Source organism: Amblyraja radiata, chromosome 6, assembly GCF_010909765.2.
Source record: "Amblyraja radiata isolate CabotCenter1 chromosome 6, sAmbRad1.1.pri, whole genome shotgun sequence".
Lineage (NCBI taxonomy): Eukaryota > Metazoa > Chordata > Chondrichthyes > Rajiformes > Rajidae > Amblyraja > Amblyraja radiata.
This window is the reverse complement of record NC_045961.1, coordinates 103,199,359-103,321,267: the sequence shown is the minus strand read 5'-3', so window position 1 is coordinate 103,321,267 and position 121,909 is coordinate 103,199,359. Positions and strand designations below refer to the sequence as shown.

At 47.5% G+C, this 121,909-nt stretch overlaps 1 protein-coding gene across 1 annotated transcript; it reads left to right on the top strand.

Moving 5' to 3' along the window:
• Window positions 1–914: 914 nt before the first annotated feature.
• On the top strand, window positions 915–61,723 carry LOC116974656 (pseudouridine 5'-phosphatase). Its single transcript, XM_033023362.1, has 4 exons — window positions 915–1,072; window positions 11,652–11,870; window positions 22,689–22,918; window positions 61,306–61,723. The coding sequence occupies exons 1-4, from the start codon at window positions 994–996 to the stop codon at window positions 61,480–61,482; spliced, it is 705 nt and encodes a 234-aa protein (XP_032879253.1). The 5' UTR covers window positions 915–993; the 3' UTR covers window positions 61,483–61,723.
• Window positions 61,724–121,909: the final 60,186 nt, after the last annotated feature.

Genomic DNA, 121,909 nt, shown 5'->3' with positions numbered 1-121,909 from the left:
TTGAATCTGACAAATCTGATCTGACAAATCTGAGAAGGCAGTGGAGGCCGGTTCTCAGGATGTTTACAAGAGAGAGTTAGCTCAGGGCTAAAGGAATGAAGGGATATGGGGAGAAAGCAGGAACATTGAATGGCAATGCTGGCTGCAACGACCAGGTTCAGGAATAGCTACTTCCCCACAGCCATCAGGCTATTAAACCTGGCTCGGACAAAACTCTGATTATTAATAACCATTTTCTATTTATTTGCACTTTATCAGTTTATTTATTCATGTGTGTATATATTTATATTATGGTATATGGACACACTTATCTGTTTTGTAGTCAATGTCTACTATGTTCTGTGTGCTGAAGTAAAGCAAGAATTTCATTGTCCTATACAGGGACACATGACAATAAACTCACTTGAACTTGAACTTGAACTTGAACTTGAAGGGCCGAATGGCCAACTATGTTTCTATGTCCCGATCTCGCGTCCCTCTCAACATCCCGCCCCCACTCCTCCCAGTCATTGGCTCCAGCCGACTTCATCCTGTCATTGGCTGGCTTCGCCGTCACTCACTGCTCAGTGACACGCCCCACCCTGATCCAGCCTCTCATTGGCTCTCCCCAACGTCACCCATTGCCTAAAGCCCGCCCATGCCTGGTTGTCCCGCCCCCACTCCGTGATCCGCCCCCTGTCATTGGCCGGGCTCCCTGCCACTCACGGCTCCGGTGCCCCGCCCCCCCCCCCCCACAACCGTCTCCCCGCCACTGCCGCTGCTCCCGCAGATGGCCGACCATAACCCCCCCCACCTCACCCTCAACCCCCGGCCCCCCACCAACCCCCAGCCCGTGCGCCCCCTCAAACAATGCTTCCCTTCACACCAGGGTTGAAAACAAACAAAATAAACATTTGCCGGTTGCTATTCATTGCGGTGGAGCCCGGAGGGGCCGGAGTCTTCACTTCACTCCGCGCTGCGGCTGCTCGGCCCGTCACTCACAGTGCCTGCAACATGGCGGCGGCGGCGAGGAGATGCGCGCCTTACCGGCCCGTCACCCACATCATCTTCGACATGGACGGCCTGTTGCTGGGTGAGAGTCCGCGGTACCCGGGCTCCCCGCGTCCTGGGCTCGGCCTCCACCTCCGCCCATCCATCCATCCATCCATCTATCCATCTAGCCCCCGCCTGGACCGGCCTGAACCTCACTTCATCTCACCCTCAAACCGTCAACTCTCCCCCCTCACCCACTCTCTCCCCCCCTCACTCACCCTCCCCCCCCTCACTCACTCTCACTCACCCTCGCCCCCCCCTCACTCACTCTCCCCCCTCACCTCACAATCTCCTCACCCCCTCACTCACTTCATCTCCGCTCCCCTCACTCACACTTCTCTCCCCCTCACGCACTCTCCCCCGCCCCTCACTACAATCGCCCCCCCCCTCACTCACACTCTCTCCCACTCAATCACTCTCCCACCGTCACTCACACTCCCCCCTCACTCACTCTCCCCCCCCCTCACTCACACTCTCCCCCTCACGCAACTCTGCCCCCCCGTCACCTCACAACTCCCCCCCTCACTCACTCACTCTCCCCCCTCACTCACTCTCCCCCCCCTCACTCACTCTCCCCCCCTCACTCACTCTCCCCCTCACTCACTCTCCCCCCCTCACTCACTCTCCCCCCCTCACTCACACTCTCTCCCCCTCACTCACTCTCTCCCCCTCACACTCCCTCCCCCCCTCACACTCTCCCCCCCTCACTCACACTCTCCCCCCTCACTCACTCTCCCCCCTCACTCACACTCCCCCCCTCACTCACACTCCCCCCCCCCCTCACTCACCACACTCTCCCACCTCACTCTACTCTCTCCCTCTCCCCTCACCACTCACTCTCCCCCCTCACTCCACTCTCCCCCTCCACACTCTCCCCCCTCACTCACACTCTCCCCCCTCACTCACACTTCCCCTCCCTCCCTCACTCTCACTTCACGTCTCCCCCCCTCACTCACTCTCCCCCCCTCACACACTCGCCCCCCCCTCCACTCTCTCCCCCCCTCACCCACTCTCTCCCCGCTCACTCACTCTCTCACCACACTCTCCCCCTCACATACTCTCTCCCCCCCCCTCCCGCTCCCTCTCTCCCCCCACCCCCCTCTCTCCCCCCTCCTCACTCACTCTCCTCCCCCTCACTCTCACTCTCCCCTCTCCTCTCTCCCTCTCACTCTCTCCCCCTCACTCACATCTCTCCCCCCCCTCACTCACCTCTCTCCCCCCTCCTCCGACTCTCCCCCTCACTCCTCTCCGGCCCCTCACTCCCACTCTCACCTCCCTCACTCACATCTCATCCCCCCTCCCCTCACTCTCCCCCCCTCACTCCCCCTCTCTGCCCCCTCACTCATCTCTCCCCCCTCACTCACTCCTCACCCTCCCGCCTCACTCCCCCCCTCTCCACTCTCCCCTCCCTCACTCTCCCCCCCATCCTCACGTCTCTCCCCCCGTCACGATCACAACAAGAGGTTTTCGGACCTCCAATCCACCCCCAACTCACTCACCCCTTCCCCGTCCCTCTCCCACCCCTCCCTCACTCGCTCATTCTACCCCTCGTCTCCCACCCGTCCCCTCCCTCCCCTCTTCCTCCCCCTCACCCCTCCCTCAACATCTTCACCCCACAACCTCCCGCCTCCCTCTCGCCATCATCCCCGCCTCTGCCCCTCACTCATACTCTCTCCCACCCCCCTTCACATCACTCTCATCCAAGCCTACTCCCCCTCACTCACCACCACCCAACATCTCCCCTCTCTCACGCCAGCCCTCACCCCTCCCTCCCCCTCCCATCCCCCCCTCACCGACTCTCTCTCCCGCCCTCCCTCCTCACGGAAAAGAAAATTCTACCCCCATCACTCCCATACTCCGCATCCCTCCCGCACCTCAGTCGCCTCCTCTCACCCCCCCACTCCCAATCATCCACAATCGCCCCTCACTCACGCTCTCCCCCTCCACTCCTCCTCCCCCTCGCCTCTCCGTCACCTCTCATCTCCCCCTCCTCCCTCTCCCTCATCTCCCTGTCCGCCCCCTGCTCACTATCTCCCCCTTACTCACTTTCTCCCCCTTACTCACTTTCTCCCCCTCACTCACTCTCCCCCTCAGTCACTCTCTCCCCCTCACTCTCTCTCCCTCACTCCCCCCCCCACACTCACTCTCTCCCTCACTCACCCCCCCCTCACTCATTCTCTCCCCCTCACTTACTCTCCCCCTCACTCACACCCCCCTCTCACACTCCTCTCATTTCATCTCTCGCTGAACCGTCCCCCTCATCCAACTCACCCCAATCCCACATTTCTCCCGCTCACCCCTTCCCCTCATTCTCTGCCTCAGAAGGCAGTGGAGGCTGATTCACTGGATGTATTCAAAAGAGAGTTAGATTTAGGGCTAACGGAGTCAAGGACTATGGGGAAAAAGCAGGAACAGGGTACTGATTATGGGTCTGAAGAAGGGTTTCGTCCCGAAACCTTGCCTATTTCCTTCGCTCGTTAGATGCTGCTTCACCCGCTGAGTTTCTCCAGCATTTTTGTGTACATACTGATTATGGATGATCAGCCATGATCATATTGAATGGCGGTGCTGGCTCGAAGGGCCTACTCCTGCACGTGTGGTCTATGTATGTATGTATCTCACACATCTCACTTTGTCCCTCTCATCCCTCAACCCATCCCTCTCACCCCTCTACCCCAACCCACCCTCGCCAGCAGGCAGTTGACCATCCTCATCCCCCACTCACGCCCTTGCACTTCTCTCCGTAACGCGTGCCCCTACTACCTCCTCATCCAACTCCTCCCTCACCCCAATCCCACATCTCTCCCCCTCCCCTTCCCATCGCTCGCTCCCCCCCTAGATCGCTCTCTCCCCCCCTAGATCGCGCTCTCCCCCCCTAGATCGCTCTCTCCCCCCTGCTCGCTCTCTCCCCCGCGCTCGCTCTCTCCCCCGCTCACTCTCTTCCCCCCCCCCCCCCCCCCCCCCCCCACCACCCTTTTTCACTCACGCGTGTACTAGGTTTAGAAACTGCTGCACGGCATCCTGTAACTTGTGGGGAGCTACAGGAATTAGTACTGGGGCTCAACTGGTTAATGAATGCAGGAACTGAGGCTTTGAAAGTTGGATTTACTGATGATGCAAAGATAGGTGGGTTAGTAAATGATGGACAGAAAGGAACACAGCAGGACGCAAAGAACCTGCAGAACTTTGGGTTGATTGAGTGGGTGAAAGTTTGCAGAGGAAGTGCAATATGGGAAAATGTGAAGTCATGTATTTTGGAAGGACAAATGAGGAAGCAAAGTATTTAAATGAAGACGGCTAACTATTGCGAAAGAAAATGGATTGGAGAAACTTCAAACGTAACATTAAAGTGCGGAGAGGCAAGAAGAGACTGCAGATGTTGGATTCTAGAAAAATAAAAAACAAAATAGAAAAAAAAGTAAGCATGCAGGTACAGAAGGCAGTGAAGAAAGCGAATGGCACGATGGCACATTTAACAAGAGGAGTCGAGCATAGGAGCAAAGGGGTCCTTCTGCAGTTGTACAGGGCCCTAGTGAGACCACACCTGGAGTATTGTGTGCAGTTTTGGTCCCCTAATTTGAGGAAGGACATTCTTGCTATTGAGGGAGTGCAGCGTAGGCTTACAAGGTTAATTCCCGGGATGGCGGGACAGTCATATACTGAGAGAATGGAGCCGCTGAGCTAGTACACTCTGGAGTTTAGAAGGATGAGAGGGAATATTATTTAAACATATAAGATTATTAAGGGTTTGCACACGCTAGAGGCAGGAAACACGTTCCCGATGTTGGGGGAGCCCAGAACAAGGGGCCACGGTTTAAGAATAAGGGGTAAGCCATTTAGAGCGGAGACGAGGAAACACTTTTTCTCACAGAGAGTTGTGAGTCTGTGGAATTCTCTGCTTCAGAGGGCAGTGGAGGCGGGTTCTCTGGATGCTTTCAAGAGAGAGCTAGATAGGGCTCTTAAAAATAGCGGAGTCAGGGGATATGGGGAGAAGGCAGGAACGGGGTACTGATGATCTGCCATGATCACATTAAATGGCGGTGCTGGCTCCAAGGGCTGAATGGCCTACTCCTGCACCTATTGTCGATTGTCTATTGTCTATAACAAAGTGCTGGAGGAACAGCAAGCATGTCAGGCAGTATCTGTGGAGGTAATGGACAGATGACATTTTGAGTCCAGAAATTTTCTTCAGACAATGTTAGGTCAAGAAGCTACATCAGGACTGAGAGGAAAGAGAGCCAGTATATAGAGGCGAGGGGTGAGACAGGGGGGCAAGTGGTCTTTGGTGGGCCAAGGAGAGGTGAGGAATGGTGGAACCAAGAGTTAAGTCTACCAAAAACAGAACAATGAAGTTCTTATTTGCAGCCTAACAAGTCTGTAAATAGACACAAAATGCTGGAGTAACTCAGCGAGTGATTCCTCCTGCTCTCCAAACTGCCTGTCCCGCTGAGTTACTCCAGCATTTTGTGTCTTATCTTCAGTGTAAACCAAGTTCAAGTTACATTTATTGTCACATGCACCAATTGGTACAGTGAGATTTTTGAGTTCCCATACAGCCGTACAAAAAAAAAAAAGAACACCATACACGATAGAGTTTAACATAAACATCCCCACACAGCGGAATCAACCGGCATCTGCTGTTCCTTCCTACACGTTAGATTTGTAAATGTGGTACTCATAAGTTCATGAGTTAATGTTATAGGAGCAGAAGTAGGCCATTCAGCACATCACCTACTCTGCCATTCAATCATGGCTGATCTATATTTCCACCTCAACCACATTCTCCTGCCTTCTACTCGTAACCTTTGATGTCCTTATTAATCAAGAATCTGTCAATATCCGCCCTGGAAATACTCAATGGCTCCACAGGCGTCTGTGGCAGAATTCCACAGATTCACCACCCTCTGACAAATGAAATCCCTTCTTATCTTTCTAAAGGTATGTCCTATAATTCTGAGGCTATGGCCTCTGGTCCCATACTCTCCCACTAGTGGAAACATCCTCTCCAGATCCATTCTATCTGGGCCTCATCAGGCCTACTCATAGATAACATGATTAAAAAAATGTTCAATAAATTAAAAAAACACAATATTATTCCAAAACAAAATACCCAAGTCTCTAGTGCAACCGAGAGAGTTTGTAGTTTGGTTGGTCTTTGGTGTTCAAGAGCCTGATGGTTGACGGGAAGAAGCTGATCCTGCACATAGAGATCACTGTTTTCAGACCTGTTCCATCTTCCCGATGGTAGGAATGAAATGAGCGCATGGCCATGATGGTGTGGATCTTTGATGATACAATAGACAATAGGTGCAGGAGTTGGTCATTCGGCCTTTCGAGCCAGCACCGCCATTCAATGTGATCCTGGCTGATCATCCCCAATCAGTACCCCGTTCCTGCCTTCTCCCCGTATCCCCTGACTCTGCCATGTTTAAGAGCCCTATCTAGCTCTCTCTTGAAAGTATCCAGAGAACCGGCCTCCACCGCCTACTGAGGCAGAGAATTCCACAGACACACAATCCTCTGTGTGAAAAAGTGTTTCCTCGTCTCCGTTCTAAATGGCTTACCTCTTATTCTTAAACTGTGGCCCCTGGTTCTGGACTTCACAACATCGGGAACATGTTTCCTGCCTCTAGCGTGTCCAAACCCTGAATAATCTTATATGTTTCAATAAGATCCTCTCTCATCCTTCTAAACTCCAGAGTGTACAAACCCAGCCTCTCCATTCTCTCAGCATATGACAGTCCCGCCATCCTGGGAATTAACCTTGTAAACCTACGGTGCGCTCCCTCAATAGCAAGAATGTCCTTCCTCAATTTAAGGGACCAAAACTTCACACAAGGTAGGGGTGGGGTGGAATTAGGAAGCGGCTAGGTGGATGATAGTTGGGAGCAGGTTATTTTTTTAAAAAGGCAGATGGATCAGGTGGGGGAAAGTATAAAGAGTTGTAGCTAGGTATGCCATGTAGTCTTATTTAAAAAATAAAAATAAATATAAATTTTAATATAAATTTTATTGAGCCATCAAAAAATGGGTGCAGATTATGTTTCCAAATGTACATATCAAAACAGAACATTTGAGTATTATACAAACAATATGGGCGGGCATGTTTATAAAAACAACATTAAAAACAAATAAATAAATAATGAGGGGGGGAAGTAAATAATATAAATAAAATAAATAAGTAAAGTGCAGAAGGTGACTACAGTGCATAGGGAGCATGTAGTCTTATGTTGCATGAACATAGTATACAAGGAAGAAAGACACAAGATGCTGGAGTAACTCAGCTGGTCAGGCGGCTACCCGACCACAGAGTTACTCTGGCACTTTGCCTCTTTTTGTAAAGCACAATCTCTCTCCTCTGTCCTGTCTGCTCACCATGTGCAGCTCCCAGCTGATCAACAGCTTTGTTCTCCCTTCCCATTTTGCTTGAGAGTGCTGGAGTAACTCAACAGTCAGGCAGCATCTCTGGAGAATATGGATAAATGATGGTTTGGATCAAGTCCCTTCTTTAGGATGATGATGGTGGGGAGGAGAAGAACAGAGTGGAGGAGGGGCAGCACAAAGCCTGGCGGGCTTCAGGTGGATCCAGGTGGGAGGGGAGGGAGACTGGTCGGCAGATGGTTGGACAAGGGCCTGAAGGATAGAAGAGATGCGAGTTCGGGTCAGAACATGGTCGCACAGCAGAACGAATCAATAGACAATAGGTGCAGGAGTAGGCCATTCGGTCCTTCGAGCCAGCACCGCCATTCAATGTGCTCATGGCTGATCATCCCCAATCAGTACCCCGTTCCTGCCTTCTCCCCATATCCCCTGACTCCGCTATCTTTAAGAGCCCTATCTAGCTCTCTCTTGAAAGTATCCAGAGAACTGGCCTCCACCGCCCTCTGAGGCAGAGAATTCCACAGACTCACAACTCTCTGTGTGAAAAAGTGTTTCCTCATCTCCGTTCTAAATGGCTTACTCCTTATTCTTAAACGTCAGAGATAGGAGGAGAAACTCTTCAAAGTAGGCATAATCTTTATCCACCGATCATTTGCTAGGCTTTGTCCTGCCCCCCCCCCCCCCTTCCAGCTTACTTCCACCTTTCATCAACCACCACCGCCCCCCCCCACCCTCTCATAGTCAGTATGAAGAACGATCCCAACATGATACGTCACAGAACATTCTAGAGAGACGTTACCTGACCTGCTGAGTTATTCCAGCACGTGTCCTTTTTTTTGTAAACCAGCACCTGCAGTTCCTTGTGTCTACGTGCCCTCCCATCACCTGAACTGCATCCTCTGTGATGCCCACCCCATCCATGTCACATCAAGCTGACCTGATCCATTCTGAAACATCTCCTGTGTCCCCCCCCCCCCCATCTCACCACCTTACTCCCATCCGCGAGCTTGGACATATTTCTGCCAAAAGTAGACACAAAATGCTGGAGTAACTCAGCGGGACAGGCAGCATTTCTGGAGAGAAGGAATGGGTGACATTTCGGGTCGAGACCCTTCTTCAGACGGTCTAAAGAAGGGTCACCCATTCCTTCTCCCCAGCGATGCTGCCTGCCCCGCCGAGTTACTCAAGCTTTTTGTGTCTACGGTTTCATCCAGCATCTGCAGTTCCTTCCTGCACATTTCTGCCACTTGGTTTGGACACTGCTGTTCTCTTCAGGAATTTTTCCACCGATAAACATTCCTATATTAATGTCGTTTTATACAAAATCAATTATTTGCATGTACGGACAAGCGGGCTAATATATTTTCTATTTTGCAAAGAGAAAGATTCCACGGACAATAATGACTAATTAATTTGCTGTTATAGAATAACTTGAGGAGAAATTGTTGCTAAGGATCCTTTTAATGTTCCTTGGACTTCAAGAGGGGAGAATATTTGATTTCACCCGAGAGAAATTTAGTTTAGTTTAGAGATACAGCATGGAAACAGGCCCTTCGGCCCACCAGGTCCGCGCCGACCAGCGATCCCCGCACATTAGCACCATCCTACACCCACTAGGGACAATTTTTACATTTATTCCAAGCCTATTAACCTACAAACTTGGACGTCTTTGGAGTGTGGGAGAAAACCGAAGATCTCGCTGAAAACCCACGCAGGTCATGGGGAGAACGTACAAACTCCGTACAGACAGCACCTGTAATCGGGATGGAACCCGGGTCCCCGGTGCTGCATTCGCTGTGAGGCAGCAACTCTACCGCTGAGCCACCCAAATCTGGTGTGGCCTGTCACCGTGCCCGATTCCACTTATCAGCTCACTACTTTTTTAGTCTTGGATCCAAGAAGCCGGTTGTTCTGTGCATGTTTTCTGCCTGTGGCCAAGAAACATCAACCAACTAGGAATTTGAAGGGAACCATTTGTCTAACTGACCTGTCCATTAGCATTGTGCAGGAAGGAACTGCAGGTGCTGGTTTACACTAAAGACAGACACAAAATGCTGGAGTAACTCAGTGGGACAGGCAGCATCTCTGGAGAGAAGGAACGGGTGATGTTCCGGGTCGGAGTCTGAAGAAGGGTCTCGACCCAAAACGTCACCCATTCTCTCCAGAGATGCTGCTTGTCCCGCTGAGTTACTCCAGCATTTTTGTCTATATTCTGTCCTAGAAACATAGAAACATAGAAAATAGGAGGAGGCCATTCTGCCATTCGAGCCAGCACCGCCATTCATTGTGATCATGGATGATCGTCCCCTATCAATAACCCGTGCCTGCCTTCTCCCCATATTCCTTGATTCCACTAGCCCCTAGAGCTGTATCTAACTCTCTCTTAAATCCATCCAGTGATTTGGCCTCCACTGCCCTCTGTGGCAGGGAATTCCATAAATTCACAACTCTCTGGGTGAAAATGTTTTTTCTCACCTCAGTCTTAAATGGCCTCTCCTTTATTCTACCCTGTGGCAAGTTAACCTCTGATTCTTTTATTGCACACCATACCCTTAAATAGAGAGTCTGCCTCTTGTCCAGCTCCACCTAACCGGCAGAAAACAACATTGTGCTTTATCTCGTGTGTATCTCCTGTCCTGAGAGAACATTGTATTCTCTGTCTCACCGCAAACAATGCCGCTCGGCTTTTCTGGCATCATAGCTGTTCTGTTCCCATTCTGTGGTTTCACGGAATTACAAAGCTGAGAGAAGAGGGATGCAGAAGCTGAGAGAAATCCATTGCATTTACGTTCATTAAATAGTCATTCACATAGTGGCGCAGCTGGTAGTGCTGCTGCCTCATAGCATCAGGGACCCGGGTCTGATCCTGACGTCGGCTGCTGCCTGTGTGAAAGTTGCCCATTCTCTCTGTGACGACATGGGTTATCTCCGGGTGCTCTGGTTTCCTAGTCCCAAGGTTTGTAGGTTAATTGACTTCTGTATAAATTGCCCCCGTGTCTGAAGGCAGTGAATGGGGAAAGTGAGATAACAGAGGTAGCGAGAACGGGTGATCGATGGTCGGTGTGGACTCGGTGGGCTGAAGTGCCTGTTTCCATGCTGTTCTCTAGTCAATGATGAACCCAGGTCTCTGGTACTGTAAGGCAAAGGCTGTACTGCTGCACCAACGTGCGATGCGATAGAACTTTATTTATCCCAGGAGGAAATTGATCGGCCAACAGTCATAAAAACACAAAATACATGAAACGTGACATTAAAGTGACGAGTGGAAAGGATTGGCGATGTGCAAAGATTGGGGGGGGGGGGGGGGTGGAAGGAAGGGGGAGGAAAAGGAGGGGGGGGGGAAGATGGGAGAGGGGGTAGGGGGGAAGATGGGAGAGGGGGGTGACGGGAGAGGGGGGTGACGGGGATGCGGGAGTGGAGATGCTGGTTTACAAAAGTAAAGACACAAAGTGCGGGAGTAATTCAGTCAGGCAGCGTCTGTGGCCAACATTGATAGTTGATGGTTCAGGTTGGGACCATTCGTCACACTCATCAACATTCTGAAGAAAGGTCCTGACCCGAAATGTCGCCTATCCATGTTCTTTACAGATGCTGCCTGACCTGCTGAGTTTCTCCAGCACTCTGTGTATGCCACCATAAAAGTCTTTGCCTATTCCTAAACTTACAGAACCCCCATTTCCGTCTCTGCGTCAGACGAAGTAGGAAAAGAGGCACAAATCAGTATCCAGGCTTTATGTGTAGGAAGGAATTCCAGATGCTGGTTTAAACCGAAGATAGGCAGGAAAAGCTGGAGTAACTCAGCGGGACAGGCAGTATCCCTGGAGAGAAGCAATGGGTGACGTTTTTGGTCGAGACATCTGAAGAAGGGCCTCGGCCCGAAACATCACCCATTCCATCACTCCAGAGATGCTGCCGGTCCCGTTGAGGTATTCCAACTTTTTATGTCCATCTCCAGGCTTTGTGTTGTGTTTAGTTTAGAGTTCTCCCTGTGATCTCGTGGGTTTTCTCCAGGTGCTCCAGTTTCCTCCCACATGCCGAAGACATGCAAGTTTGGAGGTTAATTGGCTTGTGTAAACTGCCTGTAGTGTGTAGCATGGAACTAGTGTAAGGTGATTGTTGGGCGGCACGGACTCGGTGGGCCGAAGGGCATGTAACCAGACTGTAACCTCTGAACTAAACTAAACAGCATCTGCAGTTCCTTGTGCCTAACAGACGTTTATGCTGCTTTTCTCTTGCAGACACGGAGAGGCTGTACACCATAGCATTCGACGAAGTTTGCTCCCGTTATAACAAGAGATTTAAGTGGGACTTGAAGGGCTTAATTATGGGAATGCGGGCCTTGGACGGGGCCGCAGTTATTTGCGAGAAGCTGGAGCTCCCCATCTCCCCAGAAGAGTTGATGACACAAGCTGCTATTTTGCAGACCAACCTGTTCCCCACCGCCGAGCTGATGCCAGGTAACAATCGGCCAATCGCCTCATTTATAATTGGATGAACCTTCATGCTACCTCATTGCAGGTGATGTTTTGGGTTGGAAAACGTCTGCTATCCATGTCTTCCACAGATGCTGCCTGACCCACTGAGTTACTCCAGCACTCTGTGTTTCTTTCTGTCAGCCTGCATCTTTCTGTAAACCAGCAGCCCTGAGCTACCATCTACCTCATGGGAGGCCCTCAAACTTTCTCTAATCACACTTTACAGGACTATATCTTGCACTAAACAATAGACAATAGGTGTAGCAGTAGGTCATTCGGTCCTTCGAGCCAGCACCGCCATTCAATGTGATCATGGCTGATTATCCACAATCAGTACCCCGTTCCTGCCTTCTCCCCATATCCCCTGACTCCACTATTTTTAAGCCCTATCTAGCTCTCTCTTGAAAGCATCCAGAGAACCAGCCTCCACCGCCCTCTGAGGCAGAGAATTCCACAGACTCCCCACTCTCTGTGAGAAAAAGTATTTCCTCGTCTCAGTTTCTGCCTTCTCCCCATATCCCTTGACACCACTAGCCCCTAGAGCTCTATCTATCTCTCTCTTAAATCCATCCAGCGACTTGGCCTCCACTGCCCTCTGTGACAGGGAATTCCACAAACGATACAAGTGGGTCGGAAGGAACTGCAGATGCTGCTTTACATCGGAGATGGACACAAAATGCTGAAGTAACTCAGCGGGTCATGAATACAGTCAAGCCATCCACTATACACCAATGAAGGTTTAAAGGTACAACATATGGGGTGATCGGTGGTTGGCATGGAGGGCCAAAGACCCTGTTTCCCGGCTGCATTTCTGGACTGCAAGGGTGAAAATACTTTAATGGGAGTTATTTACAGGCCCCCAAACAGTAGCCAGGATGTAGGGTACATGTTGCATCATCAGGAAATAAAATTAGCGCGTAGGCAAGGAAAAGTCACGGGAGATTTTAATAAGCTGGGAGAATCAGGCTGGCACTGGACCCAAATGGAGAATTCGTAGAGTGCCTCCGAGATAGTTTCTGAGAACAGCTTTTGTTGGAGCCTACCAGGGATAAGGCAATTCTAGATTTAGTGTTACATAGAAACATAGAAAATATGTGCAGGGGTGGGCCATTCGGCCCTTCGAGCCAGCACCATCATTCAATATGATCATGGCTGAACATCCAAAATCAAGAGTCAAGAGTGTCCCAGAAAGGACAATGACATCCTTACTTGCTGCAGCACAACACAATATGTAAACATTGTACACAACGGGAGAGAAAAAAAAAGTTCAGTGTGTAATATATATACACACTGAAATCAGTACACCATTCCATCTTTTTCCCCCATATCCCTTGATTCCCTTAGCCCTAAGAGCTAATCTAACTCTCTCTTGAACAATGAACCAGATTGTTGTGCAATGAACCACATTTACTGAGAGAACCTGAGGTACAGGAACCACTAGAAGGTAGTGACCACAATATGATAAGATTTAACCTACAATTTGAAAGGGAGAAGGTGAAATTGGATTTGTCGGTACTGCAGCTGAGCAAAGGGGCCTACTGAGGCATGAGGGAGGAGCTGGCAAAGATTGACTGATTCCTGGGATGGCAGGACTTTCATATGAAGAGAGACTGGATAGACTCGGCTTGTACTCGCTAGAATTTAGAAGATTGAGGGGGGATCTTATAGAAACTTACAACATGGACTATTTCAACTCACTTCTCCTTGGCATCAGCTCCACCTACATCAACTGACTCCAACTGGTCCAGAACGCAGCCGCCCGACTCATCACCCACACCAAATCCTGGCATCACATCACTCCAGTCCTCAAACAACTTCACTGGCTTCCCATCGGATCACCTACAAAATCCTGGTCCTCACCTACAAAGCCCTCCACCATCTGGCCCCCCCATATCTCACTGACCTCCTCTCCCCCTACCAACCCTCACGGTCCCTCAGATCCACATCAGCTGGTCTCCTCTCCATCCACAAGTCCAACCTCCGCAGTTTTGGGGACAGAGCCTTCTCCAGGGCAGCTCCCAGGCTCTGGAACTCCCTCCCCCAACTGATCCGCAATTCCGTGTCCCTCACCATCTTCCAGTCCCGCCTCAAGACCAATCTCTTCACCTCTGCCTATCCTTAGCCCCACGTCCCCCTCCCTTTTCATCTGTGCATGAATTGCCTCATATTAGGAAGGATGTCAACAAAATAGAGAGAGTACAGAGGAGATTTACTAGAATGTTGCCTGGGTTTCAGCAACTAAGTTACAGAGAAAGGTTTAACAAGTTAGGGCTTTATTCTTTGGAGCGCAGAAGGTTAAGGGGGGACTTGATAGAGGTCTTTAAAATTATGAGAGGGATAGACAGAGTTGACGTGGATAAGCTTTTCCCACGGAGAGTAGGGAAGATTCAAACAAGGGGACATGACCTGAGAATTAAGGGACTGAAGTTTAGGGGTAACATGAGGGGGAGCTTCTTTACTCAGAGAGTGGTGGCTGTGTGGAATGAGCTTCTAGTGAAGGTGGTGGAGGCAGGTTCGTTTTTATCATTAAAAATAAATTGGATAGTTATATGGACGGGAAAGAAATGGAGGGTTATGGTCTGAGCGCAGGTATATGGGACTAGGGGAGAATACGTGTTCGGCACGGACTAGAAGGGCCGAGATGGCCTGTTTCCGTGCTGTAATTGTTATATGGTTATTATATGGTTATATTGTGTTTTGAATTGAATTCTGTCTTTAATTTGTGTACTAGTCATGTCTCTACTATTTATTTCATTCCCCTTACATGTTTTTCCTCTACCTGCTAAATTTTTGTAAGGTGTCCTTGAGACTCTTGAAAGGCGCCCATAAATAAAATGTATTATTATTATTATTATTCTTAAGGGGTTGGACAGGCTAGATGCAGGAAGATTGTTCCCGATGTTGGGGAAGTCCAGAACAAGGGGTCACAGTTTGAGGATAAGGGAGAAATCTTTTTGGACCGAGATGAGAAAAAAAGAATTCACACAGAGAGTGGTGAATCTGTGGAATTCTCTGCCACAGAAAGTAGTTGAGGCCAGTTCATTGGCTATATTTAAGAGGGAGTTAGATGTGGCCCTTGTGGCTAAAGGGATCAGGGTATGGAGAGAAGGCAGGTACAGGATACAATACAATACAATACAATTCAATTTATTGTCATTTGGACCCCTTGAGGTCCAAACGAAATGTCGTTTCTGCAGCCATACATTACAAACAAATAGACCCAAGACACAACATAATTTACATAAACATCCATCACATTGCTGTGATGGAAGGCCAAAAAAACTTATCTCTCCACTGCACTCTCCCCCCCCGATGTCAGAGTCGAAGTCAAAGCCCCCGGTCGGCGATGGCGATTGTCCCGCGGCCATTAAAGCCACGCCGGGTGATGCAAGGTCGCGCACCGGGTTCTTGATGTTAGAGCCCCCGGCGTGCGCTCGCAGAGTCCCGTGGCCATTCCAAGCCGCGCAGGGCGGTGGTGTAAGGCCCCGCTCCAGGAGCTCTTCAACCCCGCAACTCGGGCGGGAGAAGTCGCCGTTGCGGGAGCCCTGAAAAGCGGTCTCCCTCCAGGGACCCGCGGGCTCCCGGTGCCGCAGTCCGCCAAACCCGCAGTTGCAGCCACTCCGGAGGTCGGGCCGCAGCAGCGTCCACCACAGCTCCACCCGCTCTGGACTCGGCCAGCTCCGCGACGGTGAGGTGAGTAGTCGGAACCAGAGCCCCCGGTCTTCCTGCTGGAGGCCGCTCCTCCTTGCAGCCCCAACGACAACGGAGACCCGACAAAGAAAATGTCGGGTCTCCCGTGCAGGGAGAGATTTAAAAGTTACCCCCTCCCCCCCACACCACCCCCACCACCCCCCACCCCCCCCCCCACACACACATACCCCAACAAAAAATAACAAAAACTACATAAAAACATAGACATAAAATAATTAAAACGCAGACGGACTGCAGAGGCCGCTGCTGACGAAAGTCGCGCAGCCCACCTGAGTTGGATGATCAGCCACGATCATATTGAATGTCGGTTCAGGCTCGAAGGCCGAATGGCCTACTCCTGCACCTATTTTCCAAGTTTCTATGACTGTAAAGGGGCTTTAGTAGGGATGACGGGAGAGCAGAAATGGCAGGGATTTCTGCGGATAATTCGGAAGGTGCAGGATCATTTCATTCCAAAGGGCAAGAAAGATTCCAGGGGGAAGAATAAGATGACCATGGTTGACAAGGGAGGTCTAGGCCAACCTAATAGCAAAAGAGAAACCATATAACATTGCAAAGATTAGTGGGAAGCCAGAGGACCAGGATTTTTAAAAAACAGCAAAAGGTAACTAAACGTACAATACGGAGTGAAAAAATGAAGTACGAATGTAAACTAGCCAATAACATAAAAGAGGGTAGCAAGAGTTTCTACAAGAGTGGACGTTGGGCCGCTGGAGAATGATGTGGGAGAAGTGATGACGGGAAAGCAAGAAATGGCAGAGGAATTGAATAACCTTTTTGCATCAGTCTTCACAGTGGACGACACCAGCAGTGTGCCTGCAATCCCAGAGAGTCAGGGGGTGGAAGTTAGTGGAGTGGCCATTACTAAGGAGAAGGTGCGAGGAACACTGAAGGGTCTGAGGGTAGAGAAGTCACCTGGACCGGATGGACTGTACCCCCAGGGTTCTGAAGGAGGTGACCTCAGAGATTGTGGAGGCAGGCATTAGTTGTGATATTTCAAGAATCACTAGAGTTACGAGAGGTTCCTGAAGATGTGAAAGTTGCGAGCATCACCCCGCTGAACAAGAAGGGAGCAGAGCAGAAGAGTGGTAACTATAGGCCGGTTAGCCTGACTTCTGGGTGGTTGGGAAGATTCTAGAGTCAATTATAATAAAGGATGATGTTACGCAGTACATAGACGTTTACGATAAAATAGGCTGGTCTGCATGATTTTGTGAAGGGAAGATCTTGCCTGACAAATCTGCTGGACTTCTTTGAGGAAGCTAATAGCAGGACAGACAGAGGGGAGGCTGTAGATATTGTTTACCCAGATTTTCAGAAGGCCTTCGGTCAGGCTGCTCGGCAAGATGAGAGCCCATGGTATTACAGGGAAGATACTAACATGGATATCGGGTTGGCAGAAGGCAAAGAGTTGCAATAAAACGCGCTTTGAGGAAACATCTGGAGATGGTCCAGAGGAGGTTTACCAGAATGATTCCAGGAATGAGTGGGTTAACATATGATGAGTGTTTAGAAACATATAAACATAGAAATTAGGTGCAGGAGTAGGCCATTCGGCCCTTCGAGCCTGCACCGCCATTCAATATGATCATGGCTGATCATCCAACTCAGTATCCCGTACCTGCCTTCTCTCCATACCCTCTGATCCCCTTAGTCACAAGGGCCACATCTAACTCCCTCTTAAATATAGCCAATGAACTGGCCTCGACTACCCTCTGTGGCAGAGAGTTCCAGAGATTCACCACTCTCTGTGTGAAAAATGTTCTTCTCATCTCGGTTTTAAAGGATTTCCCCCTTATCCTTAAGCTGTGACCCCTTGTCCTGGACTTCCCCAACATCGGGAGCAATCTTCCTGCATCTAGCCTGTCCAACCCCTTAAGAATTTTATAAGTTTCTATAAGATCCCCTCTCAATCTCCTAAATTCTAGAGAGTATAAACCAAGTCTATCCAGTCTTTCTTCATAAGACAGTCCTGACATCCCAGGAATCAGTCTGGTGAACCTTCTCTGCACTCCCTCTATGGCAATAATGTCCTTCCTCAGATTTGGAGACCAAAACTGTACGCAATACTCCAGGTGTGGTCTCACCAAGACCCTGTACAACTGCAGTAGAACCTCCCTGCTCCTATACTCAAATCCTTTTGCTATGAAAGCTAACATACCATTCGCTTTCTTCACTGCCTGCTGCACCTGCATGCCTACTTTCAATGACTGGTGTACCATGACACCCAGGTCTCGCTGCATCTCCCCTTTTCCTAGTCGGCCACCATTTAGATAATAGTCTGCTTTCCTGTTTTTGCCACCAAAATGGATAACCTCACATTTATCCACATTATACTGCATCTGCCAAACATTTGCCCACTCACCCAGCCTATCCAAGTCACCTTGCAGTCTCCTAGCATCCTCCTCACAGCTAACACTGCCCCCCAGCTTAGTGTCATCCGCAAACTTGGAGATATTGCCTTCAATTCCCTCATCCAGATCATTAATATATATTGTAAATAGCTGGGGTCCCAGCACTGAGCCTTGCGGTACCCCACTAGTCACTGCCTGCCATTGTGAAAAGGACCCGTTTACTCTTACTCTTTGCTTCCTGTTTGCCAGCCAGTTCTCTATCCACATCAATACTGAACCCCCAATGCCGTGTGCTTTAAGTTTGTAAACTAATCTCTTATGTGGGACCTTGTCGAAAGCCTTCTGGAAGTCCAGATACACCACATCCACCGGTTCTCCCCTATCCACGCTACTAGTTACATCCTCGAAAAATTCTATAAGATTCGTCAGACATGATTTACCTTTTGTAAATCCATGCTGACTTTGTCCAATGATTTCACCACTTTCCAAATGTGCTGCTATCCCATCTTTAATAACTGACTCTAGCAGTTTCCCCACTACCGATGTTAGACTAACTGGTCTGTAATTCCCCGTTTTCTCTCTCCCTCCCTTCTTAAAAAGTGGGGTTACATTAGCTACCCTCCAATCCTCAGGAACTACTCCAGAATCTAAAGAGTTTTGAAAGATTATTACTAATGCATCCACTATTTCTGGAGCTACTTCCTTAAGTACTCTGGTATGCAGCCTATCTGGCCCTGGGGAATTTATCGGCCTTTAATCCATTCAATTTACCCAACACCACTTCCCGGCTAACCTGGAATTCACTCAATTCCTCCAACTCCTTTGACCCGCGGTCCCCTGCTATTTCCAGCAGATTATTTATGTCTTCCTTAGTGAAGACGGAACCAAAGTAGTTATTCAATTGGTCCGCCATATCCTTGTTCCCCATGATCAACTCACCTGTTTCTGACTGCAAGGGACCTACATTTGTTTTAACTAATCTCTTTCTTTTCACATATCTATAAAAACTTTTGCAGTCAGTTTTTATGTTCCCTGCCAGTTTTCTTTCATAATCTATTTTTCCTTTCCTAATTAAGCCCTTTGTCCTCCTCTGCTGGTCTCTGAATTTCTCCCAGTCCTCCGGTATGCTGGCTAATTTGTACGCATCATCCCTCGCTTTGATACTATCCCTGATTTCCCTTGTTATCCACGGATGTACTACCTTCCCTGATTTATTCTTTTGCCAAACTGGGATGAACAATTTTTGTAGTTCATCCATGCAGTCTTTAAATGTCTTCCATTGCATATCCACCGTCAACCCTTTTAGAATTAATTGCCAGTCAATCTTGGCCAATTCACGTCTCATACCCTCAAAGTTATCTTTCTTTAAGTTCAGAACCATTGTTTCTGAATTAACAATGTCACTCTCCATCCTAATGAAGAACTCAACCATATTATGGTCACTCTTGCCCAAGGGGGCACGTACAACAAGACTGCTAACTAACCCTTCCTCATTACTCAATACCCAGTCCAAAATAGCCTGCTCTCTCGTTGGTTCCTCTACATGTTAGATAACTATCCCGCATACATTCCAAGAAATCCTCTTCCTCAGCACCCCTGCCAATTTGATTCACCTAATCTATATGTAGATTGAAGTCACCCATTATAACGGTTTTGCCTTTGTCGCACGCATTTCTAATTTCCTGTTTGATACCATCTCCAACTTCACTACTACTGTTAGGTGGCCTGTACACAACACCCACCAGCGTTTTCTGCCCCTTAGTGTTTCGCAGCTCTACCCATACCGATTCCACATCCTCCAAACTAATGTCCTTCCTTTCCATTGCGTTAATCTCCTCTAACCAGCAACGCTACCCCACCTCCTTTTCCTTTCTCTCTATCCCTCCTGAATATTGAATATCCCTGGATGTTCAGCTCCCAGCCTTGGTCACCCTGGAGCCATGTCTCCGTGATCCCAACTATATCATAGTCATTAATAGCTATCTGCACGTTCAACCCATCCACCTTATTACGAATGCTCCTTGCATTGAGACACAAAGCCTTCAGGCTTGTTTTTACAACACTCTTACCCCTTATACAATTATGTTGAAAAGTGGCCCTTTTTGATTTTTGCCCTGGTTTTGTGTGCCTACCACTTTTACTTTTCACCTTGCTACCTATTGCTTCTACCCTCATTTTACACCCCTCTGTCTCTACGCTCACACATTTAAGAAACCCTTTCCCTTTAACTCCATCCTCCACTATCCCATTCGACACCCCACCCCCCTTATTCAGTTTAAAACCACCCGTGTAGCAGTGGCAAACCTGCCTGCCAGAATGCTGGTCCCACACCTGTTAAGATGCAATCCGTCCCTTTTGTACAGTTTCCCCTTACCCCAAAACAGATCCCAGTGATCTAAGAATCTAAATCCCTGCCCCGTGCACCAGTTCCTCAGCCACACGTTCAGGTCCCGTATCTCCCTGTTCCTGCTCTCGCCAGCACGAGGAACTGGAAGCAAACCGGAGATAACAACCCTGGAGGTCCTGCTTTTCAGCATTTTTTCCGAGCTCTCTAAAGTCACGCTGCAGAATATTCATCCCCTTCTTTCCGACATCGTTTGTGCCGACATGCACTACCACTTCCGGATGTTCACCTTCGCCCTTGAGGATTTTCTGCACTCTGTCCGTGACATCCTGGATCCTGGCACCAGGAAAGCAGCACACCATCCTCGCATCCCGTCTGTTGCCGCAGAAACCCCTGTCCGTACCTCTCACAATGGTGTCTCCTACTACAATGGCGTTGCCTGCCTTAGGCCTTTTTGGTTTTGGCTCAACAGCTCTATTCGCATCACAAGCCAGTCTGCCGCCCAGTGTAAACACCTCTTCTGTCCCGACAGCTTCTAAGTGGGTGAACCTGTTCACAAGAGGTACAACACCCGGGGACGTTGGCATTCCATGCTTCCCTCCCGTTCTCACTGTCTCCCACCTTCTCTCTTCCAGTACCTTAGGTGTAACAATCGTACTGTAGGACTTGTCGAGGAACGACTCCATTTCTCGGACGAACCGGAGGTCATCCACTTGCTTCTCCAGTTCCCCAACACGGCCCTTCAGGAGCTCTACCTGGATGCACTTCTCGCCTTTGTAGCAGCCAGAGGCACCAGTGGTGTCCTTGACCTCCCACATACTGCAAGCATCGCACTGAATCAGCTTGCCTGACATCTCCTTCTTTCGTCTCTACCTCTCAAGCGTATTGCGTGGTCTCCTCTCCTCAGCCTCCTCGCCGAAGACTCTCGAGCCAAAGACTCACACTTTTCTCACAGGGCACTCACTCACTGCCGCTCGCTAAGAGCCGTCTTGCTTAAATTGACTGATAAATTGCCTGATTTACCAATTTACAAACCAAATTCCTCAGTTTTCAACTGTTTTCCCGGCACTGACTCACTTCTCTCCTCCCACTTGGGCTAGAGCCAATCAGTCGTATCTCTTGCCAAACTCCTGCTGCTGTTGCTCCCAAAGCTACAGCAGTTCTGAGTAAAGTCTGCCTGACCTTGGCCTCTACTTTAACTGTTTTCACTTCTCTCCTCCCACTTGGGCTAGAGCCAATCAGTCGTATCTCTTGCTAAACTCCTGTTGCTGTTGCTCCCAAAACTACAGCAGTTCTGAGTCAAGTTTGATGGCGCTGGGCCTGTACTTGCTGGAGTTTAGAAGGATGAGGGGGAGCTCATTGAAACTTACAGAATAGTGAAAGGCCTGGATAGAGTGGATGTGGAAAGGATGTTTCCACTGGTGGGAAAGTATCGGACCAGAGGTCATAACCTCAGAATTAAAGGGAGCGAGGAGGAACCTCTTTAGTCAGAGGATAGTCTTCTTCTTGCGTATGGCGTGCACAGCCTAAAGTTGTATTCTGTTTGATCAAATTGTTTTTGCACGTCGGGTTGATTGCATTAGTCGAAACAGGGTGGACCACGTGAAGGTTGCAATCTCCCACACCAGAGGGTGGTGAATCTGTGGAACTCATTGCCACAGAGGGCTGTGGAGGCCAAGTCAGTGGATATAAAGAGAGACAAATTCTTGATTAGAACGGGTGTCAAGGGTTATGGGGAGAAGGCAGGAAAATGGGATTAGGAGGCCGAGATCAGCCATGATTGAATGGCGGAGTACACTCAATGGGCCGAATGGCCTAATTCTACTCCTATAACTTGGGAACGTGAACTTCTTTGTTATATCCATTGTCTGAAATGCCCGATTGGAATTTAATTTAGTTCAGTTTAGAGATACAGCATGGAAACAGGCCCTTCGGTCCACTGAGTCCGCACCGACCAGCGATCATCTGTACTCTAGCACTATCCTACACACTAGAGACAATTTAAGGGCCTGTCTCACTTTTCGGCGACTGCCGGCACCCGTCATTAGTTGCAGCAGGTGGCCGAAAATGTTCAACATGTTGAAAATCCAGCGGCGACCAGAAAAAGGTACGACCCTACTCACGACCATCCAGGCGTCACCCTGCGACATGCCGTGTAAGTGAGACAGGCCCTTTACAGAAGGCAATGAACCTACAAACCTGCACGTCTTTGGAATGTGGGAGGAAACAATCAGAGAAAACCCATGTGGTCACAGGGAGAACGTGCAAACCCTGTACAGACAGCAGCCACAGTCAGGATCTAATACAAGTCTCTGATGCTGTGAGTCAGTACTGCTGCGCCACTGTGAATTCAGAACCATTTAATGGTGCTTTGTTTGTTCCCTCCCCCAGGTGCCAAGAAGTTAGTGTGTCACCTCGTTAAGCACTGTGTACCCATAGCAGTGGGCACCAGCTCATTGACGAAGATGTTTGAACTGAAGACAAGCAGACACAAGGAGTTCTTCGCCTTATTCCACCACATTATACGTGGCGACCATCCCGAAGTGAAGAACAGCAAGCCGCACCCCGACACCTTCGTGGTCTCTGCGAAGGAATTTGACCCTCCAGCGTGCCCTGCAGATGTAAGACAACCTTTCTTCATTGGTTCTTTTGTACATCAATGTATGTCTCACCTTTCATGAAGATGTTGACTCTTATTCAGCTGTAGTGCCACATTCATGGCCTGGTACTATCTGCTTCCTGATTTTGACCGCACCTGGAATATTGTGTGCACTTTTGGTCCCCTCATTTGAGGAAGGGCAGTCTTGCTATTGAGGGAGTGCAGTGTAGGTTTACAAGGTTAATTCCCGGGATGGCGGGACTGTCATATGCTGAGAGAATGGAGCGGCTGGGCTTGTACACTCTGGAGTTTAGAAGGATGAGAGGGTATCTTATTGAAATATATAAGATTATTAAGGGTTTGGACACGCTAGAGGCAGGAAACATGTTCCCGATGTTGGGGGAGTCCAGAACCAGGGGCCACAGTTTAAGAATAAGGGGTAAGCCATTTAGAACGGAGACAAGGAAACACTTTTTCTCACAGAGAGTGTTGAGTCTGTGGAATTCTCTGCCTCAGAAGGCAGTGGAGGCCGGTTCTCTGGATACTTTCAAGAGAGAGCTAGACAGGGCTCTTAAAGATAGCGGAGTCAGGGGATATGGGGAGAAGGCAGGTACTGATTGGGGATGGTCAGCCATGATCATATTGAATGGCAGCGCTGGCTCGAAGGGCCGAATGACCTACTCCTGCACCTATTGTCTATGCTCTAAAGTTTCTACCGAAACGTCGCCTATCTGCCACACAGCTCCCACTTCATCTGGGTCTGATTCTTCATTGTTGTTGTCTGTGTGAAGGTTGCACACTCGACCCCCACCCCCCCCTCCCGTGGCGACCAGCATTCACGGAAGGCCTCCAAAGTCCCTGTGGACACCGCGTTGATATCTCTCCAGGGACACGCGGACACGGACGTAGGCCCGGAAAAGGGGCAGGCGGCCGACCCCGGTGCAGCCATCGACTACCCCGCTGCCTGGACCCGAGAATGGCCATCTTGGCCAGGCCCAGGAGCAGGCCGACTGGGTGGAGAGGGAGAGGGTCGGGAGTCTCCCTGTCGGTCTGCTCCTGGGCATGGCCAAGATGGCCATTCTCGGGTCCAGGCAGCGGGGTAGTCGAAGATGGGTTTACCCTGGGAGCTCCGGTTTCCTCCCACACCCAAAAGAAGCATTGGTGAAGTTAAAGGGCCGCTGTGAATTCGGTATCCCTTAGCTCCCCTCTTGATCCCCCCCCCCCCCCCCCCCCTCAGTTGCAACAGGGACAGAGCCTTCCTAGTCCTCACCTTTCAATCCAAGCCTACTGTCTCCGCCTCTTCCCTTTTCCCGCCCTCCCCGACATCAGTCTGAAGACGGGTCTCGACCCGAAACATCACCTATTCCTTCTAGGCTAGATGCAGGAAGATTGTTCCCGATGTCAGGCTAGATGCAGGAAGATTGTTCCCAATGTTGGGGAAGTCCAGGGGTCACAGTTTAAGGATAAAGGGGAAATCTTTTAGGACCGAGATGAGAAAAAAAATACTCACACAGAGAGTGGTGAATCTGTGGAATTCTCTGCCGCAGAAGGTAGTTGAGGCCAGTTCATTGGCTATATTTAAGAGGGAGTTAGATGTGGCCCTTGTGGCTAAAGGGATCAGGGGGTATGGAGAGAAGGCAGGTACAGGATACTGAGTTGGATGATCAGCCATGATCATATTGAATGGCGGTGCAGGCTCGAAGGGCCAAATGGCCTACTCCTGCACCTATTTTCTATGTTTCTCTCCATAGATGCTGCCTCACCTGCTGAGTTACTCCAGCATTTTGTGTCTACCTTCGATTTAACCAGCATCTCTTAGACAAGATGTCTCTGGGGTTATTTTACGTCTTTTAAAGCTTGGAATTGCTGGAGGCAGTCAAACTGACAGATAAATCTGATGTTTTTAACCTTAAACCTCTGTGGAGGGAGTTGGCTGGGTAAGTGGAGATGGAGTGGGGGTAAGTGGAGATGGAGTTCAGGAATAGCTACTTCCCCTCAGCCATCAGGCTATTAAACCTGGCTCGGACAAAACTCTGATTATTAGCAACCACTTTCTGTTATTTGCACTACCAGTTTATTTATTCATGTGTGTATATATTTATATCATGGTATGTGGACACATTTATCTGTTTTGTAGTAAATGCCTACTATTTTCTGTGTGCTTAAGCAAAGCAAGAATTTCATTGTCCTATACAGGGACACATGACAATAAACTCACTTGAACTTGAACTTGAGGGGGGGGGGGGGGGGGGAAGAATTAGGTGAATTCAGGAAAAAGCTTAAAAGCCCTGTCCCACTGCACGAGTTAATTCAAGGAGTTCTCCCGAGTTTGCCCTGATTCGAACTCGGAGATTTATGGTAATGGACACTCGTCGGTACTCGGGGCTCTCGTGGACATTTTTCAACATGTTGAAAAATCTTCACGAGCTTACCGTGTTTCCCGAGTACCTGCCGTTAGTGTTACGAGCCACTAATAGACGTTCCCAAGCTCCGACATACCTGCTACATTCATGCTACGTGCTTACCACGAGTCTGATATTATTTAAAACTCTGGAGAGCTCTTGAATGAACTCGTACCATGGGACAGGGCCATATTAGGATATATCAATCAAGAAAATGTCTTTCCTAAATCAAGGAGCAGATGATCTTGTTTAGAGTCATTGAGTGATACAGTGTGGAAACAGGCCCTTTGGCCCAACTCGCCCACACTGGCCAACAATGTCTCAGCTACACTAGTCCCACTTGCCTGAGCTTGGTCCATATCCCTCCAAACCTGTCCTATCCACTTAACTGACCAACTGTTTCTTAAACGATGGGATAGTCCCAGCCTCGACCACCTCCTCTGGCAGCACGTTCCATGCACCCACCACCCTTTGATTGTCAACGTGTGTGATGTGTAATCTTAGAAAAAGAACAATGGTTTATCATGTGGGCGCTGGAGGCAAGGACAATGATCATGAACCAGTTGTTGGTCTGTAGATGACAAGGCGGTGAATCCCGGCTTATGTGTGACTGTTGAAATGCATTGGCTGGCTAAGGTTGTAGCAGTCCGAAGACATGGGTCCTTATCACATCTTGATCACATCCTGTAGAAAGCCTTTCTCATAAAACAAATGTCTTTTCAGATGCTGCCGCTCTTAATTTAGTTTCTGTTAGTTAAAAGATGCAACCCCTTCCACCCACTGAATCCAACTGTGCCTGACCAGCTTCAAGGTGGGAGCAAATGTCAATGACTACAGGGTGTAGCTTCAAGGTGGGAGGAGCAAATGTCCAAAGAGTAGAGAGCATAGATTTAAGATGAGAGGGACGAATGTCAAAGACTAGAGTACATAGCATTAAGATGAAAGTGGCAAGGGTCAATGACTAGAGAGTTATGCCCACTAGTGGGCGGCCACGGTAGCGCAGGGGTAGAGTACTTGCCATACAGCGCTTGCAGCACCAAAGACCCGGGTTCGATCCCGACTACGGGTGCTGTCTACGGAGTTTGTACGTTCTCCCTGTGACCGCGTGGGTTTTCTCCGAGATCTTCGGTTTCCTCCCGCACCCCAAAGACATACAGGTACATACAGGTTTGTAAGTTAATTGGCTTGGTGTATGTGTAAATTGTCCCAATAGACAATAGGTGCAGGAGTAGGCCATTCGGCCCTTCACCACCGTTCACTGTGTTCATGGTTGATCATCCACAATCAGTACCCCATTCCTGCCTTCTCCCCAGATTTGTTCTGCAAAATTTGGATTCATTCAAAAGGCCGCACTTAATAGTCTAGAAGGCCGCAGGTTCCCCATCCCTGGTCTAGTCTATTGACCTGAAGTGCCTTCAAATCCTTTCATGGAATCAGGAATTACGGCCTATTCCTGTGTTGTGCTCTTCTATAGACAATCTGAAGAAGGGTCTCGACCCGAAATGTCACCTATTCCTTCTCTCCAGAGATGCTGCCTGACCCGCTGAGTTACTCCAGCTTTTAGCATCTATCTTCGGTTTAAACTGGCACCTGCAGTTCCTTCTGTACTGTTCTATGTTCTGCTGCGCACTGGAAAGCACAATATTTCATTCCATCCGTCAGGTCAGTCATCCTGCAGAGCACGCAGTTCCCAAAGGAAAATAGTGCTTGCCAATCAAGGTTTAAGAAAGAACTGCAGATACTGGAAAAAAATCGAAGGTAGACGAAAAAATGCTGGAGAAACTCAGCGGGCGAGGCAGCATCTATGGGGAGAAGGAATAGGCGACGTTTCGGGTCGAGTTCGTTGCTGCCTCGCCCGCTGAGTTTCTCCAGCATTTTTTGTCTACCTTGGCAATAAAGGGATTGGTTTCTGCGGATGTTTAACATGGATCCAGTTTGCATTCACGATATTTCCCTGCAAAATGTAGCTGAACACTTCCCTGTTAAGCTGTCACCAAATAAATGCGGGTCATAAAGTAGAATTATGGTTAGCAATGCGCTAGTTTGCAAGGGTGATCTTGCTTTGCTTGAATTGATGCTGATAAAGTATTATCTACTTGTTATAATTAGAATAAATCCCCGACAATAAATGATCAGTAATGGCTTTGCCGCCTCTGTTTATCGTGGGTTAGAAAGACGTCTTCCACCACAGAGATTTCATCAGCGCTTGCTCCACCTGATTTGGCTTGCTTATAAATTACTCCTTTGTTTGCTTTCCTTGTCATAGGAGTCAATATCTCCAGGGGAAAGGGTGACAATGGCATTTTTAGTGCCTCTCCTAAGTAATTCCTGTGCAAAAACAAGAAGCAGCAGATGCTGGATGGTGTTTACTGAAAGTAAGCATGCAGGTACAGCATGCAGGTACAGCAGGCAGTGAAGAAAGCTAATGAATGGCATGTTGACCTTCATAACGCAAGGATTTGAGTATAGGAGCAAAGAGGTCCTTTTGCAGTTGTACAGGGCCCTGGTGAGACCACACCTGGAGTATTGTGTGCAGTTTTGCTCTCCTAATTTGCAGAAGGACATCCTTGCTATTGAGGCAGTGCAGCGTAGGTTCACCAGGTTAATCCCCAGGATGGCGGGACTGTCAGATGAAGAAAGATTGGAAAGACTGGGCTTGTATTCACTGGAATTTAGAACGATGAGAGGGGATCTTATAGAAACGTATTTAATTATAAAAGGACTGGGCAAACGAGATGCAGGAAATAAAATTCCCAATGTTGGGGGAGTCCAGAATCAGGGGCCACAGTCCAAGAATGAAGGGGAGGCCATTTAAAACTGAGATGAATACAAACTTTGAGTGCTGTGAATTTGTGGAATTCTCTGCCATACAAAGCAGTAGAGGCCAATTCATTGGATGAATTTAAAAGAGAGTTAGATAGAGCTCTTGGGGCTAGCGGAATCAAGGGATATGGGGAGAAGGCAGGAACGGGTTACTGATTGTGGATGATCAGCCATGATCACAATGAATGGTGCTGCAGGCTCGAAGGGCCGAATGGCCTCCTCCTGCACCTATTGTCTTTGTTTCTATGTGAGGTTTGGTGTTGGGACCCTTCAGATTGGTTATGTTGGGGGTGGAAGAAGAAAAATCTAGAGGAGAGGAAAGGCAGGGCAAAGCTTGATGAGTGATAGGTGGATACAAGTGAAGAGGGGGTTTGATAAGTAGATGGTTGGATGAAGGGCAGAGGTGAAAAGACAAAGGCATAAGGATTGAAGAAGTGGAGGAATATAGGTAGAGGCGGAGGAAAGAAGTGGGTGCTAGTCAACGTGGGGGGTGGGGAGGGGGAGAGGAAGGAAGGAGGGCAGTGTTGAGGTTAGTTACCTAAACATGGAAAATTCAATGTTCATACCACTGGTTTGTAAACTACCCAGTTCTTCCAGTTTGGGTGCGGCCTCAGCCTGGCTCGCTGGCATTTCAGATGCTGTTTGACCGGTCGAGTCACTCCAGCAATTCATGCCTTTTAATTTAATATCTAGATTCCTCGCTGACTTGTGGGTTGTTTCTTTTACCGAAGCAAGATAAGTCAATGCTGATTAATGATCGAATTTAACAAAGACCCATTGTGCTAGAGTAACTCAAAACGGTCAGACAGCATCTCTGGAGAACTTGCAAAGGTGACGTTTTGGATCGTGACCCATCAGGACGTCAGAAGGATTGTTGAGTCGGGGGGGGGGGGAGAAAGCAGGAAAGGAGGAGGGGGGGCAAGACAAAGTGTGGCAGGTCATAAGTAAATACAGGTGATGGGGGGGGGGGGGGGGGGAAGGATGTTTGGTAAGCAGATGGTTGGACAAAGGTAGACAAAAGTGCTGGAGAAACTCAGCGGGTGCAGCAGCATCTATGGAGCCAAGGAAATGGGCAACGTTTCAGGCCAAAACCCTTCTTCAGACTGATGTAGGGTGGGGGGAAGGAGAGAAGAAAGGAAGAGGAGGAGTCAGAGGACTGAGGGAGAGCTGAGAAGGGAGGAGACAGCAAGGGCTACCTGAAATTGGAGAAGTCAATGTTCATACCGCTGGGGTGCAGACTGCCCAAGCGGAATATGAGGTGCTGCTCCTACAATTTCCGGTGGTGCTCACTCTAGCCATGGAGGAGGCCCAGGACAGAAAGGCCGGATACGGAATGGGAGGGGGAATTGAAGTGCTGAGCCATCGGGAGATCAGGTTGGTTAATGTGGACCGAGCGATGTGTTGGGCGAAACGATCGCCAAGCCTACGCTTGGTCTCGTCGATGTAGATCAGCTGACATCTAGAGCAGCGGATGCAATAGATGAGGTTGGAGGAGGTGCAGGTGAACCTCTGCCGCACCTGGAACGACTGCTTGGGTCCTTGGATGGAGTCGAGGGGGGAGGTAAAGCGACAAGTGTAGCATCTCATGCGGTTGCAAGGGAAAGTGCCCGGGGAGGGGGTGGTGCGGGTGGGAAGGGAAGAATTGACCAGGGAGTTATGGAGAGAGCGGTCTTTGCGGAAAGCAGACAGAGGCCAGAAAGGAAGAAAACAGAAAGGTGTGAGACAAAAAGATTGAAGAGTTGTGAATTGTGAAGCTGGAGGAAGGAATGAAGGTGGATGAGGAGCGGAGAAAAGTTCAGGTGGGGGACCATGGAGGAGGGGGGGGAGGAAAGGAAAATAAGGAAGGTGTGTGGGAGAAAAAGGATGGGTGGGGGGCTGTTGTTGGAGGTTACCAAAAATGGGACAATTCTTTGTTCTTACGGTTGGATTGTAAGCAATTGAATAGTACTCATTGCAGTAGCACAGAACTACTATAGGTGTAGGAAGAAACATCATCCACTGTCTGTCCTGCTATTTACTTCTTCAAAGAGGAATATTGTTTTTTTTTGTGGGATTTGGGCCACAATTTGTAAAACATTACACATAGGAAATATGTGGGAAGGAACTGCAGATGCTGGTTTAAACCGAAGACAGACCCAAAAAGCTGGAGTAACTCAGCGGGACAGGCAGCATCTCTGGAGAGAAGGTATGGGTGACATTTCGGGTCGATACCCTTCTGTGCTGAGCTAATGACAGCTGCAGATGCATCACTGGCTGCCTAAAACCATGTGAATAGCGTGCATGTCTTGGCTGGTATTGCTCCACCAGGAATCCGCAGATCAGTCACCGGTAGAACTGAGCGTAGCCGGCAAGTTGGGGACGCCCGCCATTCCTATCACCCAGCCCTAAAACGGCTGAAGTTGAGGAAGAGGAAGAGCTTCCTTCACACAGTCCAGCCAGTGTCACCGTCTCCTCAAGCAACCAGACTAGCCTTGTGGGAAAAAGAAACGCAGTGAAAACCACCACCACGTAAAGATGCCGATCCCAACCAAGGAACAGCTACTACCTGGTCACAGGTGTGACTGGAAGTCCTGGACGTCCCTCAATAGGATTCGTACAGGGATGGGCCGATGCAAGACGAACATGAGCAAATGGGGCTCTGCAGGTGCAGCAGACACAGGATGTGAATGTGGAACATCTGTACAATCCATGCCACACCTACTGAGATGCCCACTTCTTGGTGAACAATGGTGCGTGGAAGATCCAGCGGTGGCAAACGAGAAGGTTGTCCACTGTGGAAGAACCTGGCCCAATATTTGAAACATAGATGATGGACACGAACAAAGAAGCGGAGCCTTTTAAAGTAACAAAGTGTTCGAAGGTATTTCACAAGAAGGCTATCATAACGTATAGTTACTTGGGGTTAGTTTATATCACTTGGGTCCTGGGTGAGTTGTCCGACTGATTTTAAAACTGGTTGGTGGAAGGAGTCAGAGGGAGATGGTAAATGGGGAAAGAAAAGCACACAGCGCTGGAGGAATACTGCTCCTATCACATGATCCTATGATGTGCCGGTTTATCTTGGCATCATGTTCAGCACAGACATTGTGGGCCGAAGGGCCTGTTCCTGATCTGTACTGTTCTATAGACAAAAAAGCTGGAGTAACTCAGCGGGACAGGCAGCATCTCTGGAGAGAAGGCATGGGTGACGTCACCTGTGCCTTCTATCCAGAGATGCTGCCTGTCCCGCTGAGATAAGGGCCTGTCCCACTTTCACGACCTAATGCATGACCTCTGCCGAGTTTGCCCATTGACTCGTACTCGCAGCATGGTCGTCACAAGGTCGTAGGAGGTCGTAGGTAGGTCGTAGCAGGTCGTGATGCTAGTCGTAGGTACTCGTGGCATCGTAGGTCGGGGCGTTTATGTAGCCCGATGAAAAATGTCCACGAGTAAAAAAGGTTGTGAATTAGGTCGTGCAAGTGGGACAGGCCCTTTATTCCAGCATACTGTCTCTCCAAAATAGTTAGCAACCAGGCCTTTAATGTTCCATTAGGCCTTGGCAGACCGGCGGTAAGTGTTTGGTGACTTTGTGTGCTTTTGTAAATCAGCATCTGCAGTTCCTATTGTCCACATTTGACTGCTCGAGTGCAAGATCTCAAGGTAGCAGGAAAGATGGATTTAGTGTGGCATTACTATGTTGAGACACCAGGCGCACCTAATCATGTCATTGTGCCTAAATGACCTTGGTGTAATTTCAAAGTTTTGCCAATGACATAAAACACAATGAGGATAAACACAGGAGTGGTTTAAGTGCTTATGACAGATGGATTTTAATGTAGTTAAGTGCTCAATTTAATATTGGTGGAGAGAGCCGAGGAAAGGCAATGTAAACTGAATGGATCGCATTTGAATGAAGTACAGGAACAGAGAGCCCTGAGGGTGTTATGTACACAGCGCTTTGAAGGTGGCAGGAGGACCTGAGAATGAAAGGAGGACTTGAAGTTGCACGCCATCTTTCACAGCATCACTTTGTCCCAAAGTATTTCACAGCCATTGAATTACTTTTGAAGGCCGATGGTGGAAACGTGGCACCAATTTGTGTACGAGTTGACGGTGCAAAAAGCTTGAAATTGTGCATCGCCAGAGTCTTACCGCGTGGAAACAGGCCCTTCAGCCCATCTCACCGACACTGACCAGCATGTCCCGTCTACTCTAGTGACAACATTTGCATGATCGGTCACATTCATATTGAATGACAGAGCAGGCTCGAAGGGTCAGGTGGCCTATTCCTCCCATTTTCAATGTACAGACAGATTTATGTTTAGATGAGATCTTAGGTCCCCTTCGGTCATGGCTGACCATAGGTGTCTCCAGGGTGCTATTCCCTATATGGAGGATGCCTGTGCGTGACCTGAGATCCTGAGAGCGATGCCGTCTGGAGCTATGCTGCTGGTAGGGCCACCCATGGTGGTAAGGTCGAGGGAGAGGTCTCTGACAAAGAGCGATCCAACCAAGACCTCAACGGTGGAACAGGCGGAGGACGATGGCTGACCTTAGTGGAGCGTCACAACGGCTGGGAAGGCGGATGAAGGCTGCAGCAGAAAAGGGTCTCCGGTCGTCTTGGACTCCATGCCACTGGATCCTGACCCAGATCTGTCAAGGACCCCACGTGGGGTGGCTGTCTGTGCACCAGTCTCCCCACGTTAAACAAAGTCACGCACAGGAGTCCTCCAACCCTGGAGACACCCATGGTTAGCCACGACCGAAGGGGGCCTAAGAAGTCACTGTGGATGGGTCGATTGTAATCATGTATAGTGTTTCTGCTGGCTGGTTAGCACGCAACACTAGCTTTTCACTGTACCTCGGTACACGTGACAATAAACTAAACTAAAATCTCTGTCCTCTAGTGCTACATTCACCTCTCTTGGGAGAAAAAACTGTGACTATACACCTGACCCAGCAGAATAAAACGTGTCTCAGCAGAATAAACGCGTGGTAGTTTGCATTGGGTCTGCCAAAGCCAGAGTTGTCTAGTGCAAAGATAGATAGTTACTCAGCAGGGCAGGCAGCATCTCTGCTGAAAGGTAGAGATGCTGTGTGCCTGGGTCCTGGACTTTTTCACCACCAGGCCCCAGGTAATCAAGATGGGAGGGAATACATCGAAGTCCCTCACCCTGAGCACAGGATCGCCCCAGGGTTGCGTCCTCAGCCCCCTATTGTACTCCCTGTACACACATGACTGTGTGGCTAGGTTCAGCTCCAACTCAATAATTAAGTTTGCTGATGACACTGTGGTGGTGGGCCTGATCTCAGACAACGATGAGAAGGCCTACCGGGAGGAGGTGGCTGATCTAGCACTCTGGTGCCAGGATAACAGCCTCCTCTTGAACATCAAAAAAACGAAGGAGCTGATCATGGACTTTTGGAGGGCACATCATCCGAGGACGTACACTCCATTGAGGAGAAATGGGGATCCTGTGGATAGGGTGAACTGTTTTAAATATCTGGGAGTCCACATCTCCGAGGATATGACATGGGCATCACACGCCTCAGCACTCGTGAGTAAGGCAAGGCAGCGCCTTTACCACCTCAGGCAATTGAGGAAATTCAGAGTATCTCCGAGGATCCTCCAGTGCTTCTACGCAACGGCGGTGGAAAGCATCTTGTCCGGGAACATTACCATCTGGTTTGGGAATTGCTCTGCCAAGGACAAGAAGGCTCTGCAGAGAGTAGTGCGTTCGGCCGAATGCACTATGGGAACTTCACTCGCCCCCCTGCAGGAACTATACATCAGGAGGTGCAACTCCAGAGCCAACAATATCATGAGAGACCCCTTCCACCCCTGCAACGGACTGTTCCAGCTGCTACGGTCAGGCAAACGCCTCCGTTGCCATGCGGTGAGAACAGAGAGGTTGAGAAGGAGTTTCTTCCCAGAGGCCATTCGGACTGTAAACGCCTATCTCACCAGGGACTAACTCTACTGAACGTTTTTCCTTCCATTATTTATTATGTAAAAGAATATGTGTGTTATGATTGTGTTTATAGTTTGTTTGGTTGTTTGTCTTTTGCACAAAAGTCCGCGAGCATTGCCACTTTCATTTCACTGCACATCTCGTATGTGTATGTGACAAATAAACTTGACTTGACTTGACTTGAGGTATGGGTATGGATTCTGGTCGAGACCCTTCTTCAGACACTATCTTTAGTCGGATTTACTGGACTTTATCTTGCACTAAACGATAACCCTTTATCCTTTATCTGTACACTGTGGATGACTCACTTGTAAAGACATAAAGCACACACACACACACACACACTCACACTCACACTCACACACACACACACTAACCTTTAAAGAATAGGTGCCCCACACTTCAGCAGCCATGTGTTACAATATCTCCTGTTAAATTCTTCACTCCTATCTTCCAATGCATTTCCATATGTGAGGCAACAAGTGGGAAAGTCACGCTCCTGTGGCCTGGAAAGAACAATGTGCTGGCAGGAATATCCAGAAGGCAAAAGGTCATCAGCCAGCCAAAGCTGCCCTCGACAGGGACCGGGTGCTTGATGTTGGGGGAAAAGTATCGATCGTAGGCTGCTGTGTTTATGAGCCGCAGAGATGAGAGAGAGAGAGAGAGAGAGAGAGAGAGAGAGAGCATAGTTCGGTAAAATGAATGCCTTGTGATCTTATACCTCATAATCAAACATCATGCGGTCAGTTTTGCATAATAAAGACCTCCAGTGATGCACCGAATCACAGTTGGTGACCGTTCAAAGTAGGATCTGTCCACACATTGAGTAGAACCTGTTCCTGTTTGGAATGTCTCTAATGTGCATGAAACTTTGTACCGAGGCACAGTGAGTTTATGCTTTGTTTTACATACAACCCAGTAAACCCCATGTTGTTACTTGCGAGCAAAGCACCAATGCAAATTCCTTGTTTGCGTACGAGGCACGTGGCATGAGTAGTTACTCCGGGTAGGCACTGGGCAGTCAGTCGACCTTTAAAAACCGAAAATCGTAAAATGCGCAGATTGGTCCTGTGGACAGTCGACTTTAAAAAAAATCTTTAAAAAACACGCATGTGCAGATTGGTCTCCTCTCCTATGGGCATGCGCAGCACCTTGCGCGCAGTCCACGATGCAGGCAGGATTTCAGCTGCCTTTATTGCCCGTTGTAGGTGAAGGCTTGAAGCAGCGTCCACGGCACGTGAATTGAACATAGTCACGCGTATTACATGTACTGTGGATGAACGGCACGAGAGAATTATGCCGACGTAAGATCGATTCTTAAAATAATAACAATTTAATAATAAATACTGAATTTAGTAAATTAATTGGAAATCCTTACTATTTATATTTAATAATTATCTTTTTTTTAATCTAAAAATGTCACACTAATCTGACACAAAGCCCGGCCAGCTGTCCGACCTTCGGACCTTCGCTTACCGCCGACACCACCACCACCCCTCCTTCTCATGGCCGATCATCGGTTCATGAGTTGGACGGGGCGCCGGGCTTTGCGCGCGGCCCAGGCCAAAACTCCTCAGCTGGCCCGCCGGCTGGGCTTTGTGTACAGTCCAGCACCCGGGCCAACTCATCATTCACCCAGACACGGCCCAGTCGGTCAACGAATTGCCGTCGGGAATTTGTCCCTTAGTTTGACCTTTTGTCCTTTATTTGGGAGTGAGAAAGTTGGCAACCCTTGCCGGAGCTGATGGGACAAAACGTGAGAGATAAGGATAGAAGGGGTGCGAATTGTGAAGCCCGAGGAAGGAATATAGTTGGGAGGATAGGGACAGGGAGAGGGAAGGGTGCAAATCCAAAGAAGTTAAAGAGAAGAGGGAGGGGGGTTGTTAGTAACTCAGCGACCTGAAATTGAAGAGTTCAATGTGGAATCATCGGCAGTTCCACTGTGGTGTCCACTCGCAAGCTTTCTTTATCAGGCGTAGCTTTCCTTCAGATCCATATTATTAACGGAAAATAACGTGATTTATAAAACAATCAATTGTAGAAAACAGCTAAGAGCTTTGGTCTTGGAAACCACAGTAGCTGTTTTCTTTTTGATTCCACAGATGATATTATAACCATGGTACGCAACCTCTTCAATGGGAAAGACAGGTTCATTGACATGTAGGAAGAACTTTTGTCTGATTCCAATCCTTTGCAGTAGAGACAGGCAATCGATCAATGCTGTCTCAGCATGTCCTATCCGTCAAGCTGTGACATCAACCAGTCATTGTAGCCGATAAATGCAATTGTGCCTTTGTCATTTGTGGTTTTCCACCAGTTTAGAAAGCTGAAGAAGGGTTCCAACCTGAAACGTCACCTTTCCCTTTTCTCCGGAGATGCTGCCTGACCAGCTGAGTTAAGGGCCTGTCCCACTTTCACGACCTAATTCACGACCTCTGCCGAGTTTGCCCTTGACTCGTACTCGCAGCATGGTCGTCACGAGGTCGTAGGTAGGTCGTGATGCTAGTCGTAGGTACTCGTGGCATCAAGTAGGTCGGGGCGTTTTTCTAGCCTGATGACAAATGTCCACGAGTCAAAAAAGGTCGTGAAAGTGGGACAGGCCCTTTACTCCAGTGTTTTGTGTCTATCTTCTCTGGGTGTATAAACCAGTTTGGTGAGCAGTTAGATTCCAGCTGAATAATACGGGATTCACAAAGCTCACCGTTAACAAGATGGTCCCTTTGTAGATGGTAAGATACACCTTAGTCTTTAGAGATACGGTGCAGAAGCAGACCCTTGGGCCCACTAAGTCGATAACAATAGCATTCGCACTAGGGTCAATTTTACAATTTTAGCTAAGCCAAATAACCTACAAGGCCATAGAGTGGATGTGGAGAGGATGTTTCCACTAGATGGAGAGTTTAGGACCAGAGGGCATGTGAGAGGAAACTGAAGCACCCAGACAAAAGGGGAGGTCATTTAAGATTGAGGTGAGAAAAAACTTTTTCACCCAGAGAGTTGTGAATTTGTGGGATTCCCTGCCACAGAGGGCAGTGGAGGCCAAGTCACTGGATGGATTTAAGAGAGAGTTAGATAGAGCTCTATGTGCCAGTGGAGTCAAGGGGTATGGGGAGAAGGCAGGCATGGGTTATTGATTGGGGATGAATGAATGGCGGTGCTGGCTCGAAGGGCCGAATGGCCTCCTCCTGCACCTTTTTTCTATGTTTCTATGTTTCATACGGTCACGGGGAGAATGTGCAAATTCCGTATAGTGCTGGAATAACTCAGCTTAGCATCTTACAGCGTGGAAACAAGCCACAGAGCCCAATTTGCCCACATCAGCCAACAGGCAGGCAGGTGCCAGACAGCATCATTGGAGAACTTGGATAAGTAACTTTTCTGGTTGGGACCCTGAGAGCTGTATAGAATGGGCACCTCAAGCTCAGGAATACAAAAATGTTCCAAACGTTTATCAAATTGATGGGTGCAATACTGCAAGCTCTTAGAAGATCCAAATTAGTTGGTGTACTGTAAAGAGTGCAGTGAACAACCTTGGGAAAAGAGAATTGGAGAAGTCAATGTTCAAGCCACTAGGGTGCAGACTGCCCAAGCGGAATATGAGGTGTTGCTCCTCCAATTTCCGGTGGTGTTCACTCTGGCCATGGAGGAGGCCCAGGACAGAAAGGTCGGAAGGGCTACCGGAAATTGGAGGTCAATGTTCATACCGTTGGGGTGCAGACTGCCCAAGCGCGATATGCGGTTCTACTCCAATTTCCGGTGGTACTGACTCTAGCCATGGGAATATGAGGTGCTGCTCCTCCAATTCTGTCCTGGGCCTCCTCCATGGCACTTTTGCCTACCTTCGATTTTCCAGCATCCGCAGTTCCTTCTTGAACAATCTATAGAGGTAGCTGCCCAATAATTCCGTTGCTGAATGTTATGCACCACGAGTGCAAGACTGAATCAGGAACTTAACACATTCAAATAATCTGCATTCATTTCAGCTTTATTCGTTGCCTCAGCATTCTTGTCTCAGGCACAGGGAAATTATTCGGCGTTCAAGTTCCTAATTATTCTCCAGTCGTAGGATTAAATTGAAGAGAGGTGGACGCAAACATCGTGTCAGCATTTGAGATTTTTTGAAGTGCGTCTGTGCAGGGCTGTGCTCTGCCTGTCTGCTCTAGTGGCTGGTTGTCCATTTAAAAACGACACACTAATCTGACACAAAGTGCTGAAGTAACACATCGGGTCGGGGCAGCAGCACTGGAGAACATGGAAAGGTGACGATACGGGTCAGGACCCTTCTTCTTCAGACTCGCTGATGAGGTGGTGGAGTTAGGAACAAAAACAACATGGTAGCTACACCTGGGCAAGTTGTTGAATGAGCAGAGCACAGAGGAATCTGGAATGAATGGTTGACAGCACTGGGCCTGTACTCACTGGAGTTTAGAAAGATGAGGGGGGGACCTCATTGAAACTTACCAAACAGTGAAAGGCCTGGATAGAGTGGATGTGGAGAGGGTGTTTCCACTGGAGGGAGAGTCTAGGACCAGAGGGCACACCTCAGAAATCAAGGTGATGAGGAGGAATTTCTTTAGTCAGAGGGTGGTGAATCTGGAATTCTTTGCCACAGAAGGCTGTGGAGGTCAAGTCATGGATATATTTAAGGCAGAGATAGATAGATTCTTGATTAGTATGGGTGTCAGGGGTTATGGGCAGAAGGCAGGAGAATGGTGTTAGGGAGAGATAGATCAGCCATGCTTGAATAGTGGAGTAGACTTGATGGGCCGAATGGCCTAATTCTGCTCCTATCACTTGTTGTCAATAGGTGCAGGAGTAGGCCATTCGGCCCTTCGAGCCAGCACCACACTTATGAACTTATAAATGGGAGTAGAACAGGTAGGCATGACACTGGAGGCCAAATGGCCTTTTTGTAAGTTGTACACCTCTTTGGCTCTGCTGGCCCAGAAATAAGGAATTTGGAAGGGCGATTGATGGAACTTTATGATACAGAGTGATGGAAAGAGTCATCACTTAGTTATCAAAGTATTGGAAAAAGGGCTGTGTTAGGGTTTTTGCAGTTTAGTTAAGAGATACGGACAGAATAAGGCCCTTCACTTCACCGAGTCCGCACCGACCAGCGATCCCCGCACATTAACACTACCCTGCACACACTAGGGACAATTTTACATTTATCCCAAGTCAATTAACCTGCAAACCTGTACGTGGGAGCAAACTGAAGATTTCGGAGAAAACCCACGCAGGTCACGGGGAGAACGTACAAACTCTGTGCAGACAAGCGCCCGCAGTCTGGATCGAACCCGGGTCACCGGCGCTATGAGGCAGCAGCTCTACCGCTGCGCCACCGTGCCACCCATCTACGCCAACGTGGCTGGTGTTCTGGTTGGTTTTGAACTCGGGAATAAACAAGCATTGGGGGATACAAAGATGATGCAAAATGTGAAACCATACCCAGAAATATGTTGTGCCATCAAATGGAGCAGAGAAATAAATGACTTGTTTTACACTCCAACCCGGTTGCACCAGCAATGGCTGCCTCGCCAACAGTCCGTCTGTCCCTTGCCTCTTGTTGTTTAAATAGTATGTGTTTCTAGTTTTCTTTTGTTTGTTTTATGTGGGGGTGGGGGTGGGTGGTTGAGGGAAACTTTAAAAAAATCTCTTGTCTCCACGGCGATGTGATTATTTTCCGTACCTCCGTCCTCACTGTGGCCTAACATCGAGGAATTGGCGGCCTTTGCTGGAGGCCGAGTTCGAAAGCTCCATCGCGGTTGCCTGCAGACTTACCATCGCGGAGCTAGCGATCCCTTTGCCAGGGATCGACCTCTGAACTCCAACCGTGGGTGCCTGCACACTATAACATAGAAACATAGAAAATAGGTGCAGGAGTAGGCCATTTGGCCCTTCGAGCCTGCACCGTCATTCAATATGATCATGGCTGATCATCCAACTCAGTATCCTGTGCCTGCCTTCTCTCCATACCCCCTGATCCCTTTAGCCACAAGGGCCACATCTAACTCTTAAATATAGCCAATGAACTGGCCTCAACCACCCTCTGTGGCAGAGAATTCCATAGATTCACCACTCTCTGTGTGAATTTTTTTTCTCATCTCGGTCCTAAAAGACTTCCCCCTTATCCTTAAACAGTGAGGAGCATCGTGGAGCCCGCAGTCTCTGATTAGAACGACTTTCGGGAATACGCAAGCTTCGATCGCCCCGACGCGGGGGCTGCGATCGCCCCGACAGATGGTTTGCCTGCCCCGACCGCGGGAAAATAAAGAGGAAGAAGTTTGGACTTTTTTTCCTTCCATCCCGAGCTAGGAATGTGGGGAATCCACTGTGGTGGATGTTTACGTTAACTTTTATGTAGTTATGCGTCTTGATGCTTTTTTTAGCATGGCTGTATGGTAATTCGCATATCACTGTACCTTAATTGGTACACGTGACAGTAAAAGACCTTTGAACCTTTGAACCGGATAAGATCCAGAGTGTAATCTATTCCTCCGTATTGTTTTTGAATTGCCAATTTGGCCAAGTGTCTGATGGACTGTTGACATTTCTTTTGCACATCATAGAAGAAACAGATCTGCAAATTGGGTAGCCTGTCAGTGTGATTAGCAAAGGAGGTGTTGATGTTCCACTACCAGCTCTCCTAAAATATTGAACAAATTGTGTATCAAAGCGTAAGCAACAAATATCACTGAGAGTGTTAGTACCACGATTCAAGTAACAAATAATAGACTGGACATGAAATTTTAATTCCATGTCTGCTTGAATATTTTTCCTTCAAAAGTTGCGTTCATTAGAAAACAGCTGAGGAGGAACAATGAGAATAGTTTCCTTTCCACACATTGCATCCCTTCCCAGAACTGATGTGATTTCTCGTAGTTCTAGCCTGTCAGTGTTGCTGAATAATTAATAATGAACATCACACGAGATGCCTTGATATTTGCATTAAAATATGTTGGCTGAAAATTTATTTGGTCGTTTTCAGAATCAGAATCAGAATCACATTTTATTCGCCAAGTATGTTTTGCAACATACGAGGAATTTCATTGGCCAGGTCAGTCATACAATTAAAAGTAACAGATCACTCAAAAACACATTTTAACATGAACATCCACCACAGTTACTCCTCCACATTCCTCACTGTGATGGAAGGTAAAATAAAGTTCAAGCCCTTAGTTCTTCCTCGATCGTTGGCCTCAAGCCCCCGTTAACGGGATGATCTTGACTCCCGTAGCCGATGGCATTCGGGCCCTCCGCGTCGAGGCGATGAGCTCCCACATCGGGGGGGGATGTCAGCACCCCCGCGCCAGGCGATCAAACCTCGCGTTGGGCTGGTCGAACCTTCAGCAATGTTGGAGCTTCCGACTAGCCTCTCCCGACTGCGAGCTTGATGGTAAAGTCCGCGGTGGGAGCGATCCCAGGTAAGGGATTAGGTCCGATGTTAAGTCCGCGCCCCGCGACAGGGCTCAAAGTCAGTCCGATCACAGTGAATGGTGGTGCTGGCTTGAAGGGCCGAATGGCCTACTCCTGCACCTATTGTCTATTGTTAATCTTATACACCTCTATAAGATCACCCCTAATCCTCCTGTGGCTCCAAGGAATAAAGTCCTCGCCTGGAGACTTCTATATGCCTGGGGAAATCTATATGGGAAGAAGGCAGGCACGGGTTTTTGACAATCAGCCATGATCACAATGAATGGCGGTGCTGGCTCGAAGGGCCGAATGGCCTCCTGCACCCATTTTCTATGTTTCTATGCCCAACCTCCCCGAAACTATGTACCTACACTCCAAGATCCTTCTGTTCTACACTTCCCATCATTCACTGTGAAGATCCTGCCCTGCTTGACGTCCAAAAACGCAACATCTCACACTTATTTGCATTAAACTCCATTAACCATTCCTCAGCGCACTGGCCCAGCTGATCAAGATCCTGCTGTAGTTTTTGATAACCATCTTTGCTATCTGCGATACCACCCACTTTAGTATAAGCCGGAAACCTACAAAAGAAAGGTCTTGACCCGAAACGTCGCCAATTCCTTCTCTCCATGGATGCTGCCTCACCCGCTGTGTTGCTCCAGCATTTTCTGGCTTCCTTCGATTTTACCAGCATCTGCAGTTCTTTCTTAAACTTACTAATCATGGTTTGATTGATGCACGGTGGAAATAAGCGTACGTCCTGGCAATCTGGTGCAGAGTGGTTTGTGTTCACTAATCTGCAGCACAGCATTATACAGTGCAATAATGACAACAAGTGGTGCAATGTTGACACTGCAATTCCTTTGTTGGCCAAGGCTGTTAAACCAGAGGAATTTGCCTTTGCTCCTTTCCCGCAGGGATCGCTGAGCATTCATTTGAGTAAGAGAATAGACATTGGGGAGAAAAAAAATAGGAGTTGAAAATAACGCACGCCAAGCCACTGTTGACTTCAATTGCAGAGAGTTATAGATGGAGCCCAGTCCGTCACACACAACCAGGCTCCCCCCCATTGACTCCACTCTGCCTCGGGAAAGCAGCCAATGTAATCAAAGATTTGGCCCACTCTGGTAATTCCTCCTCCTCCATGCTCCCATCCAGCAGAAGGGACAGGAGCTTAAAGCATTCACCGCCAGACTCAGGAACAGCTTCTTCCCCTCTGTTATCAGGCTTCTGAACAGTTTGATGAGCTAGGGTACTGTCTAATCCACCTCAGTCCCATTGAGGACATTGGACTTTGTCTGTGGAACTTCTTCTTGCGTATGGCGTGCACAGCCTAAAGTTGTGGGACAACTTGTTCTATTTGATCTTATTTGATTGTGCACCCTGGTTGATTGCATTTGTCGAAACATGGAACAGGAACGTGGAGGTTGCAATCTTCCACCCCTCTATGGAACTGATGCACTACAATGCTGAGAACTATATTTTGTACTCTGTATCTGTACTTGGCTCTACCAATTGTACTTGAGTTTGACTTGATTCTTGTGTAGTATTATTTGATCTATTTGGTCAGGTCGGGGGGAGTTCCCCCCCTCCCCCCCCCCCCGCCACGGGTACCATGTAACCTCGTGCTACCTGCTCCATGGTTGGATAGTCGGTGACTAAACCGCCTCCCCCACCTGGTTTGCCAGGTGAGGAGGGGGCTGTGGACCCCCAGCAGGACCAAAAACAAGACCTGTCAAAGGGTGGATGAGCTCCAAGCTGGGGTGGGAGATTGCAACTTTCACGTGGTCTGCCCAGTTTCAACGATTGCAATCAACCCGGCGTGCATAATCAAATAAGATCAAATAGAACAAGTTGTCCTACAACTTTAGGCTGTGCATGCCATACGCAAGAAGAAGCTACTAGCGAGTCAATGCCCATCCACACTTCAGTAGAAGTTGCGATCACTGTCGTACACGGCATTGTAAGGAATGATGATAAAACACACACACACCAACATCCTATACTTCCAGCGGCTGAAGTCGGCAGGAACTGGAGGACAGAGATGTATGGTGCGTCCGTCACCGTTCCTGTCGGAAACCAGCACCACTGCGTCGCTAATGTTTTCAATGATGATCTATTTGGAAAGCATGCAAAGCAAAGCTTTTCACAGTACCTCGGTACACATGACAATAATAATAAACCTAAATCTCTCCTTATTTGACACCCTTTTGTGTCCTTTTAATTTCTAGCTTTTGCCACTTATTCCATCAATCTGCCAATCAGTTGCCAAGCTTTATACCATCCCCACCACTCTTTTCCATCTTTGTCTCCTCTCCCCCCCACACCTGAAGACGCATCCTGACCTGAAACATCACCTGCCCATTTCTCTCCACAGATGCTGCCTGACCTGCTGTGTTCCTCCAGCACTTTGTGTTTTGCTCAAGATTCCAGTTTCCACCTCCTGACAGCGTTTAGTTTATGAGTTTAGTTTATTGTCACCTGTGCCGAGGTACAGTGAAAAGCATTTGTTGTGTGCTAACCATTCTACTCCACCTCCAAGATGGCGGCCTACCCAGGCGACCATTTTGTGTGCCGGCCACAGAGGCAGATCTACAACCACATATTACAATCACTCCACACTCTTCAATCTCTACTCCTGCAGCAAAATGTTTTACTTTAACTATGATATCTAGACACTGTATATGGCTCGATTGTAATAATTAGAGCCAGGTTTTTGCCATAAGTGCCTTTTCACGCCTTTTAAGTAAGTAAGTAAGTAAGTTTTTTGGCAATGTATTCACATACAAGGAATTTGCCTTGGTGCTCCACCCACAAGTAACAACATGACATACAGTGACAGTTACGAATGACTCAGAAAACACTAAACATTAATAATAATAAAACATTAATAATAAAACACCATTGATCAAGCATGTGAACCAACAAAATACAAAGGGAGGCCACAGATATTTTTGATGATTTCACCAAGATAATGCCTTTTTCACGATCGTGCCTAAATCAGCATTTTTTTGCCGTTTTGCTAAAAGGTCGTGCTATTTTCTCTAGATGTACCGTGATTACAATGACATTTTCTATGTTAACACATTAATGTTATTGTGATTATTAACGTGTTAACGTAGTATTAATTACAAGAAAATCTCCACTACCGGGGCGAAACCGGGGACGCCACCATCGGTCTTTCATTCGTTCGTGCCGCAGCCCGCTGGTTCAGTGTTCGCCAAAATCTATTTATTGCTTCCAATTTTGCAAACTTCCCACAAGCTACCACTTCCCTTGAGAAACGTAGCGAAACATTAGTGAATAACTTGCAGGTTTTCAACAAAGTAGCTGACGATATTTGTAAAGTTCCTGGCGATGTAGGTAAAGACATACAAGGAAAATGTGAGAGGGTGATTTTAGCTAACAAAGATCTTGAAGAAATACAAAATATAGCTAAAGTTCTCAAAGGTAGTTGTAATGCACAAGATATCGACATGAATATAGAGTCTGTAGCTTGTTTCGGGTATGCACCAGTGACCTCAGCTGAGGTAGAAAGAAGTTTTTCGCAACTGAAGCATATTCTGTCTGACAGACGGCATAGTTTAACACTAGATAATTTGAACAAAATGCTAATAATTATGTGCAACCAGGCAACTTTGGTCATTTAATATTAGTATATATAATATATATTATATAGTATAGTATATATCATATTATAGAGTATATATTAATATAGTATAAAGTATACCTTTATATTCTCATTTTTAACCATATTTTGGTGGTGGAAAAACATGCCTTTTTTTGTCAATAAATGCTTTTTTCGTGCCTTTTTTGTAATTTGTTATGCCTTTTTGCCTGCCTGTTTCAGAGTTTTTTAGTGCCTAAACATCCTAGCTCTAGTAATCATGTATTGTCGTTCCGCTGACTGAATAGCACTCAACAAAAGCTTTTCACTCTACCTCGCTACACGTGACAATAAACTAAACTGAGCTGAACCTTTTATGCCATTCTGAGTTTTTCAATTCGGAGAATTTCATTTGTCTCCAACGACTTTCACGTGCCGAGATTTACAGATTCAAGCAACCCCTCTGTGAAAATGCGCTTCTTAATATCAGACTTACCTGTAAAGTGTCCTCGCCTAATGATGCCTCAGCACAGAAAATGGCTCCTCTGATAACTCCCTTATTGAATCCTTTCATCATCTTAAATGCCACTATTACATTCCTTCTAAACGCATTAAAAAAAAGCATGCATGGCCAGCTGCAAAACTCGCTAAAACCAGACGGTCAACTTGAAGAGACTAGCACAGCCCCAAGAAAAATCTTGACAATTCAAGAAATAATGTTCAACTGGAGGAGACTTTTAATAAAAGCCATTGTACAAGGCAGCTGCTACAAGACGGCTACTCCACAAGTTAATTTATTTTTTACCACTTCAGATTCCATGATTTTTATTATTGTTTCGGGATCATTCTACAAATCAGTTTACTTTCTGTGTAAAAATATAAATATTTTAGTGCTAATGCTGGAGGAGAGATAAAGCTCCGCTCGACAACAGGGCAGTACTTAACCAAGGATGTGAATGGGCGCTGAGGGGAGAAACTATTGGCAAGAGGCTTCCCTGATTTGTAGCAAGATGGTTGTTTTCCGACGGTCAGTAGCACTCTGCTCTCTGAGTCTGAAGGTTGTGGATTCATAGAAACATAGAAAATAGGTGCAGGAGTAGGCCATTCGGCCCTTCGAGCCCTGCACCGCCATTCAATATGATCATGGCTGATCATCCAACTCAGTATCCTGTACCTTTCAGGGCTCATAAGAAACTTAAGCAGGAATATGCGATGAAGGGGTAGTCACCTTGGCAAGGATGCTGCCTTAATCTGAGGAAAGACATTCTTACCATAGAGGGAGTACAGAGAAGGTTCACCAGACTGATTCCTGGGATGTCAGGACTTTCATATGAAGAAAGACTGGATAGACTCGGTTTGTACTCGCTAGAATTTAGAAGATTGAGGGGGGATCTTATAGAAACTTACAAAATTCCTCCAGTCTGAAGAAGGGTATCGGCCTGAAACGTTGCCTATTTCCTTCGCTCCATAGATGCTGCTGCACCCGCTGAGTTTCTCCAGCATTTTTGTCTACCTTCGATTTTCCAGCATCTGCAGTTCCTTCTTAAACAGTTTGGAGTAAACCTGGTGTTTGTAGTGTTCAATAGCCTGACGGTTGCACTAAATGCTACACTCTTTATCCTTTATATGACGACTTTTTGTTTGCATGTTATCCAGTCGTTTTGACTGGAGAGCAGGCAGAAAAAAGCTTTTCATTGTACCTCAGTACACGTGACCATAATAAACCAAGCTGTTATAGAGGAGGAGTTGTTTCTGAACCTGGACGTCAGAGTTTTCAGGCTCTTATGACCTTTGTCCCAATGGCAGGATTGAAGTGAGAACGTGGCAGGGTGGTGAGGTTAGACACAAAATGCTGGAGTAACTCAGCGGGTGAGGCAGCATTACTGGAGAAAAGGAATGGGCGACTTTTCGGATCGAAACTTTTCTTCACATGTCTGAAGAAGGGTCTCGACGCGAAACGTGAGTCTGAAGAAGGGTCTCGACCCAAAACGTCGCCCATTCCTTCTCTCCAGAGATGCTGCCTCATCCGCTGAGTTGCTCCAGCATGTTGTGCCTACCTTTGATTTAAACCAGCATCTGCAGTTCTTTCTTACACAGGGTGGTGTGGTTCTTTGACAATGCTGGATGTATTTTGAGGCAACAAGATCCATCTGATGGTGGGCCCATGATGAGGAATGCAGATGGCAGGCCAAGACCAACACATGGTAGACTGGGCAATGAGGTGTCAGTGTCGAGAAGCTGCAACACAGGACCACATGGATGTTGCCAGGACTAGCGGGTTTGAGCTATAGGGAGAGGTTGAGTAGGTTGAGTCTCTATTCCATGGAGCGTAGGAGGATGAGGGGAGATCTTATAGAGGTGTACAAAATCATGAGAGGAATAGATCGGGTAGATGCACAGAGTCTTTTACCCAGAGTAGGGAAATCGAGGACCAGAGGGCATAGGTTCAAGGTGAAAGGGAAAAGATTTAATAGGAATCTATGGAGTAACGTTTTCACTCCATAGTGTATAATAATAATGATAATAATAAATTTTATTTATGGGCGCCTTTCAAGAGTCTCAAGGACACCTTACAAAAATTTAGCAGGTAGAGGAAAAACATGTAAGCGGAATGAAACAAATAGTAGAGACATGACTAGTACACAAATTAAAAGACAGAATTCAATTCAAAACACAATATGAGGCAATTCAAGCACAGATGAAAAGGGAGGGGGACGTGGGGCTAAGGATAGGCAGAGGTGAAGAGATGGGTCTTGAGGCGGGACTGGAAGATGGTGAGGGACACGGAATTGCGGATCAGTTGGGGGAGGGAGTTCCAGAGCCTGGGAGCTGCCCTGGAGAAGGCTCTGTCCCCAAAACTGCGGAGGTTAGACTTGTGGATGGAGAGGAGACCGGCTGATGTGGATCTGAGGGACCGTGAGGGTGTATGGAACAAGCTGCCAGAGGAGGTAGCTGAGGCTGGGACTATCCCATCGTTTAAGAAACAGTTGGACAGGTACATGGATAAGACAGGTTTGAAGGGATATGGGACAAGGGTAGCTGGGACATTGTTGGCCAGTATGGGTATGATGGGCCGAATGGCCTGTTTCCAAACTGTATCACTCTACGACATGCATGCTAAACAGCAACAACTACATACAATGGACGGAGCTCACAATCACATTGAAGTCCTGCAGTCCAACTGCATCCCAAGAATTTGAGGAGGCTTCAAGTATATCCCCACCCTCATTTATAGCGGGACCAGCATGCGAATGCCAGACACGAGGCTGAAGTATTCACAACCTTGTAAGACCTGTTCCTATTTGATCCCATTCTTCCAGAAGATCACGGTCGCGGTGGTGCAGCGGGTAGAGTTGCTGCCTTATAGCGAATGCAGCGTCGGAGACCAGGGTTCGATCCCGACTACGGGTGCTGCCTGTACGGAGCTTGTACATTCTCCCCCGTGACCTTCACGAGGTCTTTGGTTTCCTCCCACGCTCCGAAGAAATTATAGGATGAGGCAGGTTTGTAGGTTAATTGGCTTGGTAAATGTAAAAATTGTCCCTGGTGGATGTAGGATGGTGATCACTGGTCAGCGCGGACCCGGTGGGCCGAAGGGCCTGTTTCCACAATGTATCTCTAAAACTAAAACTAAAACTAAAACTGAAGATCATCACATATCACACTTACCTGTTTCTTAAATATCCATTATCCTGCTTCAAATATGCTTCTAACAACATTTAAACTGGATTTTGGACAGGTATGTGGATAAAGGTTGAGAGGCATATGGGCCATATGGGGGCAGGTGGGACTAGGGTAGATGGGGCATCTTGGTCAGCGTGGGCGAATGAGGCTGAAGAGCCTGTTTCCATTTGTGTGACATGTTCCAGGTGTTTACGTTCCCTAAAATGTTTTTAAAAGGTGCATTATCTTTTGCATTAATATAATTATTGAGAGGATACACCTGTGTCACGAACCAAGGCCCCAGCGTGCAGAATAATGAAGCTTGATGCAGAAACAAGTCTCCACCACTTTGGCTGAACCTCCGCTGGAAGTGCCAAATCAATTTGCCAATTTGGCTTCCATCTGAGATCCGCGCCGTCACAGGAGACAGCCCTCAGGCAATTTGATTCACTCTGCGTGGTGTCACGAAATGGTTGAGAGCACTGAATATGGCAACGGCTGTGGGCCCAGACAACGTCCTACCTGTTGTATTGAAGACCTGTGCTCCCAAGCTGTTCCAGTCCAGTTACAACACTGGCATCTACCCAACAGCGTGGAAAATTGCCCACTTATCTTCCCTTCGCTGCCTGGGAATTCCATTATTTGACTTTGTCAATGTCCTTTTTTTCAAAATAAAATCAGAAATGGCGATATTCTCTGATTGCACAAATGTTCAATTCCATTTGCAACTCTTAAACAATTGAAGCAGTCCAAATCTGCATGGCCAGAAGTATTCAAGTCACAAAAAATGCCAGAGGTACCACCTCCAACAAGAGAGCCTTTGCCTTGCATGCCGTGCAGTCAGATAGGAAAATATTATACATCAACACAGCCGTCAAACTCAAGTACCATAGGTAGAGCAAATGGAATATAAGGAGCAGTTCTGTAGACAAAAGTCCAATGTCCGCAACAGAGTGGAGATGAATCAGCCAGTACCCTAGCTTATGGAAGAGATGTGTTTCCGTAAGCGAGGATACTATCCAATTTTCTCTATGGAACTGGTGCGCTACAATGTTTAGTTTAGTTTAGAGATACAGCGCGGAAACAGGCCATTCGGCCCACCGGGTCCGCGCCGACCAGTGATCCCCGCACATTAACACTATCCTACACACCCACGAGGGACAAAATTTTTTTTTAACATTTAGCAAGCCAATTAACCTTCAAACCTGTAGGTCTTTGGAGTGTGGGAGGAAACCGGTGGGAGAACAAAGACGGGAAGAGATTGAACTTTTTTTTTCTGCCTTCCATCATAGTGAGGTGGTACAGCCAGAGCTCGGCGCTCGGCAGGCCGGATGATTACGGGGGGAAAAATCTGCCTACAGGCCGGATGATTTCGGGTTACGGGCCGCATTCGGCCCGGGGGCCGTAGGTTGCCGACTCCTGGCGTAGAGTGACTATCGCAACGTTTAAGAAGCAGTTAGACAGGTACACAGATAGGACAGGTTTGGAGGGATATGGACCAAATGCAGGCAGATGGGACTAGTGCACCTGGGACATGTTGGCCAGTATCGGCAGGTTGGGCCGAAGGGGCTGTTTCCACACTGTGTGACTGTATGATAGTACTAGGTCATGACTGACCATGGGTGATGCATCCTGGTCGGGTGGATGCAAGCCTGGGCGATCGATGTCATATGGAGGACAGACAGGCTGTTGCCCATGCAGCACGTCCCCCCTTTCCACGTCGCTGATCGATCCAAAGGACCAGCAGGGCCGTTACAGTTTGGCACCAGCGCCGTCGCAGGAGCTGCCAGAGTGAGGTTGTAGACAACGACAAACTGCCTTAGGGGCTCCGACTCCGGATTTTCTTGGGGTTTACTCCTGGAGCCTTTTCCATGACCTTCATGAGCATCTACCTTCCAGTGCAGGTCTATAGCACCTGCCCACTGCCCATACTCTGACTCCATGACTATCCGAAAAGACATGCCGGTTTATAGGTTGATTGTCCTCTGTAAAATTGCCCCTTAGCTTGTAGGGAATGGGATAATATAAATCTAATGTGTAAGAAAGAACTGCAGATGCTGGTTTAAACCGAAGATAGACACAAAAAGCTGGAGTAACTCAGCGGGACAGGCAGCATCTCTGGAGAGAAGGAACGGGTGACATTTCGGGTCGAGACTCTTCTTCGGAGTCTGAAGAAGAGTCTCGACCCGAAACGTCACCCATTCCTTCTCTCCAGAGATGCTGCCTGTCCCGCTGAGTTAAGGGCCTGTCCCACTTTCACGACCTAATTCACAACCTTTTTTACTCGTGGACATTTTTCATCAGGCTAGAAAAACGCCCCGACCTACTTGATGCCACGAGTACCTACGACTAGCATCACGACCTACCTACGACCTCCTACGACCTCGTGATGACCATGCTGCGAGTATGAGTCAAGGGCAAACTCGATGAGAGACTGTGAATTAGGTCGTGAAAGTGGGACAGGCCCTTTTACTCCAGCTTTTTGTTTGAATCTAACTTGAACTGGTGATCTATGGCCAACGTAGCCTCGATGGGCTGAAGGGCCTGTTTCCATGCCGTATCTTGAAAACTTACAAACCAAATCTGTGGAGGGAATAGACACGGACAAGGTATGTCGAGAGTCACGTTTTGTACAGATGCTGCCTGACCCGATGTTCCCGATGTTGGGGGAGTCCAGAACCAGGGGCCACAGTTTAAGAATAATGAGTAAGCCATTTAGAACGGAGACGTGGAAACACTTTTTCTCACAGAGAGTTGTGAGTCTGTGGAATTCTCTGCCTCAGAGGGCAGTGGAGGCCGGTTCTCTGGATGCTTTCAAGAGAGAGCTAGATAGGGCTCTTAAAGATAGCGGAGTCAGGGGAAATGGGGAGAAGGCAGGAATGGGGTACTGATTGGGGATGATCAGCCATGATCACATTGAATGGCGGTGCTGGCTCGAAGGGCCGAATGGCCGACTCCTGCACCTATTGTCTATTGTCTGTTGACGCGCTGAGTTCCTCCACAACTTTGTGTGTGTGTGTGTGTGTGTGTGTGTGTGTGTGTGTGTGTGTGTGGGTGTGTGTGTGTGTGTGTATGTGTGTGAGTGTGCGTGCGCGTGCGCGTGCGTGTGTGTGTGTGGGTGTGCGCGCGTGCGCGTGTGTGTGGGTGTGTGTGTATGTGTGAGCGTGCGTGCGTGTGTGTGTGTGTGTGTATATGTGTGAGCGTGCGTGCGTGTGTGTGTGTGGGTGTGTGTGTGTGTGTGTGTGTGTGTGTGGGTGTGTGTGTGGGTGTGTGTGTGTGTGTGTGTGTGTGTGTGTGGGTGTGTGTGTGTGTGTGTGTGTGTGTGTGTGTGTGGGTGTGTGTGTGTGTGTATTTGTGTGTTTACCATGACACACGATTCTTAATCTTTCCTTCAAAACAAAGTTGATGTCTGTAATCCCTGGTCTGCCTGTCTGTCCCTTATTTTATTTGAGACGTTCCATTCTCAATATTTCACTGTATCTCGGTGTCTGTGTCAGATCAGTATTCATAGAAACCCATTCATCTGCCATTTTCCATCTGGGAGCGAAATAAAATGCTTCATTTTTACATACAGTTTTATTACTTCTATGCATTTTCTTTCATTTAAAGTTGAAAAGATTGGATAAAGTGGATTTTATTTTTACATTGGTGCCTCATGAGGTTACTTCTTAACTCTCACATGTAAAGAAACGGTGTTACATTTATTTTGGATTAAATTTCCTGAGAGCGCAACTATATTTAAATAATTCATAGGATTATTATCTTGCTGAAGCTTTTGTGGTGTCACGTTCTTATAATTCACAAGGTGACAGGTACATTGCCGGTAATCTTACTTATGAAAAAGCTATGTAACATATCTATTCACTCTCACAAAGTATCTATCTTTGACCAGGAAGAAATGCATTCATTTTGTTGTCAAAAGTGAATGTCGTTTTCATACATGTGAATGGCATTAGGAGCATACATCTTTATTGACTCCTCATACGATTTGTGGGGTTCTGTCCTCTCCATTAATACATTTTTAAGACATCATTTTTCTCTCTGCTCTGGAATCTCCTCCCTGACTCCCTCTGCTTGGCTCCTTCATCATTCGCCATCCTCTTCTGCATTAGTTCATAAGTGACAGGAGCGGAATTAGGCCACTCGGCCCGTCAAGTCTAGTCTGGCCGTTCAATCATAGCTGATCTTGGATGGTGAATCTCTTGAATTCTGTACCTGGAAGCTTGTCGTCCACAGGGCGCAGAAGATAATTGGGACACAGCTACCAGCCTTGGAGGGCATCTACTACACACGGTGCCTCAGGAAGGCCGTCAGCATCCACAAAGACTCCTCACACCCTTGTAATGGTCTGTTCGAACTTCTACCTTCCGGAAGACGTTACAAGGCCTTCTACGCCCGCACCTCCAGACTTAGGAACAGCTTCATCCCCAGAGCTATCGCTGCTCTGAACCGGCCTTGCGGAGTGCCCCCCACCCCCATGAACTGTATTCACGCACATCGACGCGGCACAGACATATTAGCACTTTAGACTGTTTTACTGTTCTTTTTTATAAATCATGTTTCTCGGGGTATCTAAATTTTATTAGTTGACATCGGATGGAAGCTGCAGACCAAATCTCGTTGCACCTATGTGCAATGACAATAAAATATATTATTATTATTATTATTATTAGCTAGACAAGTGGTTCTTAACCTTTTTGGCATACGTACGGGCATACGCGAACAAAATACTGTATGTGGTATGGTTCCTAAAAATGGGCTCAACAAATGGATATGTTATTTAGAAACATAGAAAATAGGTACAGGAGGAGGCCATTCGGCCCTTCGAGCCAGCGCCGCCATTCATTGTGATCATGGCTGATTGTCCCCAATCAATAACCCATGCCTGCCTTCTCCCCATGTCCCTTGACTCCACTAGCCCCTAGAGCTCTATCTAACTCTCTCTTAAATCCATCCAGTGACTTGGCCTCCACTTCCCTCTGTGGCAGGGAATTCCACAAATTCACAACTCTCTGGGTGAAAATGTTTTTTCTCACCTCAGTTTTAAATGGCCTCCACTTTATTCTAAGACTGTGGCCCCTGGTTCTGGACTCGCCCCACATTGGGAACATTTATGATCCCTTCGTGTCCCGAGGTAAAGCCCCAAATGACCCCCCCCCCATGGGGCTCCCGACCCCCAGGTTAAGAACAGCTGAGCTCGATCATAGAAAGCTTTTGAAGAGGAGTTGGATAGATCTTTGAAAGATCAAAGAATTGAAGGGCTGCAGGGAACTGATACCGAAGAGGAGATGATACCTGGAGTGAATGAGAGCATGGCCAGGATGGTGTGGGACGTTGATGATTTTGGCTGCCATTTTGAGGCCATGCCTCTTATAGATCCCTTCGACGGTGGGGAGGTCAGTACCTGTCATGGACCAGGCAGTGTCTACCAAGTGTGTTCATCAACAGTAGAAACAAAGAACTGCAGATGGTGGTTAATGCACAAAAAGACACAAAGTGCTGGAGTAACTCAGCGGGTCAGGCAGCATCTCTGGAGGACATGGAAAGAGGTGACAAAATATAGAAACAAGGAACTGCAGACGCTGGTTCATACCGAAGATCGCCACAAGGTGCTGGAGTAACTCAGCGAGTCAGGCAGCATCCCTGGAGAAAAAAGATGGGTGACGCTTTGGGTCGGGTCCCGTTTTGAGCCGATGCACCACAAGTGCCAGAGACCCCTGGTTCGATCCTGACCTCAGGTGCTGTCTGTGTGGAGTTTGCACCTTCTGTCCGTGACTGCATGGGTTTTCTCCGGTTTCAAGGCAGCCACGAGTCAAGAGTGTTTTATTATCCATATGTACCGAAAAGGAACAATTAAGTTCCTCCTCCCACATCTCAAAGACGTGCGGATTTGCAGGTTAATTGGCCTCTGAAAAAAGGCCCTGAGTGTAGGGAGTGGATCCAAAGATGCGATGGGCTAGTTTGAACACGACGGCTGAGTGGCGCAGCGGTGGAGTTGCTACCTTACAGCGCCAGAGACCCGGGTTCAATCCTGACTACGGGTGCTGTGCTGTCTGTACGGAGTTTGTATGTTCTCCCCGTGACCGCGTGCGTTTTCTCCCGGTTTCCTCCCACACTCCAAAGACGTACCGGTTTGTAGGTTAATTGTGTTCGGTAACATTGTAAATGGTCCCTAGTGTGTCGGACAGTGATATGGTACGGGGTGATTGCTAGTTGGCGCGGATTCAGTGGGCCAAAGGGCCTGTATACGCGATGTGCCTCTGAAGTCTAAAGGGTGATTGATGGTTGGTGTGGACTTGATGGGCCGAAGGGTCTGTTTGCATGCGGAATCTCTTTAAAATTAGAGCACCCAGAGAGAACGTGAAAACTCCACCCACACAGACAGCACTGGAGGTCGCGACTGACAATAGACAATAGACAATAGGTGCAGGAGGAGGCCATTTGGCCCTTCGAGCCAGCACTGTCATTCAATGTGATCATGGCTGATCATCCCCAATCAGTACCCCGTTCTTGCCTTCTCCCCATATCCCCTGACTCCGCTATCTTTAAGAGCCCTATCTAGCTCTCTTTTGAAAGTATCCAGAGAACCGGCCTCCGCCGCCCTCTGAGGCAGAGAATTCCACAGACTCACAACACTCTGTGTGAAAAAAGTATTTCCTCATCTCCGTTCTAAATGGCTTACCCCTTATTCTTAAACTGTGGCCCCCTAAACTCTGGACTCCCCCAATATCGGAAAAATGTTTCCTGCTTCTAACGTGTCCAAACCCTTAATAATTTAATATGTTTCAATAAGATACCCTCTCATCCTTCTAAACTCCAGAGTATACAAGCCCAGCCGCTCCATTCTTTCAGCATATGACAGGCCCGCTATCTCAGGAATTAACCTTGTAAACCTACGCTGCACTCTCTCAATAGCAAGAACTCGGGTCAGTCTTGCTTCGAAGCTGTGCCACTGTGCACTTTGGTTGTAAGCTCTCCCATACACATGAGCCTAGTTCACAGTCATTTCCCATCCCCCCCCCATTCATTACAATCCATCTGCCTGTGGGTTTCACACCCGTTACCCTCTCCCTGAACAGCAAGAAGCGATGCCAGTGTTCGGATGAAGCTGACAGCTCACCCACCGCCTTCATGACAATTTAAGGGTCGACCATCAAAATGGCCCCCCCCGCCTCTCTTGCTAACAACATTGGGCAGGCATAGAAAAATGCTCCTTGCTCCTCTCTCCGTGAATCACCTGATGGAGGGATAGACACATTACGAGTGAGCAGACGTCTAGCTGTGGCAATGAAAGATGTGGAAAGAGAGAACGCGGCAACTAAGGGATAAATATCCTGCGTAACTAACTAAATGGCAGGGTAAGCTCACTGAAGTGAGATGGGGAATAAATGCGGTGAATTGTGGCAGGACAGCGCGTGGAGTTTAGTTAGAGTGGTGGTTTTACCACCGCATAACCCGGCAGAAATGCAATTTAGTTGCATGTGGCACACGTTTCCAACATAAATATTCGTTATGTCAGTGTCCTGTGTCAGGTATCATTTCCTCTCAGTGCAGTTGAGATTTAGCTTCCGACATATGAGAAAGTAGGGAATTAGGAGTGGAAACTGACGGCAATCAGTTTTAGTAGCTGTTTAGGACCGGTTGTCTTCTATTAAGATGAATGATCAAAGTTACGCCGTATTAAAAGGGATGTTACGAGCACACAAGCAATTTGCTCTGGTTTTCAACTTGCCAAAGCTATGAAAGTAACTTTTTTTCTCAGCTGCTCAGTGACTGGATTTTGACGTTAAGCTATAGTATTGTGATTTTTCACTTCATATAGATCCAGATTAAGAGACCTTAAGATACCAATCCATAAAATCTACCGTGGCTGTTCTCCTCCACAACAACCTAACTACCCCTCTTGTTCTGATGAAGGATCCCAGACATGGCAGCTATTTCACTTTCCGTGGATGTTTAGTTTGGAGATACAGCATGGAATCAGGCCCTTCGGCCCACCGAGTCCTCACTGACCATTGATCACCCCTTCACACTAGTTCTATGTTCGAATGATTGATTGAAAGATACAGCATGGAATCAGGCCCTTCGGCCCACTGAGTGCACACTGATCATTGGTCGACAAAAATGCTGGAGAAACTCAGTGGGTGAGGCAGCATCTATGGAGCGAAGGAATAGGTGACATTTTGGGTCGAGACCCTTCTTCATTGATCACCCATTCACACTAATTACATGATATCCAACTTTCTCATCCACTTCCCATGCCTTATGGGCAATTTACAGAGGGCAATTAACTGACAAACCCACATCCCGCATGTCTTTGGGACATGGGAGGAAACCAGAGCAAGCGGAGGAAACCCACGAGGTCACAGGGAGAATGTGTAAACTCCACATACAGACAGCGTGTAAGGGCAGGCTCAAAGCTGAGTTAGGGGCGATGTGAGGTGGCAGCTCTACCAGCTGCACCAATGTGTTGCCCAATCTGGCTGGCCTGGCCTGGCCTGGCCTGGGTGTTTACAACAGTTGACGTTTTTGCTTCAATATATCCAGTGTCTGCGGCGTCTCACCCTCACTGAGTCACTTCAACTGGAAATACAACCCTGCTGCATCTTACGTGTGGAACCATGTAAGGAGCAAAGATGGAATCATGTTAGGTGCGGTACAGTGGCAGCTTAAGATAGTTGCTGCCTTGCAGCGCCAGAGACCCGGGTTTGTTCCTGACTACGGCTGCTGACAAACTACGGGTTTGACCGTGTGGGTTTTCCCCGGGTGCCTCGGTTTCCACCCATGCTCCAAAGATGTACAGGTTTGTGGGTTAATTGGTTCGGGGAAAAATATATAAATTGTCCTTAGTGTGGGATAGCGCTAGTGTATGGTAATTGCTGGTCAGCAGGGGCTCGGTGGGCCGAAGAGCTTTTCTTCTGCAATGTAAATTAAAACCGAGATGAGAAGAACTTTTTTCACACAGAGAGTGGTGAATCTCTGGAACTCTCTGCCACAGAGGGTAGTCGAGGCCAGTTCATTGGCTATATTTAAGAGGGAGTTAGATGTGGCCCTTGTGGCTAAGGGGATCAGAGGGTATGGAGAGAAGGCAGGTACGGGATACTGAGTTGGATGATCAGCCATGATCATATTGAATGGCGGTGCAGGCTCGAAGGGCCGAATGGCCTACTCCTGCACCTAATTTCTATGTTTCTATGTTTCTAAATGTAACTCTGTAAAATGTAACTAAACTAAATGTAACTCTGCCCTCGGCATTTGCTTTTTCCCTTCCTGGGAAAAGGTTCTGACTGTCTACCCTATCTACGCCTCACATAGTTTTATGCACTTCTACCAGGTCCCCAACATTCCAGACAAAACAATGTCAATCAGTCTGAAGAAGGGTTTCTTCACTCCATATTCGCTCCATAGATGCTGCCGCACCCGCTGAGTTTCTCCAGCACTTTTGTCTACCTTTGATTTTCCAGCATCTGCAGTTCCTTCTTAAACATTAAATCGGAGTTGCTCTCACAGCTGAGAATTGCAGAGCGAGTGTGGGGTTTGTCCTTGCACGGGGATTCTACAATCCAGGATCAATATTCTGTGCGGCAGAATTCATAATTCTTCATCTCGGAATAATTAATGAGGTGGACGTGACTGGGAAGAAGATTTTAGCTTTGTCACACGGATGCCCTTTGATTGAAATCCATAATAGGAGGCTCCCGCCAGGATGAATGCAAGCTTGATTTTGTCCCTATCTTTACAGGCTGAAGCTGAGGGAAAACTTTGATGCATTATCTGATATGCAGCTGCTCTCTATGACATTGACAGTGTGTGTGTGTGTGTGTGTGTGTGTGTGTGTGTGTGTGTGTGTGTGTGTGTGTGTGTGTGTGTGTGTGTGTGTGTGTGTGTGTGTGTGTGTGTGTGTGTGTGTGTGTGTGTGTGTGTGTGTGTGTGTGTGTGTGTGTGTGTGTGTGTGTGTGTGTGTGTGTGTGTGTGAGAGAGATACAGGGGATCCTCCCCTTCCACGTCAAAGTTGGCACGCATCCTTCCCTCAATTCTGAAGAGGTATTAACATCTTACAGTATTGTCAAAATCAAAGCACAAAGACCATCCTTGATGCCTATATATATTTGCTGTAACAAATAAATGCAATGATTATGGGTCATTAGCTTGGCTTCCTCGGTAATGAAGAGTTTTAATTGCCTCTAGTTTCAGGGAATTAGCTAAGTCCCTCCATTATGCATCTTGCTCGGGTAATAATTGGTTGGTTGCAAACAAGATCCGTGACATCACGGAAGTCAATTAGGTTCGTCTTTGCAAGGCTTGTCAAGTGTATTTCTGTGCACTGTCTGGATACAAAGTGTTTCTGAAGGGCCTGATAATGCTATTTTGTGCAGCTTTTAAGCTTACCCGCAAAAGTCGGGCCGTATCACAGTCGAGCGTTTAGAGAGAGCTTTCATCACTGGACACGGGGTTTTCAAGGGAGTCCGACTTAATTCTGCAGAGTGGATAGGCAGGCACTGAGCGTCAAAGCCAGTTGGCAAGGGCTGCTTTTCTTTTCCTTCTCTTTGACGTGGATATTGTTCAAAGCTCTGAAAACATTAAAGGAGTCTGACAGTCTTGTGCATGGTAAAAGGCTCCTTCCAAAAGGTTGCTTGCTGTCACAGAAATATTAGCCTCTGCAAAAACCCTATAATTGAGACGCATTTTGCAACAGAAAACAAAAATCGCCAGGCCTTCAAGGTCAAGGTCAAGGCTGGGGGGAGGGGGGAGGGACGATACAGGCGTGCTTCAAGGAAGAGGAGGGAAGTCTTAATAGAAATGCCGCTAGCAGGATTTCTACTGAGCTAGTGCAAAACATGTTGATAAAAGAGGAATGGGATTGTGCCTGTTTTTAGATCAAAATACACTAATCAGCTCCCTTCACTTCTGGAAGATGATGGGGTGACATTCTTCATTTAAAGTCAGGGGGAAAAAACATAAAGAAATCTGCTTCATTTTGTTTTTTTTCTCTTCTCCGTGTTACATCTAGCAATTTGTATTTCATCCTTTCATCGAAGCAAGCCAAGTGTCACTTATTTGATCGTGCGGTAATTGTGCACTGTGGGGAAAAAATGTGCTTGGGTGGAAACTGATTATTGGGGCCCGGGTTGGAGATCAGGCGGCCTTAATTGGCCCAAACACCCCCCCCCCCCACTCCAGGAAAGAGAGAGGGAAATGTAGAGAGGGTGGGAAGCTGTAGGATTACTGTTTCCTACTGCCATCAGGTATTATATCAGGCTAGTTAATTAGCTATGATATTCACTGTCATTCAGGAGTCCACTGCCATTCATTCTCCCCATTAACAGGCATGGAGGAGAATTAGACAAAATATCAGAATGACAATAGACAATAGGTGCATGAGTAGGCTATTCGGCCCTTCGAGCCAGCACCGCCAATCAATGTGATCATGGCTGATCATCCCCAATCAGTACCCCGTTCCTGCCTTCTCCCCATATCCCCTGACTCCGCTATCTTTAGGAGCCTCATCCAGCTCTCTCCTGAAAGTATCCAGAGAACCGGCCTCCATCGCCCTGTGAGACTCACAACTCTCTGTGAGAAAAAGTGTTTCTTCGTCTCCGTTCTAAATGGCTCACCCCCTTATTCTTAAACTGTGGCCCCTGGTTCTGGGCTCCCCCAACATCGGGAACATGTTTCCTGTCTCTAGCATGTCCAAATGCTTAATAACCTTATATGTTTCAATAAGATCCCCTCTAATCCGTCTAAAGTTCAGAGTATACAAGTCCAGCCGCTCCATTCTCTCAGCATATGATAGTCCCGCCATCCCGGGAATAAACCTTGTAAACCTACGCTGCACTTCCTTTAAACTTTGCCCCTTTCACCTTAAAGCTATGCCCTCAAGTTTTTGATAAGCTGGTCAAACTCTATATCCCTCCACATCCCTGCATATTCATGTGCCCATCTAAAGGCCTCTTAAACACCACAAAGTGACCTTCAGTTTCGACCTGAAACGTCCCCTATTCCTTCACTCCAGAGATGCTGCCCGTCACGCTGAGTTACTACAGCATTTTGTATATACATTATTACAATTGAGCCATTGACAGTGTATAGATGCATGAATAAGGGAATAACGTTTAGTGCAAGGTAAAACTAGCAAAGTCCGATCAAGGATCGTCCGAGGGTCACCCATAAGGTAGATAGTAGTTCAGCGCTGCTCTCTGGGTGTGGTAGGATGGTTCAGTTGCCTGATAACAGCTGGGAAGAAACAGTCCCTGAATCTAGAGGTGTGCGTTTTCACATTTCTGTACTTTTTGCCTAATGGGGTGAAGAGGGAGTGGCCAGGGTGCGACTCGTCCTGGATTATGCTGCTGGCCTGGTGTAAAAACGCGAGGTGTAAATGGAGTCAATGGAAGGGAGGTCGGTTGGGTTCTTAAAACCCAAGAAGAATGAGTGTCTGTAAGATTGCGTGTGGGGAAAGCCGTGATACGTGTGTGTGCTGGGGGATTGAAGGGAATCTGTGTGTTGTTTACTCAACAAAATGCTTTGTTCTCTCCACACCCAGTGCCTTGTGTTTGAAGATTCCCCGAATGGAGTGACGGCAGCGTTGACAGCAGGGATGCAGGTGGTCCACGTTCCAGACCCCCAGCTGGACCCGGAGCTCACAAAGTCGGCAACCCTGGTACTCAAGTCGCTGGAGGACTTCAAGCCGGAATTGTTTGGTTTACCTGCGTATGATTAGTCTCTCAGCCAGTCTCCAGGCGCAGAGTGTGTGGGTTGGTTCTTCTTTCTCTGGTCTTGGTCGTGGGAGGAAGACCATTCATCCGTGCGGCCGGTGCCTTTTCATCGAATCCTTCCAAATCGTTTTTACAATTGCAACACCCGACGACCAGTGTAGTATTCTGATCCCCGACAGTAAAGTCAAGCTGGTACACAAAAATGCTGGAGAAACTCAGCGGGTGCAGCAGCATCTATGGAGCGAAGGAAATAGGCAACGTTGCCTATTTCCTTCGCTCCATGCAAAGAGTTGAACAATCTCCACTATAGGAAATAGGCAACGTTTCGGGACGAAACCCTTCCGGGTTTTGGCCCGAAACGTTGCCTATTTCCTTCGCTCCATAGATGCTGCTGCACCTGCTGAGTGTCTCCAGCATTTTTGTCTACCTTCGATTTTCCAGCATCTGCAGTTCCTTCTTGAACACAGTAAAGTCAAGCTGACCTCTGCACCAAAAGTTCTTAAGTTCTAGTTGCAGAATTAGGCCATCAAGCCTGCTCCGCCATTCAATCATGGCTGACCTATCTTTCCCTCTCAACCCCATTCTCTTGCCTTCTCCCCATAGACACCCATTCTAATCAAGAATCTATCGGACTCCGCCTTAATAATATTAATTGACGGCCTCTGTAGCCTTCTGTAGCAATGAATTGCACCGATTCACCACCCTCTTACCAAAGAAATTCCTCCTCATCTTTCTAAAGGAATGTCTTTTTTATTCTGAGGCTACTGCCTCTGGTCCTAGTTTCTCCCACGAGTAGAAACACACTCTCCACATCCACTCCTTTCAGGCATTTCACTATTCGGTAACTTTCAATGAGGGGGCCCCTCATCCTTCGAAACTCATTAACGAGTACAGCACTGTCCAATGCTCATCATACTTTAATTCAATCGTTCCTGGGATCAAGTCTCCTCTGGACCCTCTCCGTAGTGGCACCCAAACCTTTACCTCAGTCTGGGTTTACATCTCAGCATTTAATTCAACTTGCAAAACGGAGAGGAAGCTCTGGTGCTGTGACTGTAAACTAAAAGAATGCGTCATTTCAGATTTAATTTACATTGGTGATGAATCAATGGGAGATCTTGTGGCCATTCGATCAGCTGCTTTGTGTTTAAGTCACAAAATATAAGGATTGACGCAATATATTAGAGCCATGGAGTCTGGCCCAACTTGCCCACACTAACCTACATGCCCCATCTACACTAGTCCCACCTGCCTGTGTTTGCCCCATTTTCCTCTACACCTATCCTACCAATGTACCTGTCATAAATGTGTATTAAACGTTGTGATTGTACCTGACTCAACTACCTCTTCTGGCAGCTCGTTCCATACACCCACCATGCTCTGAGTGAAAAAGTTGCTCCTCGGGTTCCTATTAAATCTTTCCCCTCTCACCTTAAGCTTATGACCTCTGTGTTCTGATTCCCTGCCACCCTAACATGTAAAACCTACCACCCTCTGTGTATTGGTGTCTGTGGCACATGGATATCTATTGGTTTTCTGATACAAAGATCCCTGTTGGTTTTCTGGTACTCGGGCCCTATCGAACTTGCTGATGCAAGGGTCCGTATTGCTGTTTCTGGTACGAGGGGCCACTATTCCTTTGCTGATACCAGGATCCCTAGTGGACTTTATGTTGGTACAAGAGTCCCATTGGTTTTCGGCACAAGGGTTCCTAAAGGGCCTGTCCCACTTACGCAACTTTTTCGGCGACTGCCGGCACCCGTCATAGGTCACCGAAAATTTTCAACATGTTGAAAATCCAGCGGCGATCAGAAAGACGCTACGACTCTTTGAGTGACTAGGAGACCTCTCACAACCATACAAGCGACACCCTGGTGACATCTCGCAGGATGAAGCCTGTATGGTTGTGAGTAGTCGCCTAAAGAGTCGTACCTTGTTCTGGTCGCCGCTGGATTTTCAACATGTTGAACATTTTCGGTGACCTGCAACGACCTATGACGGGTGCCGGCAGTCGCCAAAAAAGTTGTGTAAGTGGGACAGGCCCTTAATGGTTTTTCTGATACAAGGATTCCTATTGGTTTTTTTCCAGATACAGGTGTCACTTTTGGGTTTTTTCTGGTGCAAGGGTCCCTGTTGTTTATTTTTTCTGGATTGCCATTCACGCTCTCCTTCAACTTTGAACTCACGAATAACCAAGACTAGGGTGCCATGCGCCATTTCAGAGTTCAGATCCAGTGCATTGACCAGTGTCAATTCATGTGTTTTTTTAAGTTACTTCTGTTCGTGGATGAGAACGGTGTCTTTCACCATTGAGAGCTAGTAGTCCGGAGGGTCTCGAGCCGAAACGCCGACTGTCCCCTCCCCTCCCTCCCCCCCCCCCCCCATATCTGCAGTCACTTGTGTCTCCATTTTGCCGTGAGTTTATTCTGTCCACAGATAGACACAAAGTGCTGAAGCAACTCAGCGGGTCAGGCAGCATCTCTGGAGAGAAGGAACGGGTGACGTTTTGGTTCGGAACCCTTCTTCAGACTAAAGGGGCTGTCCCACTGTACGAGCTAATTCAAGAGCTCTCCCGAGTTTCCCCTGATTCGAACTCGGAGAATTACGTTAATAGCCGCTCGTAGGTACTCGGGGCTCTCGTGGACATTTTTCAACATGTAGACAAAAATTGGTGGAGAAACTCAGCAGGTGAGGCAGCATCTGTGGAGCGAAGGAAATAGGCAATGTTTCGGGCCGAAACCCGGAAGGGTTTCGGCCCGAAACGTTGCCTATTTCCTATAGTGGAGATTGTTCAACTCTTTGCATGGAGCGAAGGAAATAGGCAACGTTGCCTATTTCCTTCGTTCCATAGATGCTGCCTCACCCGCTGAGTTTCAACATGTTGAAAAATCTTCACGGGTCTTCACGAGCTTACCGCGTTTCCCGAGTACCTGCCGTTAGCGTTACGAGCCGCTAAGAGACGTCCCCGAGCTCTGACGTACATTCTACGTGCTTACCACGAGTTTGATTTTTTTTTAAAAACTCGGGCGAGCTCTTGAATGAACTCATACCGTGCGACAGGCCCCTTGAAAGTAGAGGTGGTGGAACTGGGGGGGGGGTAGGAGAAGGCCAGAACAAATCGGGGCCGGCAACAACAGATGACCAAGGAAAGGTGGAGCCCACAATGGTCCATTGTTGACACGGGAAGGATGATAATGAAGGGATGCATGGATGCGAAAAATGAACCGTCACCTATTCCTTCGCTCCATAGATGCTGCCTCACCCGCTGAGTTTCTCCAGCATTTTCGTCAACCTTCGATTTTTCCAGCATCTGCAGTTCTTTCTTAAACAATGGAACTAGGACGACTATGGTTTGGGGGAGGGAATGCAATTGGAGAACTCAACGTTGGTCGTAAGCTGCCCCCTTGCTCCTCCATCTTTATTCCCCGTTTGATGTTGCTATGTTTCTGTGAGAGCTCACGCAATCCTTCATACCTTTTAAATCGGATTGAAAGAGTCACTTTCCAGCTGATTATCTCCCAGTTGGCATTCATTAACTTTATTGCGGAATTAAAATACGTCTGCGAGATATTGCGCGCGTTAGAGAAAAACAAAATGAGGAATAAAAAAGCAAATAATAATCGATGCTCAGCGGAGGCCAGATACGTCCTAAAATAGTGCAGAGTTTCATCAACCATCTCGCAATTATCAAGGCGGCAGTACAAATCACCAATGCATTGTTCCAGGCTGTTATCTGAATTCCGAGATCAGAATTTTTTTTTTTAAATGGTTGCGATCAGTGGCTTTGTTTTTCTTCTCACAAGCATCTCTCCCCAGCCTCCTGCTCCCTCGTGACATGTTATAGAAACAGCAAATGCTGGAGAACTCAGCGGGTTAGGCAGCAACCCTGCAGAGAGAAAATTCAGGTCGATAACCTTTCATCGGAAGCCCTGACTTGCTGAATGTCTACATCATTTTCTGCTTTTATTTTAGGTTTCAGGCACTTGTGTTTTAGTGTCCGTGACTACTTTGATGCGGTTTGTCAGCCGAGGGCACTCTGCAAGTAGCTGTGAAGCATCTTTCTCATGGTGGGGAGGATGTACAGTGACTGGCCTGTTTCCTATAACATTGTTACTCTTTTCTTTGCATATCTTTCATTCATTTGTTCTTTATCTCTCTACGTCACCATCTATATCTTTCCTTTCCCTTTCCCCTGACTAGTCTGAAGAAGGGTCTCGACCCGAAACGTCACCCATTCCTTCTCTCCATAGAGGCTGCCTGTCCCGCTGAGTTCCTCCAGCATTTTGGGTCTATCTTTGGTTTAAACCAGCATCTGCAGTTCTTTCCTACACTCCAGCATTCTGTGTCTAAATCTATAATTATGGCTATGTGGCCTGTTATCTATGGATATATTAATGATAATTCCCTCTTTGACTTCGATGCTCATCCCCAACCCAATGTAAAATTTAATTAAAAACTGCAGATGCTGAAAATCTGAAATAAAAACTGAAAGCACTGTAAACTCTCAGTTGGTCAGGCAGCCTCTGTGGTAAGAGAAGTACAGAGAGAAGTACCTATCACTTGCCAGGCTTTGTTACCCCCCCCCCCCCCCCCCCACTTCTCAGAGTCATAGAGCAGGGAAACAGGCCCTTCGGCCCAACTTGCCCATGCCGACCAAGGTGCCCCATCTACACTAGTCTAACCTGCCCGCATTTGGCCCATGTCCCTCTAAACCTTTCCCATTTGTGCACCTGTCCAGTTGCCTTTTCAACGTTGTCACCCACTGAGTTCTCTTCCTGGTCTCTCTCCCCCAACTTCCCCTTCCCAGCCACCACAATAATTCTGACAAAGGGATCCTGACCCGAAACGTCACCTAGCCATGTCCAGAGATGCTGCCTGCTTGACTCGTTCAGTTACTCCAGCACTTTGTGTCTTTTGGGGTTTTGCCTGCACGATATCACGGTTGCCGAACATTTCAACTCCCCTTTAAGAAGTTTAAGAAGGTACTGCAGATGCTGGAAAATCGAAGGTACACAAAAATGCTGGAGAAACTCAGCGGGTGCAGCAGCATCTATGGAGCGAAGGAAATAGGCAACGTTTCGTCCCGAAACGTTGCCTATTTCCTTCGCTCCATAGATGCTGCTGCACCCGCTGAGTTTCTCCAGCATTTTTGTGTACCTCAGGGAATACCACTGTTGCCAGTCCTCTTCCTACATTCGGTCCCTCCATCCCAACCACGTTCAGTCTGAAGAAGGATACGGACCCAAAACGTCAGCGATTCCTTTTCTCCACAGATGCTGCCTGACCCGTTGAGTTGCTCCAGCACCTCGTGTCTATCTGCAGTTCCTTGTCTCACTGAAGTACAGTTCATGTTTCAAGTGTGTTATCTTTCATCAGATGTTCTGTCGTTGTTCTATGGAGTCGGATGGAGGGGTGAAAAATTACCTCAAAGTATATCATTCAAGTGATTGTGAGGATATATGCACTGTATATGGAATTACCCGTAGAGTCCAATGTAGATGGGTCACTCATGTACACATCCGTCAGGACTCTATATTGTATAATTCCAATTCCTAATAGATATGGACCTTTTATTGTTTATTTGCCCAATGCTGCTAAACTATAAAATTATTCAATTTCCATCGCTCACGTTATTCTGAATTAGTTTGTTGGTCATCGGAGTGGATTTAGGCTATTTGGCCCATCAAGCCTACTCCGTCATTCAATCATGGCTGATCTATGTCTAACTCTCAACCCCATGCTCCTGCCTTCTCCCCATATGCCTTGACACTCTTACTAATCAAGAATCTGTGAATCTCCACCATAAAAATATCCACTGACTTGGCCTCCACAGCCGCCTGTGGCAATGAATTCCACAGATTCATCACCCTTTGGCTAAAGAAATTCCTCCTCGTCTCTTTTTTAAAGGTACGTCCTTTTATTCCGAGGCTGTGGCCTCTGGTCCTAGACTCTCCCACTGGTGGAAACATCCTCTCCACATCCACTCCGTCCGGGCCTTTCACCATTCGGTAGGTTTCAATGAGGTCACCCCCTCGTCCTTCTAAACTGCAGCGAGTACAGGCCCAGCGTCGTCAAACGCTCATCATAATAACTGATGGAAACATTTATATTTACTAGTTATTGAAATGTAAAACTACTTATTTTGTATAGAGTAGAAGGAACTTAACTCTGCTTCCAGTTTCATCAATTAGTTTCCAATTAGAAAACTCCAGCACAGGAACAGGCCCTTCAGCCCACACTGGAATTTCCTGGAGTTGGAAACACACTAATCCAAAGACCCTCAATTCGAGGAGCACAGGTATTCACACCAAAATATCTCCATCTATTACATCTTGTTCTGGTTTGAAAAATACCATTTGGATGTTTTTAAGGTTTGCAAATGTCGGACTTTGTTCGAATTAGACACTGTTAGAGTTATGATTGACTTTGTATCAGCCAAATGGCAGTGACAAATGAATATCATTTTATTCATAAGAAGGTTATAAGATGTCTTCAGAATATATTTTAATTATTTTCTCTCAATTTGTGGTCATATCTATTGTGTATCAATGCCTGGGAAGATAATTCTTGATACCGTTTCACTAATTATTAAATACGTTCTAAGTAGTGTGCGAGTCCCATGTATTCTTGAATAAACGCTGGGAGTAAGATTTACTTCGCCTGAAGCTTAAATTGTTTAGTGTCTGAGGAGCTCTGGCATACATTTCATTTACGGGCACGTTCGCAAATGCTGTACACATTAACATATTGAAGATGGAAAGAGTCAGGCTCTCAATGTGTGAACACCTTTTACATTTATTCATCAGGGCAGGCATTGATGAATTACACTCAGAAGGAAGTAAATTATACTCGGTTGTGGATCCTCTGGCCATTTTACATCAGTCTGCACTTTACTTCATTGTAATACCAGCACTTAAGTCCACATTGTGAATTCAGAAGCTAGTTTTGTGGTGATTGTAGGTTTTAGCAAGATCCGAGAAGCCTCATGGGGTACAAGAATCAAAGTCAGTTCACCTCCACTTTCAAACCCTTTACTCCAGTTTTTTAAAAGATTAATTGAAAGATACAGCACGAAAAAACAGGCCCTTCGACCCACTGCATCCACGCCGACCATCGATCACACTAGTTCTATATCATTCCACTTTCTCATCCACTCCCTACACACTAGGGGCAATTAACCTACAAACATGTTTAAGAAGGAACTGCAGATGCTGGAAAATCGAAGGTAGACAAAAATGCTGGAGAAACTCAGCGGGTGAGGCAGCATCTATGGAGCGAAGGAAATAGGCAACGTTTCGGGTCTGAAGAAGGGTTTTGGCCTGAAACGTTGCCTATTTCCTTCACTCCATAGATGCTGCCTCACCCGCTGAGTTTATCCAGCACTTTTGTCAACCTACAAACACGCACGCCTTTGGGATGTGGGAGGAGACCCGAGCACCTGGAGAGAATCCAGGAGGTTCCAGGGAGAACGTGTAACAACCACACACGGACAGCACCCGAGATCGGGATTGAACCTGGGACGTTGGCACTGCAGGCAGTGGCTGCGTCAGTGTGCCTTCCAATCTCCTTATCTTTTCGGCACGCCTCTGCACCTTCTGTGATGAACAATTCGAAGTGATTGTCAGCTGACAAAACATGAGGAAAAACCAATGCTCAAGGGCCTGTCCCATTTACACAACCTTTTCGGCGATTGCTGGCACCCGTCATAAGTTGCCGAAAATTCAGCGGCGACCAGAAAGACACTACGACTCTTTAAGTGACTACTCACGACCATACAGGCGACCCCCGGCGACCTCTCACGACCATACAGGCGACCCCCTGGCGACATGTCCCCTAGTGACACCCCGCGACACGTCACCAGGGGTCGCCTGTATGGTCGTGAGAGATCTCCTAGTCACCCAAAGAGTCTTAGCATCTTTCTGGTCGCCGCTGAATTTTCGGCGACCTATGACAGGTGCCGGTAGTCACAGAAAAGATCGCGTAAGTGGGACAGGCCCTCAAATCAGACACAAAAATGCTGGAGCAACTCAGCGGGACAGGCAGCATCTCTGGATGATCAGTCCGAAGAAAGGTCTCGACCCGAAACGTCACCTATTCCTTCTCTCCAGAGATGCTGCCTGTCCCGCTGAGTTACTCCAGCATTTTGCGTCTGTCTTCGGTTTAAACCAGCACCTGCAGTTCCTTCCTGCGCGGCAGGGTTGCCTGTTCTGTATAAGCCATTGATTCCCCATCCTCACAGACCAGAAATAACAATTTGGTGTTCGAGGATGTTGCATTTCTGAAGTTGCACAGGTTGCCTCCTGTAGCTGAACAGAAAGCCTTTTTTTCCTTTCGCTACTTTAAAAATATCCATTAACTTGGCCTCTACAGCTTTTAAGGTGGTTTAGGTAGTTTACAGGTAGACAAAAATGCTGGAGAAACTCAGCGGGTGAGGCAGCATCTATGGAGCGAAGGAATAGGTGATGTTTCGGGTTGAGACCCTTCTTCAAAGTGAGTTTCTCGCTGAGTTTCTCCAGCATTTTTATCGACCTTCAATTTTTCCAGCATCTGCAGTTCCTTCTTAAACATAGGTAGTTTAGACTGAGGATTACTTGCAGGCAACTGAAATGAGTTTAGCTGGGGCATCTTGGTTGGCATGGATGGGTTGGGCTAAAGCATCTCTTTCGCCACTGTGTGTCTATGACTGTAAAAACATTTGTAATCTAATGCAGATGGATGTGGATTTTGCATTCCAATGGATCAATGGCAGTCGTCACAAACTGCACATTCTGGTCAGGTGGACTTGAATACCAAGCATGAAATTGGCTGAGTACTTTGAATTTGTATGAGTTGTGTGTTACTTTGTTTCTGACTGTGAAATCAAATGCATAGCTGGTGGTATGAAAACTAGGCCCTTCGGCCCGCCAGGTTTGCACCAACCATCGTTCACCCATTCACCCTGGTTCCATGTTATTCTACTTTCGACACAAACTCCCGACACATCATCCACTCCCTGGGCCAATCAACCTACAGACCTGCCCGTATTTGGGATGTGGGAGGAAACTGGATTACGCGGAGGAAACCCACACGGTCACAGGAAGATCGTGCAAACTCCAACATTGACAGTATCCGACAGTATTGGTGGCACGGTGGAGCAGCGGTAGACTTGCTGCTTGGCAGCACCAGAGACCCGGGTTCGATGCCGACTACGGGTGATGTCTGCACGGAGTTTGTACCTTCTCCCCGTGACCTGCGTGGGTTTTCTCCAGGTGGTCCGGTTTCCTCCCGTATTCCAAAGACGTACATGTTTGTGGGTTAATTGGCTACGGTAAAATTGTATATTGTCCCTAGTGTGTGAAGGACTGTGTAAGTGTGCAGGGATCGCTGGTCGGTGCGGACTCGGTGGGCCGAAGAGCCTGTTTCCACACTGTATCTCAATAGACAATAGGTGCAGGAGTAGGCCATTCGGCCCTTCGAGGTAGCACTGTCATTCAGTGTGATCATGGCTGATCGTCCCCAATCAGTACCCCGTTCCTGCCTTCTCCCCCATATCCCCTGACTCCACTATCTTTAAGAGCCCTATCTAGCTCTCTCTTGAAAGCATCCAGAGAACCGGCCTCCACCGCCCTCTGAGGCAGAGAATTCCACAGACTCACCACTCTCTGTGTGAAAAAGTGTTTCCTCGTCTCCGTTCTAAATGCCTCACCCCTAATCCTAGCTACCAGCCCTAGACACAGCGACCCCTAGACACAGCTACCAGCCTGACACAGCTACCAGCCTTGGAGGGCATCTACTATATACGGTGGCTCAGGAAGGCCGTCAGCATCCACACACCCTTGTAATAGTCTGTTCGAACTCCTACCCTCCGGCAGGCGTTACAAGGCCTTCTACGCCCGCACCTCCAGACTCAGGAACAGCTTCTGAACCGGCCCTGCTGAGTGCCCACCCACCCCCACCCCCATGAACTGTATTCACGCACATCGACCCGGCACAGACATATTTGCACTTTAGAGTGTTTTACTGTTCTTTTTTTTTATAAATCATGTTTCTCGGGGTATCTAAATGTTATTAGTTGTTTAAGTTATGACTCAGATGGAAGCTGCATACCCAAATCTCGTTGCACCTATGTGCAATGTGCAAAAAAAAAATATCCGGGATCAGGATCAAAACAGGGTCTCTGGCATTGTGATCCAGTAACTCTACCAACTGCACCTCCACACCATCCAATTCCAGAATCAGCAAACTGATGCTTGTGAACATCACACAAAGTGCTGGAGAAACTCTGGGTCAGGCAGCACCTGTGGAAGGAGCGGATAGGCAACCTTTTGGGTCTTTGGAATGATGAAGGGTTTTGACCAAAACGTTGGCTGTCCATTCCCTCTACAGATTCTGCCTGATCCGGTGAGTTCCTCCAGCACTTTGTGGTTTGTTCAAGATTCCATCATCTGCAGTTCCTTGTGTCTACCAAGCATCTGCCTTGTGCAACGATCGCTACAGCATTTCAATGGTTCAGTGGTTCATTACCGTCACATGTGCAAATGGTCACATGGTCACAACTTAAGGATAAGGGGGAAATCCTTTAAAACCGAGATGAGAAGAACTTTTTTCGCACAGAGAGTGGTGAATCTCTGGAACTCTCTGCCACAGAGGGTAGTCGAGGCCAGTTCATTGGCTATATTTAAGAGGGAGTTAGATGTGGCCCTTGTGGCTAAGGGGATCAGAGGGTATGGAGAGAAGGCAGGTACGGGATACTGAGTTGGATGATCAGCCATGATCATATTGAATGGCGGTGCAGGCTCGAAGGGCCGAATGGCCTACTCCTGCACCTAATTTTTATGTTTCTATGTTTCTAAATGCACCAGGGAAATTATTTTCTTACAGTCCAGTAGAGTATTGCCATACGTAAACACAATCCCGCTTAGCAAAGCATACAGAAATAATCCACTGAGCCTCCATGCAATAGGCGGTAGGTTTTGGCATCGTTTACGAACTCCAGTCCGAGCTCTGTGTCTTATGAGCGGTGCCCGATCCGGGCGAGCCCCAGTCTGCTGTTGGGCCTCCAACCGTTGCCTTCCTTGGACGTATGGATCGAGCAGTGAACATACGTCCCTCTCCTCGCCCGCCCACCTTTGCGCCCCGGGGGATGGGAGCCTCCCGCAGCCGATACCTCGAGGGCGTGGTGGGTAGTGTTGCCAACTGTCCCGTATTAGCCAAATTGGTTTGTCCCGCACGGGACTGCCCTTGTCCCGTATTTGACCGCTACTACTCGGGTCGAGGGGACTGTCGGGTCGGAGCGCCGCGTCCGGCCCCGCCTCACCCGTCCCGACGTAGTGCAGCCCATGGAGTGCAGCAGCAGCAGCAGCAGCAGCGCCTCGCCCGTGGCCCCGTCGGTCGGCAGCCCGGCCAGCTGTCCGACCTTCGGACCTTCGCTTACCGCCGACACCACCACCACCCCTCCTTCTCACGGCCGATCATCAGTTCACGAGTTGGACGGGGCGCGTGGCCCGGGCCAAAACTCCTCAGCTGGCCTGCCGGCTGGGCTTTGTGTACAGTCCAGCACCCGGGGCCAACTCATCATTCACCCAGACACGGCCCAGTCGGTCAACGAATTGCCGTCGGGAATTTGTCCCGTATTTTGACCTTTTGTCCCTTATTTGGGAGTGAGAAGGTTGGCAACCCTAGCGGTGTGCCTGACCCCAATTCCCTCTCCTCTCCTCTCCCACCAAACGCACTCCTTGCCTGTCGTGTCCACCATCATCGCCGACTCCAACCTCCCCGTGTAAATGCTTCATAAACGTTGCGATAGTCCCAGCCTCAACTACCTCCTCCGGCAGCTCGTTCCATACACCCACCGCCCTTTGTGTAAAAAACATGGTGCCCCTCGGGTTCCTATTAAATCCTTTCCCCCGTCACTCTACACATTTTACCAGAGAGTCAATTAACCTACAAACCCGCACGTCTTTGGGATGTGGGAGGAATGAGGAGGACCCGGAGGAAACCCATGCAGTCACAAGGAGAACGTGCAAACTCCACGCAGACGCGGACAGCACCCGAAGTCAGGATTGAACCCGGGACTTTGGCATTTGGAGGCAGCAGCCCTTCCAGCTGCGCCACTGTACCGTACTTGATGGGCTGAATGGCCTAATTCTACTGATGTCCTTATAACAGGTGTCAGAGGTTAAAGGGAGAAGGCAGGAGAATGTGGTTAGGAGGGAGTGATTGATCAACCATGATTGAATGGAATCAGAATCAGAATCAGATTTAATTCGCCAAGTATGTTTTGCAACATACGAGGAATTTCATTGGCCAGGTCAGTCATACAATTAAAAGCAACAGATCAGTCAAAAACACATTTTAACATCAACATCCACCACAGTGACTCCTCCACATTCCTCACTGTGATGGAAGGCTGGTCGATCCTTCTGCGGCGTTGGAGCTTCCCGACTAACCTCTCCCGAAGAGTGCGAGCTCTTGATGTTAAAGTCCGCGGTGGGAGCGATCCCAGGTAAGGGATCAGCTCCGATGTTAAGTCCGCGCCCCGCGGTGGGGCTCACGACAGTCCGAGGCGGCTTCCAGCTCCATCGATGGAAGGCTGCAGAGCCCGGAGAATGTGATCCGAAAATTAATCACACCTCCGGCAAGGTAGGAGGTTGAATAAAGGTTTCCCCGATTCCCTCCCCCCTCCCCCCACATAAAACAAACTGAAGAACATTAAAACAAACTTTTAACACACTAAAAAATAACAAAAAGAATAAAAAAACGTAGGGCAGCCATCGCCCCGGCGCCCCTGGTGGAGTAGACTTGATGGGCCGAATGGCCTAATTCTATTCCTATTCTTTATGACCTTTTGTCCTTACTGTTCAATGTTCTGAGCTCCATGTTCTATAGGGTGATTTCACGAAAGGTCACTGGAGCGTAAATCCCCACTCACGTGACCGAAAGTTTTAACTGGGGGACAAGCGTCACTTCCGGTACATGTTAGTGGATGGGAAAACACGCACTTTCCCACCCGTTAAAAACATCGAAAACGGCCAGGTTTTGAGCTGCAATTTACTGTGCCAGTCGGGGTGACCGTGAGGAACAGCTACCTAAATTTACAGTCCAAAAAAAAGATAGAAACTAAGGTAAATACAAGAGCGAGCTGAAGGTGTAAATACAGCGGAAGTGCTAGCGGACTTTTTTCTTGGAGATTTAAAGATCCAAAATATCGGGAATTATCGCGTTTGCTCGCTGCATTTCATCAAAAGTGGCATTATTGACTTTTTATCTTTATTCATTTGTTATATGAAAAGTTTTAAAAGTTAGAAACCCGTCAGTAAAATTGCAAAATCGCCCATGGTTCTCGGGTGGGTTTTAACATGCAAAATGAACACGCTTCTGAAGCTCCATTTACCATTTAAATAATCGTAAGCTTGCATCTCAGTAAAATTGATTTCCAAACGCATTGAGAGTTTACGATTATTTAAATGGTAAATGGAGCTTTAGAAGCGTTTTCATTTTGCATGTTAAAACCCACCCGAGAACCATGGGCGATTTTGCAATTTTACTGACGGGTTTTTAACTTTTAATACTTTTCATATAACAAATGAATAAAGATAAAAAGTCAATAATGCCACTTTTGATGAAATGCAGCGAGCAAACGCGATAATTCCCGATATTTTGGATCTTTAAATCTCCAAGAAAAAAGTCCGCTAGCACTTCCGCTGTATTTACACCTTCAGCTCCCTCTTGTATTTACCTTAGTTTCTATCTTTTTTTTGGACTGTAAATTTAGGTAGCTGTTCCTCACGGTCACCCCGACTGGCACAGTAAATTGCAGCTCAAAACCTGGCCGTTTTCGATGTTTTTAACGGGTGTGAAAGTGCGTGTTTTCCCATCCACTAACATGTACCGGAAGTGACGCTTGTCCCCCAGTTAAAAATTTCGGTCACGTGAGTGGGGATTTACGCTCCAGTGACCTTTCGTGAATTCACCCTATTCCCTGAGGATCTTTGCGCCTGGAATTTCATGGGTTTCAACCGCAGTCACCGATTGCTGAGTGGTTTAGTTTAGTTTAGAGATACAGCGTGGACTTCGGCCCACCCAATCTGCACCGACCAGCGATCCACTCACATTGTCACAGAGCTTACACACACTAGGGACAATTTACATTTTTATACCAAGCCAATTAACCCACATCTCTGGAGTGTGGGGAGGAGACCGAAGATCTCGGAGAGAGCCCACACAGGTCATGGGGAGAACGTACAAACTCCGTACATACCGACACAGCACCCATAGTCGGGATGGAACACAGATCTTTAGCGCTGTAAGGCAGCATCTCAACCGCTGTGCCCTTGTTTGAGGAAACATTACATTGTTTCCCCCAGCTACAATTAGCAGACCCCGACTGTGCTCCTAACACAATCAGCAATCTCAACATTTATCAATCGAGATTGCTTTTCCAAAGTGCTAATTGGCCTTGATCAATTGCATGATCTGGACGTCTGATTCACACGATCACTACCCGATTAGTAAAGCTTTTCACTCATTTGTTCTGCTTGCAGCCTATTGTACGTCTTCCTGCAGCATCTAGTTTAGTTTGCAGATACAGCGCGGAAACCAAAGACCCTACAGCGAGCAAGATAGATCACTCGACGAAAAAGACGTAGTACGGTCATGGGCAGATTCATGGGTAATTTTCTGCCCCTTTTCCATAATCGGTCTTCCGTCTCCGCACCAAAGTTCCCGTAGGATTCTAGTGCGGAGACGGAAGCCGGTTACTGAAACATCCTCGTAAAAATAAAAGTTATTTGGTAAAAATCTTCTCCTCATTTTCAGAATTATAATTTATTGACACAAACTGTTCCCCCGCAACGTTGATTACACTGCGAGTCGGTCGGGTCGGGTTACGTTGCATACCACACGTCAGCCCATTGCATTTAGAAGGAGTGGTCTATCTTGCTTGATATAGGATCTTTGGCGTAAACAGGCCGACCAGCGATTCATAGATAGGGAATTATTTTTATTCATCATCGTTAAAAACGTTAGCGACGCAGTGGTGCTGGTTTCCGACGGGAACGGTGACGGACGCACCACACATCTCTGTCCTCCAGTTCCTGCCGACTTCCGCCACTGGAAGTATAGGATGTTGGTGTGTGTGTGTGCTTTATCATCGTTCCTTACAATGCCGTGTACGACAGTGATCGCAACTTCTACTGAAGTGTGGATGGTCGTTGGCTCACGACCTCATCCACCTTTTGACAGGTCTTGTTTTTGGTCCTGCTGGGGGTCCACAGCCCCCTCCTCACCCAGCAAACCGGGTGGGGGAGACGGTTTAGTCGCCGACTATCCGACCATGGAGCAGGTAGCACGGGATTACATGGTACCCGTGGCGGGGGGGCAACCCCCCCACCTGACCTGATATTTATATTTATACCGTCAATTAACCTACAAACCTGTACGTCTTTGGAGTGTGGGAGGAAACCAAAGTTCTCGGAGAAAACCCACGCAGGTCACGGAGAGAACGTGCAAACTCCGTACAGACAGCACCCGGAACCAGGATCAAAATCGGGTCTCTGATGCCGTAAGCGCTATCAGGCAGCAATTCTACCGCTGCGCCACCGTTGTTATAGAGTCATACAGCAAGGAAACTCCGTGCTAACTTGCCCACACGGACTAACATTGCCCCTCTACGCTAGTCCCACCTGCCTGCATTTGGCCCATAACACTTTGATCATATCCTATCCATGTAACACATTGAATGGCGGTGCTGGCTCAAAGGGCCGAATGGCCTACTCCTATTCTTGTACCTGTCCACAGATGTTATGATAGTCCCTGCCTCAACTACCTCCTCCACCAGCTTATTTATTCCATACACCTACCACCCTGTAAAAGTGCCCCTCGTTCCCTTTACTTTAGAATCATTTGTCATCTACACATTAGACAGCAATTTACAGAGGTCCATTAACCTACAAACCCGCATGTCTTTGGGAAGAAACTGGAATAATTCTTTGGCTAGGCACATGGACCTGGACCATGTGAAGGCAGATAAGAGTTGATCTTGGCATCATGTTCTACACAGAGACAATGGCCATGTCATTCGCATGTCCAACAAACGTCTCCCTAAACAGATCCTGTACTGTCAACTGAAGGAAGGTCGGCAAGCCCCCGGCAGGCCAAAGAAACGCTTCAAGGACAACATCAAGAACAGTCTGAAGAAATTCCACATCACATCGAGCAACTGGGAGCACATTGCACTGGGCAGGCGCTCCTGGAGGAAATCCGTGTAGGAATGAGCTGCACGTCACGAAACGGAACTACGCCGTGTCGCAGAGACAAAGCGATAACATCGTAAGTAGAGATAGAAGGGGGCTCGACGACTACCAACCACCGCCAGTCTGCACCAAGGTGTGTGGATCGCGGATCAGCCTCTACAGACATCGGCAGACCCACAAATAGACGACCCTATGGTGAGGAGAGGACAGTCATACTTGTTTTCAGTGACCGCCGATGTGGGCCAAAGGGCCAGTTCCTGTGCTGTACTGTCCTATCTTGTAAGCACATTATAGATGGACACAAAGCGCTTGAGTAACTCAGCGGGTCAGGCAGCACCTCTGGAGAAAAAGGATAGAAAACGTTTTGGGTCAGGACTAGGCTCGACAACTTTCTCACTCCCAAATAAGGGACAAAAGGGCAAAATACGGGACAAATTCCCGACAGCAATTCGTTGACCGACTGGGCCGTGGCTGGGTGAATGATGAGCTGGCCCCGGGTGCTGGACTGTACACAAAGCCCATCCGGCGGGCCAGCTGAGGAGTTCTGGCCCGGGCCGCGCGCAAAGTCCGGCGCCACGTCCAACTCATGAACCGATGATCGGCCGTGAGAAGGAGGGGTAGTGGTGGTGTCGGCGGTAAGCGAAGGTCCGAAGGTCGGACAGCTGGCCGGGCTGCCGACCGACGGGGCCACGGGCGAGGCGCTGCTGCTGCTGCTGCTGCTGCTGCACTCCATGGGCTGCACTACGTCGGGACGGGTGAGGTGGGGGCCGGACGCGGCGCTCAGACCCGACAGTCCCCTCGACCCGAGTAGTAGCGGTCAAATACGGGACAAGGGCGGTCCCGTACGGGACAAACCAATTTAGCCCAATATACGGGATGTCCCGGCTACAGGAAAAGATTACAAAAAGTAGTAAACACTGCCCAGTCCATCATCGGCTCTGACCTTCCTTCCATCGAGGGGATTTATCGCAGTCGCTGCCTCAAAAAGGCTGGCAGTATCATCAAAGACCCACACCATCCTGGCCACACACTCATCTCCCTGCTACCTTCAGGTAGAAGGTACAGGAGCCTGAAGACTGCAACATCCAGGTTCAGGAATAGCTACTTCCCCTCAGCCATCAGGCTATTAAACCTGGCTCGGACAAAACTGATTATTAGCAACCAATTTCTGTTATTTGCACTACCAGTTTATTTATTCATGTGTGTATATATTTATATCATGGTATATGGACACATTTATCTGTTTTGTAGTAAATGCCTACTATTTTCTGTGTGCTTAAGCAAAGCAAGAATTTCATTGTCCTATACAGGGACACATGACAATAATCTCACTTGAACTTGAACTTAATACGGGACAGTTGGCAACCCAATATGGGGCCCTTTAGACTGAAAGTAGGGGGTGAAGTGGCGTGTGAGGAGCTGGAGGTGAGAGGTGGAGGAATCACAGGGGGAGCAGTGAGAGAGAGTGTTGTAGAACTGTCGGAGAGAGGAGAAAAACTTCTTCAAAGTAGCCAGACCTTGAGGAGATGTTACAGAGGATGCCGACAAAATGCAGAAACAAATAATTGCAGGCTCCAAAGACGTACAGGTTTGTTCTTTGAATACCTTTCATTCAATTCCTCTTTGTACCTTTCCATACCTCCAGTCTCCCTCTCCCCTCACTCTCAGTCTGAAGAAGGGCCTCGACCCAAAACACCACCTATTCCTTTATTCCTGATGTATTCAAGAGAGAGTTAGATATAGCTCACCGGGCTAACGGAATCAAGGGAGATGGGGAGAAAGCAGGAACGGGGTATTGATATAGGATGATCATATTGAATGGCGGTGCTGGCTCGAAGGGCCGAATGGCCTACTCCTGCACCTATTTTATATGTTTCTATATTTAATCCAGAGATGCCTGACCCGCTGAGTTACTCCAGCAGTTTGTTTTTTAGTTTCGATTTGGTTTAGAGATATTGCATCGAAACAGGCCCTTTGGCCCACCGAGTCCGCACCGACCAGCGATCCCTGCACATAAACACTATGTCAAGTATTAACAGTATGTCAAGGAGGCCTCTCTCCAACTTCTACAGGTGCACAGTAGAGAGCATACTGACTGGCTGCATCGTGGCTTGGTTCGGCAACTTGAACGTCCAGGAGCCGAAAAGATTGCAGAAAGTTGTAAACACTGCCCAGTCCATCATCGGCTCTGACCTCCCCACCATCGAAGGGATCTATCGCAGTCGCTGCCTCAAAAAGGCTGCCAACATCATCAGAGACCCACACCACCCTGGCCACACACTCATCCCTCTGTTGCCATTGGGAAGAAGGTACAGGAGCCTGAAAACTGTAACGTCCAGGTTCAGGAACAGCTTCTTCCCCACAGCCATCAGGCTATTAAACACAACATCAAATAAGCTCTGAACAGTAACAGTCTATTATTATTATTGCATTTTATCTGTTTATTTATTGTGTATATATATGGTCTATGGTGTATAGACACACTGAACCTTTATCTCTTGCTCTGTATTATGTTTACAATATTGTGTTGTGCTGCAGCAAGCAAGAATGTCATTGTCCTATCTGGGACACATGGCAATAAACTCTCTTGCCTCTTGACTCATGACCCTACACACATGAGGGACAATGTTTACATTTATATCAAGCCATTTAGCCTACAAACCTGAACGTCTTTGGAGTGTGGGAGGAAACCGAGGTCCCGCAGAAAACCCACACAGATCAGGGAGGGAACGTATAAACTCCGTACAGACAGCACCCGTAGTCGGGATCAAACCCGGGTCTCTGGCGCTGTAGGGCGGCAACTCTAGCACTGCACCACCGTGCCGCCCTAAAGTGTGATGATGATGATACATAGAAACATAGAAAATAGGAGCAGGAGGAGGCCATTCGGCCCTTCGAGCCAACACCGCCATTCATTGTGATCGTGGCTGATCGTCCCCAATCAATAACCCGGGCCTGCCTTCTCCCCATATCCCTTGACTACACTAGCCCCTAGAGCTCTGTCTAACTTTCTCTTAAATCCATCCAGTGATTTGGCCTCCACTGCCCTCTGTGGCAGGGAATTCCACAAATTCACAAATCTCTAGGTGAAAAAGTTTTTTCTCACCTTAAATGGCCTCCCCTTTATTCTAAGACTGTGGCCCCTGGTTCTGGACTCGCCCAACATTGGGAACATTTTTCCTGCATCTAGCTTGTCCAGTCCTTTTGTAATGTTATATGTTTCTATAAGATTCCCCCTCATCCCTCTAAACTCCAGTGAATACAAGCCTAGTCTTTTCAATCTTTCCTCATATGACAGTCCCGCCATCTCAGGGATCAATCTCGTGAACCTACGCTGCACTGCCTCAATCACAAGGATGTCCTTCCTCAAATTAGGAGACCAAAACTGTACACAATACTCCAGTTGTGGTCTTACCAGAACCCTATACAACTGCAGAAGAACCTCTTTACTCCTATACTGAAATCCTCTTGTTATGAAGGCCAACATTCCATTAGCTTTCTTCACTGCCTGCTGTACCTGCACGGCCACTTTCAGTGACCGGTGTACAAGGACACCCAGGTCTCGCTGTACCTCCCCCTTACCTAACCTAAAGTTACTGTCACATGTAGCTAGGTACAGTGAAATGCTTTGTTTTGTGTACAACCCAGTAAAATAGTAAGATTAAACGAGAACTTACCAGTTTGAAGTTTGATCTTGATTTTATGAGGAGTTACGATGAGCGATTACGTGAAGAAGGGCCATCCGTCAATCTTCAAAGCAGCGGTGTTAAATCACAGATAAAAAAGACCTGAGAATAGTAAGACTGTGAAAAACTTGAACTTCCATATGACCTTGATAATATGAGGGTGGGAGCGGAGGGCACGTAATCGCTCATCGTAACTCCTCATAAAATCAAGATCAAACTTCAAACTGGTAAGTTCTCGTTTAATCTTACTATTTTACTTTGGAGTCACATGAGTGACTACGTGAAGATTTCAAAGCTCTGTGATTTTACGCCGGTTACGAATCCAGGCGTCACACACTGAATGGATTGACCATGGATGCGTGTAATCATTAAAGCATTCAGACATTACGTAGTTAAGTAAAGAAACTGATGCTTTAAATGAAAGAAAAGTTTTTAAAAAAGTTACCCCTCCCAACCTTGGGGGGAAACTAAGGGACAGAACTTAAAATAGTACATGCAAACACCCCCAGTCCGGTTATGGGTTTGTTATAAAAACCGGTGGACCGTTATTTCATTCGTCCATCCTGCAGCCACTAGGATGTCGTTAAGGGGCACGTCCATAGCTCTTGCTGCCGACGTAGATGTAGCCCTGGTGGAGTGAGATTTAACGATATAAATGTTCACTCCTGCTACCGCCATTACCTCCTTTGACCATCTGGAGATGATTTTACTTCGGAGTCACGTGAGTGACTACGTGAAGAACCCGCTCAGTGCGCAGGCGCGGCATTACGCCAGCAGTGCAACAGCGGCTGCCACGGGAGATAGGCGCTCCCGCTACAGAATGAACCGGACCGTCAGGTGAGTACCCTGAGGTCGGGTTTTCTTTTACAGGTGAGCCTTTTTCTGCTTGTGTTTTTACAGGCAGAGAAAAAGGCTCTGGAACAAAACTGTCCCCCGTTCAAGGAGGAACGTATTCCCGTCGGGGAGGGGGGCAGCAACAGGCGGTAGGAGCGTTACCCGGTGTTCCGTAATTCCCCGACACCGTGCCGAGGCCAGCCCGCTAGTACCTGAGCAACGGGCTGGATGCATAGCCACTCGAGAGGCATCCGGCAGATGTTCCCGATGTCGGACGGGACGTCTCTCCACCCGCACGGGGGGAGAGAGAGCCGCCTGAGCCGCTGGAGCGGCTCACGGAGCAGGTGCCTGCGAGACGCGCTGCTTGAGGGGCGCTCTCGCATCTACAAGACAAAAGCTCCAGAAGAAGGCGGTAGGAACAATTACTGGGCGCTCCGCTATCCCCATCACCGCGCCGAGCCCAGTCCCGCTAGTGCCTAAACTGCGGGCTGGATGTCTAGCCATCCGAACAGGCATCCGGCTGGTGGCGTCCGATTCGTCGGACGGGGACATGTCTCCACCTAAATGGAGGAGAGACAGCCGACTTAGCTGCATCCAACAGCAATTGGAGCAGCTCCAGCGTGATGCGCAGAAAGAGCGCTCTCGCGGAGGGAGGTCAGGCACCCCCTCCACAGTGTTCTGTACACTGCCCTCTGCTCCCTCATTACTGGAGGCTAGCATTGGTGACCAGGGCTGGGCTGGTCTGGAACAGGGGCAGGCGGACGAATTCGGGAGTATGCCAGGGGTGCAGGAACATGAAAAGCTGTTGGGTGTGATGGACCGCTTTGTAGCAACCTCACGGGCTGGAGCACCGCTGGAACCAAGAATGGCGGCCAGCATCAACCATTACTGGAAAAGGTGCTCGCCGAGGTGCTGAAACAACACACAGCACCAGAAAACTGTGAGGCCCTCAAAGTAAAAAGTGTCCACAGCCAAATCTGGGGGCATGTGGGTCACACATCCGGACCCAAGAACTCAAGCTACAGCGGATCCTAAGGCTCCTGACGTCGGCCATCACAGCATTTGCTCGTTCCGTGGAGACCACGGAGATGGATACCTGCCAGCAGCATGTGCTGGCATTAATGTGTACCACACAATTTGAGATCAACAATCTCCGGAGGGAAACATAAGACCTGCCCTCAATCCCAAATTTGCTGGCTTGTGTAAAGCCCCAGCTGCGGAGACGGACGCGCTGCTATTTGGGAAGATTTCAATAAAAAACTGAAGGAGATGCAGGAAGCATCAAAAACCTTCGGCCTAATGAGGGCAGGCCCCGGGACGAGCAAACCAAGACCTCCGATACCCAAGCGGCAGCACCCCACGGCATCCACCAGTCGACGTCCGCAATATGGGACTGGTGAACGCTTGGGGTCCGCACATTATCCCCAAAGATCTTTCAGATCAGGGCCCACAGCGGACCCTCTGGAAAATGCACCTCCCCCAACATCGCCAGCACGTCAGAACAAAATCTTCAGGAAAATGAAGAAACAGAATCGCCAATAACCATGGACGTAGGTGGGTCTGGTCCCTACCAGCATATGGAGAATAACGGTGCTTTATTAACAGGGGGGAGATTACACTTACTTAAAGAAGCATGGGGTATGGTCACGAGTGACAAGTATATACTCAACAGCATTAGTGGATATAAAATACAATTCATGTCAGAAAAAACGCCGCCAGTTCAACAATGGCCCCAAAGGGTATTTCTCCCTCCGTCAAAGAGAAACGTGAGGGACAAGCTGAACTGGTGAGACTTAACCAAAGGGGGTCATCGAAAAGACCAAATATGAACCTTTGGAATTTGTAGCGAATATATTCACTAAAACCAAAAAAGATGGTGGCTGTCGCATCATCATTGACTTAACATCACTAAACAAATTTGTTAAGTATATACATTTCAAAATGGAGACATATGTTACTGCCAAACAACTGAATTCCAAAGAACACTTCATGGCAAGCATTTATCTTAAAGATGCTTACTATCTAGTACCCATATACAAGGATCATCGCAGATACCTAAAATTTATCTGGATGGTACAAAGCATTGCCCTATGGGCTAACTTCAGCCCAAGATTATTCACCAAAATATTGAACCCAGCCATGGCAATACTAAGAAAACAAAAACATATTGTCATGGCATATCTGGAGGATATTCTGATAGTAGGGAAAACGACGGAATTGGCTGTGGCAGCAGTATCAGAGCTACAGTGGTGGGCAGAAAACGTTTGGCATAGTTTCAGCCCTATCTTTACCACTAACCCTACTTTAGTTATTCAAACAGATGCCAGTGCTCAAGGCTGGGGAGCGACTAATTCCATATCCAGCACAAGTGGTAGATGGACTAACCTAGAGTCATCATTACTACTTACACTGGGCATTAACTATCTAGAGATGTTGGGCGCCTTTATGGTTTAAAAGCATAGGTATCTAATATGCAGCACTTGTATGTTCGGTTACAAATTGATAAATACTACGGTGATGGCTTATATTAACCATATGGGTGGCATAAAATCATTATCATGCGACAAATTGGTCAACATGATTTGGCAATGGTGTGTCGAAAGACATATTTGGCTATCAGCTACATACCTACCAGGTAAGCTAAACACCCATGCCATAAGAAAATTAAACGCCTGGGTTGCAAGTTTGAACAGACCTTACCTGGAACTGGGATTGTCCAAACAAACCATCACCACCATGTCGGCATCCCTTCGAACATCCACCAAGAGGCAGTACTTAACCAGCATCAAAAAAGGGAGAAGTACTGCCAGGAAACAGGGACAACATACGCAACAGCTACAGCCACCAACATACTGGAGTTCCTGGCCTATCTACACCACGATGTAGGGATCAGCTACAGTGCCATCAACACAGCGCAGAGTGCTCTTTCTGCTTATCTCAAACCAGCGCCAGGACAACAGGCGATGGGATCCCATCCACTGGTGGTAAAACTGATGAAGGGCATTTACAATATCAAGCCCTAAGCCCAGGTATACCCATATTTGGGATATCAGTGTGGTCCTGACATATCTCAGGGAATGGCCACCAGCCAGATCCCCCGGCCTCGAGCAAGCTACACTAAAGACGCTCATGTTGATGGCACTTGTATCCGCCCAGAGGGTCCAGTCACTACACCTATTGCGACTGGACAACATGATCACAGCTCCAGACCAGATCTGTCGTTATCCAGCGACTGGTCAAACAGAGCAGACCAGGAACACCTAATCCAGTCGTGGCTTACCCACCAGAACCACGGTTATGTGCCATGACCCACCTACTATCCTACATAGACACAACCAGAATATTCGAGGGAGATGAAAAGCCTTGTGGGTCAGTCACAAAAACCTTATGGTGGGGTACAAGCCAAACCATTGCGAGATGGCTCAAGCAGGTGCTAGAAACTGCTGGGATAAACACTAACATGTACAAATTTTATTCCACCAGGGCAGCATCCATGTCGACGGCTAAAGAATGGACATGCCTATAGACCACATCCTGGCTACAGCAGGATGGTGGGGGGGGGAAAAGACCGTTCAGAAATTTTATAATAAGCTGTTGGCATAACCTGGTTTATTTGCAGTAAAGATTTACGAACTGCAAATATTTAATTTAAGCCCAGGGGAGCAACTTAATTCTTTGTTGTTATTGTTTAAAAAATACCATTGTGTTTTTCTACAAATAGACTCATTGGTTCATTACGATAACACTTCCTCCCTCAAGAACTTCGGCAGTGAGTGAAATGAAACTGTTAAACGGTTTGAAATCACAGAGCTTTGAAATCTTCACGTAGTCACTCACGTGACTCCGAAGTAAAATAGTAAGATTAAACGAGAACTTACCAGTTTGAAGTTTGATCTGTGTTTTATGAGGAGTTACGATGAGGGTATTACGTGCCCTCCGCTCCCACCCTCATTATATGGATCAAACTAATAAATTGATGTCTCCTTATCTTTACTATGTTTACTTCAAAATAACTGTGTCTATCTGTGATTCCACACCGTTGTTTGGAAGTATGCCGCGCCTGCGCACTGAGCGGGTTCTTCACGTAATCCCTCATCGTAACTCCTCATAAAATACAGATCAAACTTCAAACTGGTAAGTTCTCGTTTAATCTTACTATTTGAGTTGATACCTTCTGGTGTGGTTTATTATGGCTGATGAGGACCGATTGTTCTGAGCCTCTGAGGTTCTCCGTAACTCTCAGATAGTGGTGTTAGTATGTTACCACTCACACAACCGTTGGTCCTCTGGATATGCCAAGAACTGGATCTCCATCCCTGGTATTCCTGGCCTGCTCTGTTTTATCAGGTTCCTGATTAGGAATGTTATGTTGTTCATATTGGTGGTCATGTAGTCCAACTGTAACTTTTGCAGTGTCTGGACTCTTTGTCAGCATACCACCTTCAGGGTTAGTTATAGGCGGTCCCCACTGTCAAAGTAGGGTTAGTACCACGCTCACATCCCATGTTTCAGTGTACCTTGGCCTTGGAGGTATTAAGTTGTAAATTCCCTTCATGAATTTTGTTGTAAAGGGGTGCGTTCCTATCGACCTGTGCCCTACTTCCAGCATCAGATAGGAGGAGAGTGCGCCTCTGGCACTATAGATTGCACTATAACTTTGTTTATAGTTATGGTACAGAGTTGATAGGAACTCCAAGACATCCGTTATCCGAACTGTGTTGTATTTGTTCGGACAGTCCTATGCCTTGACATGGCCTCTTCAGAATCTGCAGACCAACAAGTTAATACGTTCATGTAGTGGATGATTGCTCCCTGTAACTGGGTTCACTAGGAGGTCCCTGCTCTTGGGTACAGCCATAACTGGCTGGACTATAATTCCCAAATATTTTGGGGACCAGGCTTGAGTAGGCCAATCTGGCACTACCAATATGCCTGTGGCTTAGTCTTGCTTGATTTTGGTCAAGCATCGGTTTGTGAGACAAATTGGCGGAAAGCATACATAAACATTCCTCCCCAATTGAGGGAGAAAGCATCCACTGCCTTAGCTCCTGGATCCAGCTCGCAGGACACATATCTGGGTAACTGATGGTTTGGTCTAGATGCAAACAGATCAATATCTGGTATGCCAAATCGTGTAGTTATTTTGTTAAATACTGCCCGATTCAACATCCATTCTGTGTTGTTATTAAACATTCGTGATCCAGCATCTGTCACCGTGTTATATCTACCTCGTAGATAGACCGCCGTAACCCAAATATTCCTCTCGATACACCAGTGCCAAATGAGGTTCGACAATCTGACGCAAGATACAGATTTTACACCACCCTTGTGATTGATATATGCCACCGCAGTGGTGTTATCAATCTGAATTTGAACAAGCACCGGTTGCATGTTGCTACAGAGAACCTTGAGTCCATATTGTGCCCCCAACAATTCTGGGTAATTGATTCCATGTGTTGGGGAATTACAGACTCCTGCTCATTCCATCTGCCCCCACAGCTCTAGACTGTGTTTGTGGCTCCCCATCCTTAGCCGCTAGCATTGGTCTGAACCACCGATGGCTTTCGAGCAAGATTTCCCTTGAGCTGTCTCTCGTTCGTTATCCACCATAGTTATTCAACAATGGCCTCTGCTGGTAATCCATAGTTTTGCCAATTTGGCCTGCATGGAATCTGAGTGTTCGTTCCTTTGCTCGCTGTAAATTCTGGTAATGCAAAGGCCCGTGACGTACTGCTGGAAATGCAGGTACTATTTGCCAATTACACTCGCTGTTTGCCTGATAGATGGCTAGTATTTGACTATCAGGTCATAGCAGGCTTACTTAATCTTGTTGTTTGCCCCTAGGCAAAGTCACCAACATATTTACTGTTTTTAATAGTAAATCCTAGGTAATCAATTACCCTTGTAGGTGTCAATTTTGATTTAACTGGATGGATGAGGTAACCAATTCTTTCAAACAAGGTTTTGTTTTGCTTTGACTGATGCTTCTGCCAATTTTTGGTGACTCCAAATTGAAAATGTCCTCCAAATATGCCATTACTATGTGGTTTTGAGACCTTTGTAGGCCCAGAATTGGTTTCCGTAGTTTAGTCAATAGTCTAGGAGCTGATGTCAACCCATTTGGCAGAGCCATGTCATCCAGTTAAACTTCAAATATCTCCTGTTCTTAGTGAATAGACACCGAATAGTATGCATCTTTGAGGTTGATGCATGCCATGTGACCATTTTATAGGAAGCTCCTATAAAACAGTTGTTAGACCATAACAAAATTTTACTGTTCTGAAAGTCTGTACTGCACAAATGAGTTAAACCTGGCTGAAGTGACATCCTCCATCTGTCACCTGTCCTGGAAGGCAATCCTGCCCATAATACTGGGCCTGCCTCGAAGACAACTCCGGTCTGAGTTCCAAGTCTGCTTGGAACCTATGTATGTTGTGCAGTAAAAATAATCACATGTTGTTATCTGTTTTTTAAACCAGATCTGAAATTCATGTTATTGTCATTTTGAACAAAAACACAAGAGTAAAATTACCAACATGTAACTGGTCCACAATCCCTTGTTTCGGTAAACCCAGACCCACCTACCTCCATGGCTACCGGTGGTCTTGTGGTAAGCCCAAAGGCCCCTGATGCGGGTTCCTTTTCTCTCCTTGATTGGGAGTAGGACTGGTAGGGAGTGTGGATTCCATGTTTCTCCTGACCTCTGCTTGGGTCTTGGTCTGAAAACCTTATCATACTGAGCTTGCCTTGTAAGACAATTCTGGCCATAATTCTGAGTCTGCCTTGAAAGACGACTCTGATCATATTTCCGTGCCCAGCTTTCAAGCTACCACCGGCTTCAGTGAACTGCTTATCCCCTATGGAGGTGTGGGGTGTGGGCCTACTGATGAAGTTTGCTTGTCGTTGGTACCTTGATTGGTCCGACAGCTTTTGCTTCCTTCTTCTGGTCTTACCTGAAGCGAGGATTCGGCGGCTAGTTTCTCCAATGTCACCCTGATAGCGCTGTTCCCTTGCCGGCATTTGTGCAAATATTCTGCCAACTGCTGGCTCTTGAGGCCATATGCATGTGCTTCAGTATGTTCATACTTTAAATTCGAGATCAGTTACCTACTGATCACTCACACTCCCCTCCACTGAGAGTGAGATTTGTAGGCAGCCCTGAAAACAGGTGCTGCCGCAGGCCCCTGAGGATACCTGCGCTGACATGGCCCCTCTAGCGGGCCTAAATGAGATTCTTGCTTTGGGTCAGACTGAAACTGACCGTGGATGCTCCTCTCCTCAGAGCAGGAGACATTTGTGCAGCCCTGAAACAGGTGCCGCTGCCTGCGGGTTCTCCATAATTCCCGGGCTGATAACTCCTTCCTTTGGAGTATATCATTGTGGAGCACCTCTCCATCAGGTGCTCCATGTGGGTTTTGAACGTTTAAACACGTTACCCATGAAGGAGGTAATCCTCTCCATCCGGGATCCTCCTGGCCTACCCTCCAATTGGGTTTGCCTAGGTACTCCTGGCCAGTTTTGTTTTCCCCATGTGTGAGGCTGCTGGCACGGCCTGCTGTAGAGGCCCGTGCTGATACTGCTCCCTCCTTCGGAGCAGATCATTGTTGGAGCAACTTCTCCATAAGTTGCTCCATGTGGGAGAGTCGTCCTCAGACGCTCTCCGTTGAGGGAGGGCATCCCTCTTCCCCGGACTCATCTGAGTCAACGGGTGTCAGACTAGCGGGTGGTTTTTACGTCCCGCAGGACCACCACGGAGCTCCTCCTCCTGCACCAAGCCTTTCCTGCCGGTTCTGCCGGTGGTAATGTCGGGGACAAGACCGTCGCCCGCTACTGGGAATGCTGCGGTCTTCGGCAGCCGACTTCCCCGTGGAGCGTCTCCTCGACATCTGGGCTCTGAAACTACAAAAAGCTTCAAGTCCGAGAGAACGCAGGTAAGTAGTTCAACTTTCCTTACCTGCCGATCCTGACGGCTGGGAGGACTCAGTGCCTCTCCAATCCGTCATGCGCGTTGCGTTCAGACGTAATGACGCGCACGCAGACGGATGGCCCTTCTTCACGTAGTCACTCACGTGACTCCGAAGTAAAATCATGCATTACATCTCACTGAGGCTGCACACAAGAGTTGTCACATTACTGGCTCAGACAACGTGACATAAAGCTCATCGGCCAGACTTACCTTCTGCTCACGGGGGCGAAACAAGCCCTGCTGGGTCTCCTCTTTGTTCTCAGCGGCCCCCAGCCGGGTCACAGGTTCACAAGTTATCGGAATAGAATTAGGCCATTCGGCCCATCAAGTCCACTCCACCATTCAATCATGTCTGATCTCTGCCTCCTCATCCCACTTTCCCGCCATCTCCCCATAACCCTCGACACCAGTTCTAATCAAGAATTTGTCTATCTCTGCATTAAATATATCCACTGACTTGGCCTCCACAGCCGTCTGTGGCAATGAGTTCCACAGATTCACCACCTTCTGACTAAAGAAGTTCCACCTCACCTCCTTCTAAAAGAGCACCCTTTAGTTTTGAGGCTGTGACCTCTGGTCCTAGACTCTCCCACCAGTGGAAACATCCAGTCTATCTATCCCCTATTGTCTTCGGCTGCCCCCCGCCCCTCGGGTCCCTACAAACACTTCCTCAGATACAAAGTGCTGGAGTTTGTGTCTATCTTTGGTATAAACCAGCATCTGCAGTTGTAATCATAGAGTGTTACAGTGTGGAACCAGGCCCTTCGGCCCAACTTGCCCACACCGGCCAACATATCCCAGCTACACTAGTCCCACCTGCCCACATTTGGTGCAAGGTACACAAAATTGCTGGAGGAACTCAGCGGGTGCAGCAGCATCTATGGAGCGAAGGAAATAGGCGACGTTTCGGCTCGAAACGTCGCCTATTTCCTTCGCTCCATAGATGCTGCTGCACCCGCTGAGTTCCTCCAGCAATTTTGTGTACCTTCGATATTCCAGCATCTGCAGTTCCCTTTTGAACACATTTGGTGCATATTCCTCCAAACCTGTCCTATCCATGTACCCATCTAACGTTGGGACAGTCCCAGCCTCAACTACCTCCTCTGGCAGCTCGCTCCGTACACCCACCACCATTTGCGTTGCCCGTTTCTACAGCACGTTACACCGGTCGGGATATTAAAACCGAGCCCTCGTGAACCAGCCAAGCCAAGCCCCATCGCGGGCGAGGCGCTAAGCCGCGCTAGATACATAGAAACATAGACAATAGGTGCAGGAGTAGGCCATTCGGCCCTTCGAGCCTGCACCGCCATTCAATATGATCATGGCTGATCATCCAACTCAGTATCCCGTACCTGCCTTCTCTCCATACCCTCTGATCCCCTTAGCCACAAGGGCCACATCTAACTCCCTCTTAAATATAGCCAATGAACTGGCCTCGACTACCCTCTGTGGCAGAGAGTTCCAGAGATTCACCACTCTCTGTGTGAAAAAAGTTCTTCTCATCTCGGTTTTAAAGGATTTCCCCCTTATCCTTAAGCTGTGACCCCTTGTCCTGGACTTCCCCAACATCGGCAGCAATCTTCCTGCATCTAGCCTGTCCAACCCCTTAAGAATTTTATAAGTTTCTATAAGATCCCCTCTCAATCTCCTAAATTCTAGAGAGTATAAACCAAGTCTATCCAGTCTTTCTTCATAAGACAGTCCTGACATCCCAGGAATCAGTCTGGTGAACCTTCTCTGCACTCCCTCTATGGCAATAATGTCCTTCCTCAGATTTGGGGACCAAAACTGTACGCAATACTCCAGGTGTGGTCGCACCAAGACCCTGTACAACTGCAGTAGAACCTCCCTGCTCCTATACTCAAATCCTTTTGCTATGAAAGCTAACATACCATTCGCTTTCTTCACTGCCTGCTGCACCTGCATGCCTACTTTCAATGACTGGTGTACCATGACACCCAGGTCTCGCTGCATCTCCCCTTTTCCTAGTCGGCCACCATTTAGATAATAGTCTGTTTTCCTGTTTTTGCCACCAAAATGGATAACCTCACATTTATCCACATTATACTGCATCTGCCAAACATTTGCCCACTCACCCAGCCTATCCAACTCACCTTGCAGTCTCCTAGCATCCTCCTCACAGCTAACACTGCCCCCCAGCTTAGTGTCATCCGCAAACTTGGAGATATTGCCTTCAATTCCCTCATCCAGATCATTAATATATATTGTAAATAGCTGGGGTCCCAGCACTGAGCCTTGCGGTACCCCACTAGTCACTGCCTGCCATTGTGAAAAGGACCCGTTTTCTCCTACTCTTTGCTTCCTGTTTGCCAGCCAGTTCTCTATCCACATCAATACTGAACCCACAATGCCGTGTGCTTTAAGTTTGTATACTAATCTCTTATGTGGGACCTTGTCGAAAGCCTTCTGGAAGTCCAGATACACCACATCCACTGGTTCTCCCCTATCCACGCTACTAGTTACATCCTCGAAAAATTCTATAAGATTCGTCAGACATGATTTACCTTTTGTAAATCCATGCTGACTTTGTCCAATGATTTCACCACTTTCCAAATGTGCTGCTATCCCATCTTTAATAACTGACTCTCGCAGTTTCCCCACTACCGATGTTAGACTAACTGGTCTGTAATTCCCCGTTATCTCTCTCCCTCCCTTCTTAAAAAGTGGGGTTACGTTTGCTACCCGCCAATCCTCAGGAACTACTCCAGAATCTAAAGAGTTTTGAAAGATTATTACTAATGCATCCACTATTTCTGGAGCTACTTCCTTAAGTACTCTGGGATGCAGCCTATCTGGCCCTGGGGATTTATCGGCCTTTAATCCATTCAATTTACCCAACACCACTTCCCGGCTAACCTGGATTTCACTCAATTCCTCCAACTCCTTTGACCCGCGGTCCCCTGCTATTTCCGGCAGATTATTTATGTCTTCCTTAGTGAAGACGGAACCAAAGTACCGCCATATCCTTGTTCCCCATGATCAACTCACCTGTTTCTGACTGCAAGGGACCTACATTTGTTTTAACTAATCTCTTTCTTATCACATATCTATAAAAACCTTTGCAGTCAGTTTTTATGTTCCCTGCCAGTTTTCTTTCATAATCTATTTTTCCTTTCCTAATTAAGCCCTTTGTCCTCCTCTGCTGGTCTCTGAATTTCTCCCAGTCCTCCGGTATGCTGCTTTTTCTGGCTAATTTGTACGCATCATCCTTCGCTTTGATACTATCCCTGATTTCCCTTGTTATCCACGGATGTACTACCTTCCCTGATTTATTATTTTGCCAAACTGGGATGAACAATTTTTGTAGTTCATCCATGCAGTCTTTAAATGTCTTCCATTGCATATCCACCATCAACCCTTTTAGAATTAATTGCCAGTCAATCTTGGCCAATTCACGTCTCATACCCTCAAAGTTATCTTTCTTTAAGTTCAGAACCATTGTTTCTGAATTAACAATGTCACTCTCCATCCTAATGAAGAACTCAACCATATTATGGTCACTCTTGCCCAAGGGGGCACGTACAACAAGACTGCTAACTAACCCTTCCTCATTACTCAATACCCAGTCTAAAATAGCCTGCCCTCTCGTTGGTTCCTCTACATGTTGATTTAGATAACTATCCCGCATACATTCCAAGAAATCCTCTTCCTCAGCACCCCTGCCAATTTGATTCACCCAATCTATATGTAGATTGAAGTCACCCATTATAACGGTTTTGCCTTTGTCGCACGCATTTCTAATTTCCTGTTTGATACCATCTCCAACTTCACTACTACTGTTAGGTGGCCTGTACACAACACCCACCAGCGTTTTCTGCCCCTTAGTGTTTCGCAGCTCTACCCATACCGATTCCACATCCTCCAAACTAATGTCCTTCCTTTCCATTGCGTTAATCTCCTCTCTAACCAGCAATGCTACCCCACCTCCTTTTCCTTTCTCTCTATCCCTCCTGAATATTGAATATCCCTGGATGTTCAGCTCCCAGCCTTGGTCACCCTGGAGCCATGTCTCCGTGATCCCAACTATATCATAGTCATTAATAGCTATCTGCACATTCAACTCATCCACCTTATTACGAATGCTCCTTGCATTGAGACACAAAGCCTTCAGGCTTGTTTTTACAACACTCTTACCCCTTATACAATTATGTTGAAAAGTGGCCCTTTTTGATTTTTGCCCTGGTTTTGTCTGCCTGCCACTTTTACTTTTCACCTTGCTACCTATTGCTTCTACCCTCATTTTACACCCCTCTGTCTCTACGCTCACACATTTAAGAAACCATTTCCCTTTAACTCCATCCTGCACTAGCCCATTCGACACCCTACCCCCCTTATTCAGTTTAAAACCACCCGTGTAGCAGTGGCAAACCTGCCTGCCAGAATGCTGGTCCCACACCTGTTAAGATGCAATCGTCCCTTTTGTATAGTTCCCCCTTACCCCAAAACAGATCCCAGTGATCTAAGAATCTAAATCCCTGCCCCGTGCACCAGTTCCTCAGCCACACGTTCAGGTCCCAAAAAAGCTAGGGGAGAGCTTTCACGCGCCCCGACTTAAGTGCAGCTAATAAGCTTTTTTGTCTCAGCCGTCAGTGTCAGCAAGAACGTTGCAGGCGACAGTGATGGATGGGGGGGGGGGGGGGGGGGTGGTTGACGATCACACCGAGTGACTCAATGAGCAACGAGCGTGCGACACCAAGGGTGCCACAGCACACCCGCTACAAGGAGTGATGGATGATCGGAGGCACACACCAAACTGCACGCTCCACAGGGGTGAACAACAGAGGTTAACGGAATTACCAACGAGTCCCGTGTGATCCATCAAGCCGGCAAAATGGATCTGATTGAGTTTGCTGATCCTTAATGATGGGGTAAACAAAGCGATGACCCTCTCACTCCAAATTGCAGTCCCGGTATTTTAAGCCACTGCATAGTTTCTTAAACTATTAACTTCAAAGGCTTGTGTTGATGTGACAAATGTTTACGATCTCGTTACGTGGACCAGACAACTTGGCAGAGATGTTCGGCACATAACAACTATGTGCCAAATGATGGTCCTATAGAAGTGGACCCATCAGCCACAGGCAATGATGGTCCAATTCTACACGGCTATCATAGAGTCTGACAGCCGCACCTTCCCATCATGGTCTGGTTTGGCTCAGCCACCAAGCACGACACCTGGAGGCTGCAGCGAATCGTCCGATCACCAGAGAAGATTATTGGCTGCAACCTTCCCTCCATTGATGAACTGTACACTGCAAGGGCCAGGAAGCGAGCGGGCAAGATCATCTCTGGCCCCTCTCACCCTGGCCACAAACTCTTTGAATCACTTCCCTCTGGAAGGCGACTCCGGACTGTCAAAGCTGCCACAGCTAGACATTAAAACAGTTTTTATCCACGAGTAGTTGCTCTACTCAACAGCCAAAAATCTGTAGCCTCCCTTTGCTTTAGTATTTTATTTCATTCACATGTTTAAACTATAATGTTTTTTTATTAATGTTTAATGTTTTATGTGTCATTCTTAATTGTTTACTGTCTGTCATGTTGTTACTTGTGGGCGGAGCACCAAGGCAAATTCCTTGTATGTGAATACTTGGCCAATTCATTCATTCATTCAAGTAGGGCGGCATGGTGGTGCAGTGCCAGAGACTCTACAGTGCCAGAGACCCGGGCTCAATCCTGACCATGGGTATTGTCTGTGTGGAGTTTGCATGTTCTTCCTGTGACCTACATGGGTTTTCTCCGGGTGACTTCAGACTTTGGACGTGAGCCCACATCGACCAGCGATCCCCGCACACTAACACTACACTACACACACTTGGGATCATTTTACATTTTACATTTATACCAAGCCTATTAACCTACAAACCTCCGAACTTGACGCCATTTAGATAGTAATCTGCCTTCCTGTTTTTGCTACCAAAGTGGATAACCTCACATTAGGCGTTGGCATACTGGCACAACTATGCTCCAAGTAGTGAGCTTCATTCCTAATGTTGCTTCTCACTTCACCTCTCAAGATATCTCGGAATAATTTAGCTGCCAATTAAAGTGAGCTCAGATTGCAGTCGTTGTTCTCACATCGCAAGGAGTGAAACTAGTTCTAAAACAGCAAGTTCCCACACACGTCAAAGTGACCAGAACTAAAGGTAGACACAAAATGCCGGCTGGAGTAACTCAGCGGGACAGGCGGCATCTCCGGAGAGAAGGAATCGACGACGTTCAGGGTCAAGACCCTTCTTCAGACTGAAAGGGAAACGAGAGATATAGACGGTGATGAAGATGGATGTAGAACAAATGAATGAAAGATATGGAAAAAGTAACAATGATAAAAGAAACAGGTCGTTGTTAGCTGTGCGCTAGGTGAGAACAAGAAGCTGGTGTAACTTGGGTGAGGGCAGGATGGAGAGAGGGGGAATGCAGGGGGAATTCAAGTAGCCTCAAGCCTTTTGCCCAGAGGTAGGGAACCAGAGGACATGGGTTTAAGGTGAAGGGGGAAAGATGTAATAGGAATCTGAGGGGTAACTTTTTTTACACGGAGGGTGGTGGGTGTGTGGAACGAGCCGGCCAAGGAGGTAGTTGAGGCTGGGACTATCACAACGTTTAAGAAACATTTACAGTAGACAGGTACATGGAGGTTTAGTTTAGAGAAACAGGCCCTTCGGCCCACCGAGTCTGCGTTGACCTGCGATTACCCCGTACGTTAACACTATCCAACACACATTAGGGACAATTCCTGTTCACATTTGATACATTTATACCAAGTCAATTAACCTACTAACCAGTACGTCTTTGGAGTGTGTGTGGAAACCGAAGATCTCGGAGAAAACCCACGCGGTTCACGGGGAGAACGTACAAACTCCGTACAGACAGTACCCTTAGACAGGATCGAACCCGGGTCTCCGGCGCTGCATTCACTGTAAATTAAATTTAAATTAAATTTCTTTATTTATATAGCACATTTTTAGTCAACTTGCATTGACCCCAAAGTGCTTCACATAATTACATCCACACACACAGGCAAAGGTGGGTGAAGTGTCTTGCCCAAGGACACAACGACAGTATGCACTCCAAGCGGGATTCGAACCAGCTACCTTCCGGTTGCCAGCCGAACACTTAGCCCATTGTGCCATCTGTCGTCCCTGCCGCTGTGCCACTGTGGAATCGTGTATTGAACACATTGTCGAAGGAGGTATTTGAGGCAGGTACTAATGTAACGTTTAAGAAATATTTAGAGGGATTATGGGCCAAACGCACGCAGGTGGGACTGGTGTAGATGGGACATGTTGGTCGGTGTGGGCAAGTTGGACTGATGGACCTGTTTCCACACTGTGACTCTCAATTTTTATTTCTCTTCTAAGAGGTGCTGTGGAAATGTTTTGCTTCATCTAACGCCTCAACTGCCTCAAATCTTACGGAAAGCATTGAGCTCAGAGCCTTCTGCCAATTGTAATTTGTTTGTTATCAATCATTCGTGTTTCATCCTCTGAGTCCCAATCATTTTTCTTCCACTTTCTCTAGGAGCCCCGGAATTAAATATGAATCTGACATCCTGATGGAAATTTTCACTCATATTACCCAAGGAGGGTTTTTTAGATTCAGAAGAGCTTAATAAGGTATAACATATCATAAGTTACACATCAAATATTTATGGCAAGCATTGCCAAGAGTGTTTGAATAATAAAACTGGATGCAATACCCCCTTTCTATATTCATATTCCTGGATTAGTTTTATAAACCCTTTAGAAAATAAAATCTACATTATAGTTCTTTGAACGCTCAGACAGCAAGGTTGGGATTTTAACACCGATGAATAGGATATTCTAATTCTCTATTATCCTGCATACTGGGTCAGACACAGTGCTGTCTGCTGTTCCAAAAGGCCGGCATGGAGGCACAGCGGTAGAGTTGCTGCCTCACCACGCCGGAGACCCGGGTTCGATCCTGACTGCGGGTGCTCCTCACCCGTGACCTGCGTGGGTTTTCTCTGGGTGCTCCGGTTTCCTCCCACGATCCAAAGACGTCCAGGTTTGTAGGTTAATTGGCTTCAGCGAAAATGAGAAACTATCTCTCCTGTGTAGGATAGTGTTGGTGTGCGGGGATCGCTGGTCGGTGCGGGCTCGGTGGGCCGAAGGGCCTGTTTCCATGCTGTATCTCTAAAGTCTAAAGTAAATCTCCATCTAGCAAGCCATTTAGAACGGAGACGAGGAAACACTTTTTCTCACAGAGAGTGGTGAGTCTGTGGAATTCTCTGCCTCAGAGGGCGGTGGAGGCCGGTTCTCTGGATGCTTTCAAGAGAGAGCTAGATAGGGTTCTTCAAGATAGCAGAGTCAGGGGATATGGGGAGGAACGGGGTACTGATTGGGGATGATCAGCCATGATCACATTGAATGGCGGTGCTGGCTCGAAGGGCCGAATGGCCTCCTCCTGCACCTATTGTCTATTGTCTGTTGTCTATTGTCTATTGCCTGGCTGTGTTTGCAATGAAGATAGTTTAGCGGATGAACGACACCAATTCTGGTCTCAGAACACAACGGTGGTCTCACAACGACTGAAGGGCAGGGCCCAGAAACCGCACGAAAACCCGACCCCTCCCAGAGTCACATGCGCGCGGCTTCTGACCGCAGGGTTCGATGCTGACGAGCACCAGTAGGTGGTGCTACAATAGACACCAAAAGCTGGAGTAACTCAACGGGTCAGGCAGCATCTCTGGAGAAAAGGAATAGTTGACGTTTTGGGTGGGGACCCTTCCGCAAAGTTCTCCTCTCCCCTGTGTCCCACCTGGATTTTGCACCCATTTCTCCCCTCCTCCCTCCCCCCTAAATCCCCACATTCCCTCCTCTGGCTTTACAATTTAAACCCCTTCTATCATTATCTCACAATTTCATCTCCATCTAACACTCGCCAGGACTTGTTCCCCCCCCCCCCCCTCCCCCCACTTCTCTTCCAGCTTTCTCTTCACCACTACAATCGGTCTGAAGAAGGGTCCCGACCCCAAACATCTTCTATCCGAGTTCTCCAGAGATGCTGCTTGACCCACTGAGTTATAAAGGCATAGTCACTCAGCGTGGATAGGGGGGGAGGGGGGGGAGGTGCTTGGCAGATGGTTGGACAAAACCAGAGATGAAAAGACATAAGGCATGAGATAAGAATGGGAGAGATGTGAATGGTATAATACTCCGTTAATCGGGTATTTTGCGTATTTTTATGTGGCTGTATTGACCTTGATGTTGGCATGGAGTCATAGAGTCACAGTTATACAGTGTGGAAACAGGCCCTTCGGCCCAACTCGCCCACACCGGCCAACAATGTCCCAGCTACCCTAGTCCCACCTGCCCCACGCTTGGTCCATATCCCTCCAAACCTGTCCTATCCATGTACCTGTCCAACTGTTTATTAAAACTGTTTATGGGACGACAGATGGCACAATGGGCTAAGTGTTCGGCTGGCAACCGGAAGGTAGCCGGTTCGAATCCCGCTGGGAATGCATACTGTAGTTGTGTCCTTGGGCAAGACACTTCACCCACCTTTGCCTGTGTGTGTGGATGTAATTATGTGAAGCACTTTGGGGTCAATGCAAGTTGACTAAAAATGTGCTATATAAATAAAGAAAAAATTTAAACGATGGGATTGTTATCTTACTGGCCTCAACTACCTCCTCTGGCAGCTTGTTCCATACACCCAACACATACACCTGTGTGAAAAAATTACCCCTCGGATTCCTATTAAATCTTTTCCCCTTCACCTTGAACCTGTGTCCTCTGGTCCTCCCCTAACTCTGTGTAAAAGACTGTGCGTCTAATAGTGTTGACGTCAGCGTTCCTTTCTATGGGTTTTGCTTCTACATCGACTAAGATGACACCGGTTATATGTGTCACACATACATATTCAGGAGATGCTTAACCTTTGAGTTGGCCTTCACACTCACGAGCACAGATTGTCTTGCTACCTGGTAGAGCCGCTGACTCCGTTCTTGCCAATGACTTAGTAACTCCAGGAACTCGCACTCAGACTGTTCCTGAAACACCTTCATTGTCACTTACTCAGTGGGACTTTTTACTTTCCACGCTGAGTTCATTCAAATTAACATTTCACACACCCGTCTGATACTTTTAACAGTGGGAGGAAAAAGTCACAAAGGTAGACACAAAGTGCTGGAGTAACTCTGCGGGCCAGGCAGCATCTCTGCAGAAAATGGATAGGTGACGTTTCTGGGTTGGGACCCTCCGGTTTCCTCCCACACTCCAAAGACGTGCAGGTTTGTAAATAAATTGGCTACGTAAATGTAAAAATTGTCCCTAGTGTGTGTAGGATAGTGTTGGTGTGCGGGGATCGCTGGTCGGTGCGGACTCGGTGGGCCGAAGGGCCTGTTTCCGCGCTGTATCTCTAAACTAAAATAAACTAATCAGAATCAGAATCAGAATCACACTTTATTCGCCAAGTATGTTTTGCAACATATGAGGAATATCATTGGCCAGGTCAGTCATACAATTAAAAGCAACAGCACTCAAAAACACATTTTAACATAAACATCCACCACAGTGACCTACACATTCCTCACTGTGATGGAAGGTGAAATAAAGTTCAAGTCCTTCCCTTCGTTCTTCCTCGGTCGGGGGCCTCGAGCCTCCGCTGACGGAACGATCTTGACTCCATTCGGCCCTTCGAGCCAGCACCGCCATTCATTGTGATCATGGCTGATCGTCCCCAATCAATAACCCGTGCCTGCCTTCTCCCCATATCCCTTGACTCCACTAGCCCCTAGAGCTCTATCTAACTCTCTCTTAAATCCATCCAGTGAATTGGCCTCCACTGCCCTCTGTGGCAGGGAATTCCATAAATTCACAACTCTCTGGGTGAAAAAGTTTTTCCTCACCTCAGTATTAAATGACCTCCCCTTTATTCTAAAACTGTGGCCCCTGGTTCTGGACTCGCCCAACATTGGGAACATTTTTCCTGCATCTAGTCTGTCCAGTCCTTTTATAATTTTATATGTTTCTATAAGATAACCCCTCATCCTTCTAAACCAGTGAATACAAGCCTAGTCTTTTCAATCTTTCCTCATATGACAGTCCCGCCATCCCAGGGATCAATCTGGTGAATATACGCTGCACTGCCTCAATCCTTCCGTGTATGTAGCTAGCTATCCAGTCTGTAGCCATCTAGCTAGCTACCTAGTTATACAGGATGTAGCCACCTACAGTAGCTGGCTCAATTGTGATCATGTTTTGTCTTTCTGCTAACTGGTTAGCACGCTACTAAAGTTTTTCACTGTAGCTCAGTACACGTGAGAATAAATCAATGGGGGAAAGAATGATATGAAATTGCTATGTAGATTGTAACAACACCAGTTGTTGTTGTTGCTCATATTATATTGCTCCTTTACAGGTGCTCTCCCCTAAATCAACATTTACAGATGCCTTCCCTAATTCACCATTTAAAGGTGCCCTCCTCTAATTCACCATTTAAAGGTGCCCTCCCCTAATTCACCATGAGAGAAGGCAGTTACAGGATACTGAGTTGGTGAGCAAGATCGGTTATGATTGGCAGAAGGTTGGACAAAGGAGAGATGATAAGACAAAAAAATCTAATTGAATTCTCCAATTTTAGGCAACTATTTCTATGTTTCTATGTTTCTATTCAAAGGTGCCCTCCCCTAAATTCATCCTATTTCTAGGCACTCTCCCCTGTATGTAGCCATCTAGCCAGCTATCCAGTATTTATTGTATGACATGTTTTTATGTGAAGCACTTTGAGTCTGCCTCGTGTATGAAATGTGCTATATAAATAAAGTTGCCTTGCCTTGCCTATGTAGCTCATTCTAGCTAGCTACTTAGTTTTCCAGTATGTAACCAGGGCCGGATTTAGATGAAGAGAAGCTTTCACTTGTGAGCCCCCCCCCCCCCCCCCCCCCCACCACCACTCCCAATCCCCCACCTCCACAACTAGTCAAGTCTATTGGTCACATACACATACGAGATGTGCAGTGAAATGAAAAGTGGCAATGCTTGCGGATTGTGCAAAAACAAACTACAAAACAGAATGGAACAGAAACACAAATTCACATATTACATATCTGTGGGAGGAAAAAAGAGAAAAAAACAGCGATTTAAAAAATACATCACAACAGTAGAATGGTCCAGTAAAGGTAGTCCCTGGTGAGATAGGGTTTTACAGTCCTAATCACCTCTGGGAAGAAACTCCTTCTCATCCTCTCCGTTTTCACAGCATGGCAACGGAGGCGTTTGCCTGACCGTAGCTGCTGGAACAGTCCGTTGCTGGGGTGGAAGGGGTCTCCCATGATCTTGTTGGCCCTGGATTTGCACCTTCTGATGTATAGTTCCCGCAGGGGGGTGAGTGTTCCCACTGATGCGCTACAATCAAATGCGGTCACTGATGCACTCATCAGGAAGCCTGGCTCCGTCCTGGGGTCGGAGTTGGATTCACGGGAGGTTGGTCTCGGAGGGGAGGATGCTCCTCAAACTGCAGAGCATCCTGGACAATACAGCTCACACCCCCTCTGTGACACACTGGTCAACCTGAGGAGCACCTTCAGCAACAGACTGGTTACACAAAGATGCAGCACCGAACGCCACAACCTTCTGAACCTGCTGAATGTTGTAGTCAGCAGGGCAGTACTCTGCATATCGCCAACTTGGACAATTTTACATTTACCAAGCCAATCAACCTACAAACCTGTACGTCTTTGGAGTGTGTGGGAGGAAACCAAAGATCTCGGAGACAACCCACGCGGGTCACGGGGAGAGCGTGCACACTCCGTATAGACAGCGCCCGTAGTCAGGATCGAATCCGGGTCTCTGGCGCTGCGTTTTGCTGTAAGGCAGCAACTCTACCGCTGAGCCACCGAGATCCTTCTTCCCTGCGGCTATCAAACTCCTCCTCCTTGTTCTGCCGTGGGGTAGACTCACTCCCCCCCCACCCCTCTCACCCCCTCCCCCCAATCTTTGCACGTCCCCAATCCTCTCCACTCGTCACTTTGATTCCATGTTTCATGCATCTTGTGTTTGATGACGGTTGGCAGAGCAATCTCCGTCCTGGGATAAATAACGTTCTATCGTATGGTATCAAATTGTACAATGCTGAGAACTATATTCTGCATTCTGTATCTTCCCCTTTGCTCCACCTACTGTACTTGAGTTTGGTTTATTGCATCTATGTACAGTGTTGTCTGATTTGATTGGCGAGCATGCAAAACTAAGCTTCTCTGTTGTTCCATGGTACACATGACAATAATAAACATAAACCTTCCCTTGCCTGGAGAATTCTTGGCCGTGACAGAACTCGAACGCCTCCTGTGAAGTACGGGACTAGTGGGATTGGTGAGGTGGTCACCCAGTGGTGGATAAGTCGTTAGCGACCTGGGCTATCGATCCAGAGATATGAGTTTGATTCCCAGTTGAGGAATTTAAACGCGAGTCGTTAAATAAATCTGGGATTAAGGGAGCTAATCTTCCTTCTTCTTATCCTAAAGCTACTGGGTTGCTGTAAAAACCCAACTGTATCGTCAATACAACAAAATCAGAAAATGCCAGGAACATTCGGGATGTGGCAATGGCTCAGCTGGCAGAACAGTGGCACAGCGGTAGATTTGTTGCCCTAAAGGCATGGGAGAATTATGCCTACCTATGAAATTGAATTCTTAGGTAGGCATAATTCTCCGTGCCTTTCAACCGCAGTACATGTGATATGTGAAGGTCTGTGCAGCCCACGTGCCGTCGATGCTGCTTCAAGCCGTCAATGACAAGGGGAGCTGAAGGCAGCTGAAATTCTGCCTTTGCACCGTGGACTGCGGACTGCGCAAGTTTCTTGGTGGGTTTTTCAAACATGGGTTGTCATTATTTCAAGAGTATCTTGAGAAACAAAGAGAGAAGAATGGAGTTTGTGAACAAATGATGTGGTAAGTACATTTCTTTGAGCTATATGTTTTAAAATACCCAACTTCCCGGCAATGAAGACGCTATTTTTAAGCCAAAAATAAGGCACAAAAATGTACATGAGTCTTGGAGGCCGAAGGTTAGGTTATAAGCCAAGAAAGATAGACTTGGTTATCCCTCAGTACAGCAACATCAAGAACTAGCAGCTGATGGGAAGCGGCTGTAAAGTGGGAAGAGGCTGTAAAAGGACAGCACTGCTGGGGGGGGGAGAGTTTCTTTCACAGCATATAGGGAGTCTGGCCAGGGGTAAAGTTGCGGGGAGGGCAGGAGCGTTGAGAAGGAGGGGGTCGGGGATCATGCCAGCAACCAGCTCAAGAGCGGGTCAGCGGGCGAAGGATAACAGGACAGCGGGCGGTGGAGCTTACTCCATGTGTCAGTACGAGTACAGGGTTACAGGGTTTCCTTTATTGTCATTCAGACCGAAGTCTGAACGAAATTTCGTGCCTGCAGTCATACATACATACAATATAATAAAAAACAACAATAAACACACATTAACATCCACCACAGCGAGTCCACATAACACTTTCTCACTGTGATGGAGGCAAAAGCCTTAGGGCTGCAGTCTCTTCCCTCCTCTTCTCCCTCTGCGCTGAGGCGATACCCCACCGGGCGATGTTAAAAACAGTCCCGCGGCTCAATCACCGCGGCCCGGGGTGGTCGAAGCTGCCGTCCACCAGTCCTGCTGACACAGCCGCTGGCCCGCGGCCGAACCCCGGACTCAGGTCACCGCCGCCAGAACGCCGTCCCAGCCACCGGAGCACCGTTCCAGCCCCGAGCCGGATCGCCCTCACGTGAGTACCGCCACCGTCTCAGCCTCGCGCTAGGCCGCCCCGACTGGGCGCCGCTTCTCCCTCGGGCTGGGCCGCCCCGACTGGGCGCCGCTTCTCCCTCGGGCTGGGCCGCCCCGACTGGGCGCCGCTCCTCCCTCGGGCTGGGAGCGCCGTACCTCCCCGAGCTCGGCCACTCCGACGGGAGCACCGTTCCTCCCTCGTGCTGGCCGCCCTCACGGGAGCGTCACAGCCCCTCACGGAAGCACTGTTCCAGCCCCGAGCCGGACCGTCATCACGTCATCGAGCTCAGGGCGAGTCCTGGCGGGCTCTGCCTCCTGAGCCTCGAGGTCGCCAGCTCCGCCATTAGGCCTCAGCGCAGACGGAGGCAGAGAAGGGGAATACGACAAAAAAGTCGCATTCCCCCGCAGGGAGAGACAGCAAGCCCTGTTTCAACCCCCCCCCCCCAAATACAAACTAAAAAAACAAAAAACTAGACTAACCAAAACGAAAAAAAACAACACAAAAAAGCAAAAACAGACGGACTGCAGGTGAGCCGCTGCTGCCAGGGCAGCGCCGCCACTTCCACGGTAACCTCAATTGGTCCCGTGTTTACGCTGACACAGGAGTAAGCTCCACCGCCCGCTGTGATATTATCCATCGCTCACTGACCCGCTGAGCTCTATGATCTTTGCTCTTGAGCCGGTCCCCTCACTGTTCAGATGGAGAGCACTGCCAGAGGTGAGCTGGCCGGCAGAAGGTGCTGAGATTCCAACGGTGGCCGCTCGCAACCACCCGAGCTACGTCCCTACCTGGCCACAATGCTGTGGCTCCGCGCCCGGAGCGCGGCGGCAGCGGTGAGTGAGTGAGTTACCGGCATGATCCCCGACCCCCTCCTTCTCAACGCTCCTGCCCTCCCCACAACTTTACCCCTGGCCAGACTCCTCACACGCTGTGAAAGGAACTCTCGTCCCCAATTGGTCCCTTGAACTAGTATTGTCATTCAATAAGATGACAACTGATTCAACTTGTCCCGGTGTGCTCCCGTTTTCCCCACCATGTCTCCACCTGCCGTCACCCTCCACCCCCGCCCCATTCAGTAATTCAGAATGGAGGAGATTTGGAATTCGTGCGCAAATTGAATTGTTACTTTCTTTATTTTTATTTATTTTATTTTTTTGAGCGTCAGAAATTCTATGTCCCACCAGCCTCCTTTCAAAATGTAGCAACTCAAAATGGGGGTGCGTCTTCATAGCCGGGAAATACGGTACTTTATTAAGAGATAAGGCTTTTGAAGACTTTATAATTTACGGAGAGGAGAACAATCTGGCCATGTGCGGTTTAAGATTTTTAAAAAGCCGACTGACTGCCTACCCTGAGTAATTATTCGTGGCATGTGCCTGTTGTGTAGGATAGGGTTAAGGGGCCTGTCCCACTTAGGCGACTTTTTAGGCGACTACAGGCGACTAGGCTGTCACCACATGGTCACCGGGGCGTCGCCTGTACGGTCGAGAGTCGTCCCCTCAGTCGCCCAAAGAGTCGTAGCATCTTTCTGGTCGCCGCTGGATTTTCAACATGTTGAAACATTTTCGGAGGCAGTCGGCGACAGTGGGTTTGACGCCAATGAGCGTAGCTTGACTTCTCCTGACGTAGGCGTTGTCGTAGTTGTCGCCAGGGTAACGTAGGTTGTTGCCGGTGCCGACTTCAGTTTTTGTTGTTGTTAAAGTAACGAATCTATTTCAAATTTTATGTCGAAGGGGGGTCCAGTTGCCGGTTTTTCGGCGATCCGCTACGACTGTGACACTCGCCGGCAGTCACCTAAATATAGTCTAAGTGGGACAGCCCCTTTAGTGTGCGGGGATCGCTGGTCGGTGCGGACTCGGTGGGCCGAAGGGGCCTGTTTCCGCGCTGTGTCTCTAAACTAAACTAAATAATTGGTTCAGTATTTAGCGACGTATGCTATCGATCCAGAGTTCAGGTAATTAAATCAATCCTAGATTAAGGAGCTAATCTTGCTTTTGCTGATCCTAAAGCTACTGAGTTCTAGTAAAAAACCCAAATGGATCATGAATAGAACTAAATCAGCAAATGCCAGGAACATTCCGGATGATGCAATGACTCAACAGGTAGAACTTGTTGGCTTTCGAGAGGTTCCTGAGGAGGTTTATGAGAATCATCCCAAGTTCACAAATCCACAAGTTATAGGAGTAGAATTAGGCCATTCGGCCCGTCGAGTCCATTCCGTCATCCAATCATGGCTGATCTCTGCCTCCTAATCCAATTTTCCTGCCTTCTCCCCATAACCCTCGACACCCGTTCTAATCAAGAATTTGTCTATCTCTGCCTTAAAAATATCCACTGACTTGGCCTCCATAGCCCTCTGTGGCAATGAGTTCCACAGATTAACTACCCTCTGACTAAAGAAGTTCCTCCTCAACACCTCTCAAAAAGAGCGCCCTTTAATTCTGAGGCTGTGCCCTCTGGTCCTAGACTCTCCCACCAGTGGAAACATTCTCTCCACATCCACTCTATCTATGCTCTTCATTATTCTGTAAGTTTCAATGAGGACCCCTTTCCATATAACCATATAACAATTACAGCATGAAAACAAGCCATCTCGGCCCTTCTAGTCCGTGCCGAACACTTATTCTCCCCTAGTTCCATCTACCTGCACTCAGACCATAACCCTCCATTCCTTTCCCGTCCATATACCTATCCAATTTATTTTTAAATGATAAAATCGAACCTGCCTCCACCACTTCCACTGGAAGCTCATTCCACACAGCTACCACTCTGAGTAAAGAAGTTCCCCCTCATGTTACCCCTAAACTTTTGTCCCTTAATTCTCAAGTCATGTCTTCTTGTTTGAATCTTCCCTACTCTCAATGGAAAAAGCTTATCCACGTCAACTCTGTCTATCCCTCTCATCATTTTAAAGACCTCTATCAATTACCCCCTTAACCTTCTGCTCTCCAAAGAATAAAGACTTAACTTGTTCAACCTTTCTCTGTAACTTAGTTGCTGAAACTCAGGCAACATTCTAGTAAATCTCCTCTGTACTCTCTATTTTGTTGACATCTTTCTTATAATTTGGCGACCAAAATTGTACACCATACTCCCAAATTGGCCTCACCAATGCCTTCTACAATTTTAACATTACATCCCAACTTCTATACTCAATGCTCTGATTTATAAAGGCCAGCACACCAAAAGCTTTCTTTACAGCCCTATCTACATGAGATTCCACCTTCAGGGAACTATGCACAGTTATTCCTAGATCCCTCTGTTCAACTGCATTCCTCAATTCGCTACCATTTACTATTTTGATTTGTCCTGCCAAGATGTAGCACCTCACACTTATCAGCATTAAACTCCATCTGCCATCTTTCAGCCCACTCTTCCAAATAGCCTAAATCTCTCTGTAGACTTTGAAAATCTATAACCTTCTACCTTCTAACCTTCAACCTTCAACCTTCTAAACTCCAGCGAGTAGAGGCCCATTGCTGTCAAATGCTCATCATACCCCAGGGATGACTGGGTTAGCATGATGAGCGTTTGACAACACTGGGCCTGCACTCGCTGGAGTTTAGAAGGATGAGGGGGAGATCTCATACAAACTTACTGAATAGTAAAAGGCCTGGGTAGAGTAAACATAGAAACATAGACAATAGGTGCAGGAGTAGGCCATTCGGCCCTTCGAGCCTGCACCGACATTCAATATGATCATGGCTGATCATCCAACTCAGTATCCTGTACCTGCCTTCTCTCCATACCCCCTGATCCCTTTAGCCACAAGGGCCACATCTAACTCCCTCTTAAATATAGCCAATGAACTGGCCTCAACTACCTTCTGTGGCAGAGAATTCCAGAGATTCACCACTCTGTGTGAAAAATGTTTTCCTCATCTCGGTCCTAAAAGATTTCCCCCTTATCCTTAAACTGTGACCCCTTGTTCTGGACCTCCCCAACATCGGGAATAAGCTTCCTGCATCTAGCCTGTCCAACCCCTTAAGAATTTTGTAAGTTTCTATAAGATCTCCCCTCAATCTTCTAAATTCTAGCGAGTACAAACCGAGTCTATCCAGTCTTTCTTCATATGAAAATCCTGACATCCCAGGAATCAGTCAGTAGATGTGGAGAGGTTGTTTCCACTAGTGCGAGAGTCTAAGACCAGAGGCCAAGCCTCAGAATAAAAGGATGTACCTTTAGAAAGGAGATGAGGATGAATTTCTTTAATCACCAGGTGGTGAATCTGGAATTCATTGCCACAGAAAGCTGTGGAGGCCAAGTTGATGGATATTTTTAAGGTGAAGATTGATAGATTCCTGATTAGTACGGGTATCAGGGGTTATGGGGAGAAGCCAGAAAAATTGGGTTGAGAGGGAAAGATAGATCAGCTGTGATTGAATGGTGTAGTAGACTTGATGGGCCGAATGGCCTAATTCTGCTCCCATCACGTATGAACTTGGGACCAATCATGTCCTTGGGGCACTGCCCGTGTGGAGTTAGCACATTCTCCTTGTGGGCCGAAGGGCCTGTTTCCTCGCTGTATATCCAAACTGTTTGTAGAATCGCAGCCACAGTTTACGAATAAGGGGTAAGCCATTTAGAACGGAGATGAGGAAAAACTTTTTCACCCAGAGAGTTGTGAAATCTGTGGAATTCTCTGCCTCAGCAGGCAGTGGATGCCGATTCTCTGGATGCTTTCAAGAGAGAGTTAGATAGAGCTCTTAAAGAGGATCAGAGGATATGGGGAGAAGGCAGGAACGGGGTACTGATTGGGGATGATCAGCCATGATCACAGTGAATGGCGGTGCTGGCTCGAAGGGTCGAATGTCCTACTCCTGCACCTATTGTCTATTGTCTATTAATAGTCTGTTGATATTTTCTACAATGGAAGCCGGTGAGAGTATTCGGTGACAAGTTGAATCTCTTCAGACTTCTAGAAAAGTAGAGGATCTAGTTTAGTTTATTGTCGTGTGTACCGAGGTACAGTGAAAAGCCTTCGTTGTGGGCTAACCAGTCATCGGAAAGACAATACATGATTACAATCGAGTCAACCACGGTGTACAGATACAGAATATAGGGAATGACGTGAATGCGTTTAGTGCAAGACCCGACAGTCTCGGTCTCGTCCCGAAACGTCACCTATTCCTTCGCTCCATAGATGCTGCTTCACCCGCTGAGTTTCTCCAGCATTTTTGTCTACCTTCGATTTTTCCAGCATCTGCAGTACTTTCTTAAACAGCAGGGTTAGGAATTGGCATTTAGACAGTGTCACATTATACTTTAAGCTCATTGCAACTGGAGCCAATTTACCAGTTGTTACAAACTGAATTTTATTAGCAAAAGATATGAATTAAACAATAGCTGATTTGCCTTGACATTTGAGGATACATTAAGTCTCTATCCTGCCTTCTATTTCCATCCGATTAAGTCGAATGTTTTTTTTTTGTTAAAGTTTGTATTTTTCCATTTGTAGGTTTGTATTATTGCAGAGCAGGTGAAGTTAATGTTTAATGGATCCGGCTGACCTTCTAAGCTATTTTGATTACATTTCTGTTCAGTTTGCAACTACAAAATGATTGACAGCGAATCATGCCGGTGCATAAGAATGAGAAATAATGCATTAAATATTTAGTACAAAATACCAGAGTGATTTGATGTAAATGTGATTGTGTTGATTCCTGTCTTTGTATAGGTCGATATATACATACACACATATACACACATATGTGTAGGGGTGGGTGTATGTGTGTGTATATATATATATATATATATATATATATACACACACATACAGTGCATTCAGAAAGTAATCAGACCCCTTCACTTTTCCCCATTTTGTTACGTTATAGCCTTTCTCTAAAATTGATTAAATTCATTTTTTTAATCATTAATCTACACACAATACCCCAGTATAAAAAAGCAAAAACAGGTCTTTAGAATGTTTGCAAAGTAATTAAAAAGAAATAACTGAAATATCACATTTACATAATTATTCAGACCCTTTGCTATGATGCTCAAAGTTGAGTTTAGGTTCATCCTGTTTCCATTGATTATCCTTGAGATGTTTCTACAACTTGATTGGAGACCACCAGTGGTAAATTAAATCGATTGGACATGATTTGGAAAGGCACACCCCTGTCTATATAAGGTCCCACAGTTGACAGTGCATGTCAGAGCGAAAACCAAGCCATGAAGATGAAGGAATTGTCCGTAGACCTCCGAGACAGGATTGTGTTGAGACAAATCTGGGGAAGGGTGTAAAACAATTACTGCAGCATTGCAGGTCCCGAAGAGCACAGTGGCCTCCGTCATTCCTGTGAGGTTAATATGTGAGGTTATCCATTTTGGTGGCAAAAACATGAAAGCAGACTATTATCTAAATGGTGGCCGACTAGGAAAAGGGGAGATGCAGCGAGACCTGGGTGTCATGGTACACCAGTCATTGAAAGTGGGCATGCAGGTGCAGCAGGCAGTGAAGAAAGCGAATGGTATGTTAGCTTTCATAGCAAAAGGATTTGAGTATAGGAGCAGGGAGGTTCTACTGCAGTTGTACAGGGTCTTGGTGAGACCACACCTGGAGTATTGCGTACAGTTTTGGTCTCCAAATCTGAGGAAGGACATTATTGCCATAGAAGGAGTGCAGAGAAGGTTCACCAGACTGATTCCTGGGATGTCAGGACTGTCTTATGAAGAAAGACTGGATAGACTTGGTTTATACTCTCTAGAATTTAGGAGATTGAGAGGGGATCTTATAGAAACTTACAAAATTCTTAAGGGGTTGGACAGGCTAGATGCAGGAAGATTGCTCCCGATGTTGGGGAAGTCCAGGACAAGGGGTCACAGCTTAAGGATAAGGGGGAAATCCTTTAAAACCGAGATGAGAAGAACTTTTTTCACACAGAGAGTAGTGAATCTCTGGAACTCCCTGCCACAGAGGGTAGTCGAGGCCAGTTCATTGGCTATATTTAAGAGGGAGTTAGATGTGGCCCTTGTGGCTAAGGGGATCAGAGGGTATGGAGAGAAGGCAGGTACGGGATACTGAGTTGGATGATCAGCCATGATCATATTGAATGGCGGTGCAAGCTCGAAGGGCCGAATGGCCTACTCCTGCACCTAATTTCTATGTTTCTATGTTTCTATGTTTCCTAAATGGAAGAACTTTGGAATCACCAGGACTCTTCATTGAGCTGGCTGCCCGGCCAATCTGAGCAATCAGGGGAGAAGGGCCTTGGTCAGTGAGGTGACCAAGAACCTGATGATCACTCTGACAGAGTTCCTCTGTGGAGATGGGAGAACTTTGCAGAAGGGCAACTATATCTGCAGCACTCCACCAATCAAGCCTTTATGGTAGAGTGGCCAGATGGAAGCTACTCCTCAGTAAAAGGCACATGACAGGCCGTTTGGAGTTTGCCAAAAGGCACCTAAAGGACTCTCAGACCATGAGAAACAAGATTCTCTGGTCTGATGAAACCAAGATTCAACTCTTTGGCCTGAATGCCAAGCGTCACGTCTGGAGGAAACCAGGCATCGCTCATCACCTGGCCAATACCATACCCACGGTGAAGCATGGTGGTGGCAGCATCATGCTGTGGGGATGTTTTTCAGTGGCAGGAACTGGGAGACTAGTCGGGATCGAGGGAAAGATGAATGGAGCAATGTATAGAGAGATCTTTGATGAAAACCTGCTCCAGAGCGTTCTGGATCTCAGACTGGGGCGGAGGTTCACCTTCCAACAGGACAATGACCCTAAGCACACAGCCAAGACAACGCAGGAGTGGCTTCGTGACATGTCTGTGAATGTCCTTGAGTGGCCCAGCCAGATCCCGGACTTGAACCCGATCGAACATCTCTGGAGGGACCTGAAAATAGCTGTGCATCGACGCTCCCCATCCAACCCGACAGAGCTTGAGAGGATCTGCAGAGAAGAATGGGAGAAATGACCCAAATACAGTTGTGCCAAGCTTGTAGCGTCATACCCAAGAAGACTTGAGGCTGTAATCGCTGCCAAAGGTGCCTCAACAAGGTACTGAGTAAAGGGTCTGAATACTTATGTAAATCCGATATTTCAGTTATTTATTTTTAATTACTTTGCAAAAATTTCTAAACACCTGTTTTCGATTTTTTTATTATGGGGTATTGTGTGTAGATTGATGATAAAAAAAAAATGGATTTAATCAATTCTAGAGTAAGGCTGTAACATAACAAAATGTGGAAACAGTGAAGGGGTCTGAATACTTTCTGAATGTGCTGTGTGTACAAACACAGGAATCAAAATGGTCCTGTTTAAACCACACATACAAGCTGTGATGCTCCATGGCTAACTGCAAATGATGGTCAATGAACAAAAGGACACAGAGTGCTGGAGTAACTCAGCGGGTCAGGCAGCATCTCTGGAGAAAATGAATAGGTGATGTTTTGGGTCGAGACCCTTCAGGAAGGGTCCCAACCCGAAACGTCACCTATCCATGTTCTCCGGAGATGCTGCCTGACCCGCTGAGTTACTCCAGCACTCTGTGAAACGTCACCTATCCATGTTCTCCACAGATGCTGCCTGACCCGCTGAGTTACTCCAGCACTCTGTGAAACATCACCTATCCATGTTCTCCACAGATGCTGCCTGACCCGCTGAGTTACTCCAGCACTCTGTGAAACGTCACCTATCCATGTTCTCCACAGATGCTGCCTGACCCGCTGAGTTACTCCAACACTCTGTGAAACGTCACCTATCCATGTTCTCCACAGATGCTGCCTGACCCGCTGAGTTGCTCCTTTTGTCATCCAAATGAGTTGAAAAATATACATTCAAGTATTGCTTCACAACTGCCTGACGTACAGTGCCATCAGGACCAGGCATTAGGATTGGGATAGAAAATAGGTCGAATGTTGCATGTAAGTAATTCAATTCTGTGCTGATATGAAATATAATTTCTGCGCGATGCCCTGACACTTGTGTTCCATGCACCAACACTCTGGCTGAGTTGAATAACAATGCCTGATTGTATTAGCTAAAATAACAATCTCGCTTTTCAAACGTGTAACTCTATTCTCGTAATCTGTGGCTGGCAGATAGTCTATCCTTTATTACACAGCGCTAATGCACTGTTCAGTTACATGTTCTTTATTTATTTTATTTTTATTAGAACCAATTGTACAGAGATAAAACATTCGGCATCGAAAATGATACCCTTCATTTTTAACCTTGTAACAAATTATGAAAATGAAAAAAGAAAACATGAAAGAAAAGAAGTAGAAAGTGAAAAGATATGTCTTAGAATAAAGGGGAGGCCATTTAAGACGGAGGTGAGGAAAAAAAATTTGCCCAGAGAGTTGTGAATTTGTGGAATTCCCTGCCACAGAGGGCAGTGGAGGCCAAGTCACCGGATGGATTTAAGAGAGATTTAGATAGAGCTCTAGGGGCTAGTGGAGTCAAGGGATATGGGGATAAGGCAGGCACGGGTTATTGATAGGGGATGATCAGCCATGATCACAATGAATGGCGGTGCTGGCTCGAAGGGCCGAATGGCCTCCTCCTGCAACTATTGTCTATGTTTCTATGTTTCTAGATTGAAGAACAAAAGAGAATCCCCTTAACTACCAAAGTAGTGTGGTAGAAAGATATAGAAATAAGAAAAGAGAAAAAGAAAGGTGGAGATATACCTTGCCCCTCACCCCCACCTTTCCCCCCCCCCCCCCCCCCCCCCCACCTTCCCCGCCCGCCCGCCTCACCCCATCCAGCATCGGATTTAAATTTAAATTTGTGTTGCACCATGCTATTGTTGTAAGAATTCGGTAAAGGGTGTCCATGTCTAAAGAAATTGATCTGGTTTTTCCCTCCAAGACAAGCCTAATATTTTCCAAATGTAGTGTCTTTCAGTTACATTTTAGAGTCTAGACTTGAGCGACACAGCGCGGAAACGGGCTGCATAATAATAGATCATAATAATTGATATTATTATCAGAAAACACTAATAATAATAAAACATTAATGATAAAACACCATTGATCAAGCATGTGAACCAACAAAATGGAGTGGAGCGCCAAGGCAAATTCCTTGTATGTGTAGATACGTGGCCAATAAACGTATTCATTCATGATGTATGGGCTCCTCTTGTTATGTAGTATTTCCGATGCCAGGGTTATACGTCAGAAACTTCCCACGGCCTCTCCGTACCTAAATCCCGCAGAATCGTCCCTTCTATTCACCTCTGGCCCCGCTCCTGAGAGTGGTATAAATCTTTCATCTCTTACTAAGTAAACACAGCCTGGGTCTCGCTCATTCTCCCAGGCTGAACAGCACAGGCAGAGAGAATGATGCAGTATTTATTTTGCAGTGCAGAGTGGAATCAAGAGGGCTTGATCCTTCTGGGAGAATCTTAGCAAAATTGAATTCTTGTGCTCAACAATGCGAAAGACGTCAGCACCAGGCGAAGCGATGGTCCTGGCTGTGCGACAGGCTTAGCATTTGTAACATGTGTACGAAGGAAATGCAGAGGCTATTTCACACCAAAATGCTGGAATAACCCAGCGGGTCAGGCAGCATCTCTGGAGAAAACGCTTCGGGTCCAGACCCTTCTTGATACATGTTTAGTTCTTTAATTTAGAAGGATGAGATGATATCTTATTGAAACTTATAAGATTATTAAGGGTTTGGACACACTAGAGGCAGGAGACATGTTCCTGATGTTGGGAGAGTCCAGAACCAGGGGCCACAGTTTAAGAATAAGGAGTAAGCCATTTCAAACGGAGATGAGGAAACACTTTTTCCCGCAGAGAGTTGTGAGTCTGTGGATAAGCTTTTCCCATTGAGAGTAGGGAAGATTCAAACAAGAGGACATGACTTGAGAATTAAGGGACAAAAGTTTAGGGGTAACATGAGGGGGAACTTCTTTACTCAGAGAGTGGTAGCTGTGTGGAATGAGCTTCCAGTGGAAGTGGTGGAGGCAGGTTCGATTTTATCATTTAAAAATAAATTGGATAGTTATATGGACGGGAAAGGAATGGAAGGTTATGGTCTGAGTGCAGGTAGATGGGACTAGGGGAGAATAAGTGTTCGGCACGGACTAGAAGGGCCGAGATGGCCTGTTTCCGTGCTGTAATGGTTATATGGTCTGTGGAATTCTCTGCCCCAGAGGGCGGTGGAGGCGGGTTCACTGGATACTTTCAAGAGAGAGCTAGATAGAGCTCTTAAAGATAGCGGAGTCAGGGGATATGGGGAGAAGGCAGGAACGGGGTACTGATTGGGGATGATCAGCCATGATCACATTGAATGGTGGCGCTGGCTCGACGGGCCGAGTGGCCTCCTCCTGCACCTATTGTCTATTGTCAATTAGTTCTTTAGTTCTCCATTTTTGTTTCATAGGGGAATGAACTGCAGATGCTGATTTACATCGAGGATAGATGCAAAATGCTGGAGTACATGCTCTCCATCCCTCCCCCTTCCTAGTTCTCCGACCAGTCCGACTGTCTTCCTGATTAAATTTTACATTGCATACCTCGTTGTCACCTTCCCCAAGCTAACAGCGATCTATTCTGCATTTTCCTTCAACTTCAGTCCCCTTTGATCTCTCCTTTTCACACCTGACCCTTCCATACCTCTCGTTTCCCTCTCAGTCTGAAGAAGGGTTTCTGCCTGAAACGTCACCCATTCTTTCTCTCCAGAGATGCTGCCTGTCCCACTGAGTTACTCCAGCATTTTGTGTCGACCTTGGAATTAACACTCCTGCACCTATTTTCTATGTTTCTATGATCTATTTCTTTGCGTACCTTTCAGTAATTTGTTCTATGTGTGTCTCTTGGATCCCTCTCACCTGGCTCTCACTCTGAAGGGTCTTGACCTGAAACGTCACCTGTTCTTTCTCTCCAGAGATGCTGCCTGAACCGCTGAGTTACATAGAAACATAGAAAATAGGTGCAGGAGTAGGCCATTCGGCCCTTCGAGCCTGCACCGCCATTCAATATGATCATGGCTGATCATCCAACTCAGTATCCTGTACCTGCCTTCTCTCCATACCCCCTGATCCCTTTAGCCACAAGGGCCACATCTAACTCCCTCTTAAATATAGCCAATGAATTGTGGCCTCAACTACCTTCTGTGGCAGAGAATTCCACAGATTCACCGCTCTCTGCTCCAGCTTTGTCTTTGGGAAAGAGGGTTCCAGCTTGATTACCAATGTCCATTCACCTCACTGGTACATCAGAGGATACTGTGGGAAACTGTGGGAAGACACCGTCTTCAGTCAGTAGGGCCTCAAGTCACAGCAGAAGCTGGAATCTGGAGCAAAATAACAATCTATCGGAATTTCAAGTTCAAGTTGTGTTTATTGTCACATGCACTCTTGGTACAGTGAGATTTGAATGACCATACAGCCATACAAAGGGCCAGGAAGCGAGCGGGTAAGATCATCTCTGACCCCTCTCACCCTGGCCACAAACTCTTTGAATCACTTCCCTCTGGAAGGCGAATCCGGACTGTCAAAGCTGCCACAGCCGGACATAAAAACAGTTTTTTTCCACGAGTAGTTGCTCTACTCAACAACCAAAAATCTGTAGCCTCCTTTTGCTGTGGTATTTTATTTAATTCACACGTTTAATCGATAATGTTTTATTATTAATGTTTAATGTTGTATGTGTCATTTGTAACTGTCACTGTATGTCATGTTGTCACTTGCGGGCTGAGCACCAAGGCAAATTCCTTGTATGTGAATACTTGGCCAATAAACCTATTCATTCATACAAATAAAAAGAACTATAGGGAGGCTTCTGAGCTGTAGGGCGAGGTTGGGTAGGGCAGGATTTTATTAGTTGAAACAAGGAACTTGAGATGCTGGCTGATACCGAAGATAGACACAACGTGCTAGAGTAACTCAGCGGGTCAGGCGGCATCTCCGGAGAAAAAGGATGGGTGATGTTTCAGTTCGGGACCCTTCTTCAGTTTAGTTTAGTTTAGAGGTACAGCGTGGAAACAGGCCCTTCGGCCCACCGGGTCCACGCTGACCAGCAGTCGCTGCACATCAACATTATCCTACACACACTGGTCAATTTTTACATTTACCAAGCCAGTTATCCTACAAACCTGCTCGTCTTTGGAGTGTGGGAGGAAACCGAGATCTCGGAGAAAACCCACGGGGAGAACGTGCAAACTCCGTACGGACAGCACCCGTTGTCAGGATTGAACCCGGGTCTCTGGTGCTGTGGGGCAGCAACTCTACCGCTGCGCCACCGTGCCACCCTTTAATTGATTTAATTAATTTAATTTTTGCCTCGAGTGGTTTGGCCCTTTTATTGATTCCGTTCATCCTCCTGACCGATCCACTGTCAACTCTCCATCGAACGGGTACGGTGGTGACTGAGCTAGATCGTGGAGGACAGACACAAAATGCTGGAGTAACTCAGCGGGACAGGCGGCATCTCTGGAGAGAAGGAACGGGTGGCGTTTCGGGTCGAGACCCTTCTGCACAAACGTCACCCATCCTTTCTCTCCAGAGATGCTGCCTGTCCCACTGAGCGAAGGAAATGGGCAACGTTTCGGGGATGAAACCCTTCCTCAGACTGATGCAGGGGGGCATGAAGAAGAAAGGAAGAGGTGGAGCCAGTGGGCTGAGGGAGAGCTGAGAAGGGGAGGAGACAGTAAGGACTACCTGAAATTAGAGGCCAATGTTCATGCCGCTGGGGTGCAGACTGCCCAAACGGAATATGAGGTGCTGCTCCTCCAATTTCCAGTGGTCCTCACTCTGACCGTGGAGGAGGCCCAGGACAGAAAGGTCGGATTCGGAATGGGAGGGGGAGTTGAAGTGCTGAGCCACTGGTTATTTGGTTATTGCGAACCGAGCGGAGGCGTTCGGCAAAGCAATCGCCAAGCCTATGCTTGGTCTCATCGACGTAGATCAGCTAGATTGTAAGTTAATTGGCTTGGTGAAATTGTAAATTGTCCCTAGTGTATGTAGGATAGTGTGTGGGGGTCGCTGGTCGGCGTGGACTCTGTGCAAACTCTGTACAGACAGCACCCATGTTTGGGATCGAACCCTGTTCGCTTCACTGTAAGGCAGCAACTCTACCGCTGCGCCACTATAACCATATAACCATATAACAATTACAGCACGGAAACAGGCCATCTCGACCCTTCTAGTCCGTGCCGAACACTTATTCTCCCCCAGTCCCATATACCTGCGCTCAGACCATAACCCTCCATTCCTTTCCCGTCCATATAACTATCCAATTTATTTTTAAATGATAAAATCGAACCTGCCTCCACCACCTTCACTGGAAGCTCATTCCACACCGCTACCACTCTCTGAGTAAAGAAGTTCCCCCTCATGTTACCCCTAAACTTCTGTCCCTTAATTCTCAAGTCATGTCCCCTTGTTTGAATCTTCCCTACTCTCAGTGGGAAAAGCTTATCCACGTCAACTCTGTCTATCCCTCTCATCATTTTAAAGACCTCTATCAAGTCCCCCCTTAACCTTCTGCGCTCCAAAGAATAAAGCCCTAACTTGTTCAACCTTTCTCTGTAACTTATTTGCTGAAACCCAGGCAACATTCTAGTAAATCTCCTCTGTACTCTCTCTATTTTGTTGACATCCTTCCTATAATTAGGCAACCAAAAGTGTACACCATACTCCAGAATTGGCCTCACCAATGCCTTGTACAATTTTAACATTACATCCCAACTTCTATACTCAATGCTCTGATTTATAAAGGCCTGCACACCAAAAGCTTTCTTTACCACCCTATCTACATGAGATTCCACTTTCAGGGAACTGTGCACAGTTATTCCCAGATCCCTCTGTTCACCTGCATTCTTCAATTCCCTACCATTTACCATGTACGTCCTATTTTGATTTGTCCTGCCAAGATGTAGCACTTCACACTTATCAGCATTAAACTCCATCTGCCATCTTTCAGCCCACTCTTCCAACTGGCATAAATCTCTCTGTAGACTTTGAAACTCTACTTCATTACCCGCAACCCCACCTATCTTAGTATCATCTGCATACTTACTAATCCAATTTACCACACCATCATCCAGATCATTGATGTACATGACAAACAACAGTGGACCCAACACAGATCCCTGTGGCACCCCACTAGTCACTGGCCAGGTGTATGTTCTATGAAATAAGCAGAATAGTTGGTGGACTCTTGGATTTTAGGTTGAAACAGACTTAAGGTAGAAGCAGTTTATTGTAACGTATTGTAACTGTCCAGCAAGTTGTCGTGCCAGCCTCAATAAACAGTACTGTCCGTATAGTTTAGTTTAGAGATACAGCGCGGAAACAGGCCCTTCAGCCCACCGAGTCCACGTCGACCAGCGATCCCCGCACACTAATGCCCCTGTCCCACTTAGGAAACATGATTGGCAACCTCTTGAGATTTTGTGCCCCACCCAAGGTTTCCGTGCAGTTCCCGGAGGTTGCAGGTGGTTGGCGGAGGTTGCAGGTAGTGGAAGCAGGTAGGGAGACTGACAAAAACCTCCTGGAACCGCACGGAAACCTTGGGTGGGGCACAAAGTCTCCAGAGGTTTCCGTTCAGGTTTCCTAAGTGGGACAGGGGCATAAAACTATCCAGCCCACATTAGGGACAATTTACATTTATACCAAGCCAATTAACCTACAAACCTGTACGTCTTTGGAGTGTGGGAGGACACTGAAGATCTCGGAGAAAACTCACGCGGGTCACGGGGAGAACGTGCAAACTCCGTACAGACAGCACCCGTAGTCGGGATTAAACCAGGGTCTCTGGTGCTGCATTCGTTGTAAGGCAGCAACTCTACCGCTGAGCCACCGTGCCGCTGTGTCTATAGAACTAAAACAAAGGACTAATAGCTACAGAGGCCTGAACATTGAGGACAGCTTCTTCCTCGCAACCATCAGGCTAATATTGTACAGTACAGGTACAGGCCCTTCAGCTTGCAGCTCATGTCGCCAATCTTCTCACTCCCAAATAAGGGACAAAAGGTCAAAATACGGGACAAGGGCGGTCCCGTACGGGACAAACCGATTTAGCCCAATATACGGGATGTCCCGGCTAATACGGGACAGTTGGCAACACTACCCATAGTGTCCCTGTCGAACATACCAATGCCGAGTCAGACAGATCTCCACTGCCTGCACGCGATCCATGTCCCTTTATTCCCTTGTGCCTACTTAAAAGCCTCGTAAAGCCATTCTCATACCCGCCTCCACCACCACCACTCCTGGCTTCATGCTCCAAGCTTCCACCACTTTCCGCACATCTCCTTTAAACGTTGCCCATCTCACCTTTCACCTCACAGGAGGGTGAGGGCGAATTGCTGTTGCAACACGCAGGGCAAGTATAATAGGAATTTTTTGAAAGCCCACTGCTGAGGGAGGCAGGGGAAGCGCTGGAATCTTTCATTCGGGAACGGCTTGAGGCGGAGGACCACGTCTCCCGTGGGGGCTACGGGAAGGGAACGGGTGCGTTGGGGGAGCAGACCCAACGGGTCTGCACTTGCTCTAATCTCCATCAAATCTTTGACATTTCCACCCTGGCTAAAACCTACTGTCTGTCTATCCTATCTACACATTTCATAATTTTATATACTTCTAGTAGGCCTCATTGCAGAGCCCCTCTCTCCCTCTCTCTCTCCCTCTCTCAGGGTGTTGCCAGGACTAGAAGGTGTGAGCTATAGGGAGAGGTTGAGTAGGCTGGGTCTCTATTCCATGGAGCGCAGGAGGGTGAGGGGTGATCTTATAGAGGTGTATAAAATCATGAGAGGAATAGATCGGGTAGAGTCTCTTGCCCAGAATAGGGGAAATTGAGGACTAAACTAAACATAGAATATATAGAGGACATAGGTTCAAGGTGAAGGGGAAAGATTTAACAGGAATCTGAGGGGTAACCTTTTCACACAGACGGTGGTGCGTGTATGGAACAAGCTGCCAGAGGAGGTAGTTGAGGCTGGGGCTATCCCATTGTTGAAGAAACAGTTGGACGGGTACATGG

Coding starts and splice junctions, on each gene's coding strand:
- LOC116974656 (XM_033023362.1), top strand. CDS start 994: ATGGCGGCGGCGGCGAGGAGATGCGCGCCTTACCGGCCCGTCACCCAC. Junction 1,073..11,651: donor CATGGACGGCCTGTTGCTGG/GTGAGAGTCCGC, acceptor TTTCTCTTGCAG/ACACGGAGAGGCTGTACACC. Junction 22,919..61,305: donor CTCCAGCGTGCCCTGCAGAT/GTAAGACAACCT, acceptor CTCCACACCCAG/TGCCTTGTGTTTGAAGATTC.